General features: G+C 46.4%; 2 protein-coding genes across 2 annotated transcripts; both read left to right on the top strand.

Moving 5' to 3' along the window:
- Nucleotides 1–1,721: 1,721 nt before the first annotated feature.
- LOC144103580 (uncharacterized) lies at nucleotides 1,722–21,790 on the top strand. The gene is made up of 9 exons (XM_077636258.1): nucleotides 1,722–1,821; nucleotides 6,864–7,082; nucleotides 9,328–9,677; nucleotides 10,529–10,657; nucleotides 12,207–12,447; nucleotides 14,485–14,664; nucleotides 16,825–16,989; nucleotides 19,467–19,762; nucleotides 21,562–21,790. The coding sequence occupies exons 1-9, from the start codon at nucleotides 1,795–1,797 to the stop codon at nucleotides 21,788–21,790; spliced, it is 1,836 nt and encodes a 611-aa protein (XP_077492384.1). The 5' UTR covers nucleotides 1,722–1,794.
- A 9,455-nt stretch (nucleotides 21,791–31,245) lies between these two features.
- Nucleotides 31,246–115,092, top strand: LOC144103581 (phospholipid-transporting ATPase ABCA3-like). Its single transcript, XM_077636259.1, has 24 exons — nucleotides 31,246–31,304; nucleotides 34,134–34,519; nucleotides 36,458–36,931; nucleotides 40,247–40,359; nucleotides 43,643–43,792; nucleotides 47,797–48,034; nucleotides 50,019–50,210; nucleotides 53,290–53,468; nucleotides 58,631–58,756; nucleotides 61,058–61,175; nucleotides 62,297–62,451; nucleotides 64,895–65,050; nucleotides 66,067–66,277; nucleotides 69,601–69,853; nucleotides 75,338–75,390; nucleotides 79,606–80,047; nucleotides 87,848–88,269; nucleotides 90,971–91,096; nucleotides 95,356–95,598; nucleotides 98,279–98,748; nucleotides 103,369–103,556; nucleotides 104,173–104,346; nucleotides 108,042–108,255; nucleotides 114,817–115,092. Exons 2-24 carry the CDS (start codon nucleotides 34,228–34,230, stop codon nucleotides 115,090–115,092), a joined length of 5,265 nt encoding a protein of 1,754 aa, XP_077492385.1. The 5' UTR covers nucleotides 31,246–31,304; nucleotides 34,134–34,227.
- The last annotated feature ends 29,087 nt before the right edge of the window (nucleotides 115,093–144,179 follow it).

Raw genomic sequence — 144,179 nt, forward strand, 5'->3', positions numbered from 1 at the left:
AAAAGATGCCAACTGCAGCTTTTTGGCAGTTGACGGAGGCATCGGTAGCAAGCACCGTATGATGGGGGTATTCCTCTATGTGATCCGAGAGAATACCGTTTAAAATGTTTGCGGGCATGTGTTTCGCATGAGATGGGAAGATGTGGTCGAAATGGAATTCCACTGCTGCCGGCGTGTCATCAACCCACTGCAAAGAACTGAGATCAAAACCAATCGGTGTTAAAAGGTTCTGCGTTAACATAATTTGCGGCATTTGATACCGTGGCCAATGATGAGAAAAGAATAAGGCCGGCTGAGACACAAAAATAGGAGTACTGACATCAGTCACTGGGTACATCGACCTGTGGAAAGTTCGCACCGTGAGTATTTGAAAACGGGAAGTTAGATCAAGGATACGGGCTTCCAGATAAAGCAGGGCGTTTGAAACTGATTTTGGGAGACCAAGGCAGAGGCGGAGAGCGCGCCTTTCTAGTAAGATTAAGGGTTGAATCTTGTAGCTTGCGCTACCAGAGAACAGAATGCAACCAAATTCAAGTATAGGTCTTACGTAGGCTTTCTATAGTAACAATAACGTGTCGCGGCGCATCCCAAACTTTATTTTACTACGGCCTTTTTTGCCTACTTCTTCTGTCACTCCATGCCTCATACTTTCACTCAGGATGTGGTTAAGGTGTCAACAAAGAGCGAAATACTTTGCGACGAATTACCCTAACCTACAACGCCTTTTCATTCGGTGATTCCTAAGATGGCTATGCGGAAGCAAATGGTGGTGATGCAAAGCCCCGACAGTTCTTTGTACAAATATGAGTGTAAATGAGCTCCTGTATTTTAAGCGTCTCTTAAGCGTCAGTTTAAGTCACTGAAAATATTTTTCTTGGCTGTAGCCCTACGTTGCTTGTCCTTCTTCTGATCGCCTTCCACTAACGAGAACATATGCTCCAGACAGTGGAATCTTTGCTTCAAGAAAGAGGACGACAAGAACAACGCAGAAAATTCTCCAAATACTCATTTTTGGCTCTATTGTCGCCGTTTCACCTTTTTAACAAGAAAGTTGCTGAAGGAGCCCTTGCAGCATATTGGCCCCAGTTTGGGCAGCCCGCTCTTGCTATCGTTTGGCGTCACAACACTTCGGTTCAGCCACAGATCTGTTTGTACCGCTGTTCAAAATTTCCTGCTAGAATCTCATAGACTGCCTTGCTAAGTGTTACATTATTTTCTTTTGTATCCATTATTACATGTTGGCTTATGTATTCTTTTTTAATCCCTTACTTTTTATTACTATTAGTTCAGTTTTTTTTAAATGTTAACGCTCATCACTTTTCTGTTCATGGCCTTCTTGAGATAGAGTCCACCGGTGTTGCTTTCCTGCATGTTTTTATTTTGCCTTTACTGAGTACAGGTGAATAGCAATATCTGCCTCGCGATTCTTGGCCGATCCCCCAGTGTGGGTATTTGCCATCTTTGGAAAGGCTAACAACAACAACAACCACTCCACTCCTTGTTCATGAGTGCGTTTGTTACCGCAATGCACCCAGGCCAATCCCCCGCCGTGGTTATGTGCCATTAGGCCTGAGGACGACATCATCATCATCATCATCCCCACCACCACCATCATCATCATCATCCTGATTTGAGGTTCGTGGACGCACGATCCCGCTACCACGGGGGTGCAAAACGAAGTAGAAGAATACCGGCATTGAGCAACTGTGTGTAGCCTCCCAACCGCGCTGGAAATTTGTCGCCTTCTGAAACGACTGCGAATTTATCCGTGCTGTCCAACACATCTCCGCAGTCATGATCGAGGCCTACGCTGCTGCAACGGTGAGCCTTTTCCGTGAATGAAGGGTGACAGTCATTTTAAGGCAGCACTCGGGAATGCCGAGAAGCTGAGGCTGCACGCTACCGGATTGTGACGGCATTTGTTGTTGTTGTTACCCTCACACAAAGACACATGCCCACACAGGGGGATTGGCCAAGAACTGTGGAGCACACTACATTGAAAGTACAGTTGTTTGTTTACATTTCCTCCGTCGATGCGAAATTGGCGGGTAGTTTACGCTCTCATTTTTTCGGGGTAGTGTTCTGGCAAGGGAATACGACAAGCATCGAACTAAGCGGAACTTTGGTGCTCCGGGAGAAACTATTAAACCTTACGAAGTGTGTGCGGTTTTGACAAACATCTGAATATCTTCAAGCAATACCTTAAGCGCTTTCTATCACTCACAACCAATCTCTTTCATACCGATGACAGGTTCGAGAAAATGAAATATATTAGGATGCCTGAAGTCATTCGGGAAGTCACTTGACGAGAGGCAGGTGATTTCAACCTCAGGCATTTCCTAAAGCTGCGTACTTTCCTTAATACCTAAATAGTTTCGTGTAGATTTATGCAAAAGTGTAATCTCGTCCGACCACGGCTATTGCAAAATTCTGAAAATAACCCCACCCCTCTCCTATTTCGCGATGATGCAGATGCAGTAAAAGACACACCGAGAGTGCTTTTGTGGGTCCAGTTATTTTGTAACTGGGAGGGCTTCCTTTACGCTGCTCAGGTTGACCTCATATAATGCACCAATTAGGTAACCGACAGGAATGAAAGCTAGTCTATTCCAGCAAACTTCAAATTGATAACAATCCTTAAATTTTAAATCACAAACCTCTTTTTTTCTTGCGCTTAACGAACTCTGTAAGCATAGGAGCTAATGTATTCTGCTGGCAAAACAATATTCAGAAGGTGGTATTTGAAATTCTGACAGCAATAATCAACTTTAGGGCTGCAGGTGACCTGCAGTGAGCACTGGAAGCGTCCCACGGACGTTATTCATTGTTTTCGACAGTTGGACAGGTCATGTTTCTTCCTGCAACTGGTTTGAAGTCCCGTATATCCGTGCTGAATCCAAATGCACTTACAGCTAATAACTAATTTCCATAGGTTGTTAGCGCTGGCAGTTAATGTTAGCTTAAAAAATCATTAGTTAACTCGTGCTGCTTGCATGTTCCTAACTTTACCCGACCATCTCGTACAGTTTATAATTTGGTGGCTAACTGTATTAATCAGCGGAGATGATGGCCTAAGTGAATGATCGAAGTCTGCCGATCCACAACACAGGAACCATAAACTGAAGGCGCCAATTTTTCTACAAGGTATTGTGCAGAATTTAGAGCGTGTGTGTTCTGAATTCTAAACGGTAGTTTTATTTCAGCTGAAATGAACAAAGTCAGTTTGAGCTGCGGGGCATACTGCAGTTAGAATGCTTAAGTGGTGGTCCTTTATGTGAGTCAGTAAGTGAGATTGAATGATGACTGTAACAGAGCGAGTGAGTGAGAGAGTGATTATTGAGAGTCTGAACAGAGAAGAGGGAAGCACATGCTACAGCAACGAAGGCTGCGTTGAAGTACTGAGGCTAGGAAGTAGCTTTGGAGGCGGTGAATGCGGCTGGCTTTCCAGGCGGTAAGCCCTTCTTTAACAGGCGGATCTAAATGGTTTTTGTTCACGATATTAGGTAATAGTAGGTTCTCTTTTGTTGCGTGCCCCTTATACACGGCGTAAGAAATAGCTGCTTCTTACACCGTGGCCTTATACCACGTCTCAAAGGAGTCCATTGATCAGGATACCATCAAAACGTATTTTATTAGCTCAACTCGGTGCCGCCCATCTAGCTTGTCAAAACTTCTATTTGGTACTAGCTTTCTGCTGCAATATGGTATGCTGTGTGCTGACGCTGTGTGCACTAGCGCTCCTGATCCCCTCTGGTGTTTTAATTTCCTGTTTACTAGTGCCGCACTTTCCGCACGATGGCGTTGCATACTAGACAGACTGAATTACATCACTATACAGATGGCGCAATGTGGAGATAACCCACTCTTTGCCAAAACAAGTCAGTTTTTGCCTTCACGCATAGCTGAGAGCTTAAAGGGACACTGAGGAGAAACTGAAGTTGGCTTGTATCGGTAGAATACCAGCTCCTGATCACAAAAACGCCGCTCTTACTGAAAACAAAGCTCTTGTAAGGTAGAAAATAGCAAGAACCGAAATACAGGTATCGCCACCACAGGCCATTCTCGCAAGTAGAAGCGTGGTGACGCCATAGGACAAGAGACGCCATCTTGGAGTAATTTTCCATCCTACATGGGATCGCGAATCTCTGAGGCTGACAAAGATAGGTTGCGCAGGTCAATATTGAAGTAAGTTTTGTTTTAAAACCAATAGTGCACTTTTATCACACGAGGAAGGCAGACAAAGGACAACCTGAATGTTGGAAGCAAAGGAAACCGATGCTTGGCGGCGCCACAGGCGGCCAGGATAGTTTCGATTTTTTATGGCGCTCCGCGTCTACGAGCTTTGCGTGCCCCGTGGTTTTGTTTTTGACGCGCCTCGATTTACAAGCGCCGAACAGCAGAGGAACTCCAAGTGCCGCTTCAAGTGCTAGTTAACCTTTGAAGGAGCCTGTTAAGGCTTGTCAGATGATCGCTACGGTGGATGAAAAGCTATGATGGCACGATGGTCGGTGATCGTACAAGGCAGCACTTGTGTATTCGCACGCTCGCCCGGCGAAACATTCCCAGCTGTGCCAGTCAACTTCAAACTACTTAACGGAAATCGTTTATTAGGGACGGGAGACAAGGTACAAGGCAGTTCAGAAAAATTACTGATGGCCTAGCTCTGTTAGGCCAGGATATACCTAGCGAAAGCACGGAGATTTCTGCATCAGAAGAGTGCATTCACTAGATGCGCCTTTATTGACGGCTGTACTGCCTTGAGCTGCAGTGGCGGAGTGGTAGCGTCTCCGTCTCAATCGCCAAAGGCCCTGGTTCGATTCCGAACCTCGGCACAGGACCTCTTTTCTTTTTTTCAGTGAGTGGGCGGGCGGTTTCAGTGGCTCCCATGGATGCCGCCGCCGAATACGTTGGTTAGCGGTTAAGCGCAAGCTCTTTAAAGGCGCGTTTATGCTGCGGCGAGACGCGCTCGCGCGCTGCACGGCGGAGTCACGTCGGTTAAAGCGAGACCCCCTATGCTCCAACTGCGCTAGACCGCCGACGCGTTCGGCGGCTTCGGCGCACCCTGACCGCACCGGCGGGGAGACTTGGAGCATGTCTCTATTTCGCGCCGAGTGCGCCAGCCGCCGCCAGCCCGGCCAGACATTTGGCTCCTCAGCGACGTGCGCGTTGTATTCAATAGCTGCGGCAGTTGGGCGGAGCTGTTCTTTTCGTGCTCGGCTAATTTAATCCATTCACAGTACATATCTGAAGGTACATGCAATTGGGCGAGAGAGCCCGATCCAGTGGACACGTTGGATCTAGCGGAAGCCGTTGAAGCGTCGTGCGCCGGCTTTAGTTTCAAGCCGCCGACTTTAATCGCGACCGCCCTTGAGCACCCATTTGTTTTTTGTGGCAAAAAATAAATAACTTGGCCCATGCAACCGTGGGAGACCTCGACGCTGCCTGCTGCGCCGTGCAACCGCTCCGTTCAAGGAATCACAATCCGTTGGCCCCAAAGCCCCGGCCAGCCTCCGATGGGCGCAACGCACCCCTCGCGACACCCCTCACTGGGGTTATGATATTTAGTTTGCAACGGCTGCTCTCTGAGGAAGGGGGAAACCACCCGCCGGCGCCTAACCTAACCGTGCTCCCTCGAAAGCATCGCACGCTATGTGGGGCTGAGGTCGCTGAAATGCAGGCCAGAGTTTTTGCGAGAACTACGTCGTCGGGTTCGGGAACGGGATCCATCGTAACACTGGCAAGACGCCGGTGAAAACGTAAACGAAGCGAAGGTGGCGACCCCCGATAGATGCCTTCAACGTGCGGCGGCGGTAGCTTTCATTTCGGCAGCTGCTAGACCGCACCGCTAGCAGCCAGAAATCACGGAGTCTCCGTTTACGTCATGTTTCACGTCACTCCGTTCTGTGTCGTCATAAGAGTTCTCGAGTTTGAATCGGAGCGGCGGGAAAAAATTTTTCAACTTCGAATCCTAATTTATTTGAAATAAATGCATCTTTCGCTCCCGGACAAGCGGCAACAAAGCCATGAAATGGCGACCTATCAAATATTGATAACAAAAAAAATTGAGAGGGTTCTCCTCAGTGTCTCTTTAATTTGTTTTTATGGCATGTGGGACTCTGAGGAGGGTATTCACTGGTTTATACCAAGTGTTTCAGGGAACATTAAAAAATTTTCAAAAATAGGCTTCTTTGGGTAAAAATGTGGCTCTTGCGGCATAGTATTGCAAGTGTTGGTGGACACCGGAAAACTGGTGAATCGTCTTAAATAGTAAGCTGGTTAACTAATTTTTAATAATTTACTTTTTAACTAGTAGAGATAGGCGCCTAGTTGCCGTTAGAGATTTGTAGCCGCGGTCATTGGAATGGCCATATCAGTTTTTAGAATTTAGAAACCGCGTTTACCCTTGACGCTGCGGCTCAACAGAATTCTGGTTTATGACTAGTTACGTGCCCTAGAAAGGTTGCTTTTGCCTGCATGCTTTCGAAAGCGCATATACTTTGACACGGTGTAGCCAAATTTTGTTGAGCCACAACGCCGAAGGTAACTGCGTTTACTAAATTCTAAAAACTGATATGGCTATTACTAACGGCCGGCTATCAATCTCTAATTGCCATTAGGCGCCTAACTCTAACAGTTAAAAGTTAATTATTAGAATTACTTAACCAGCTTACTCCTTAAAACGATTCGCCGGTTTTCGGGTGTCCGCTAAGAGTGGTAATACAATCCTGCAAAAGCCATATACTTATGAAAATTTTAGAAGTGTTCCCTGAAACACTTGGTATAATCTGCATTTTCCGTGCAAGACACAGCGCTTCGAAAAAGTAACAGCAGAGTTAAGTAAAAAATTGCTCTCCCCTGCTTAGGCTGCTGACAGCGTGGCGTCCGCGAGTGTGAGCAAGGAAGGCAAGCAACATCTCGTGCACATAGGATGCGCTGTCATCGTGATCTTGGCGATCGTCGACTGTGTGCTGTTCTACCTCTACATCTCGGCACCTCCGCTGCCAACTAATGTACGCAAGGCCGAGAAGCTTCGAAAAAATGCAGGCCGAGACTACGACTACAGTGAAAAGGACCCGCCTCTGGTGAGAGAGAGAGATAAAACTTAATAGGCTTCTTTTGAAGCGACAGCTTAACAACTAGAAGTGTTGGGCTGAGATCGCCGTGCGTTGCTGATGACCTTAAGGCTCGGCCAAGGTCAAACCTTCAGTTTATAACTTTTAATAACCGGTGGACGGTTGGTGGTCAGACCAGTGGTCAAGCATTCGGACAGATCAAGGGTGAAGGTCATTTCAAATCAGGTCAAGGTCAAGTCGGGGGTGCCAAGGTCGCGTGATCGACTTTGGGCTCACCGAGGAGCCTAAACGCGGCGTTTTAGGGCGTTACGTCACGCCATCTTTAACCTACTGCATGACGGATGGAGCGCCGGCGCCTAGGAATAAGTCGACATGTGGTGTTCACGTGCTAGGCCGTGACGTCACGGCCTCCTTAGCTGGGTACATAAAGGAAGTAGCACCGGCGCGCCTGGCACGAAGTGTACCCGTGGTGTTCACCTGCTAGGCCGTGATGTCAGGGTCTGCAGCAGCGGCGCGCCCACGCACGAATTCCACATGTGCTGTTCACGTGCTACTTCACAATGGTTTAGCCTGGAAAATACGAAAAAAAACGCTCAACGAACAACACAACAAGACTTTGCCAGGCGAAACCGTCGTGAAGCTACCGCTTCTCACTCGGTTTAACTAATGCTAAAGCCCGTTTTTTTTTTATTGTAGTACGAGCCAGGAGGATGGACGTGTCATTTACGTCCCCGCTGAAAATACAGCGTTTTGCGCGCCGCACACGGCCGCAGCCGAGACCATGCGACTAGAAGAAACTCTAGACATGCCTACGAGGGCGTGTCACACATCGACGCGTCTGTCACGTGTTCTCTGCCTGCTCACCACTTTTACACGTGGGCAGCGAAAGCAGTACGTGACACCATGCTCGCTGGTAGGCGTGACTACAGCTCTCTCTGGCCGACGATTTGGCTTCCGAAAGTGTGCGGCCACAAAATTACTTCCACTTTGGCGGCGACAAGAATGGCATCTTAGAAATTCTAAAACCATATATGGATATTACTTAAGGTGGATATTGCTACAAGCCTTAAATTAAATAAAGCCATAAAGCCTAACAGTAATAGCTAAATAACGATCTAATGAATATTATTAGTCAACCAGCGTCGACATCGCTGACAATGTTATGCCAAAAATCGTTCTTTTAAATTCAGAAAAAATATTAAAATATTGCTGGCAGCCTTAGGTGAAACATCCCGCATGTGGAAGTTAAAAGATGAATGGAATGGGTGGCTTGTGTGCACAATTTTGTGCGTACTGAGTTTCAAAGCATTCTAGTGAATTTTTGCAGTTGCGTGCCTTGTTTGCCAAGACGATTGGCCATTTTTAGTCATTTTATCGGTTATAACGAACTACTTTCCTTTAGTTATCACAATTCACTGAAGGCTGTCACTTCACGGCTTCCAATCAACAAGTTCTTAACGCCGGTCACATTGTGCGGCTCTCATGAACCGATTAGTTTATCACCCATGTTTAGATGAAATCGCTTTCAAGGACGGGGAAATGCCAAATAGACTTTTCTGGGGCCAGGTGAGCGGTCCACAATATTAGATAAATTATGGGAAATGATTGCGTCCCGAGTAAATCTTCTTTTTATGTCGTCATTCCGACCGCTCGAAAAGCACGCCTAGAACACCTTGGAAAGCCTTGTGAGAAAAATATTTCTCTTAGTGATGAATACTATACGGCGGAACGATATTCTATTATGAATATTAAAATGAACGCTCTTACAGAGTAGACAGCTACTCTTACAGTGTCTTTTCTGCAGGCTGTTCGGTTACGAGGAGTGGATATTGATGACGCGTAGTACGCCGGATGGAGTGCAACATGTGAACTTCTAATTTCTCTTTGATAATATCTACCTTTCACTTAAGGTTTAAACGCATGTGTATAGCTAGCATCATTGCCGTGATGCACGCCAGATGAAAGCTATGTTATGTGAACACATCTTCATAGGGCGCACACATGAAGGCTAGTGGCGCAATGCATTGTGGGTGAGTGTGCAATTCGCAATGCTGGGAAGCAGACAACATCTGACAGTGACCATGGCGTATGGAGTGGTTATGTGGTGCAAGATCCCGGGGAGCTCGTCTTGTACGGGCTCCTGATCACAATATTTGTTGAAGTGGAAGTGTACAGCACATGTAGAGATGAAGATTGCTTGGTTCGACAATAGGGAAGTTTAAGCATTGTGACGGGCCTGGCCCCTGCACCCCAGGAGGACTTCCCAGACCCCACTGGATCCAACAAGGGCCGCCAGAATAGCGCCGGCCGGTTCTGTTCCACCTCAGCTTGCGCTTGGCTGAACTCGTACCTGGGAGAGGATGTCCCCGACGCCGAGGAGCCCTGCGACGACTTTTACGCGCATGTGTGCACCCAGCGCCCTCACTCGGTCTACGCGGACGGCCTCGCCAGGCTCATGGTGGCCGTGAAAGACGTGCTCCTGGACGCGGAGGATGCCGTCGCTGGGGGACACCACAGTCGACCGTTCTGGCGAGAGCACGCTGCCGTGCTTCAGCGCTGCCTTGACGGCGGACAGTCCATGCTCAGCGCCGTCGACGTTGCCAGGCAAGCCGCGTCGTTTTTATAGAAGCGCCTGTGTTGCGTCAAGACGAGAATGCATTTCAAATGCTGGAGCTACGTACTTAGCTACCACGAGCGCTATATGTATGGGAGGTGCAAAAAGCAACTTCCCCGTGAAGTTTGCTTTCCTGCATGCCAAGCCATATTCTAGACTTTTCTCCATCGCAATGTGCCCGCTGTTCTCGAGAATGGAACACGAAAGTTACCGAAAGCGGGAAGACGCAATAGTCACCGGTGGGCTGTGACCGCCTCTCTTGAGTCCCATTCCAGATGTAGCCGCCGCGGTGGCTCAGAGGTCATGGCGCTCGCTGCTGACCGGAAAGGCGTGGGTTCAATCCTAGCCGCGGCGGTTGAATTTCGATGGACTCGAAATTCTAGAAGCCCTTGTACTGTGTGATGTCATTGCACGTTAAAGAACCCCACGTGGTCGAAATTTCCGGAGCCCTCCACTACGGCGTCCCTCATAGCCGGAGTCGCTTTGGGACGTTAAATTTCCACAAACCAAACTAAACCAAATTATTCCAGGTGCGTGAAATGTTCTGCAAATACAGGTTAGATGAACTGAGTGGAACTGCGGTGCTGCTTTTTCAGGATATTTTTTTTTAAATTAAGTGAGCGCGAAACGGCGCAAAAGGCGAATGAGATTAGGGGCAGCTAGCGCAAATAAAATGCAATAATCAAGCAAATTACTGTCAGCATAAACAGCAAGCAAGCACAAACACAGCGTTAATGATACAGCTTCCTGCACGCAAGTGACACAGGGTTTCACAAACTGAATTTAGTACACGAAGCGCAAAGAACTGGTTTGAGAGCGGGACGAATTTCCTTACTTCCAGCCGCTGCGAGGATCCCTTGCCGCAGGACTGCCCACCCAAGATGCCTGAAGCACCAACGATTGCATCAAACGAATTCTTCCGAGCGAATCCCAATGCTACCGTAGACGACTTCGCTGAGTTTATAAAAAGGTGAGAGCTCCCATTCTCACGTCGTAAACAAGGACGCACGTGCAAGTCAACCATCCAGATTTTTTTTGGTCGAGTCTAGTCACGTAAATATAGGCAAGAGTGTATTTTGAAACAGTTTGTTTCCTTTAGTTTGACTTGCTTCTTGTCTATTTGCGCTTGGTCCCATTTGATCTATGCTGCGTGCGACGACGCTCAACTGCCACGTTCCTTATTAAATCTTTTAATACTTGATTCAGGAAGAAAATGGTTTCATACTCACCAATAAGCAAGTTAGCACACTAGGGGACATTCTGTGCTCTAAGTTCCTTCAACGACGACCAATCAAAAATGCACAACACGTTTCGCAGTCTATAGACCTAAATACATAGCGATTCGCGGACTTACTGTGAGTGATTTCTCCCCCAAAACACCCACCAGATCACATGAAAAGATCAAAGGCACATTTATTCGTGTATGACTGCAACCGCAATGTCCGCGGACAGCGCTTGACGCTCGAAGAAGGAGATCTTGTAAAGGCCTTCAAAGGCAGTCAGGAAGACAGCGAAATGAATTTCCAAAATGAACTCTGTATTGGCGTGAATGTCCACGGGACACACCGCCGATGGACCTGCAGCTCTCGAACCGCGAAGAGTGGGAGGTTGCGCAGCCCGAAGACCCAATTTCGTGCCGTGAGCCGGTCTTTGGAAGCCGCCGAGGGCCAAGGGCTCCTGGACACATTATGCGACCAGCAGTGAAGCAGGGAAAGAAGAAAAGAGCAATGGAGACCCCACTCGATCGATGAAAGAGCGCCTTGGAATGAATTTTGACGAAAATAAAGTTTTTACCACCACCGCCGGGGTGACCGGCGCCCACAAAAAACTGAATGATTGGGCGGCGGCGTAGAAACAAGCGTGCTTGGCTGTCGTCGAACAGAATGCCTGCCACACTCTGCCGCTTTTAATATAAATCTCGCAAGGAACCATCGATATAAAGCGCCAAAGCAACTACAACGATCTGGAAGAAAATGTAATCAGCCGCTCGGGGTGCTGCGATCGTTCGAGACAAGTCTCGTAGCATCTCGTGTCACAAACAAAATGATAAAGCTGAGTGCCAGCGGCTTTGAGCGTAAATAAACAAACAGTACAAATATTACTGGCAATCTGGCAATATGTATAGCAAACAGCCCCCCCCCCCCCCCATAAGTCCTGTTCTGGCAAACTATCTCTTCTGCACAACCGAACGTTTGGTACAGCCTGCCTACGTTTACCGTCCACTGGAATCAGTTCGTTTACCTAAACGGAGCATCATTCATCGGTGCTCTGAAATAAATTCCCCGCCCATGACCTTTTGCATTTCTCGGTTTTCGATTTTAGAGGAAACAGCGCAAGATGTGCAGTTCCCTAACCTGCGCTCGTCTTTCATGTTTCTGTAACGCTTTCCTGACAATTTCGCTTATACGAGATCTTTGCGTTATAACTTGCCCGGAGGTAATCCAGCTTATCAGTGCGCTTTTTTTTTTGTTCATTTGTGACATTCTAACACCAGACTTCTTGGTCCTGCTTTATTGCAGAGTGGTCACCCAGGCGGTTCCCAGAGACGGCAAAGACAGCGTGAGAGACGACGTCGCAGATCGAGATGCCGGATCGAGTCCCTCCCCACTTCCTAAGAAATGGGTGCAGTGGACCTGCGGATGGGTGTCGCTAGCAGCACGCTGCCACCTGTCGGTTTCTACGAAACGCAGCATGGAAAAGCTTCTTGCGTACCAGCGTGTCTGGAAGGCCATCTACTTTGCACCCTTTTTGGGCCGACAGGTAATGTTGCTCACATCTGGCTAAGTCAGTTGGAACGTGGGGTAAAAATGTTTAAAGAGAAAGCTTTGTCTTCCCGCCAAGTAGTTGACAAGAATAGTATGCAGAGGTGTATTCAACAACTTCTCTTCTTTTGTGGTTTTTCTTTTTTAGGGAGCTCCAAAAATAGTGAAGTCAGAGTGAGTTTTGTGAAAGGACGCCACCTAGGCCTTGCTGTTTAGCTTTCGTCGACATCGTGTTGTAAACCGCATGATATACACCTTTTAAACAATCTCCAAGTGCCACTGTCTTGGGCTAGCGGCGCGCCGTCCTATAGAACCACATTTCAGGCTTTCATGTAAGATTATAGAACTGTCACTTGAGCAAAATGTCGACGGCGACCGTACGGCTTTGTTCCGCTCTGATGACGTTGTCAATCACCTCTCCCAGCGGAGAAATCCCATTTACTGAAAGGATGTGACGCCAACAGCCCGGCAGTGACGTTCCCAGAGCCAAAGCCGCCTTCTGCCAGGAACTACCGTTGACAGGTGGGGGATGGCAGGTGAAATATGCGCAGGTTGAGCAACCTGTGTTTCACAGGCCCCACTAGTCGCTCCCGGGAGATGCATCAACTGCATCGAGTGCTATTCCCTTGCCGGCACATAATGGAATGAAGTATTCCTGAGTACCTGATTAGTTGGCAGGCAGTGACGTCACGAGAGTTGATAAATCTAATTGAATGGAGGGACCCGATGTCACCAGACAGGCAATGACATCACCAGGTTGTAAAATTCTTATTGGCTGGAGAGTAGTGACGTCGCCAGAGCCCCCATTTGCCAACCATGGCAGATGGCAGGTTGTGTAGTGTAAGATGGTGTACGGGAGGAGCTCGCAAAGCGCAACCTGAGTTCAATGAACCTCGTCAGTCAAGTCCAACAAATGCATCAACAGCTTTGAATGTTATCGTATTGGCAATTCTTAATGAAAATGAGTGTAAAAAGCTCGAGTATACCAGGATTTTCTCTCTTCACACTAACCTGCAGTCAACTAAATTTGTCTTAAGATGATATCTGCTGCATCAATCTGTTTCACACATTCTAACAATTTGCGTATTGTCTTCCGATTTCAATGAAGCGTTCATTTGTTTGTCCACACTCATCCCCTCTATTCATTACATTTCAGTCGTTTCATTCTGATTATCAGCAGAAGCGCTTATCTACCTGATTTACCAGTCCTTGAAATACAGATGCCTGAATACGTGGAATAGATATGGGAATACAACTGTACGTCTGCTTTTGTGCTGCTTGTTGTGCCCGTGGAAAATATGTATGTGGGCAGCAGTTGTGCAATGGCATTGCCGTAAATAACGACGCAACGCATAGATTAATGCAAAAGCTTCCAATTTTACCGATATATACAAACGGCGGCCCCCTCTGCTAGTACAAGTCCCTCGCTAAAAATTTGCGGTGTCCCAGGTCTTTTACCGTGACATTTCACTTTTAGCAGTGGCTTTAAATAGCAATACGCGGAGCATTATGTCATGATGAATTAGACGCCGTGTCGCTTAGACCATATGTAGCTTCTAACATGAGACCACACATGCCATAAGATACCAATCTTCACTACTTATCATCTCAGTCTCGACTTTAGGTCATGCAGGTTGTTGAAGTTTTCTTTTTGAAGTTGATTTGATTAATTTGGAATAGTTCATCGTAATTAAATACAAAGCGAACAAGGGAGGGCGAAGCCTCAGGGTGCTTTTGAGCGGTTCGTTTGGGCGGATAGAGTGGTTTATTGTATTTGTTTGCCTTTCATGGCTGCCTTCGACTTTCAACAGATCGCTTCATCCACATCATATGAACAAGCACATCAGATGCTTTGTTAAGTCAATACGTCAATATGGCTGTTTTGTTTTTGATTACGTGCTTTTTCTCTAAAATTTGTCTTTCAGATTTCTAGCAGGTGAGTTACTGAGTTCTTCAGGACTGCTGATGTGCAGAAGAATCTGCTTAGTATGTACAGAACGAGTGAAGAAGCCAGTTGCCCTTTGCGTACTCGCAGGCCGAGCCCCTGCTTGGGCTCGTGTACCGAGGTCCTCCTGCTGCTCGTCTGCAGGCGTGCCTGAGCATCATGCTGGATGCGTTCGAAGACGAGACGCTCGCCGCAGCCGTAGAGGTGCTGGCTGGTGCCGTCGACGACCTTGACAGCTTGCTCTTGAAGCTCGGACGCGACACACGCCTGGTGCTTGATAGTTTTTCTCTTCCAAGCCATGCATTCTGAACAGCCAGAAGAGCTGGGGACCACTGACTTTAAAGAAAACCTGGGCGACCATGAGTCGGTAGTTTATTTTAGAAATACTCATCGCCAAGAAGAAAAGAGGACTCCAGTCGACCTGAATATATTAAGACCGTTCAATTGTTAAAGTTAGCAGCGTGAACAGTGACTGGACTCTACCAGTAACTATTTGTTTTGGTAAGGAAAAGATTCGACCTGAAGAACTGCCCTCATTGAATCAGTATAGACACCTAACTTTTCGTTGCGTGTTTTCTTGTTTGTAATGATGCATAAGGCATTATTATACATTGACTACCATCTGGTATTCTCCTAGGGCCGCTAAATAATTTGTAATCTAAGTTTTTTCCCGTCCTGGTTCTATTTAAAAAGCCGAATGAGGACTGTGACTGAAAGTATTGTTATAGGTCACGCGACACATGAAAAAAACTGCATTGTAATCGCTGCTTCCGCATTCCTTGTCATTCCGGCTCTTGAGGGAAGCTGGCTTCAGCACTGCAGTGAATTAAACCGATGAAACAGAGGTTATATCGACGTTTTGCCATGCCTCACGTGACATAAAACCACTTTTTGACGTCATAGCCATCGTTCGGCTGACTATTATAAACTATTCAGCGGTGATAGGTTAATACCACATGGAAATTCATGTGTAGGAGTACCTTCCACATCATCATTGTAGAGTAGAAAACATGCCACCAAAATTAGATATCTATACTCATTTAACACAGTGAGAGAAAGATGTTGTACAATGTTCGGTTAGAAGCCCTCCCCAACCTTGATTGTCTACCGGTTTCAGAAGCAGCAGATACAGAGGATAATTAAAGGAGAGCAAATATATACGTAAATTAGTGAAAATATTCGCTGTTGCAACGGGTCTTCAATACGTTCTGACAAGGTGGCTGCGCCGCAGCCACTTTGACTGTGTCCATTTAAACAACGTGCGCGAAACATTTTGTGGAAATGAATTTGTGGGCCATGTCAGATGACTGTACATATGTGTAGTGAATTTTTCCTCATTTGAGCATTCTTAGAATTTCAGTTTATATTACCCTTTCATGGTAGATTTCCCCAGATGGCATTGCCTGTCAAATGCTTTGCTTCGCTCGCCTAGACGAAAATTCTCCGCGCAGCCGACTGCAGTTTTTCGCCGATTCCGGAAAATTCAAGCAATTTTCGATGTTTAAATGATTGAAAAATGCAGACTATTATAAGCTACCCTACGGTCTGTCCTTGAGTCCAAACAGGCAAGTAGTTTTCGCGGGAGATTATTTTACAAACCTGAGAGATAAATACAAAACACCCTGTGTACGTCTGCTCTCTGTCTGCGGTCTCGGTAATGCGCTGGAACACTGCCCCACCTTCCGAGTTACGCTTCTATCCACTTTTGCGAAATAGTTTATGTCCTAACAACGCAGTCTAGAATATGCGGTAGTAGAATTACACCAGCTTTCAGGCTGCGCTAGTCCCTTCGGTTGCTCCTACGGTTAGATTGTAACTGTCGATCGAGGCGAGAGAATTAACCGGAAGCACGTGCATGAAATTACTGCGAAAGCGCTTCCGTCGAAAAAACCATTCGTGCATGCCACACCTCCGGACAAAAAAATGCTTTGCACCGTTATTTGCATGAAACCAATGGAAAACCATGAAGAACTGAAGCTTGAGGCACCATTCTATAACGCGGGCTAGGAGCGGTAAGAATGAAAAGTATCCTTCTCTAGTATAACCTAATCAAATATTGGAGTAACATTTGTCACATATGAGGTCCAGAGCCGGAGCCCTTCACTACGGCGTCCTTCACAGCCTGAGTCACTTTGGGGTGTTAAACCTCCAAAACACAAAAACCCAGTTACAGAAGTAGATAAGATTTTAAGACTAGAAGAGATATTTACCGGCCAAAATAAATGCAATGGTACTTGAAAATCTTTTACTCCATTTATTTATAATTCTAAACGAAGCGTATGGTTATGCTTGAAACCCTTTTTCCAAAAAAAATCTGAGCTTAAGTTTACAGTATGAATTGGTTAACGTGTTTCTGATTTAATTATCTACGGCCGAGGGTTTTCTCTTTAACTTTTTGCTATTGTCATTGCCTTGTTCAATACCGTGCAGGTAATGCGGAAATTCTTTCGCTTCACGACTGCCCAAGCTGACACGGACGCCGAGTACCTGGCCTTTCCCCGCGACGTCTTGTCAGGGGTGAAAGACGACACGGTCACGGCTCTGCTAAGCCCCAGCGACAGCGCAGCAGTCAACACCACGATATTCTCCTCACAGGTGGGCACACTGTCTAGGCTTATACTAAGTCTTTAGGCAATGAGATGGAGGGTAGGGGGGGGGGGGGGCTGTCGCTTTCTAACGGTAGATATTTTCTTAGTGCGACCTCATGGTTACTAAAGTTCTTGTTTTGAAACGTTTACCGCACGTTGCCCGCTTTACTTTAGGGCTGTATCTGGAAACATTGTCACTATGCAGCAGTTTCGTGGTGCATAGGTATGATAAAACAAACTGAGGTTTCTTGTATCACAGACGTGTGTGATAGTGTACCTAGCGAGAGATGCACCTTCTGCATAACAATTAAAAGCTCTTACGCGCGATAAAGTGCCTTCAGTTTTGTCAGATATTATCGCTGAGAAGACACGAAGCGTGCAACACTGACGGTTAAGCTCGAAATGTTTCGATGAACTGCTGGTTTTACAAGTCATGGTTGTGATATCCAGGCGGTGCTCTGACAAATGTCCATGGCCTTTCGGGCCTAGATTTACATTTAGTTGCTAAAAACTGTTAATAGATACAATGACGATCGATGTGTATCGACTTCTATTCGTCGGTGTATTCCCCGAGATAAGCAGTGGCGATCTCTCTGCACTGTTCCTACTGCCTCGTGGCATGGGCAACAGCAGAAGGTTAGAGGTGATACCCTCACCTCTGCTTAATGAAGTATGGCTAACACTTTTTAGTGTAACAGGTATCTCAGCAGGTGGCGCGAATGGGCTTGCCACATGCGAAGATGGAGGTGCCATGGGAATACTCTTCGTGCATTTTGCACTGTGACGAACCCATGGTGTAAGATATATTTAGCCGTTGAACGTCATTGCTTGCCAAAGTGGAGAGCACGCAGAGGTATTGCTTATAGCACGTGCGCCGACCGTAGCTACGCGGGGGGCGCTGCGGCGTTCGATGCACTTACGATGCAGCAGTTGCGGGTCGATGGTTTCAGCCAAGAGGCAAGCCCAGCTTTAGGTGGCATTGGAAGCTTTGTTTATCTCTGTCTTCTGCTGCCAGAATGGAGCACAACATAAGAACGTTAGGTTCTTTGCTTCTACAGTGCGGTTGGCACTGTGCACGAAAAACGTCTAACTAGGCTTTCGTGCCGCGGTTTGGTACCACCTATGGTCATCATTGCGCAAACTCCCGTAATGGTGCATGGTCGACGCGACCTATCCGCCTGGCGGCTGCAATGTGTTGGTGGTAGTTGCGGCACACCTGCGAAGTCCAGCCTGGTCCAGAGCCCGAATCGACGTGGTTATTTGTAATACATACTTTGTACCCAACTGCAGCTTGGGGTAGGAGACTTCCGCGGATTGAGTTCGGTTTTTAATGCACCTGTATCTTTCTGTGTCAGTACTAGACAGCATTATCTGTCTAGTACTCACCCTTGGGGCGGAAAGGTTAAGGAAAAGGTAAAAGGTATGAACTTCAGCTGCTAACAGCGTAGCGGGATATGGAAAAGAAAACGATAAGCGTGACGTTGAGAAAGGCAGCGGCACGAGTTTCTCTAGAAACAAATACGAGATAATAGTGTTCTTGTTATAAATAAAGAAGAAATTAGCATGAGGCGGACACGTAATGCCAAGCAAAGATAATAGATGGTCCTTAAGGGTAACGGAGTGGATTTCAAGAAATGGCGCGTAGCGAGGGGCAGCAGAATGTCAGGTGGGCAGATGAGATTAGGAGTTATTAAACTTGGCACCAGCGTAAGTGGAAGTCAAGACACCGAAGAGGCACACGGGACCAGCGATTGTCCCGTGTGCCTCTTTTGTGTCTTGTCTTCTACTTACGCTGGTGTAAAGTTTAATAATGAGTCACCAACCGGCTACTGATCCGGAGTACCCGGGTTCGAACCTGACCGCGGCGGCCGCGTTTCAGTGGAGGCGAAACGCAAAGGCGGCCGTGAGCTGTGCGATGTCGGTGCACGTTAAAGATCCCCACGTGGTCGCAATTATTCCGGAGCCCTCCACTACGGCACCTCATTCTTCCTTTCTTTTTTCAGTTTCTCCTTTATCGCTCTCCTTTATCGCTTCCCTTACGGCGCTGTTCAGGTGTCCGCCGCGATGTGAGACAGATACAGCGCCATTTCGTTTCCCCAAAAATCAATTTTTTTCAGTATTTAACTCACCCAGCTTTATGCATTACTTGAGATTTGGAAGTCTGCGAGGTTAAGGCGGCCGCAGCTGGCACAGGACAGGATCAACCAGATGCATATGGGAAGCGTTTGTCTCGAGGTAGCTGTAGTAGTTTGTTGTTGATGATGTTTATATAGTGAGACGCCAATAATGCTTTATTGAAATGTTGTTATAAATTATTACTTTGGCCATTAATTGTTGTTTTCCAACTGCAATGTATTTGTGCAGCCACAGCGCAAATAAAGCAAGACCCAATTGATCCTTAGACAGCAGGAGTTGTCCACATAGCAGAACTTTGACCACGCCCAGGAGTAGTGGGTTTTAACTGTACTACAAAATGCCATGCAGGCCCGCGTCGTATACAAGGGCCGGCAGCGTCGACTGCTGGTCGCACCTGGCCTCCTCGGCCTGCTGGTGAACGTCTCGTCTAGTATGGGAGCCGTGCTGGTCCCCGCTATAGCGGCGCCTATTCTGCGAGCCATGCTCACGGATAAATGGCTCGAGGAGGCGCAGACAATGTCGCCCGATGGACTCGTGAGCGGCGTGGCACAATGTCTGGCCACTCGGCTGAACATGAGCGAGGCCATGAGCACGGCGACTGCTGCCGAGTCCGTTGTCCTGGAGCCGTTGATGCAGCTGTACAGGTAACACTCTGCTTCATGTGTGGAGTAAGACAACGAGTGCGCGATCCACAGAAAAGTGAAGATGAATGAAATCATTTTTTAAGGTGTGTGCCTAACTTGAACATAAGGTAGCTCAATAAATCTAATAAAAGGTATTGAAGAAGGTAAATGTGGCTGAAAGGCAGCAGGTGTCTGTTTTTGAACAAAAAGTGCGGCAGTGACTCGTTGAAATGTTCAATTTCGTCTGCGAGAAAAACTGCCCATAAAGCGAGTCTTAATTAAGAATCACAAAAAAATGAGGAAAAAATTTGTTATATAGGCCTGCTTCCGTACTCCATGGTCGGCAGTGAAAACAAAATTGACGAAATCTGGGTGGCCGCAATATTTTAAATATTGCGTGGCAGTATCGATTTTCCTGCATTCAACAGGTGCGGTAAAGTAGCTGAAATCGAAACTAACCGGAATTTCCTAGCCCTGGTTGAACTATGCAAGTTGAACAAATTTCTGCTTTCTCTCGAATCTTGTTTCACAATTTAGGCGCAGAATTTAAAAACAATGCTCGTTTTACTATCTGTAACTTTAAACTTTTGCTAGAGTACTGTTTTTTGTATTAATCCCTGATTGAGATTAACCAGCGCCAAAATGCAGTTTTCTATTGCCACGCAGTGCGCGTGATCAGATATTGCATGGCGGCACTTGGGGCCATGAAATCTTCAAGAAATACTTGTCTTACAAAACAAAAAGGCCATTCGCTACATTGCCAATGTTCCATTCCTGTATACACTCGACGCAAATGCTACTTCCGTCATTGAAAATCATCAGAGCAAATATCATATACGATTTTCGTATTTTGCGTTCTTTCTTCTTTCCTAGACTACAGAGCAGAAGATTTTTTTGTACAAACCACAAGTCTTACATTCCAAAAAAATTAAAAAATCCTTACACCTACTTGTAGTACTGACGTATGGCAACTTCAAATTTCCGCACAAACTACAAATTTCAGTCATTAAAGCACAACCCCACATAAATATAATTCAGCATCAATACGTCGAGCTAATTTCATTTACACAGCTTCAATAATCTTTCTGATAATACTGAAAACTAAGCTTGTTATGTGTTTCGCAAAACTACGCAAACTTATCATTGTACAGTGTCTGCTATTATCCATCCTTCCATTTTTCCTGTTAACTATTGTTGTAATTATGTCGTACTGCCTTGTAGAGATTTTCTGGGCCATGTCAAGCTGTGATTTACAACTTTTAGCCCGGATATCCTTCCAAACATCTGATAAAATAAATTCAATGAACCCTCGTTTTTTTTTTCATTTCATTTCATGTTCTATTGGCTGCTGCAGGCGCTTAAGTAGTCCGTTGAGGGCAACGTCCCGACACGCCCATGGTGCTATTTACATGCTTAAAGACATCCCACGCCTCTGATGGACTGGTCGACCGGCATCGACGTCAACGAATGAGTCAATACGACGACACGTGTCACAGGTCCGGAATATATCAGTGCTGGCTTTATCTCGGGAAAGAAACTGTGTGGAGGCAGGACGATAAATTCGCGGAGGATGGTGCCTGCGCTTCAGGCTGACTGCATGCGGCGGCAGTGAGGTTTGTAGTGTAGATGTCTCGACTACAGCCAGCCGTGAATTTTATGTGGTACTTTCTTCCTCCTACTTAGTTGCTTTAATCATGATTCATGACTCGGGAAGTGATTTAAATACAAAGTAAAGCATTACAAAAATGCATACATGATGTCCGTTCAACTAGCTCAACATATACGGAGAAAGCAGAAAATTGTTCTTTTCCCACTCGCAGAAAAAGACTGGCCGACTCGGAGGGAACCGGCACCCTGCTGCATTCCAGCTACACCAACGGTCAACTCTTCTTCGTCATCTGGGCGCTCGGACACTGCGGCGAAGAGGGTGGCTCGGCCCTGGTCAATTCCGTGGCTAGGAATTCCGATCGTTTTTCCAGGGCATTCCAGTGCACGCCGGACGCTGCCATGTTCGCCCTGGAAAGGTGTCCGCTGAACGCTGCAGTGTGACTATACGTTGGAGTACTACAAACGTCGATCTTGCGTTCGGTCTCTTCCGTTGTTTTCGCAGAGTACAAAACGAAATGCTTACAGCTGTTGTCACGGCTCTGTTTGTTTGAATCGCAAGTCAATCCTTACGTCAAAAATGAATGCAGCGTGGGGCGTAAACATATGCTCACCTTTCAAACTAGCATTCCCAAATTTTCTTGGGCCCTGTGTTGCACTACCTTGCGGTTTTGTTTAAAACTTTTAAAAGAGGTAGCACATGGCCATCATCTGCTGCGTATTAATGGCGCCACTACACTGGATTCGGTATTGTTTTCTCAATGCTACCCTCTAATCACCTAATGCAGGAGAAGCGGTGTTGAATTCATCTGTTTTCAACATTTTGTAGATTTTATTCTCGCACAATTTTAGCTGGCAATTAAGTGCTCGAACTCCAAACCTCTCTGAGAGTGGCGTCGATGATACGAGCATTCAGACAATGGTCAGGCTTGATGACGTACCCTATTGACCTTACTATTTGTTAGATCTTCTTCGCTAACGCACGCTGAAGCTCCTCGCAAATATTGCATTTTTTCTAGACTGTTGGGCACGTCAGTAAGCGGCAAATAAAATTAAAGGCAGGCCTCATGATTGGTGCTAATTCACGGTGGTGCTGCTGTCGGAATTGGCTGAGCTCTACGCTGTTACCAGAACCACAGAGAATGTCGACATTGGTAGAAGTCATCTTGATTTCTTTTTTTGCCTGTGCTAGTCACTTAATTTGTCGCACTGCTCCTAGGAATCATGTGCGCGAAGCCAAGCATGGCGAAGCAGTCAACGTACAAACTGTTCCGAGAGTCAAGTGACTCATCTATGTGGATTCGTCAAAGAGGTGGAGCTGCCCACCAAAGCAAAACTTTTTTGTTTGAAAACCGCAGCTAATAATACGATTAGAACGCACTCTAGTCCATCGAACAGAGTTAGCATCGTTGAGCAGCGTATTGGTGTTGTGGATGTATTTTGTGCATGTCGGAACGTTTTAGAGCCAGAAACTATTCACGTAGTGCCACTTGTGGCGTCATGAGCGGCACCACTGTTCTGTAGGTTCTGCTACTTCTCTTAGCAGACAAGCGTGGTGAAAAAAAGCGCAGGAAACGCATCTCAGACCGCTTCTCTGTAGGTCCAGCAGAGTTCGTTTTCAGGCAGAGGCTTTCTTTTCTTCAATTCAACTTTTGGTGCTGTGCAGATATTTATAGACAAGTCAGGGCTTTAGGACCTCTAAGATATTTTGATTCATGACATATGTTATATTTGCATTTCTCTGGATACAATTATACTCGCAAAATAGCAGCGGCTTGGTGTGAAGATATCTTCCACTTGAGGCCACCTGGTTTAACTTCGATACTTTGAAGGTTCAAGCACTTTTCGTAATATATATGCACGTTTATATTTGTGCGATGTCATAATCATTGTAGCTAAAGATAATTTGTACAACATTTTGACCCGATAATTCTATTCAACTATTCTATTTATTCTACAAAAGCCGGGCTTTGAGGGGCTGTGGTATGGTAGTGAGTGAATATAGAGATCAGAGTCGTCGGCAAGGAAAAATAAAGGAAGCTCAGTGCAGCAAGCAGAAATTAACTTCGCAAAGTTGCAAAGTGCGCCTTCATCCTGTCTGAAAATTCGTCGACGGACGTGGAAACAGCTAAATCACTGCTACATGCAAGCGCTTCTGACGTGATGTACGGTATCCTTTACTGAGGTGTGGTATGGTACCGGGGGTATAACGTGCCAGAGCTGCACATGGTTTATGAGAGAGGGCGTAGGGCAGCTTTTCATGTCCAAGATTATAGGGGAATGAAACTTGTTGCTACCTCCACGTCTCCCTTCTTCCAGTCCGCTGAGAAATTATAAGCTGAAAACACCCGTCTAATAACCTGTGCAAAACTTCCTTAGATGTAAACGCTAAACATACTGCCGCTGAGATCCAGCATATGAAGGCATCTTCGCTCTCATAAACGCAAGGGGTCCCCATCTATCGAATGAATTTTTTTTTTCATGGCTGTGACCTGCCCACATATGAGCAGTGCGAGGATGCTGTCGCAATTTCGAAGTTTTGTTTCAGGTCAATCAAGAAGCCAAACTGCAGCATTGATTTCGCAAGGTTTTGTAGAAATGCATTCTTCATTCTTTGCGTCATTACGAGTGTGGGTTCACTCACGCCATGCAATGAACACTTCACTTTGAGAGATATTTTTGTATAATTTACTTCAGCCACTTGTTGACACCTACTGATGGTAGTCAACTTATATCGTTGAATGTATATTCACCGCCCACTTTAACCTTTTAATACCAGAAGTCGCAAATTCACGACGAACTTTTTGGAGCTATGCACCGATTACTGCATAGTGCTCGCATACCTACTTTGATTAAACGTTTTCTCTGTAGCCAGCCCTTTCCGGTCTAAGTGTTTGGCGCCACTTGAAGGAAGATGTGCGAATAAAAATGGGGCGCGAATGTGCGATTTCCGGCCAGCGTCCTCCACTTCCTCCTCTCAGATTTTCTGACAACGGCTGCGCATAATATGCGAATAGGCTTGTAGGACACATAAATATTTACTTTTTTTAGGGCTTCGAGGTCGCTCGAGGTCTTAGATTTGGCTTTCACAAAAGTGTGACTAAGCGCACAGAATCGACCCGATTCGTACTGTTGATAATTTGTGATGCAGCGATTTCTTTTACTTTCATCCTGTAGCGCTAACAAAGTTTTGATGCTGCATCTGGTTTGGTTTGGTTTGGTTTGTAGGGTTTAACGTCCCAAAGCGACTCAGGCTATGAGGGATGCCGTAGTGAAGGGCTCCGGAAATTTCAACCACCTAAGGTTCTTTAACGTGCACTGCATCGCACAGTACACGGGCCTTCAGAATTTCGCCTCCATCGAAATTCGACCGCCGCGGCCGGGATCGAACCCGCGCCTTTCGGGTCAGCAGCCGAGCGCCATAACCACTGAGCCACCGCGGCGGCTATGTTGTATCGGGAATGTAGATAGACGAGCTAACATAATGTCGAGGTACGCAAGTTTTCTTGATTTTTTTAGGAACTGGGCAGCAAAAGGCAAGGGTATATTCAAAGACCCGTTTTAGCATGCCGCGCCACTCCTGACTCTGCCACATTTTTGTGCTGTATTCGTTCGTCTCACTACTGCTTTAACTGCAGCTTCGCCATTAAAACCAAGAAAAATAACACTGCCCCGTATTTCCTGCAAATAAAACATTTCACAGCTGGGTGCAGCATTTCTTGACGTATGCCGCTGCGATGCAGACGTTTGGAAGAGCTAGGCTCCAAGCCCGCTTTGGTCTTGGCTTGTGGGTCGCAGCTACGCAGAGTTCTCAGCTCCCACAATTGGTAAGGTAAAACAGAGGCACTAAGAGGAGAGTGCTGATTCTTTTCCAGAGGTTACCCGTGTACCAGGCTCAGACGTGTTTGTATCGTGTTGGGAGCGTTCTGCTCAAGCTATTGAGGTTGGGGTATGAGTATCTTCGCAGTTGCTGCCATATGGCAGACTCCAGTTTGTTCAGCGTTTCATGTGGATCAACATATCTTTCCCTGGTACCTCTGCAATAATCTAATATATTTGTGTACGTCGCTGGGACAGGATTTGGGTTTCCTTCGAAGCCACGATTCGAGATCCCGCGGCTTACTATGTGTCCTCGTGCGATCTCATCGGCTCTTCGATTTAATAATAATAATAATAATAATAATAATAATAATAATAATAATAATAATAATAATAATAATAATAATAATAATAATTGGTTTTGGGGGTAAGGAAATGGCGCAGTATCTGTCTCATATATCGTTGGACACCTGAACCGCGCCGTAAGGGAAGGGATATAGGAGGGAGTGAAAGAATAAAGGAAAAGAGAGGTGCCGTAGTGGAGGGCTCCGGAATAATTTCGACCACCTGGGAATCTTTAACGTGCTCTGACATCGCACAGCACACGGGCGCCTTAGCGTTTTTCCTCCACAAAAACGCAGCCGCCGCGGTCGGGTTCGAACCCGGGAACTCCGGATCAGTAGTCGAGCACCCTAACCCCTGAGCCACCGCGGCGGGTTTCTCTTCGATTTCCCATTTATTTATTCAAGGTACCTACAGCGCCTTGAGAGGCATTATTGTAGGGGGGGGGGGGGGGGGTAAGTACATTAACAGTAAAATTCAATACAGCACAAGAGAACAAAACAGAAATAAAAGTTACAGAAAAATGATAAGAACTTCCAAAAAGATAAAAGCATTCTGATTGCACCCGAGACACAGAACCAACACTGACAGCAGCATAATCAGAATATTGCAAGGTCAATTGCTGCCTGGAAATTCTCGCTCTCAAACACTTCATTAGGCAGCAGATTCCAGTCACTTATTGTGTTGGGAAAAAATGAATATTTAAATGTATTGATCCGGCAGTTATACCCTCTAATTTTCATGGTATTGTCCCTTCTACTCGAAACGTAGTGAGGTTGCCTTAAATAGAGGCTTTTATTAATTCCTGTTTTATTATTGTAAATGTCGTACAAAAACTTTATTCTAAAAACTTTCCTTCGGTGGGATAATAACTTCCAACCAAGAGCTTCCCGAAGTTCAGAACCTCTAACCTTAAAGTTGTAATTCCCAGTTACGAACCTTGCTGCCCGCTTCTGAACTCGTTCTAGCTTGTCCTTTAAAATATTTGTGAACGGGTCCCAACATACGCATCCATATTCGAGAATTGGCCTGACATTCGTAAAGTACAATGTTTCTTTTAGGCGTGGAGTCGTATGTTTAAAGTTTCTTTTAAAAAGGTTGAGAACGCAGGAAGCCCTGGCAGTTATCGCGTCGACGTGTGCGGTCCAATCTAACTTCGCTGTAAATGTGATACCGAGATACTTTACTCTGTCCTTTGTCTGTAGAACAGATTGATTTAGATTATAGTTGCCCCATATCCTCTTTTTTTTGTTTGTGAACTGCATGAGGTAACATTTACTGGTGTTGAGAGTCATCTTCCATTTGTCACACCACGCACATACCTTGTCAAGGTCAGACTGCAACAGAATGGTATCATTTGCGCACGTGACAGAACGGTAAAGAACACAGTCATCAGCGTACAGCCTAACACGGGAGCACAGTTCACTCGGCAAATCATTTACAAAAACAAGAAACAACAAAGGCCCAAGTACTGAGCCTTGCGGCACACCCGATAAAACCTTAACAGACTGCGAAGTGACACCGTTAATAAGTACCCGTTGTCGCCGTGCATACAAATAATCTTGAATCCATCCAAGAAGTCTAGAAGGTATACCTAAATACGATAACTTTGTTAAGAGTAGAGAATGCGAAACCACGTCAAAAGCCTTGCGGAAATCAAGAAAAACTGCGTCTATTTGAACACCCCTATCTATACCTTCCGCAACATCATGGATGAACTCGGTGAGCTGAGTTCTACACGATAGGCCCGAACGGAAACCATGTTGAGCGGTAGTGAAGAAATCATGACCATTAAGGTGCTTCATAAGACCAGAATATATTATATGCTCCAGTGTTTTACCAGAAACAGAGGTGAGGGACACCGGTCTGTAATTGCATATATTTGCGCGATCACCATCTTTATGTATTGGCGTTACATTTGCAAGCTTCCAGTCGTTTGGGAGTTTTTTATAATCCAGGGATTTATTGAATATTGCGACCAAAAATGGAGCTATTTCTATTGCACATAGCTTCAAAATATGATTAGATATACCGTCTGGGCCGTGGGCAGAATGGGAATTTAGATTAGACAGCAGCGTCATCACACCCGTCTCAGTTATCATTACATCTTCCATTTCCGGCAAGTGTGTGAAATTTTGCGTGACTAAATTGAGATCTGCTTGATCACTGACAAATACTGAGTGAAAATACGCATTAAAAATTTCAGCTTTACTCAAGTCGTCTGCCACAACGCTGTTATTGTGCACCAAAGACGGAATTCCAATGTTATCTTTTTTAGTATTTTTAATATGCTTCCACACTTGTTTTGGATTAACCCTTATCTTTTCCGATAAAGACGAGAGGTAAAGACGCTTAGCACTTTTCAGTTTTGTCTTAAGCGAACACGTCAATAACTTCAGTTTTGTGAATAAGGAGGGGCTCTTAGTTTTACGATATTTCTTATACAGTGTGGCCTTTCTTCTAATGGATCTACGTAATTCCCTTGAAATCCAAGGTTTGTCAGCGCGTAGTTTCCCTGATACAGTCTTAGAAGGAACGTACGATGTAATCAAGTAGAGAAGCTTGTCCTTAAATGCGATCCACAAGCCATCCACGTCACACGTTACGCTATAACTGAGAAACAAAGGAAAGTAATTTACTAAAGCATTCTTTACAGCATCGTAGTTCCCTCTCTCGTACAGAAATATTTTTCTTGAACGCCCTTTTTGAAATTCGGGTTTCTTGCAAAAAACAGTGGCGGCAACAGCTTCATGGTCACTTATTCCCGGTGCCACTGTAACAGATTCAACTATACCATTTTGATTGCTAAAAAGCAAATCTAAGACATTTGCATCAGTTGTGCATAAGCGAGTCGGAAAATCCACAAATTGAAAGAGCCCATCGTTGCGGATCATTTCATAAAAGGCTGAGTGTAGCGCTGATCTACTTTGTTCGACAGGAAGCCGGTTGTTCCATACGACATCAGGCATGTTAAAATCGCCTCCCAGAATAATCATATCTGATGATAAGCTTGACAGCGATCTCGATACCCTGTGAAATATTTCCGGGTTGTTTGAACTAGGTGGCCTGTAGAATGATCCCACGGCAAGGCTCTCCCCATTTGACAAAATTATTTTGCACCATACAGATTCTGCACCATCATGAACATCGCTGATTGGTACACTTTGGATGTCGTCGCGTACAAGAATAAACACTCCACCGCCATGCGCGTCTCGATCCTTTCGATATGCTACATAACACGAGGGAAAAACTTCAGAGCTTGTTATATTGTGGTCAAGCCAAGACTCAGTTCCAATAACAACATGAGCCTGTGTTATCCCTACTAAACTGGCAAAATCAGCAGTCTTGTTCCTAACACTCCGACAATTCACGATAAGAAAAGATAGCTGGCTCATAGAGTGCCTATTATGACGGGGAGGGGTACATGACTGCTATTGCACGAATTCACGAACAGAATCAGTAGCGCTGTCAAAAATGTATGCTTTCCCATTGATTATTAGTTTATCGTACTTTAACGCATACTTAGCGTTTAGACCTCAGGCATACGCACTTAACCTGCTCCTTAACTGACGCACACTGGGCGAGTAGTCTTCACTCACTGAGTAACCGGTATCCTTAAACTTAGATGCAACAGAAAGAACCCGCTGTTTGTCCTTAAATAAGTTAAATTTAACAATGATTGGTCTCTTTTTGTTTTCAACATACCTGCCTATTCTATGCGCCCTCTCAATTGCAGCGGGATCAATTTTAACACCCAGTTTTTCGTCGCAGATTGATATGACCTTAGCCTCCGAATCATTCCATGATTCTTTGTCCGTATCTGAAGCACCAAAAAAGAGCAAGTTATTTCTACGGGACCGGTTTTCCATGTCATCTTGTTTAGCTAGCACCGCATTTACAGCACTTGTCAGCTGGCTATGTTGGGATTTCAACTCATCCTTTTCAGCGTTGGCTGGCTGTTCAAGCAGACCTTCAATTTTTGAAGATAACGTTCCGATTTTGTTTTCAATTATTTCTTGGTGTTCTCGCAGAGCTCCCAATTCTTTAAGAATATCTTCTTGAACTTCCAGAATTCGTGGTAGGCACTTCACGGCAGCAACAAGTTCACTACTCGTGCCTTGGGGGGTCGGGCCTGGATTTAGCTCCACGTCACCACAGAGCAGCAGTAACAAGAAGAAAAATGCAGCGTTTCTCAACAGTACGAACCGGCGTCTAACATGATGTCTAACTACGTGAGAACCATGCATGCAACGAAACAACATGTGGGGCGTTACCGGCAAAAAATAAAAACTAAATTTTGCAGAACGTAGACCAACCTGCGTCAGCAGAAGTAAACGTGTGAATCGCAGCACCGACATTTCGCCGGTTCCACGCCCCGATGTCGCTGTGACGCCAGCCGGTATTTGTAGCCACCAGTCTACCACACCCACCGACAAGGCAGCACAATGTTCGTGGCAAGCAGCGTCAAATCCGTCAGAATCGTCCGTGGGGCAAACTTCGCAGCCGTAGTGATGGAATCCACTTTTCTTCGGGAATGAAGCGTGTGCCCTGGTGTTCATACTAGTGTATTCTGTATGTTCCGGTTCCGGATTATAATGACACACCCTATGCTGGTGAATGTGGGGAGGATGCGGTCACGCCCGATGTTTTCAAACGCCTTGTGGACACTCAGTGACCGTATGGACTGCATGTTGGCCGCGCGATTGCTCGTATGGAGGACTATTTCTCTTAGCTGTAGCAGGAATTCATGTGCCGAGAGGTTTCGTGGGAAGCTTGATTGGATTGGGGCGAAGAACTCGGCAGATTCAAGGTGAAGCGTATCTGCTTTCCTGTGCTCGTTGAACAAACAAAGTCATCCCCTCGAGAGAGATGCAAGTCATGTCCTGAAGCCGCAAGTGTCTTAAAGACCATTATTATGAATATAATTATTATTATTATTATTATTATTATTACCTCACGCTACGTCTTCTTTTGGATATTTCGAAGCGCCCCACGTAACGTTGTGATAGAAGTGTCGTCTACACGTGCCGTTAAGCATTTAAACTCAGATGGAAAATGTTCGCGAAATAATTTTTAACTGCAAACCTCGTCTCTGTCGCGGATGTTTTTATTGCGTTTAGATGTCATGGCATATTGCGACGACAGGGGGCAGGACCGGTTTCATTTATTGGCAGAAATAAATTCCTATTTACAAACAAGTTATATTGCCGCTGTCACTGACGCCTATCAGGAAAGAAATGACGGCTTATTGAGGCGACCTTGTGCCCTCTAATCCTAGAAAACCTTGCTAACAGTGATAACAGGAATTTCATGTGACGGGTGTCGAGAACAGAATGTCCATCTCTCTCGGCCACTCTCAGTTCTCAGTATAAAGGCTGCAGCTGAAATTCAAGATAACCAGCTTAAAATCCCAGCAATGATCTCGACCTTCGTCGAAATTCGGCCGCCGGTGATTAGTTCTTTTTTTTCAGAAAGCACTGGCCATGTACCGTGGCGCACACAGAAAACTGATACACAAAAAGCACTGCCAAAGAATGAAATGAAAGAACGCTTCGTCGAATTAATTGCCGTCTTCGGTGAAATGACAAAGTTAATTCATTAAAGGAAGCTTACGTAACCTTCGAACAGTTTCGTCTCAGTCTGGAGAGATGGCAGCGCACTTTCGCACTATCCGTTGACGAAGGTAACGAAGTAACCCGTTCCTGCACGCGCAGTACGCGGAGGTAGCGCGTGAAAAGGGCGACAAGGTCCAGGCGACAACGGAGGCTGTGTGTCCTGACGTCGCTGGCGAAGGAAGGTAAGTAGCCTGGAGACCGTCTTATTTATTCTGTCTTTTTCTTACTGCCGCCTCTAGAGCACCCGAAAGGCGCTGGAATCGGTGTAAGATCGAGCGCTCGCGCCTGACTTTTGCTTGGACCCGTCGCTAACGTATTCGTTGTTCCGTAGCTCGGACGATTCCAAGAATTGAGAACAGGCGTTCCACATTACGGACGATGCTATGCGCTACGAAAAGCAGCTGTGCAGTTTCCGCTTGGTCATGCGTCGCAAAAAGGCGTTCTATAGCTGGCGCGTACTGAGATGCCGCACACGCAGCGTTCTACGCCTTGCACTGAGCCAGGCGTCATGAAAGCACGTTGCACAGATTGGGCCATGTGTTATGAAGGCGGCGTTCCACTGATCGTGCCTGAACAGGCGTCTAAAATAAACGCACAGCAGAGCGTTCGAGCGGCCTTTTCGAGTTTCGGCTACATCCTCCCAAAACGTCATCGATGCGTCGCATTGCCTTTAGTTCACGAGCTCACCGATATGCTCGGAACTTAAGGCAAAGGGTGTCTTTTGCCGAGTAGCAGTTCTCGGTAGCGTGGGGAGTTCGTAACTGTCTGGCATAATTCCTTAGCTTGTATAGCGCGGTTAGAAGCAAGGCCGCCCGGTTTGGATTCGTGAAATATGTCTCCGCACGGGTGGCCGGTTCTAAAACTATGCTGGTACAGCCAGTCATGGCAACGCCACCTTTGCACGCGAAGCCACCGCTTCGAGCCTGTGACTGTTCACGCTGTCGGACAAAAATCAATTATCTGCGCTCTCCAGTAATGGATTAGTGTTTGATTTTGGGCGTTGCTGTAGCGTACACTGTTCGACTCTGTTCCAACTCCGATCAACCCGTACCCAATCGACCGTTAGAGAATTTACCGCGCTCTGAGTGCTGCCATTTGTCAGAAAAAGTTTTCAGTGCACAGATGCACAGACAGCCACGTTCTTAGTCTGAGCATCCTGTTGGCTCGGATTGTGCAAGCTCCTACAGTGATAAGTGGTCTTGAAGTTTACGCTCTAAACATTATCTCTTTTAATAATTCGTTTTCTGTTACAATAGCACCTTTCTTTTCTACTCGCCTCATGGAGAAGTGTAAATGCAAAAGTAATGATACGATCGTCAGAGCACACCAAAAATCTTGGTTTTGCATCTTGCGTCTTAATTGTGCATCGCTCTTTGCTATAGCAACTGTGACGCCAAGCAGCAAGAATTTGTCCCCGACCACCCTGGAAATTTGCCCATGGCCGATTTGAACCCAAATCTATGTTAAATCATAACTGGCCATGCCGTAACCGATGTCGACCTCGAAATTTGGCTTGGGTCATTTCCAAAACGTCTGTCCGGGCCACCCCCCCCCCCCCCCCCCAAAAAAAAAAGTAGTTTATAGCTTTGAGATTTGAGCCATATCGTTGCTATGGTGTTGCTTGTGGCGTCCCAATTTATGTCATCGTGCGTTCGCACGTCACACATCGGCTTATGCGAAATAAAAAGCCATTGTTTTGACCCGCCGCGGTGGCTCAGTGGTTAGGGCGCTCGACTACTGATCCGGAGTTCCCGGGTTCGAACCCGACCGCGGCGGCTGCGTTTTTATGGAGGAAAACCGCTAAGGCGCCCGTGTGCTGTGCGATGTCAGTGCACGTTAAAGATCCCCAGGTGGTCGAAATTATTCCGGAGCCCTCCCCTACGGTACCTAATTCTTCCTTTCTTCTTTCACTCCCTCTCTTATCCCTTCCCTTACGGCGCGGTTCAGGTGTCCAACGATATATGAGACAGATACTGCGCCATTTCCTTTCCCCAAAAAACCAATTATTATTTGTTGTGGTTTGAACAAAAGTGCTAGATTATGAAAAACATCTTACCTTTCGGTTGCGGTAGTGATGGTAAAAGCTTTTTTTCATAATCAGAGCGTGAAGTCCGGGTCGGCTTTAATCTGGGACGTCATTGGTCGAAACCGCCGCTCGCGCCCGTTGGACCAGAGCTCGTTGCTCCTCTGGTCCGGAGCTGCTGAGCAGGGTCCCCTCCCAATACCCTCGAGTGGGGTGGGGAATAGGGTATAGTTTGGGATTAAGTTGGCAGGCCCGGACTGACATATATCTCCCAAACCACCACAGTGCTGGCACTGCCCATTTACATTTGCATCGAAATGTTGAAGAAAAGAGTTGGAGATCTAAATTCAAGAACCTCTCCTACTGCCTTTCGTGTGGAGCTTTGAGGCACCTAATCCCATATACCTGATAATGAAGCATTTCTTGTCTCACGAGTGGCGTGTGTCTGTCAGCAGAGCGTGTCATCAGAGCGCATCTGCACCAGAATGACCATTCAAAAAGAGAAATTCGCCGGCGTTGCTGTTCGAACCCAGGACCTCTGTGTGCCAGGAGGACGCGTTGCGCATACGCCACGAAGGTTTTTTTGTCTATTGAATACGCCACGAAGGGCCGGTGGTTAAGGCGTGTTAGAGGGGCACGAAGTGACCGCGTTGTGGGGTGTACAACGGTAAGGTTGTTACGGATGTGTACTGGGGTTTGCATTGCAAAAAAACTTGCTGACGTCATCCAGCCCAAGCAGCGCAGGTAATGGGCCCAATATAGCAAATGTATTGGCAAAGCCGGGTCCTATAAAGGACCACAGTGAAACCATTCCCAGTATTAGGCCGATCACGAGTGCTGCTAGGGAAGTGTCACGAGCTAAGTGTCACTTGACAAAGATGACTTGGCAAAAAAAATTTGGTGACGTTCAAATGAAACTGCTTTCGCATTTCTTTAATGCAGCAGACTGCAGGGCTCTACAATTTTTCTCATCTATTCCTCCCACTAGGACAAGGCTGCCAACGTGAAACCTTCCACCCGAGCGTCGCCAGTAACAGCTTTGGAAGTGTGCTTGTGATCCACACATCGGAAAACGGTGATTGATGGCGCGCAACGTGGCCACCTTTCTCTGGAGGACGCTTTTCGTGCAGGCCATTTGCCGGCACTACGTCTACACGGCCTTGGAGCTGGCGTCCGTGCCGATGCTCACATACCTATTCCTTGGAAATGCTGAGGAGTCAGGGCCACTGAGCAAGGAGATGGAACCTGTTGAACTACCGAAACCCGAAGTACCCACGCATGTGGTGTATGGACCAGACTCTGAATACAACAAGATGCTGCTGACCGCTGTTTACAACGTCGTCCTTGCGTCGGCGGAAGTAAAAAAAGGGCCAGGTCAGTCGCACATGCCTCCTCATCCACTGACTTCGCGTATTGCAAGTATCCGTTTCCGATGCATGCAATGAGTAGTCCTGTTAAAGAAAAAAATTGTTTTTTTGTGGAAAGGAAATGGCACAGTATCTGTCTCACATATCCGTGGACACCTGGACCGCGCCGTGAGGGAAGGGATAAAGGAGGGAGTGAAAGAAGAAAGGAAGAAAGAGGTGCCGTAGTGGAGGGCTCGGGAGTAATTTCGACCACCTGGGGATCTTTAACGTGCACTGACATCGCACAGCACACGGGCACCTTAGCGTTTTTCCTCCATAAAAACGCAGCCGCCGCGGTCGGGTTCAAACCCGGGAACTCCGGATCAGTAGCCGAGCGCCCTAACCACTGAGCCACCACGGCGGGTCCTGTTAAAGAGACCCTGAAATGATTTCGGTAGGCATATTCTAGTGCAACAGATCTGCAGAGGTGGCCTTTGTGGGTATTCGGGTCAAATTTGAAAGCTCTGAGTGCACTCTATAATTTAGAAGTAAATTTTAAAGATCGTTGCTCGCAGCAGTTCTTAACCGACTAGAGTGATGCACTTCCCCGTGCGTTCCCTAGCCCGCTGACGTCATTGGGCAGAAGCGCAAGGCTTTAAGCTCGCCCCATCTGCCCACTGACGTCATCGGGGCACATTTTTTTTAAGGCGTGCGAAACATCTGCCATAATCTCGCACATTATGGTATTGACACGTTGCATTCCTCGTATTCGCTCCGCGGTATTCGCGAGCGCGCCTCTCCTCGAGGTGAAAAAGCTGAAGTGAAACCCGTGCAGCCTAAGTTCAGCCGTTCATGGTTTGTCTTCTTGGTCAGCTCGGTTGGTGGTGCGACTGCTGCGGTTAGGCGGAGGTTCCAGGTTCAATACCAAGAGAATGTCGAATATTTTTTTCACGAAGTTTCTCAAAACCTTCACAGGTTCCCTTTGTAGCCGTCAGGCTACGTTTGGGTAAATGCTAACAATTGCTTCTTTATTACAAACCTTCTCCACCTTGGTGAATTCCCCTGAAACACTGAACCGACAAACATACCATAAACCACATGCCGGCGGCTGTGACGAAATAACACGAAAATGCAAAGTTTACAAAGATTATCGGTAATGTAGTTGTAACGCAAATTTACACCATCCCTATGTGAACGACCGTTCGTCCATGCTTACAACAGTATTTTAATTCAGAATCATTTCCGTGTAGGAACTGGCAGCGTTCGAAACTCACCTGCACTTGGATTCTCGTTTAAAAGACACGCAAGCTTTGAAGACTCCTTGAAGAACGGCAACGAAAACGCTTGTTGTAGTCGCAAGCGCGTGCACGGCGCTTGGCACTGTTCGTCAGCGTAAGCTGTTAAATACAACTTTTTCGGTTTCGCGCTATCTGCACCTCAGTTGGTAACGGTGTCACACCACGGGAGACTGATTGGTAAGCTTATCATGAATAATATATACAGCATCGCCCACAGCCCACTCTGACGGCAGTGTTGCATACTGCGATCAGATTGTAAGTGTGATAGTAACACAGTTGTAAATAATTATAAAGAAGCTGCAATCAGAAAACCTGGCTATAAGTAATAAGGACATTGTGAAGAAAGGGACGATCAATTATTTCATATGGAATACCAATCGATGAGTAATAAGTCTCAAATGCCCCACTAATGAAGCCGAAACGTCCGTTGCCCTAATGTTACATTACTGATCAAGAAGCGTAAATTTAGTGCGCCCTTCGGAACGTGTAGGGCGGTGTGTTAATTTCCACTGTGATGTGTTACGGCGTGCACTCACTGGAGTGTCTGGATCTGAGAAACGCATGTCCCCGCCCCTTTTCAAGTCCTCCTTCGACAGGAGCCTTAAGTTCACAGCGCTCAGCACAAATCAGCCCGATTTCCTCATATCAATGTTTTTTTTTTTCTTCAGAGCACCCTCAACTGCCACGAGATGCTCGGAGCGGCCCTCGAAGCGCCAGCTTCGCGAAGTGGAATGCTGAGGACGACAGCAGCGGTCCTGAGCAGCCCGCAGAACCTCCGCCCGAGCCCGCTGGCGAGCCTCCAGGCGAGTCCCCAGGTGGACCTCCAGGTGGGCCTCCAGGTGGTCCCCCAGGTGGGCTCCCCGGCGGTCCCTCAGGCGGGCCTCCATCCATGCCCCCTGTGCAGTACATCATCGAGAAAAGTGCCGACACCGTAGCCGAAGCCTGCAAGAAACTTTTCACAGAGATCCCAAAAGGGGGTAAACGCGACAAGACAGTGGCGCTCTGCGTATCGCTACCGCCTCCGCCCAAGACCGCCGGGGCTGCCAGCCTGACGTACACGTTGTTCATGCCCGTGGACGAAGTGGGGGAGATTAAGACTACATTTCCTTTGGGCCAATATTTCGAGAGGGACAGACATATTGGTGAGTAAGCGGTGCGGATGGTAGTGCCTCAAAGGAAAGATACTGAGAACGACGCCATAGGTTGTTTCCATTTGGTAAATGTCGATTCTATGGCTTCATCTGAGTGGCTACAGATGACGCATTTTCGGATGTGAAAGGTTAGTTCGGAAACGGCAGGTTTTATTTAGCGCGATAGCGTCGAAGGTCCTGTTACGCAGAAGATCCGGCGTCGGCGTTGTGAGCAGAAAATCACGAACATGGCTCTGGCTGGTGGTCTCCAGCAAGCAAGCTAGGTGGCAGGTGGGCCACCTAAGTGACGTGACCTTGCGACATCATCACAATTGCCCACCGGAAGCGAGCAAACTGCCCAGCGTGGCAGGTGGCACTAAAAATGATTGGTTGACGCCCACAACGGGGAGCACCTGCCATCGCACGGCAGTGGCGCATCACTTAACCACTGCGCCAGGAGCAATATGAGGACCCCCAGGAATCTGTAACTAAAGTAGAGAATGTCCTTCTGCATATACGAATTGCCCCAATAACGCTATCGCGTTATACCTTTTTTTTGGTGCTCTAGTACTTATAGTGGCCATTCTCGGCAGGTGAGCATTTTGTACATGAACTGGTGGGCGAGTTGGTCAGAAATGGTGCTTGTAATCCAGCGCTTTGTTTTGTCCCTTCGTTGTTTGGCTTCGCGCCATTTGCGCTGATTTACAAGAGGGCGTTTTGTGTTTGTATATTTCTTTCAAACCGGTTTTGTGGAAGGCTGCTTACACGTCCATCGGGTGGTGGGCAAACTGCCTACCGTGTCAGGTGGCGGCCCGTTTAATCGATCGTGAAAGGCTGGTCGGGAAGGGCAACCTGGGTGCTCAGCCCAGCCGAAGCAACCTGTTTCATCAATGTCAACACCTGCCATTGCACCTGCCTTATGCCCCTGCGCCACTACTCACCTGCCCGCAGGGTGGCTTACTTGCCAAAGTGTAGACAGTGGTAACCAAGTTAGAACTTGGGCACCTAATTAGGTGGCACTACCCCTAAGCGCACCGAACTAAGCTGGATGAGCTTCAACGGTTAGGAGGAGAACGTGATTCGAATGATGCTTGCACAGTAGTTAAACGGAAGAAATTGGGTGGTAAGTAGGTGGTAGCCTGGCACCACCTAGCAGGTCAGAGCTCCAACCGGGAAGTGACGTCAAGCTAGCGGACATATCCGCATTAGGCCTAATTAGCCAAATCGACTAACATTTTTTTTTTCACGCTAACCAATATAAACTATTCACGTTTTGAGAAAAAGGATTCCAGGATCAGCGACTAGAAGGACCGGCGGCTAGCCTCAGGGATGCTCGTTTAAAAAAGCCTTGGCATTACTGCGACTTCCTAGAGAAAACGCACTGGTTTTGATGATAACAGTATTGTCTACCCAATCAAAGCTCTCATTTAAGTAAGAAAATTCAAGCTACTTTCTCTCGATTTCTTTTCCGGAACAGTGCGTGCTAACACTGAACAAAAATTTTCTGTTTTCTTACTAATATCGAATGCCAAAACCTTCTTGAAGAATATTTACTGACTCGGGTGCTTTTCCATCCTTTAGTGGAGCCATTACAGGCTTGTTTTGCAAAGAGAGCGGCGAACGGGCAGCCTGATTTTATCACTGGCTACACCTGTTCACATATATGCCATAAATGAAAGGTCGGAAGTGGCCGCTGCAGTGGCTCAGTGGTTATGGCGCTCGGCTGCTGACACGAAAAACGCGGGTTCGATCCCGGCCGCGGCGGTCGAATTTCGATGGAGGCGGAATTCTTGAGGCCCGTGTACTGTACGATGTCAGTGCACGTTAAAGAACCCCAGGTGGTCGAAATTTCCGGATCCCTTCACTACGGCTTCCCTCATAGCCTGAGTCGCTTAGGGACGTTAAACCCCTATAAATCGAAATGAGAATGTCGGAAGGTTAAACTTCAATTATACAAGGCACAGATAAGCTATTGCAGTTTAGTGTAGACAAGCACTATATATCGAATGCCAAAACCTTCTTGAAGAATATTTACTGACTCGGGTGCTTTTCCATCCTTTAGTGGAGCCATTACAGGCCTGTTTTGCAAAGAGAGCGGCGAACGGGCAGCCTGATTTTATCACTGGCTACACCTGTTCACATATATGCCATAAATGAAAGGTCGGAAGTGGCCGCTGCAGTGGCTCAGTAGTTATGGCGCTCGGCTGCTGACACGAAAAACGCGGGTTCGATCCCGGCCGCGGCGGTCGAATTTCGATGGAGGCGGAATTCTTGATGCCCGTGTACTGCACGATGTCAGTGCACGTTAAAGAACCCCAGGTGGTCGAAATTCCGGATCCCTTCACTACGGCTTCCCTCATAGCCTGAGTCGCTTAGGGACGTTAAACCCCTATAAATCGAAATCGGAATGTCGGAAGGTTAAACTTCAATTATACAAGGCACAGATAAGCTATTGCAGTTTAGTGTAGACAAGCACTATAAGAACAAATATTGAGGAAATAACAGTTCCTAAAAAAAAAAGGTACATTCGCTGTATAGCGAATACTGATCGTCAGGGGGAGGGGGAAAGGAATGGGAGGGCACAACCAATCTCAATGACCGCCATATTGAATTACAGGGACCGGAACAATGCCGCCATTTTGTCCCCTGACGTCACTGTCACATAGTTCCACCCATATCCATCATATTGCACCGAGACTTCATCATTGGCACGCGGCAGGTGTTTGTTTCTACAGTGCTATTGTAGATGGCGCTACAAGTCTTAATGCGAGATGTTCTGTTTTCGAGTTTCTGTCCTGCAGATCCAGCTGTGATCTCAGTGTTGTAGCAGACCTCACGAAAGCTCGAAACATAATAAGGTCTAACGCTCTTAAAAATAACAGCCACGACGAGCCTTTATTCCGTATAAATATGGGAGACCTTGTTTTCATCAATAGCCAGCACCACAGGTGAGGAGGCTGAAAAAATTCGTGCACCAATCGCCAGAAAACGCACATTAGACCATCATACACCTCCAAAAAAAGAAAAGCGTTCACGCTGTAGCGCCATTACATATTCCCACGGTGTAAGTTCGGCCCCTGCAGACTATGTTCCGGAAGGGTACGGGCCATCAGACAAAAGACTGTTTTTGAACTAAGAAATTACGCCTTGCGGGCTTTAGCGCGCACTTCTCATACAGCCCGCAAGGCGTAACGGGCTGTAGCGCGTCGAGCTACAACCAATACGGCAAGGTGATCCTACTGTGTAAATCAACCATACTGAATTAGAGCTAACTTGAACTTAGCTACTTTCAAGAGAGGTCTTACAGTCATATAACCGTTTTTCCAGAGAAAGCCATGTTCTACCAGACGGCCATCGAGTTCAGCCACCTTGCACTTCAAACGTCGGCTTTAGAAAAGCAGCAAGCCGCAGATTCTTCAGGGGCAGCTTGGGGACCGAACGTGAGTTCATAGTTCTAAATTTTTAGGCTACTTTTTACCAGAGGCAGTAAATGCAGTATTATTCCTGTCACATGGGCAGTTTCTAAAATCCTGGAGTCAATGAACATGAGACTCAATGCGGATCGGCCAGCACCACAAGGCGGTTTGGAATGGCCATTGAACTCGACGGACATCGACTCAATTGTGGCTCGCGAATAGGCCTTGGAATCTCAAGGGTCATTGAGAACAGCATCGCACTCACCATACGTTGAAAGCAAGACGCAGGCGTGAGCCGTGATACTATCACAGATGCTGGCGGCGATGTGTACATTTAGGAATACTGCTACATAATGCCCACGCCGCCGCGGTTGCTCAACGGTTATGGTGCTCGGCTTCTGACCCGAATGATGCGGGTTCGATCCCGCCCGCGGCGGCCGCATTTTGATGGAGGGGGCTACAGTCAGTATGGGGATGCCAGTGCACGGTGAAGAACCTTAGGTGGTCGGAATTTGCGGAGCCCTTCACTACGGCGCCCCTCATAGCCTGAGTCACTTTGAGGCGTTAAGCCTTCAAAAAACAAACCAAGCATTTGTAATTTGCCCCTTTGAGCTTAAGGTCAGTCATTAGTCAGAGGTCTCACATCTATTCATAAGGTTGTAATCCTTGCTTGATAGGCGGTGTTTAACTAACCCTTTCGCCGGTGTCTATCAGAAAAAAATATATATAAACTTTCGGGGCATGTATCCAAATACCACGGGCCCCTCCCGATGAAACTACGGCATACTATCTTTCCATGTATCCTGTCATGTTTCATGTTAAGCAATCACTAGAGAACGGATGGTGAATGAGCGAAGTTTTCGTTAAAAGCGTATTGGGTGGTTAAAAGATCAAGGGAGGCGCGCAAGCCATTCTGAATCACGAGGAATAGTTTCTCTGGAGCTCGGTTAGCATAAACTCATATCTAATCCCAGATGGAAACTCCGCGTCTACGGGTACAGACATTTTCAAGAACTTGCCGAATTTAAGATCACTGCTTAATACACTTCTTGGCCTTTTGGTTGCTGAATGAAAAAAAAAACCCTTAAAACGGGCAAGGCTCAGGTGACTAGAAAGGACACACTGTTTCTGGGCCTTCTTAAAGAGACCACGAAATGGCATAGACTTAGGTGAGAAAAAGCGCTCGAGTGACCACGTATCCGCAGTCGCCAGATCACCGCCTAACTTTTTAAGCTAGCTTAACACCGAAGATATCGGCGATTAAAGATGATGCTCATCCACTTTCCCCTGAGCACCTACACGCCTAAGGCCCAGAAAAACATAAACTGCACCACTCCGTGCCCGCCTAGTAACGTCCCGTCCACGCCACCTGGGCACGCCCAATGTGAAGGCTCGCCCAGACTGCTTACTGACGTCATAGGGGTAGGGATGCTCAGGGAGATGTCATCGTAATTGGTGGCGACCTGCTTCGATCAGCGATATTTAAAAATTATTTGTACATGTAGGCTCCACGCAGAGCTTTCAGATTTCACAGGGATAATAAAAAGGCCACCTCTGCAGATCCTTGGACTAAAATATAAAACTCAAAACCAACTCGTGCTTCCTTTCAATGTTACGCTACTCTTACTGACCTCGTCTCCTTCCTAAATTCATCGGTGCATATTTTTCCGTAAATACGTACCATTATTCTTGCTAGTTAACACATGCAAGACGCTCTTCTTGCACTTAATATACCGTTCTAAAGTAACCTTTCTGGGCATTTTGTGAAATGCTATGAAGTAAGACGTTGGTCGGATTCAGCATTCCACATAGTCATCGTAGAACGGAGTTGGCATTTTGAACAATACGCGGACTCTGTGTACGGGGACAACATTGTTCTGTGCTCACACCAGGAAAAGTTATTTGTGTTGGAGGTTAAGGGAGCGCCAGGTCAGAAAAACAAAGGAAGGCCTTCAGTGCTCAGTCTTCACTATGCACCTTCGAATAAACACGAAGGTTCATAATATGTGTTACTATATACGTTGTGTTCGAAGTTATTAGGCCTTTCTTGCATCCAATCAATTCTTTAGGTAACTATCTGCGCGGCGCTCACCGTCTTGTAGTCTTTTGTACTATGTTTGTCTGCTTTTCGTTTAGCACTATTCTACCGGGGTGATTTAGACATTGTTTTCTAACGTATATTATATTGAATTTTCACGCGGAAATTTAGTTAACATATCGGTTTACAGGACTGGTGACGCATTTCTGTACTTGGGAGCTAAGAACAAAAAATTGATTACAACCTGAACAACTTTGTGCCTGCTAAACAGCGATTGTGTCTGGATGACAAAGTAGGTAATGAATGGGCAGTCAACTAAACTTTGGGTGGTGCATGGAAAAACAGAAAAGGAGCATAAATAAAATGCGTTTCGTGTTTAATGATTAGCTTAAAACCCCTGCCCCATCCCCACCCCTGATTCCTTCCCACGTTTCTTTACTGCTTCCAGCTTCTAGTAGTTGAAAATTCATCTGCACATTACGCACTGGAAGCGCCTGAAGTGCACAACTTGCAAACAAACAACCCTTCTTCAGGCTTTAAACTTTACTTATCCAGAAAATTGTTAGTGCTCCAATTGAGACAACGTAAAGATATTTTTTAGATGGTCACAGAACTGCTGAAACATTTCAGGCCTTTTTCAGTGTATTATTGTTTATGGTGGTATTAAGGTCCCAAAGCGACTCAGGCCATAAGGGACGCCGTAGTGAAGGGCACTGGAAATTTTGACTACCTGGGCTTTTTTAACGTGCACTTACATCGCACAGTACACGGGCCTCTAGAATTTCGCCTCCGTCGAAATTTTTTATGTATTCAAGAAAAATTGTACAGTTTTCGAGAGAGGTAGGGCACCGGTTGAAAGATAAATTGTTAGAGCTAAGCCTACCGCCGAATATTCAAGAAAAATTGTACAGTTTCAAGAGAGGTAGGGCACCGGTTGAAAGATAAATTGTTAGAGCTAAGCCTACCGCCGAAGGTGCGTAACATTTTTGTGGACGTAGTATATTCGCCGGCCTGAAACATTTTTGAGTTTTTCTCAAGTAGTGCATTAAACCTGTCTAATAGGCCCCGTTTTGTTAATTGAAATCATTGTTAAATCAAACGGCAAAATTATTAACGTTTTTATTGAAGTCTGCTGTCATATATCTCTTATTTTTTAAATTCCTCTAACGATGAGATGATTACCGATAAAATCCTGTTAATTCGTAACTTTTCAATTACTTTTTCAGTGCTCGTGGTCGTCAGGTTTAACGATTATTTTTATCGGTGTAGCTGGAGTTCACGAATCTACCAGGCTGGACGTTCGGGTTAGAAGGGGGTGACTACAAGAACGAAATCATCAAAATCGCTAGCGTACCCTTTCTGCTTCCCTTGGTTCGGAGGATCAACGCCATCGAACACGAGTTTTCGTCGGGCCTCGCGGTAAGTGGCCAGCGGTGGAAAAATCACATAACGTCCCTTCAGGGCTCCAAGCGTCAAGCAGATTATTGTTTTTTTGACCGCACATAAAATATTCCACAAGTGTTGCAGTCCCCTTTCCGGGGAGCACATGCAGACGCTGTGCCTTACTCCGTTCTCATAGCACCAGCCGTTAAAACAGTTCCAGGTAGCACAGGCAATTAGCCCAATACTGGAAATCGATGTTTTACTCTGGCTCTTTGTATATAGGATCGCACTTTACCGATACATTCCTTATATTGGGCTGATTAGCAGTGCTGCTTGGGATGTTGACCTCTTATAGGGCGCCATTATTGTTCCCGTTCATACAATGGCGTGATGACAGCGCGCCGAGCTGTTTGATAAGAATAAAAGGAAACCTGCCACGCTAGTTGGTCATAAGGAAAATTAGAATGGTTGGTGCCAAAGCAGTCCCAATTCCTGGGATGTCAACAGTTCCTCCCCCCTCCTGTCTTTTTTTCAACATCCCCCCTCTCTCTCGGTGTCTCTCTCACGCCGGACGTCTGGTAATACGGATGAATATGGACGGATCTTTAAGCGACCATTCGCGACGATGCGTGGCGCAGGGTCTCGTCTATGGAGCTCTCGCCCAATGGCTGGTACTTCTAACCGATCATCCCAGCGTCCTTGGAAAAGCGTGCCCTCTACCTACAGTTATTGAACACTCAGAATATCATAGTTGTTTCTGACCAGTTTAGTTGGCGTTAAAAGAGTAACCAAAAAGACGTTTTCTTTGTTTTTTTATCGCATTAGAGGGCAGATGGGAGTGTTACCCTGTGTATTGCCAATAAGTAAACTACCCTAATTCTCACCGCATTTTAGTCCATCTATGTACTGCGCAGCTTTTGCATGCCACCCATGTAACACTTTTCTCACAAAAATTTCTTTAGACAGTCTGTAGACTGTGCATCGAACTCTGTCTATGAAGTCTATCGACTCTCAGTAGACGAACCATAGATAACAGTTTATAGGCAATGCAAATCCTGTAGACAGTCTATAGACAACCTATAGATTCATGGGCATACAATTTTAGTAGCCTTTTGTCTATAGACAGTCCATAGACTATAAGTAGACAAAAATAAATATCTATAGGTAGACAATAGAGTCTATAAGAAGTCTATAGACTGTCTATAGACCATTTTTAAGAGTTGTGCAAGACTGCGCAACATTTATATGCCACCCATTGGAGGAAGTAATTGGGTACAGTTAAATAACAAGAACTTCGGAAGAATAATGGGCGCGCTGTGATGAACACAGTGATCTCGTTGAGAAGTAGCTTTTAAAGTCGATGTTTAATCGAAGATGCTGGTCAACAGCGAGAAAGCTGGTGAGCGTGTTTTAGTGGTTCTAATGACCGATTTTATTCGAGGAATACGAGCAAGGAAAGACATCAAAAAGATTCTCCGGCAAGGAAATTCTGATTTTACCAAAGATGGTTTGCCTAGCTTTTGTCAGAGGGTGACATAACTACTGCATTTTTCAGCGGAGAGCAAAAGACGCAACGTTTAATGAGTTAGCTTCGGCGGGGGCGAATATTTGTACCATTGCTGCGTTCCAGGTGCAGAAAAAAATACATAATCTAACCCGATGGGATATTTTATATCATAACACAGGTGATAGCTTTTAAAAATGAAAATATAATTAGCTTACCAAATTAATGAAATCAGTACCGCTTTTTCTAATACAGTGCATTAAAAAGAATGAATATAGTAAAGAAAAGATATTAATTTATTTATTTAAGTGGTATCTAATCAAAACAAGTCAATGTTGGGCGGGAACAATAAGCAAGAAGAGGGATAAATTTCTTTATTTTGTCTGCGTTAGGTGCGGCGTATGTTAGGGGTTTAGAAAAAATATTAATTTCGTACTCTTATCTTCACTGCGCACAATGGCCACAGGTGCAGTGGCACTGGCTTCGAACCCACGTCACGGTATTGCACCTCGTCACTGTTTTGATCCGTTGATTTTACAGTAGTTATGGCTCGAGAGCATTTCATGTTGTAATGGCATCGATCTTCAGTCGTGCTGACGATAGATGCATTCACAGGGAAAGTTCAAAAAAGAGAACAATGCTAAAAGGAGACGATATTCCTGAAGAGATGTAGTAGTTGCATGTAATGCGTACTGTCATTACTTCACAGAGTTACGCTCTTCTTCAGCTGAAAACCCGGCTGAGCCGGTATAGCGCTTCCGAAGAATCCTGATTGGTCGAGAGGGTCTTGACGTCCCGCGCTAGGCTATGGAATAAAATGAAAAAAAAAGGTGTTCAGTTTGCGCAGTTAGGCTAGATACGAATTAGGTGCGCTAGTAGCTCGGCTTTCACTTCGGTCACGGTGTTCAGATCCCGTGTTGACGGATGCAAGTTGTTCACATAGCGATAATGGCTTAATGTCCATATATGCGGAATTGGTTATTCTCTACATTCATAGGTCCCTGGGGGTCTTCCTACCACTCCTGGCGCAGTGGTGCAGTAGTGAAGCGATGAGCCACTGCCCTTCTTTGGCAGGTGCTGCCGTCGGTGGGAATCGGTTGCCTGGGTTGGGTTGTGGTCCAGGTGGTTCTTCCCGAGCAGCCCATTGCGATTAAATGAGCTGCCGCCTGACACGGTGGCCAGGTGGGCAGCCTGCCTCAAAACTGGCTTGAGCCAGATAGACACACAAAGCCACAACGGCTAAATGCGGGGAATGGCCACTGAGTGATGGCGCACGGAAAAACATGAGGTAAATTGTAATTACGAGGTCGTAGCATTGCCTCTAATGCCGCTATGTCATGTAAGGATGTGAAGTAAATTATTTACGCCGAAAACAAAACTGGGGTGATCAGTTTGGAATCGAATCCATGTTCCTTGAGCTCCGAGACTGGCACGCTGCCCTGAGGCGATTCAGGCTTGTTCGTTCGATTTGGCTTCAGGGTGGCCTTGTGCGTTTTGTTCTGCATCAGCATCCTAGTATTCCTGGCGATATATGCTTATCAGTGTATTTAATTAGAAAGAGGTACTAAGACAGAAAGTAGCACGTAACCATTAACGATGCCGTGTCATACCCTTAAGGCGAAGCTCAGGTGTCCCTCTAGTTATAACCTTCAAATTTACAAAGTGTTCGACCTAAGACTTTGTACAATTTTTAAATATAAGCTTTTACAGTTAGAAGAGTGCTTTTTCGGCATAGCATATTCAGCGGTATGTGTAGTACATAAAATAGAGATAAGACGTGCTAAAAGGCCCGTTAATTAATATTGAATAGTTACTACTACTACTGTTAGGCTCCTTAATTATTGAGAGGTGTGTGGCCCACTACAGTTAATATCCATATCAGTTATTAGGATTTATAAATCGCTGTTACCTATGGCGCGGTGGTACAACAAATTTAGACTATTTCGTCCAGTTACGTGCACTGCAGCGGTTGCTTTGCCTGAAAGCTTCTCGATAGCACATGTATTTTGGCACCATGTAGCCTAAATTTGTTGGCACACAAAGCCGAGGGTAAATATGTTTTCGAAATTCTGAAATCTGATACGGATAATACTTACGGTGGGCTACACACCTTCCAATAGTTAAGGGGCCTAAGACAAATAGTTACAAAGTTAACTCTTCAAGATTAGTTAACCAGCCTGCTAGTTAGCACTTCTTAGCTTTATTCTGATGTACTACACCATTGACAATGCAAATTCGAAAAAAAGCACGCTTCCAACTGAAAAAGACTATTTTTGAAAATGGTGTAAAATATTAGGTGAAACGCCTTTAAGCCCGGTGCGGTTTGCTGCAGTAAATTTACTAAACAGGATGCACTTGTCTTAATTTCACTAGGCGCAAATTGATTCATAGTTGAGTTTCCAACCTCAAGACTATCGCCTAAAGTTTCATGAAATGAAGAATCTCAAAAAAAAAACATTCAAGAGATTTATAGCAGCGTTTCACTCATGGCAAAGGGCAGGTTCTATAATGCTGTACGGTGATTTCTTTCCCACAGGAACACCAGGGTGTTATGGGACTTACGGACGCAGAGTTCTTCGCTGGACACTTCCTGACGATCATGATCATCTGCTGTCTAGAGAGCACCAGCGTGATGGGTCTCTTGTACTACAGCAAGGAGAATGCGTTAGCCTGGGCACACGACATGGATCCTAGCTTGGTAGCGTTCTCCTTCTTCATGTTTGCAGCCGGCTTCTCTTTTGAAATCATCATGCTAACTTGGATATTCCCAAAAGGTAAGCAACGAGTGAAACGACGCGGAGCTTTGAGAACGCACTGACTCTCATCCATAAGCCACCCAGCCGGAGCGTGATGCCTTTGTTAGTTCTTGAGTTCCTTTGGTTCTTTTTGTTTGCGTGCGTCGCTGTTAATAGCATATTGATCGGACTGTTCACAATGTTCCTTATACAGTACTGCACACAAGCAATAGTTAGTTCTCACATGTTGCAAATCATACTGAACGCGATAGTACATCTAGCGAAAGAATAGTTCCATGCTTTCACTCTGCCCGTGGGCGGTGAAAAGGATGGTGGTAGTTGTAGCGATGTGAACAATTACATCACACAAGCACGCTCATTTACGACGTCCATTTGAAACGTGCGCAAGCACACATGCCCCATTTGGTGATAACCACCGTTTCCCGAGTGGGTCCACTCCGCAGTAGATATGTGCCCTAATTTTTTTTGTCGACTAATAAATAAACAAGCAGGACACTTCTCTCTGCTTATGTCCTTTGGGATCGTACGGCAGAATACCAAGCATGAAAGCATGAGAAAAATGTCCTTAATTCAGAGAATGAACCCAGATATACGTACAATGTGGGCTGGGTTTTTAGTAGTGAAACTGCCACCTTAGAAGGGATGAAATACACAATATGAAACCAAGACATTGGCATCGAAAATTATAGCATAGTGTGTCTTATTGCTCCGTCTGAAGTTGAGGTTGCACTTATCGCAGCCTGCACAGGTATTGAAGGACAAATTCCAAACGTCCTTTCGAATAGCACGACGAGATGTTCCTTTTCAGATGTTTTTCTCAATTAGGAAAGCAGGATTAGGGTAGGGCAGACCAATAAGCACCCTTCCTAGGAATGTGGTCGCCCTATCCTGTAGATCCACCTGAAGGGGCAAGGTTATGTCCTGGCCTTATTTCGATGGGGCACGGCCTTTGAAAACAGATTAGAGAAAGGCGTTTATTGGTGAACGCTTTGAGAGTTTTCGGTTTTTATTGCTACATTGTGATTTCTGTATGTCGCCCTCTAAACCGGGTAGTGCTGGGGCAGCAAAGCATCCCTTTAGAGTTAACTTCCCAAAGTAAAATTTTCATACAGTGGGCATGTAACGCAAGGAATGTGCGTAGAATTCCTGTACACAAGCTATGAACCGTACTCTGAACGCCAAAGAGAGCTGGATATCTAAAGACTCCTGATTTTCTATTGACGCATAGGTACAGTTTGTTCTCGGAGTTATGCCCGAATTTGAGTCCTCGTTTTGTGGATTGCTAGCTGAAAAAAATTTCCAGTTGAATTCTTACATTAGCTCTCTGTGTGTCTCCTTAAATATACTAAAATTAATAGCTCCCAACCACAAACTTTTCTCTAAGGATTCCACTACCCAGTTCAGGAGGATAAGGAGCTGCGTTAACGGGGAAACCGCTGGTCGGTGCACTGAAGTATAGATCTTATTCTTGTGGCAGCAATCTATGCTGTGTTCTCGGAAATAACAAAAACAATATATATTTCCTACTTATTAGTTGTCTTTTTCTGGAAAATAATGGCAGAAGAAAATTCAATTTAGTGTCGTAATCTATTTCAAGGGGACCACTTTTAGGCAAAGCTACTCGGTTAAAGTACCTCTCGCAGTTTACATTGGTAAAAGAAAAAATTACATTATTGCGTTTTGTCCTCAAATCAGTACCACATTTTTTGGAGCATGATATATGTCCTCACCTTAAGGAATATTTGGATTTCTTCGGCTGAGAAGAACGTGGTCACCTTCCGGTTTACGCTTACTATGCGAAGAATGCAAACATTTAAAGAACTGCTAGTTCCCGGCGTTTTGTGACTGGCTTCAGTATATGCGCAGTGATTCATTGTGTGGTACCCTTTGTTGTTAGCTTGGTGCTCCTACTGTTAGTTCATGTCCGTGTATTTGCACTTTGTAACTACTAGAGCCAATGAAACAACCTTCTGCTGCGCACTGCATTTTCCTCTCTTTCAAGGATGGATAGCTGTCATAGGGGCCTTTCTACTGTGGACCGTAGTGCCAAGCGATGTGACAGAAGCCGCAGATCCACAAAGCTTGGCTGGATACATCCTGTTGCCCAAATTCGCCAAACTTGCCGCTGGTTTCTTCCCGTCAAGCGGTCTGTCTTCTGTGCTGAGGATACTCTCCATCACCAGAGACTACGAAAGTACGCATCACTACCTGTAGACACTATGTATACGCTAGACTCCTTAAGAAGGAACGCACAAGAATGAATTTCCCAGTCTGCAGGGACGGACAGACAAGAGCGATAGCATAACTTGATTTGCCTGTCAAATGCAATATCAAATCAAATTATATCAGTATGCACAAATATGACTCGCTGTTGATATTACGTTGCTTCTTTTGTTTCATGATAACTTATTTTATTACGTCTTATTTTTATTTCTCATGCTCGTTGTGACTGTGCTTAATTTTAAAATGTGTTCTGTCGTCCGCTCTTCTTTGCCTTTAAGGAAGCAATTATGTATTTTATATAAAGGGGGGGGGGGGGGTTGGAACCAGTCATGCTGTCCAGCTTTTCTTTTCCCAACCTCCCTCATCACGTTGACGGAAATAAAGGCTATTATTATTATTAAATCCACGAAGGCCCAGAAAAGATTCCTAATTCACACAACAACGGATGATGCCGCATGGCTGCCTGGCGCCACCTGCTGATGTTTGGCGACATTTAACATCAGAGAACCGTATTGGTAAACATTGACTGTATAGACCAGCGTCATAGAGCCAGCATTTTTTTCGGTGGAAGTGAACTAGCGGACAAGGGCACTAAAGTACATGGCCACTTGCAGGTGGAAACGCTTGAGTGCATGCCAGAAGCACAAACGTTTCCTCACTCGAAGACTTGTAGCTCTAATGAAAACGCTTGCCCTTAGTTGCTTTACGTGATTGGATATCGTGTCGACCAACCTCAATATGACGACTTATTCCAACTGGCAACCAGGAATGATACAAATGAGTCTGTTTGCATTTTTTGTCATCGCTTCCTCAGTTATTTTGGCACGGCTACTCATAGCGCAAAACGAGTTTCAGGTTGCTGTTCTCTCATTGTTGCATTTAGACAGTTTAACTATGCACCTTGCTACTTAATATATTACACGGCCATGCCTAAGATGACAGTGCAGTTTGAAGTAGGAGACACCTGGAAGGGCCACAAGTGCCATCAGAGGTGTGGTAACAACGAGTATAGTTATTATGTGCCAGGTTAAAAACTAGTATAAAGGAGAAAAAGTTTAGAGGCCGAAAATAATGTGCACACAGATGCGGGCAACATAATTAAACGAAAGCGATCCCATGGTCAGTGTACTGGCAAGAAAAAGAAACTAATAAAAATGCCGTACATGTGTAGCCGACCACTTTTCTTGTCATTTTAATCTATTGGAATGAAATGTAGTCAGTGCTAAAGCCTTTTTGGTTACAGGCGCGAAAGCAGATACAACACAAGGTAGAAAGACGGGACGGAGCGCCTGTGTTGTGTCTGTTTTCGCGCCTGTAACGAAAAAGATGTACAGTTACCAAATTGCCCAGCAAGACGTTCTCTTATGCTAAAGCCTGTTTCTCATTAACTTTTTAACGCGGCATTCCGAAAGATCAGAGCACAGAAGGGAAAAAAATAAAAATGCGCTCCGGGGACCAAGTACGTGAATCCAGGTTCCGTATTTAGGATATGCAAATGTATTTGCAGTCGTTATGTGCATCAAGTTTTAAAAATTATTCTAGCTTTAGTATGGTGGAACTTTTGTGAATGATTTACATATATAGGCTTCTAGCCCCTACCACCTGAATATAGCGGGCTTCAGCTCTTGTTTCTTGGTAGTTGACTTCTAGAGCATTCTATTTAGTCCATTTCGATACCAGTGGAAGGACAACATTAAGGGGTGTTCAATTAGCTTCTCCAGGGTGGTCCAGATTAGTAGAAAAGTAATGTTTTTTACTGGGATCTGGTCATCTTTCACGTGGTATGTGGGTAGATTTGGCTTGAACGAATTCGCGGGGCGGATTTCTTCCGTCCCTTTCTGAGGTTTTTCAAGTTCAAGAAAAATTTCTTGAACTTGAAAAATTTCTTTAAAATTTCTTGAATTTTTTAGAGAGTCCACGAAGATACGGATGGACAGTCCGACGTTTTTCTCATGAAGCAGGGTTGTGGGAGGCACCGACATGCGAGATTTGTTTGTCCAAAACATGTTCCTAAGACACAAGTAGCGGTTGTAAGACAAAATTAGTCAAAAATCAAGTTTTCATATAAAAAAATGGGATTGCGTTTCGGTTGAATGCGTCCGTTGCTGCCCCGTGAAAGTACAAGGTAAGGAGCCCCATTTGGGCAAATCTATTCGGAGACGCCCCAGTTACATCTTCCGTAGGCCATCTGAAGATGTGTGACGCTGACCCCTGCGTGCCGATGTGTAAAATGTCTTGGCTAGTCCTTCATAGCGTGAAGTTGCGCCGCTTTGCCAGTTACCTTTACTGACTGACGACGGATTTTCCACAGGTTTTCCTTGCTGTCAAAATTCACCTGACGTTTTTATGAAACGTAAAGAAAGCTACAACATAAAATCATTTAAGAGTGGTCGTATAGTTTGACTTGCTTTCAAATATGCTGTTTTTTTCTCGATTTTTTTTCCCGCAACACTAAATAGCATCCTTAAAAATGGCTGCGCAAAAAAGAAACGGGGCGGACATCAAAGAAACACAGACCAAAGCACAAACGTTCTCCTGCTGCGCGCGCGTCAGTTTCCGAGCTTTTTTGCTCGAGCAATCTAGTCAAGGCTTCGAAAACCGAAACGCTAGGTATCTACCTGGAAACTTTCTTTTCTTTTAACAACTACAGATCCCCACTGCGACGTGCAATTGCTCTCATCAACAGTTACTGCCAGTCTTAGACGGCATGTAAAAAGTGGTGTGTCAGCAGCCGAAGTGAATCATGAAAGGTGATGTTCAAGTGGGAAGGAGAAAATACCAAACTTCAGTATTTAATGTAGGATTAGTTAGCTTATCTCTAGATGAAAAACATATCACCGGAGGCTTAACGTAATGAAGCGTCGTCCCGTAAAGAAAGAACGTTATATTCTGAAAGAAATAGTTTTGCTCTTTCTCTCCAAACAGTTACACTTTGCAGAGGGCGTCAGAGGCTTAGCGCTATGAACGCAAGTCCAATAAAGAAAGCACATCTTTTGTATTCAAGAAAAGCCTTGTCGCCCATCCGCACAACAAACTGCTAAATTTTTCAGAGGGTGGAGGATGGTCCGTAGTCACCAAGAAGGCGCTGGAGAAAGATAACATCACTATTGTGGAGATCTGGGCTATAATGCTGCTCAGCGACCTTGTCATGGCGTTCTTGGCCTGGTACTTTTCTAAAGTTCTACCCTGGAGCACGGACAACCCCCAATCTCCTTTCTTTTTCCTCATGGTAAGTATGTTCATAACATGACACACTGACTCTGGCAAAGTGGACCACGGAACTGGAGATTTTTAATAAGCGGGCCAAACGTTTGTTTCCCTCCTCAACCACTGAGGCCTTCATTGCTTCCATTACTAACAGCACACTTCCAAAAGGCGTCATTGTATTGGACACGCAAGGTTTAGACTTTCCTCTTGGTATAAAAAGGTGAAGGGAGACTAAACGCTGCAATACATGCGCCCACTCAAATGCCTGCCTGAAAATGTATCGCCAAATATTTCATTGTCGGTAACATCACAGAACTAAATACTTGAAGTTCTACAGGGTGATGTGGCCAGTGCGAAAATTTTCCGTTACAATATACCCTATATGGATGACTACTGGGCCGCCATTTCTCCCAGCGAAAGTCATTTATTCATGTATGATGATGATATGTTGGGGTGCTATTGTATAATCAGAGGCAAACTTAAATAAACCTACCATTTGAAACAATAAGAAGAGTTTCCCAAGCCTTAGATGCCTGCGCACTGCGGTTTTGTGAGTGGCTCGTGCCGTGGTATTCTTGTGGTGATCTAGTTGAGTCGTTCTGTGACAACCACACTCGTCTGCTAAACTCAAAGTTTGGTTTGATGACGGTTAACATAACGAAAAAGTCAGAGGCTCGCGTACTGTGCGATGTCGGTGGACGTGTAAGAACCCCAGGTGGTCGAAATTTCCGGAGCCCTTCCCTAGGGCGTCCCTCATAGCCTGAGTCCCTTTAGGACGTTCAACCCCCATAAACCAAACTAAACAAACCAACATAACAAAAAATTGTTCATGTGAGATTTCGGCACCTATCTTCTACGACACGCCTCATGGCACTCAGTCTTGCTTCCGTATGTAAATACCAGTTAATGAATCGCTGCGCACAACATAAGAACTTAAATGCAACAATGTGCAACCGTTGAGCTGAAATGGCGAACTTTTTTCGTTATCTTAATTGGCTGACATTTTAGCGACATTAAAAAATGTTTGTACTGTAGTTTGGTTCATGAATAACCGGATCTTGATATATTCATGACCAGTGATAGAAGGTATACTTAACATCATCATAAAGATCTTTCAAAGGCCAGCTACAGAAGCCGCAGGCTGCTGAGAACAGCCTGATATGAAATTCTATATCCAAGCTCCAAATATTGATGAGCACGGTATGTGCAAATCGCATGTCGGGAATTAGCGACACTGCACAGTAGACAGTGAGATTTCTTTTCTGGAAGCCACCCAAAATTCAACGCTGATTGCGTACTTGAAGTAGGCATGCGTGACACCAACGACGAGGTGTAGCTATGTCATTGTCTTATATCAAAGCAATATTCATTGAACTATGTTAATATCACGGTGAGAATTATTGAGAAGATACTTTCAAAGCGCTGGTTTCAGTCACCAAATGGGTCATTATTCAAAAGGAAACTTCCAACTTAGTTATAATTTGAGACAAATTTTGTAGACCTAGAGTCACAATGAAGAATGAAGAATGAAGAATACCTTGCTCTAAGCGACTACCACACATTGCTTGTTCCTTTCTACTTCCATACAGGAGTAGACAGTTGGGCTAGCTGGCACATAGTTACACAGAATAGAACCAGCGGGGGCAGACACAGTGAAGAAGACTGGGCGACGCTCGGTGCTTTTAATTCCTGCGTCGTCCTGTGTTTTTCACTGTGACCGCGTTCTTTACATTGGTGTTATTACACGCGGTTACTTCCGCAGCAGCTTCCTTTCATTTTTAATGACGTCTTCGAACATGTTGCAGCAACTTGTCATAAGGTTTTCATGGTCGCGCACGTGTTAAGGAGGTCTCCTTGTACGAGGCACTGTACCCGTGTACAGATTGATAAGGCTTACGGAATTACCTAGCACGCAGGTTTCAGAATTAGTGAAGATCGACATAAGATAAAACGCTACAGGATGTGCAGTAGCCTTGACTACTGAGCAGTTTTATACATGAGTTTATACATAGCATGAAGAGTGTTATATATGATGTCCCAATTTTTAACTGCAGTGCGTCTCGTGCAACGATGCGCTAACATCCCGCTGCGGCTTTGATAACTACCTTACATAACTACTATACTACTATAGGTAATGGTCCCCGCGATCTCAAATTGCATACGCTGATGTGCGCAATGAATGGGCATGCTCATAAGCTGCGGTGCTAAGTGGTAGCGTCTGCGGTTGTAAAGTGGCAAAGAACAACTGCATGCAGGAATGATACGAGTTCTGAAACAATTCTGACCTCACATCTTTTTGTAGGTTAGTCGCCGTGGTCGCCTTAGTGATCAGCAGATAATTGACAAGAACAGTAACATAATCAGGACTAGAGAAGCAGGTTTCAAATTGTACTCACTTCCCGCACCACTCATCGCGCTAGCCAAGCCCAAAAACCTAGTGACTCGTGTTTCTTGAAGTCACGGCGTCTTGAAGTCAGAATAATGCGCCTGAATGCATCACAGTCGATGGTGTTGGCAAAATAGTCACTGCACAAGACACGTGCGTTTAACTGGTGCCGAAGGACCAACGTGTGAAAAAATTGTCCGGTTGGAGGTTTCAGATAAAAAAGGCCGCCACCGTCTGGAATACGTTGAAGTAACGAGCGTTAGCGGAGCGATCGACGCTAATAGCGCCATCTGTCAGAGAAATTACGATGCGCGTCTACCCTTTGTCGAATTACACCCCCTCAAGATATGTCCCAAATGAAATTTGCTTCGTTTGGGGGGTCAAGGTGGGCCTAGAATTCGGCTTGCGGTGTAATATGGTAACGCTTCAATTAGTACATTTATGTGTACAATGTTTACCTACTATTTGATTACTGTTTTATTTGTATACGACCACCAATAGGGTTTTATCTGATTGCCAAATTCGGTACACAACTGTCCCCGGATGGGTGCCCCTTGTTGTCGGAGTATATAAGCGGAACGAATGCGCAGGTGCACAGCGGTCTCGTAAGGCGACAGTTTTGGTACCCGTTATAGGATATTTGTTGGGGCAAGGAGGTGAAGGGGGAAAAGAGATGAGAGGAAACAACAGTTTTAATGGCTGCCATCTTGGATTCGAGAAACCGAAACTCTGCCGCAATTTTGTCCCCTGGCGTCATACTCTTATAGTTCCACCTTTATCCACCACATTGGACTATGACGTCATCTTTGACACGTGGCAGGTGGTTGTTTCTATAATGCTATTGTAGATGGCACTGCAAGTCTCAATGCGAGATGTGCGGTTTTATAGTTGCTGCCACAGATGGCTCTGCGATATCAAGGCAGCAACCCCATGAAATCTCGAAACTTTGAGTAGTTGCTGCCGTAGCTGGCGCTTTGATCTCGGGGTGGTAGCAGACCCCACGAAATCTCTAAACGTGATGAGTAAGAGCTAACGCTCTTAAAATAACCATGGTGCATGATTTTTGTCCCTTTTACAGCGAAGCACTTATGCCAACCTTGAAACTGTAAATCTCTTAGGCAGTGAGAACGTTCGTACTTGCCTTTAAAGACTTTCTGATCATTAGGAAAGGCCTAAAGCATTCGCTGTACGAATGATACGAGAAACGTGCAGAGTGGTTACAACTGCCAAAGACGATACCTCTATAACGTTTGTTTCTTCTCAATGAGTTTGCATGATGAACTGTGAAAGCAAAGTCTCAGTTAATGGTAAATAACCGTATATCTCCTCCCCCTGAATTTCTGCTTCGTTTTTGGAGGAAACATTTCTAAAATAGAAATATCCGAGGAAAAAAAACACTGGGAAGTATGAGGAAAATATTTCAAATGAAATTACTTTCTTAGTTCAGGAAGTGCCCTCAACCCGCCGCGGTGGCTCAGTGGTTAGGGCGCTCGACTACTGATCCGGAGTTCCCGGGTTCGAACCCGACCGCGGCGGCTGCGTTTTTATGGAGGAAAAACGCTAAGGCGCCCGTGTGCTGTGCGATGTCAGTGCACGTTAAAGATCCCCAGGTGGTCGAAATTATTTCGGAGCCCTCCACTACGGCACCTCTTCCTTTCTTTCAGTTCCTTCTTTATCCCTTCCTTGACGGCGTGGTTCAGGTGTCCAACGATATATGAGACAAATACTGCGCCATTTCCTTTCCCCCAAAAACCAATTATTATTATTAAGTGCCCTCAAAAAGTTTTTTCTTCTGCATTGAAGAAATAACTGGCGTATTACACTTTACACTACAACTGAGAAAACTGAGAAAAAGTTGCCGGAGGCTGTTTCATTTTTAGAGCTCAACATTTGAAAAGCGCTTGAAATTTTGCTGTATAATCCGTTGGCCATTCAAGCCTTGAATTAAGGCCCTCGATATCTCACATGGTAAACATTTGACTTAAGCGCGCTTAATTTTTAAACGTTTTTGATTTTATTTTCCTGGCAATTTTTAAACGAAAACTACAAAAATATAAAGACAAGGCATTGAATTCGGTTTATATTTCAATGCGGATCATTTGTGGAAACATGTTTCAGGATAATCATTAACTACTTAGCTTGTACGCAATAACCTTATCTTTACGTTGTTCTGATCAATGTGCACTGGATGAAATGAAATATACGCTTTATTATGATATAAATCAGCCATAGTCCCGCATCCAGACAGTGTCAGAAAGAGTGCTTTCTAAATCAGTAGTCTGCATTTTCAGCACCTGCTTTGAGGCTTGAGCACGCATCAAATGTTGCTTCGAGAAACTGCAGTTTATATCGTTGTTGAAATACTTTGTTGACTCATTAGGCCGCAGTATAGAATTTTTTTGCGTATAGAGTCAAAGGCTACGTTTTTTTTTACGAGATTAGTGCGGGTGAGGGGGAGGAAGGGGGCGACATTACATTCTAAACATTCTGTGTACACATTGACACGTAGTTCAGAGAACACGAAACGATTAGTAGTCCACTCCAAGTGGCAGGTTAAGAAATGCCGAAAAATTAATCTGTATTTTTTGCGGATTTTAGTACGAGCTAGTAAAAAATGCACTACTCGTCTCTCGCGTTCGAGCTATTGATCTTTACGCAAATAATACCCTCTATCAAAGCGCAAAAATTACTTTTTAACTTATCTCTTAGGAATGCCTCGACTGAGTCCACCCTGCACATTTGTCGCCGCTGCTTCATTTCACATAGATGTGTATATTAACGTTGTCGATACATTTCAGCCGACCTACTGGAAGCCCAGCGAAGGTAAAAAGAAGGAGGACATTCCGGAAAAGGGAGATCCTGCCAGATTCGAGGAGCTTCCTGCCGACACACCCACCATTATCGTTGCTAAAAATCTCACCAAGGTGAGCACAGAGTTAAGGCTGCTCGATATACTATTTTGTCCTTATAAGGAAATCATACTAAGTACCCTAGCAGAAATAGCGTCACTAGAATTCTGGTAATTCACGCTCATGATGAGCTGCGGAGTGAGAGGTTTAGGACATGGCGAGGGCTCACAGAACAAGAGCTCGAGTGAAGACTAGGAGGCGGACCAGGCAAATTGGAAGCTTGTCATGTGCCACTAGCGTAGTCCGACCGCTGGTAGGGCCTGTGAAGTGGCTTCCAATGCGGCAGTATTGCGGCTCTTTAATCGTACAAGTTTGAAAACTACCCTCCAAAGCAGGGCTGTATTCTCTGGGGTATTTCACTAAGGTTAGCAGATTGTAGCGCCACCAATGAGCTGCGCTATGAGCTGTCGGTGGTTCCCTGCAACTTCTATCTACTGTGCCCGAGTTATCAGCAGCGCTATGAGGACCTCATTGGATTACAGCCAGTCTGCTAAGGTGCGATTTTTGGCCCACTCAGAGAGCGTGATTTCCACACACTGATCATACCTAGAAGATGGCAACCGGTGTCACTAAAGAGCTCTCTGTTCTACTACGGCTCAGGGACTATAGCTTCCGTCTTCGGTGCCCTTGTTCGTAAAATCGGTGTCTGACCGCGGCTGCCGTAACTCTTATGGAAGCCAAGTGTAAAAGGGACCGTGTTCCTATCGAGGCCAGCGCCTACACAAAAACTCATAAGCAGCTGCTATTACAAAATTCGTTCCAGCAGGAAGGAAACTATTCTGAGCCGTCAAGAGCGCGGTGAAAATATGGTGTCGTGCCCAGTGTGGACCGAGTAGCTCCGTTTATTAAACAATGCTGCGTCGCCTCATTGCTGCGGGTGTTATTATGCGCTAGAATAAAAGCCCCCATGTTCCCGCACCCCCGCCATCTCGTACTTTGCCACTTACAACGCTGGTGCATGGGTGTACCACCTGCCACGCGTGGTGCACGGAACAGCCAGCTGCGACCTTCCACCTACCATAGTTGGCAGGTTCCGAAGGAGATCTAGGGCAATCCCTGTATCTTCTATGGGAGATGAGGAAAACACCAGAAGGTGGCTGTCAGAAGAAAACCCTGCCACGTACCAAAGTTGGCACAAGAAAGAGCCAGCAACCTGCCACCTCCTAACCGTGGCAGATGGCAGGTGGTTGGCAGGAAAAGAATCTAGACGGTGCCAACAGTGGAAGGAGGAGGTTCTTACGCGGGCGGAGGAATGCTCTGCCCGGGGGTGGTAGGAACGCTCATGTTCGAGGCTGCTATGCTTTTGAGTTGTCCCGGGTAATAGTAATCAGGTGTCCTCCAAGTTATTGATAGTTGTTGCTGAGAGGTGGAGACGATTCTCGTTGAGAGTGGCGTCTCGAGCATGGAATCGGTAGCATCTTCGACCCAAAGTTTCAGGTGGGCACAGTGAGATATTCTGAGGGTGGCGCAGATCCATAAAAACTACGTACAAGCGGCTGGGAAGCGTGACAGTATCTACAACGTCACGAGCTCAGTGGACATACTGCAGTGACCGGTGGAGTGCTCATTGCCTTGTACCCAGTGTAGTATTTTTGCATAGTGCAACCTTCCGAATGGAGTTCTGATTCCGGTGCCACCTCTGCTCTCCACTGTCAATGTGCTTTAAATAATAATCAGCTTACATTTCAATTAGACAATTAACCCAGGAAAAAGAGAGGCCGCAAGCGCTGCTGTGCTTCTCTAGCAAGCAGTAATAATAATAATAATAATTGGTTTTTGGGGAAAGGAAATGACGCAGTATCTGTCTCATATATCGTTGGACACCTGAACCGCGCTGTAAGAAAAGCGATAAAGGAGGGAGTGAAAGAAGACAGGAAGAAAGAGGTCCCGTAGTGAAGGGTTCCGGAATAATTTCGACCGCCTGGGGATCTTTAACGTGCAGTGACATCGCACAGCACACGGACGTCCTAGTGTTTTTCCTTCAAGTAGTAAACTGTTGATTCGAGATGTTCGTATGCCCGAAAACCTTGGTGGTCATAGCGGTCACAATGAGCACCCGAGGCTTTTACAAATATCGAAACTGCTCGAGAAACGCCACTGCATATGCAGTCATGTACGCAATAACCTGGATTGTTTCCCCGTGCATTGCACGCTGAGAAACTTCATCGTCTCGCTAGTGATCTGAAGAATAGTGACTAGACATTGAAGAAATAATATCGGTTCAATATCTAACTGTGTGAAAGTCAAATTTTGCCCCTTGGTGTTAGCACTACTTTGGACCTGGACGGTTGAAGCATCATTTTCGTCCCATCGCAGGTGTTTGGACAAAAGCCGGCCTTGAATGGCCTCGACATGAAAGTTTACGAGTCCAGGATCACTGTACTCCTCGGACACAACGGCGCGGGGAAGTCTACATTCATGAGCATTCTTACAGGTGAACACCATAAACTAGCTCCTCTGAGTTAACCTTATAATGCCTGGCGTAACACCCATAATCCTGATCATTAAAATGTAGACAGGTTTCATTTCTGATGAGAGAACCGCATAAATTTCTAGCATGGTTGAAGAAAGTGCGCTTCCGAACAGCGACGCAGATTCTGTCTCATCTTTCTTGAGCAGGCCTCTTACACATCAAGACCTAAGTCGCCGCCGTACCCGACGACCCAGAAATGGCGCCATATGCTTCTTCGACTGTCCCCACCACGTACGCGTCTTACACCTACTCCCATAGGCGTAGTTATGCGATAACGAAGAAAAATCGGCAGGCGATAAAGGAGGCAGTGCGTTTCAGGACAGGACTATTCTTGGAAGACTGATGGTCCTTATTGTAGCCATGGTTTCAAATTTTGGCAGTAATGTATGCATAGAGGCACAGCTGTTAAACGGCACATCGGAAAGGACTACATCAAAACACTTCCTTACAGAGAAGCTTAGCAGAATTCTTGAACGCAGGTAAATAAATATGAAATATGCTCACCAGTGTTTAGTTCACAAATTCATGTCGTATTCTGGGGAGTGCGAGATAAGAGGAGTATGCGTAGTTGATTTGTCATCAATACCAAGAACATTTCCGTCATTAGAAACGGAATCGCTGGCGAATGCGAGATCCAGCTTTAAGGCGGTTAAGAAAATCATTCTATAGAGACCTTTACATATCGTCTACCGTGTTACCGGTACCGAAGAACCGGGAGTCCGTGGGAAGCCAATGCGCATGCGCAAGTCGCCTTGACTGCGCCAGATGGCGCCAGGTACCCAGCAACTAACTGCGCGTGCGCTTGCAGCAACGGGACCAATCGGCGCGTGCTCAGCGGCGGCGGGCGGGATTCCGGTACTCCGGTAACGGTAAGGGTAACGTGTTACACGGTGTGCTAAAGGTGTCATATTTTGGCTTCAAGTCGCGTCCTCTGGACCGCAGTGCTAGCAACTCTGAAACTTCGTGCTTTTGCGCGAAGTGATCGTAAGGGTTTTGGTGCGTTACACTAAAGTGCACCAACTTTTCACGATATTTTGTTGCGATTGCAGCTTTAAATGCTCACCCATTTTCTTTACGCGCAGGAATGCAGGCGCCTACGAGTGGAATGGCCCGAGTCTGCGGCTACAACGTGACCACGCACCGCAGCCGCGTACGCCAGCTGGTCAGTTTCTGCCAACAGACCGACATCTTCTTCGAGAACATGACCTGCGTAGAGAACCTCCTCTACTTTGGATCGGTACGCCCACCATCCTTCTCTACGGAACGGGGACTATTCCTTCAATTCAATTCAATTTCAATTGAACTGAATTGTTTTTAAGGCGAAATCCTTATGAGGCTGATCAACAACGAAACCCTGCGTTGTCGGCGTTGAGTTCAAAAGTTGTAACGAAAATTCTGTGCGACGCCCCCAGATTCCTGGCGACCTGAAGGGAGTCCACTGGACAGGTAGTGACGTCAGCCAAACTGACAGTGACGTCCTAGCTTTCAACAAAGCTTAATTACTCGGCAGCCTAGGCACGCAACCATGAACTGAAGGGTGTGCTTTGTAGTTCGCAGCGTGCCCTGCTCAGTACAACCCGGAGAGCCTGTCTTTCTAGTCTGCGTGGAAATAGACGTTTTTCGTGATTTCAGCGTTCCGAAAACTTTTGTGGCCACCTGTACGCTTATGTCGTATGGTATCTCCTGGTGTTCACCCTGCGGCATTTGACCTAAGGGCCTCTACCGGATAGGCCTTTGAGACATTAGTGCTAGTTACTAACAAACAAATATAGGTGGCTAGTAGCCCTCGATGGCGCAAATGCTTTTCTTCGAAGCGCAATCCAACTTACTTGGTGGCCAGCCTAGCTGTGCGAGCGTTAGTTATGTAGCGTCTACTAGAAAAAAAACGCAGGAGAGACACTATGAGTTTGAACTTTCATTGTTGTGAAGTAAACAGGCTGACTGCATAGTAACTTTAACGAATTATATTGACTTCTGAGTGTTCCAGAATAAGAATTCAAGAAAATACCGTGGCATTTAAAATAAATGTAAGAACTGTTGCATCACCTCCCATTGCTGCCGGGCAACCACAGAACATTTAGGCTCTATTGTAGACAGGATTACCTTTTACAATGAGCTGTTGTCTAGTAATGTTCCTTAACTTTGCGCGGCTAGGCATGAATATTAGGACAAGCTTTTCTCCGTGCCAGTTTCAAGGAAATAAGCCTGTTGTTAATAATGTACGCTTGATAAAATGGGCGAATATCCATGGTATGCATTTGTTAGTGAATTGTTATTAATACCAAATTTGAGATGACCGATGTATCTTTAAGAACTAAATTAACCGCTTCCATTAATGACGATGCGGTCAGTGATGTTGGCCTTATACAAGCCCGCAGTAGTCACGTGTTGGCTGCCCTAATCTATGTTTCTTAGAACTGCTTCTTCCATTCCCGCAAGAACAATTTTTTTTTCTTTTTGAAAGCTTCGGCTTTTTATATTTCGTGTTGTTCTTGCTTCTTGCTATGTTCGTTCCTTAACTTTCGACACATGCGGAATACACCACTCTGTGTTGTGCCTATTCTTCTTCAGCCGCCTGTCTACACATGGTTTCGCTCTTACATTTGAGAGTAGGCACCAAGCAGCCTAAGCACATACTGTAGTCACGCATTCCGCTCTTGTCTTCCCCGTGTTTGCGATCAAGGATCCATTACGCCGTTCAGCTGCTCGTTGTTAGTGGATGGGCATCGCGTCCGTGTGGCACGGCGGCTAGATATGTCTTGCACCATCAGAGGTGGTACTCCTGATGTTTTTTTTAATTTAGCGGCATTGCATAATCCTTTAGTTTTTGTCATGATGCTCAAGCACCATGCGATCTATATGCTCTCGCTCTGGTCTGAGGAAGAGGGCAGAGGTGTGCGATCGAGAAATATAATTTATATCAATGAATGTGCGTTCAGTTTTGCGACGATTTTTGCTTGAAATTTCAGAAGTCACTACGACTAATGTTCTAGGACCTTCAGTAATTTAGTTTGGCCACGTCATTGTAACGCACTTGTATTAAGCTTTCCGTTGGTACTTATTTGTCAGGCATATTGGGTGTCTCGCCATGAAGCAACACTTCAACACTATTGCCCCGTTGGTGGAACGTTCTTTAGAGCAATGATCGCATCAGGCTGCTGTCTCGGCCGTAACGATGACGCCATTTGACGCAAAGAAACTGGCTACAGAACGTTCACTATAGTGTCAACAAAGCCAGCAGTTGTACTAAACTACCTGACTTGCTTCGCTTAGGGTGACATCCAGTAGGTTGGTTACCTCCAGGTGGGCGACCATTTGGTTCGCAACTCACGCTGTTGATGTGTATTTAGCGTGCCCATGTTGGCGCCGCCACCATAGAGATAACCATTGAGAAGGGGTACGGCTGTGTATAGTCAGAAGGAACTCGTACGTTAGCGGAATGCGGCAATCACAGATTAAATACTGTGGAATCGTCTAATCGTAGAACTAATGTGCTTGTTCTGGTTACCACGCCATGCGTGTCAAATATGACGCTAGCTGTGCAACTCGCACGGTATCGTAAAAGGGGCGCCTTTTTTTTTATAACACCTGGTGTGTAACGCCTAATGCGGTAAAAAAATGCTGCAATGAATTCCCATGTGTGGATAGTTCCTTACACTATTGAGTTCCTTTGGACGCAGTTAAAAGGAGTCCCGATGGACAAGCTGCGCCGGTCCATCGCGTCTACGCTAGAGGTGGTGGACCTGCAGGACAAGGCGTACTCTTTTCCAGGCGAACTTTCCGGTGGAATGAGGCGCAGACTGAGCATTGCATTCACCATCGTTTCGGAGCCTAAGGTGCGCTCGCTTGTTGTCATCTTGTGGAACTTCTAGCCTGGGACCCTTTTCTATAAGCTCTCTATTTTCCGTCCATTCGGGCCTCTGTCAGTGGTCACTCAGTTATACCCGCGGCTTTCAAGCGTCTGGGGCAAGTGACCGGGCCAATGAGTGGTTTGGCACTGGACCTTACCATCGGCTTAAATTGGGCGGCCAATGACAAGGTGCATCGCAGCGCTCTGACAACAGGTGACCGGGCCTGCCCACTGGCTGCCATTGGCTGCGATATGCAGCCAATAGTGAGGTTCGGTAGCCAACCACCCAGTGGCCGGGTCGCTTGCCACATACGCTTGAATCCTGCGGGCATATCTGACTGACCACTGACAGGGGACTGAATGGACGCGATGTGGAGAACGGAAAGTAGACAGCTTATAGAATACGGCGCCTCGAGCGAGTTATTGATGCTGCTTTTGTAAAGTTTGCTGAGACTGACCAATGTGCGCCCGTCAGTACACCTGCGCCTGGTAGACCGTTGACCTTACCATCAGCGTTTGAAACATGTAATAAGCGTCAAAGTATGAATCTCCATGTCAGCCTTCTTTCTTGTAGTCTTAGCGAAATAAAGCACTCTAGAAATGCTGTCAATAATAGTACGTCACTGGGTGCAGCAATTACTATCTCATAGCACTTAGTATTTAACGCAGAGAAGAGGGAACGATATCGTGCATAGGAGAAACAATGAACCACTTTTTCCAACGGCGCAGTTAACTGACGTAACATAGAAACTCTATTACCAATTAGTGCTGCTGTGCTACAGGCGTACTTTTACTTCAATCAAAAGTTAAATATCGCTCCCAAAGAGCGTCAGTTTCTAACCTAGCTAATTCAGAAACGAACTAGAATGAGCGTGCAAGCCAGCGGTAAATAATTGATCCTGCCTTCATGTTCAACACTCTGGATAGATTTCGTTGATCATAAAAGCGCTTTTTTGTAAAGTGAGGTAAGCATTGCGCGGCCAACCGGGATCTTGTCGGCAGCTCCTCATCCTCGACGAGCCCACGGCCGGCATGGATCCCGAGACGCGGCGCAACGTGTGGGACACCCTGCAGAACGTGGCCAAAGAAAGGACGCTGGTCCTTTCGTCGCACGACATGGACGAGGCTGATGCCATCGGGGACCAGGTGGTGATCATGGCCAGCGGCAAGGTCATCTGTAGTGGCTCCACGGCTTTCCTCAAGAAGGCCTGCGGTGAGCGCCTGCTGTAGCCACACGGACGCGTACAGTGTTCTCATGTACTCGGACGAGGCTAGCCGTGGGCACCATTGGCATGCCCATGCAGGAAGTGCTTATTTGCTCAATCTCCTCCGCATCTCTCATCTTGTTGCCATGTTGGGTGCATGCATAGTTTGGCAGTCATGGTCCTAGACAATGCGGGTGCTACTAAAATTTAATTACAAGCAGTATGAAGTAACATAGCTCAAAAGAAAGGGTCTTAAGACACGGACACAAACAATTGCTCGTGTGTGTTGTTTTCTGTTCCGTTGTTTTGCGCTGTGTCCGTTCATAATGTTCAGCCACCAGCTCCGCCAACTACGTGTATCATATCAGGTCTAGTACTTGCCTGTTATAAACAGCCGGTCGAGTGCAACGTGCTCCATTCCCCTCTCCCTTGTCAACTCCTACCTTCTATATATATATATATATATATATATATATATATATATATATATATATATATATATATATATATATATATATATATATATATATATATATATATATATATATATATATATATATATATATATATATATATATATATATATATATATATATATAATATGCTTGCTCCAACTACTGCGTAAAAGAAAAACAGTGTGTGCACCGAGTTTATGTTTAACCTTGCCACACTGAAAGGAGCTGAGAGGCGCGTTGACCACATATAGAAACAACAGCGATGTTCGACGTAGAAAAAATGCAGTGGAGCTGGTGTCGCTGTTGCTGGTACTGGCTGGGATTTCGGTCCTTAGAATTGCATGTAAAGAAAAAAGTGTACAAGTGTTTTTGTATTTGCGGCAACTATGAAGTTAACCTTCATTAATAGATGGCGAGCAGACCTTAGAAGAAAATGTGTATGTAATAAAAGTCATATCGCAGCCGACACGTGTTTAAAGCCTGATTGTATATGTTTTATTAACTGCGGGAGCATACGGTATTCACCTCCTTAAACAGGCCGGTCCGCTGCCCGTAGAAACGGGCCTAAGCAATAAATTTCGAAGTAATTTTATAATTTCTCGCTGCCCCTATGAAGTTAATCTTCCATTAAAAGCTAGAGAATGCATCCTAGAACGTAATGTGAAAGCATGAAACGTAATTTAAAAACGTAAGCATGACATTGCACGAGTGGTTGAAAAAGGCAGCACTTATACAGTTGAGCGGCCACGATAAAACTCGGCGAATACATGCTGCGGCACTGCTCCGTGGTCCATTGAGGAGGTATAAATATTTGAACAAGCACCAAAGAAATGCAATTTCCGAGCACACATGCTTTGTGGAGTAGGAATGCGATGCTTAGATAAATAACAGTCGACGTAAAAAACGAATACAGGTAGAAAAACATACTGGTGCCGCAGAGAATCATAACATCAAAAGGTCTGAAAATATGACTATTTTAGAAAGCGATTAGCAGTGGACAAGATAGCCAGGTGACCTCGACGGTAAGTCAAAAAATTGCCATTGAACTCTGGAATTTTTAGCTGCAGCAATTAATCTGTGCTGCGCTTTGCTTACGTCAAGCAAGTTTCAGGAATAGCAAACACTCCATAGGTACACTAGGCCGAGTGTGAAGGTGCTATCACGGATGTATTCTACGTAACAACTGAGTATTTTAAGTTAGTAGAAGCCGATTCGGTGATCTTAAGTTGTTACGATTCAGCGTTGGGTGCTTCATTCATTCAAACATCAAATCTTCATAATTCACATCTACCTGTATTACGTGAAATTTTCGCCTCGTTTTCTTATTGTAACCTCGCGCCAGCTTTGCAAATTCCTGGGAATCGACATGCATTGAAAGACCGCTAAGACTTCAAAGTTCACTTCGACAAGTACTCCAAATGCAAATGTGGCATAAACCGATATGAGTACCAACGTCAGGTAAGAGCACTGTATCTAGAAACTCGTTGTAAATATGCTTATGAGCGGGCAAGGATAGGGAAATGAGCGGATTGCTATGACGAAGAACGAGTGAAGTGAACAGTCACTTAAGCCATGCAAAACATAAGGGAAGGCGTCTATTTAATAATTTCTGATTTAAGTCAATGGGAAATTGATTACATAATTATTTAATGCTGAAAGGTGATCGCTTAAAAATTAAAAAAAAACACATGTCGACGCCGGTCTAGCTATTCAGATCTCGTAACAAGCCGCGGTAGGCCACTCTCGAGGGATAAGAGTCTAACAAAAATAAGCTAGTAAATGAAGGTACACACCTTTTCTAGTGCGTTTTCGCAACGCCGCTTGTAAGTGTAATTGCCAGAATGTAGGTTGGATGCTTCAAGCGTAGAAAGGCAGGTAATAGGCATCGGCGAATTAATCTGAGCAACAAGAAATATCCGCTACGTGCTGTAGCACTAATCAGGGCAGTGACAAGAAGGGTCAAAACATGCCTTACATGCAAACAGAGGAGCCGAAGATGTTTGCGTATTGTGCCACGCATGTGTGCAATATTCTGCTTTCCTGGTAGCTGAGGAATGGCAGATGCTGTTCATAATAGTTTAAGCGAACATTTCGCAGATGTGACAAGTCTTTGTCTGGTGGTAAAAGGCCTGACGTCCACACTCGTGCTTACAGCAGTAAAAACCAAGGAGGCAGTATTTCGGGGCCATTTTTCGCTTAAATTGTGTAACTACGGCAGTACCATATGTTTGCCGCCTTTCCGGCAAGGAAAAGGAGGCACCATTTGGAACGAGCAATGCAGGCTGCACAAGCATCAGTAAAAGTGACGACTATCCGCGTTTATCTTCAGACATTGAGTTCCTTTTCACGAAGCTGGAGCTTAGAATTCTTTGCCCGGCGCTGGGTTTTTTCTGTCGCTGTATGCTTTCAATAGCCGTACGCACGTTCTCGGGCCAATCAGAAAAGCACACCACACAAAGGGACGGGGAAAAAATCTAGCCATGCGCTTTGAAAAGCCGTGCACGCAACCACCCTGCTACACAAAATGGATCGCACAGAATTGTGTAACGACTTTGTACCCTTGTGAGATACGTTTTCTCAAAACCATTCTCTTATTGTGTTCGTGCCGTGGTCGCCAATATAATACACCAACCAGTTGTCCCGACAGTTTATTCAGTCACGCGACGGTCGACAATTACCACCCTTAAAGTTGACGTATGCTATTTATGACCGACAGCGGGATAGGCTGATGCCGCGTAACTTGGGTATGAACACTGGTTTTCCTAACGTCATTAATTTAGAACAAACGCGTTATTATCCAAGAAAGTACCAAGAAGACGTAAATAGACGCAGTGTACATGTGATGATGGCAATGCCCGCAACGACTGTCTGCGCAGGTGTCGGTTACAAGATTACCTTGGTGAAGGATCCGAAGGTGTTCAAGCTCAAGGAGGTGCTTGCGGTCGTTGAGAAGGCTGTGCCTATGGCCACCGTGGAAGACGAGAAGAAAGGCGAAGTGACCATCGCCTTGAAGACGCTGGACTACAAAAGCTTCCCGGGCATGTTCGGAACGCTGGAGAGGACCTCAAAGAAGCTGGGAATTGAAAAAATTGGAGTTTCGGTGGCTTCCATGAAAGACGTCTACTTGAAGTGAGTCGCATAAACGAAGGACTGAATGAATGAATGAATGAATGAATGAATGAATGAATGAATGAATGAATGAATGAATGAATGAATGAATGAATGAATGAATGAATGAATGAATGAATGAATGAAAAGACTTCCGCACATCTGGCTGGTCAGGTCGGCCCAGTCCACGCGATCTCTTAAATGTGCCTATAGCATCAAAGCAGCAGATAGCTCGAACTGGCCGCAAACCGATATCTATCGACGCTGCTGATCACCCTACTACGAAGAGAGATGAAAAACCCGAATGTTACTGCGAATAATGAATCACTTGGCTATGGTATTAAACTTTTGATATTACATTCTGTACCGCTTTTTTATTAATTTTATTCGAGCCTGCAATCGCTAGTTCAGACATACCCCCTCTAAGAAGATAGGAGCTGGTGCTGTGCCCAGCAGGGGGCGGCGCTAGGACCACCGCTGTCACCCACCTCGTGCGACGTCATTAGCAGCTTTCGCACAGAGTGCGAAGCGCTGCTCTCCTGCGTGTGGAGTGGTGGATCATCCGCCTTGCATGCGGGAGGTGCGGGGTTCTATCCCCAGTGACCGGGTACCCACCGGTGATACAATGGGTACACGCTTTCCCCAGCTGGTCTCGTGCTCGGCTTATTAAGGGTGAAATGCTTGGGAAATTGGTCTCTGAACCCACCTTGAGAAATCGAAAGCACGTTGTGCCATGGCGCGCGTTCTTTGGCCATAGATGCCCTTGCGCCATAAAAATCTATAATCATCATCATCTCCTGCGTGTGTAAAGATGACCAGTGTACCATATTTTCTAAGCGTTTCCAAATAAAGTATTGAAAAATGTTGCCGTGGTAGTTGGCTGCCTACTTTACGGGGCTGCTGGCATATGGCCACAATCACAGGCTCTAGTTATCACACCGTTTCTTAGTCCTTGCTGTAGTCATTAACGCAAATGCCTTCATACCGAAGTCATCTCTTGAAGAAGTCATGGTCACAGTGCGCATGCCTTTAACGTGGCACACTTTTGAGTTCATCTGTGAAGAATAATCGCGATGTTTGTAGAGAGATACTAGTACGACGGAAAATTCGCGTGGCCGTCAGGGCAATAAATCGGCCGTCGCGATTCAACTCTGAATTTTGTTCAGTGCGAAGCAAGGACAGCATACATAGGTCTGCTCCCTTTTCTGCTGGCGCCTAATTACCTAACCTTGGAAAGGAGGTCTAAAAGAGTACTGAGCTCTGTTACAGACGCCACAAGTCATGATATTTTCCTAGGCAGGAAGTATGTGTGCCATTAAGCGAACGTGCCGGCGTTTGTCTCTGCGTGGCTGCGAGTGTGATTCTAGCCGAATGAAGCCGCTAGCATCTGAGGCGAGCCAAGCGATCGAATCGTCTTTTTATGAGACGCAAGAGGGATAGTCTGCGTCTTGTGGTGGCGCAAAGGCTAGTGCTGTGACGCCCCCAGGCGAGTGACGAGTGCGGAGAGAGAGAGCAAGCAGTGCCGAAAGCGAGCGCGCGTCATCGGCTGATGCAACCAGTCGCGGCAAGTGAGGAGAAAGGACCATGGAAACAAACATACAGGCATAAAATTCACGGGTAGCCGATAAAGCCGTAAAGCGAAATTAATTGGCGCAACTTTCATGCAATGAGGTGGGGCAAAAGGGCGGCATGGCGGGATGGGTAGGTGCATGAATTTAAAATAGCGGCTGTTTTAGTCGAAAATTTTTGCAGCCACAAATTAGTTTTCAAAAAACCTGCTTTAAGAAAGTTTTTTTTTTCTGCAGGGCATAGAGGGGGTATGTCGATGGCAGCTGAAATGACACGGAGTTCCATTCACCGCAAAGTGCATGCAGTGCAGTGAAAGTATGCCTGTGCTGTCATGTCGCCTCTGTTCAAAAATGTTTCGTACGTATAGACGCTTTACATTGAGAGGCTATTGGCGCAGCTGTCTGGTCACATGATCACGCCCACATGCCCTTACAATTTTTTTTTTAATTAGTCGATACACTGTCCGTAAACTTTTCTCCAAGCTCAATAGACTTTCTATAGACAGATCTTATACACTACTACATAGACGATACAAATCTTATAGGCAGTATATAGAAAGCCTATAGATTGATAGCTATATCCTATTAGTAAAGTTTTGTCTATAGAAATTTTATCGGTTATGAATAGAGAAAAGGAAATGTCTATACAGGCATACTTTCACTGCACTTTCCAGCTGCCATCGACATACCCCCTCTATGCCCTGTAGAAAAAAAAACGTTGTCAAAGCAGGTTTTTTGAAAACTACTTGGTGGCTGGAAAAATTTCCGACTAAAACAGCCGGTATTTTACATTCGTGTACCTACCGATCTCGCCATGTCGCCCTTTTCACTTAACTCATACGTGGGCACAACGTGGCAATGCACGGCTTTCAGCCGTGTAACGAAACCGTGGTGCACGAACATGATGCTTGTTTGCAGTAAAACGCAATTAACGTTTCGGACTGGTACTCCCTCGTGCACTTGTTGCGTGCCCGTAACTGAAGTGAAATACGGCTGGCACATTTACCAATCCATAATGTGAAATTTTTGCGCTGAACGATGACAGATCGCAGTCAAAAAACAACTGAAAAATTTGAGCCGTCGCTACGGATTTTCTGTAATGTTTTGGCAAAAAACATTTAGTAATCGAATCGTGTGTTCTAATAAGGAAATTTCATGCAGTTACTAAAGATAAGTGGTACAGTCATAAACTACAGTACAACAGAAAAATCTATTGTCATGAAAAAAAAAACATTTTATTGTATTTCTGAGAAGTTTCCGGGATTTTTTTCGATCGGAATTTCGCTCGCAAGCATTGTCTTCACCTTGATGTTTCCCTATCTTACGCGTGCTACTCACAGCCGGTATTTATGTCCATGTTTACTGTACTCCGTAGTTTGACCGGGATTATTTGTTCGATCTGTTAGCAGTCAAACATGACACTAAGGGCACATAATGGTCCTAATGTCCTGAAACATTTACGACAATTATCGAAACCCGACACAAATGAGGCCAAGACGATTTCTTCGGCGCGTATGCAAGCCCACATACACACAGACATGCGTGTGCGTCTTTGCAGCAGTTAGCAGATGCCCGGAAGAATAGAGAGTGCCAGGGAACATATGCTCTGCTGAGTGACTTGCGCTGTGGGGCGGCGTTGTGCTCGCGTCACAGCCACGTGGGTTTCGAGTGACGTGCCTTGTGGCGTAATTTCTTTGTTCAGCAACGCCGACCTTATCCCGTTTTCGAAATTGTAAACACTGTATTGACTAGTACTAACGGTGAGCTGCAGATATGAACTGCAATTAGGCGTATAACTACAAGTGATGGAGATTTAAACTTCAGGAATTTAGCAAGTGACTCATTACTTACCATTAGCCTACCAACTATTCGAAACGTAGAAGCGGCGAAAGCACGTGTGAGATAGAGCACGCAAAAAGTTCGCTTCTTGTTCTCCATGGATGGCACTCAAAATAGCATTCTTCAATCTGGTCTGCTATACGTTGACCAGAGGCCGCCTCGTTGGCTTATGGTTGTCGTGCTCGGTTGCTGGCCCGAAAGACGTTTATTCGACCCCGCCGCGGCAGTCGAATTTCGATGGAGGCGAAATTCTAGGGGGCCGTGTATTCTGTGATGTCAGTCAACATTAAAGAACCCCAGGTGGTCGAAATTTCCGGATTCCTCCACTACGGCGTCCTTCATAGCCTGAGTCGCTTTGGGACGTTAAACCCCCATAAAATCAAACCATACATTGATCAGACGGTACGATGCCTGTATGCAAGACTCAGAGAACATCGCAGGTCACGCGGCTTGTTAACCACGTCACGATGAATTGACCTAGGAAAAAAAAATGAAAGTTCGTTTCTTTTAGAAAAGGAAATGACGCCGTAACTGGCTTACATATATCGGTGGACACCCGAACCGCACGGTAAGAGAAGGGATAAGGGAGGGGTTGAAAGAAGAAAGACAGAAAGAGGTGCCGTAGTGGAAGTCTCCGGATTAATTTCAACCACATGGGGATCTTTAACGTGAACTGACATCGCACAGCACGCGGGCGCCTTTTGCGTTTCGCCTCCATCGAAACGCCGCTGCCGCCGTCGGGTTCGAACCAGGGTACTCCGGCTCAGTAGACTAGCGCCTTAACCACTGAGCCACAGCTGCGGGCATATAGTTTCTTACTATTAATTAGACGGAAAGCTGGCGGCGCTGCACCTGAACATCCATGGGCGCGCAAAGCATCATGTGGCGATGAGCTACTTGGTGCGGGACAGTAGGTTTTTTTTTCAGGAACACAGAGTGGCGTTACTGAGATGTCCCATTCCGTATCCACGGCGCGCTCCACGCGCAGACGACTTCGGCGTAAAAGTAGTGTGCAAAAGCCATAGTAGCGAAAACGCAACAGCACACGACGACAATAATAGGTTCTTGTTTTCCGAAATTCTGTGGAAAAACCTTTTAAAATGTTGAAGCGACAAAATTTCTTTCACAAAACATATTTCTCTTTTAAAGTGCGCCTGTTTAACACGAAATATTGGCTTTTGTGGTCTGAAATGCTTGGCCAATAGGAGAGCAAGCCATCGCTTATTTTGGGCAAACTTTACATGCTTTTCTGCTCGTTTGTTGCAATTTATAAACAGGATATTGAATGTTAGGACATTCTTGATTATCGAAAAACGTTGTTTTTTCATTATTTTTTGGCCAAAAGTTGTAGTTCTGCAGTTGGTAGCTCTCCGCCCCATGATGCTTAGAGCTCCCATGGTGGTACAGGCGGTCTCGAGGGAGCTCCATGCAAGCTCCCATAGGCGGGGCGTCAGCTTTCCCTCTAGTTAATAGTAAGAAACTCTATGGCGGCGGGTGACCTTGGTACAAGAAGTGCGAAACGCACTTTGATAACACCGCATTCTTGCTTCTGTCGGAGGCGAAAATGTAAAGAGGTGTTCAAAGCATTTTACATGATATGCGGAAATGAAGGCTCTTCAGTAAGTGGCCCCACCAGTCACTTGACGGAGTAAGAGGCCGGTTTTCTGAAGGAAGTGAAAACACTTCGACCCTCCGCGCATGCCTAACAATCAAGGACGAACAGATGCAGATTGAAACACCCTGACGCCATCCATTTTTTATTTGTTGTGTCGTTTTCATGTTTTTTAACAGCTCTTGTAACACAAATTCATGCACAATAGAAATCAGGTGATCGCGCTCTGTTCATTGGTGTATATTTTTTCTTGCTGTTTCGGGTACATAATAGCTCAATAACGAAGCATAGCATGAGTGATAATACAAGCAGCAAAGGTTATCAGCCCAATATTCAAAAATGTGTTGGCAAAGGCTAGCCCTACAAACGATCAGTGTGAATACATATCCTTTCTAATATTGGGCCAATTACCTGTGCTGCTTGGGAAGCTTCGTCCTAATGTGTTTTCGTGGAGGTAACCGCGAAACCATATATTTACTCTTTCAGGATAAACATGGACTGGGCACCGGAAGGGAAGGCCCAGGAATCTCCTGTTGAAAGTAAGCCCTTTAGATTCACCCCTCTTTGTGTAAAACTACTTCTTGTTGTTATCAATGCACCGATTAAACAGAGCGACAACGGAGGCAGTCTTCGTGGTGTTATGTTGCAGCCTGTCTTTTTGTCACAGAGTGTAATGCGCAGTGAACTGCAGTATACCAGGTCTACTCATTACCTTTTGCATGTGGACATCATACTTTAAAGAGAGAGGGCTATGAAATTCACGCGGGCTATGACAAAGGACTGAATACTAAACCTCCATCACGTAGACCTTCACAAGGGAAATGTATGAAAACATATGGTTGCATGTTGCACCAAGCACGTTATGAGAAGAAATCTCTATGTCCGATGTGGGCAGCCCATGTGGGGTTGATGTGGCTTTTGCAGCTCAGGACCACGTAAGCTAAATGTGAACATCCCGCCAGACTCCCTCATGGGTTCTACATGGCAGCGACAGGGGCAAGCCCGTGAGGACGGACCAGGTTTTGCACCGTTCGCCCTTCTAGTACCGATATGGGGCAGATAGTGCTGCTACAGGGGCCAACTTAATTTCGGCTGACCCACACATTCATCACAAGCCGACGTAGGTGTTTCAGAGGCTGCTACAGCCCCGGTTTCCCACCTAAGGCCCACAGGGACGAAACATGATGTGCCTCCTGAGGTTGCACTTGTTGGCCGCAGGTGGGCTGCCACTTAAAGTTCCCGAATAGATCCGGCGGCTGGGAAATATGGGCCATGTGGGCTGTACGTATTAAGCCCGTGTTGAGCCTACCGCGGGCAGCCCTCTTTACCCCGACGATGATGTGAGTAGTGTAGGCAACCTGTATGTACCACTTAAGTTTCGAATTCTGGTGAATTTGGGAGAGTTACAGCTAGTCTGGTAAATTGTAAAGTGGGATTTTTATTATCGCACAAGCGTTGAGAGCCAAAAAATTCATTTAGTGTAACTGTGAAGGGCTTGGGACGTTTTAATAAATTGCGTAAAATAACTTATGTACTCGCGTAACACAAGTCAACCATTTAAAGGAATGCATGCCGAGTAGGATGCGGGTGAGCGGGCTTCATAAGCCTCGCTAGGGCCGATATAGAACCAGATATCACAATGTATCGGCAGCCCCTATAGTGCTTGGCAAGGTTTCTGTTTCTTAAATCCTACTTTAAAAATGCACTGAAGAGGATTTCGAACTCGCATTTTTACCTCAGGAACTCGGTCTGCACGCTCCAAGCATTCTTAGAAACCCATTATTGTACTCTGCGGCCGATTTTCCTAGTAAATCAGTTTAAACGCCCCGGTCCCTGCCTTTTTTTAACTGACCTCCGAGAGTATAGAGTCAACCAACGCGTGAAGTTCCTTTCAGCCAGACGCGTGGCCGCTTGTCGCTCTGCCATCGGCGAAGTCATACATAGTAATAGGCAGTAATACGCGGTGTGATCTTCGAAAGCAAAGTGTCCACACGTATCTTTATTTCCTTGGGCCTAATTTGCGGATACGTTGTCGGCGACTGAAACTATTTATTTACGTAAACCTAAAAACAAAATAAAAGTGAAAGCGAAGCCATGAGGCCACTGGCTGAAAGGCACTGCACGCGATGGTTGACTCGTCCTACTTTCGGTGGTGAGTTAAAAAAAAAAGGCGGGAGCTGGGACGTTTGATTGGATTTAACAGGAAAATCGCCCGCACAGGACCATAATTCAAAGTTTCTAAGAATGCTCGGAGTGTATAGATAGTGCTCCCGCGGTAAAAAGACGAGCTCAAAATTGTCCTCAGTGCACCTTTAACGTTGCATCGGCACTCAATATGCCGAGGCTTGAAGAGGCTGATGTGGGCAGTACGCAGTCTAGCCCTCTTTCCACTCCGACCCTGCAGATATAGGATTATCAGCAGTTTTGCGTGAGCAGACAGATTTGGTCTTGCTGGCTTATTTCCTCATTATTCTCCTGCCCTCAAGTACCCGAAATGGACCGATGTGGTGTTGATGTAAGAACATGGCTTCTGTTAGCACTTGCAATAGCGATATGATGCCTATACCGGATCAACAATGGCAAGCCCAACATAGTCTTTCCCGCATGTACCCCACAAGGAGGCAGACCCTATGGCCCGTGTGGGACCTACGGGGCCTCCGACATCTTGTGCTGCTTGAGGAGTATGACGAATATATCAGTTCGAGCTAGCGTCGTCTTTCGTAACCATCAGCCGAAACCCGTTGTGTTAACTTGCTTGCTTCGCCCATGTCGATTATTCTTAGGTACTTTGAATGGTTTGGTTTATGGGTTTAACACCCAAAAGCACCTGAGGCTATACACAACGCCGTAGTGGAGCTTGGCGATGATAAGTGTATTTGTATGAATATTTTGAATGGCTGAGCATGAGACGTGTCCTCAGTCCGAGACTGCATTGATGGGCTGCTATTCGTGCCCCTATGACCTGGTTCCTCTAGTAGTACAGTTCTGAACTGGGCAGTATCTTTTCCGACTGCTCATGTGTCGGGTTCGGTATTTTCTAGAAAGACTACCACAAACACACAGCAAGGAACACGCTCAAATTGACGGGCACACAACCAGAACTAGCTGCCAGACAAAACAAGGAAGACATACCACGAGGATTTCAGAAACGGATCACCTAGAAGTTTCCACCCGGAACACCGCGTAGAGAGAATGAAAGCCAGGGCCAAATCCCTACAAAATGCTGCAGCTTACCACACGTCTTATGTACGAACGCAGCCGTATCTGAGGGGATAAATGCGATGGAAATCGCAGTCATAGATAACGAGCTAAGCACCAGAGAAAGCGGCGCGATTCGAAAAACTGATGCGGAGGAAATCTCAATCGCTATAGAACCTAATAACCATAACCGAATAATAATTGTCAAGTAGAAATTACACCTAACGGTTAATATTACATAGAGGACTATATATACTGCGGAAAAGAACACACAAGGTGGCAGGAACAACCCTCCGAGGCGACATACTCCACTGCGCGGAGATTGGAAGGCCGGGCATGGCGGGAGCGGCACTCCAATGCAAGCCGGGGACTGATCACATGGCACTTTATATTGCAGTATAAAATTAGTGAGAATAAAATAGCCGTAGCTACATAAGTCCTTGACCAAAGATTAGGAAATCACCACCTGACGCTTGCAGACAAACACATACCCTACCTTAGTTTAATGCACAGGATACATCCAGCGATCTGTCAGAACGCATGCCGATTCTGCAGAGAACGCCCAAGCTTATACCGCACAGTTTGGGCATGTAAAAAAATATATGGTGGAGCGCTCCTGATAATTTCGACCACCTTTCGACCAGCCCTTCACCTCCGCAGTCTACATGGAGCTCAAAGCAGCGTCCAGCAACTGACAACGGTCGTCACCTCCCGAGGCGAGTGCGGTGCGCGGTTCCATTGAGGCTCCCTACTGCGCTTAGAAAACACTGGGAAGTTCTTGCAGTGATTCCACTGGACATCACTAACACCATCTGTTGGCAGCGAGTAGCGAAGGCCACGTACATCAAAGCGCATAGTTTGTTCTCTATTTGCGAGAAAAACATCAAAGTCTGCGTGGCGTGCACGAGTGTCAGATTGTAGCTTTTGATGGTCTACTCTTCCTGCTGGCTACAGAATTTCACTTACAAAAGGGTTCCTCAGCTCACCTCATCTTGTTCCACCTGCCATAGAGAAAGCGATGTACTGAAGATTCCATATTCTCGAAGTAATTTTGAGTCTTCAGTCTAATGTTACAGGTGCTGGCAGACGCGGAAATAAAAGCATTCCTCTGATTCCGTTTACTTGAGCTTTGTCTGTGTACACTGTCGTCCACTTCCTACTTGGACATGGCTGCATGCAGCCAGCGCTCCGTAGCGCGCCTCTCGCGGGCGAGCGGGGAACTATTGCTCCGGCGCAGTGATACGGGTTTGTCGTCTGCTACAGTGCTGCCGCAAAAGCTGCTACAGGCCGAGGGAAGCGCAGGGACGTTCTGTAGCAGGCGGCAGAACCGGAACACCAGCATATGATTCTCACTGCGCCTGCGCAGTAGTTGTCCAGGAAGCCGCGAGAGGCGCTCTTCGGAGCACTGGCCGCACGGAGCGCTGTTCACGTTGGAAGTGGACGACCATGTACTCCCTCTCGATCGCATGTCGTAATGCGCCGCACACTTTTTAGTTGCAGCCGACGTCACCGAGTGCGACGTAATGCGCTACATATGAAACCTGGTCCAATCGCAGAGAAAGACATCGATGCGGTGGTCGCGCCAATCACCAAGCAAAGAACAGTGGTTCGCGTGTTCAGCGCCCTGTTCATCAAGCGGTTCTTCAGCCTGATCCGCAGCTGGGGCATCTTGCTGGGCTTCGTGCTGCTCCCGCTGGGCCTGCTGGCCCTAATTGGCTGGCAACAGCCCCTGCCGTCTCTGGCGAGCCAGCAGGAGTCCGCAGGCATGACTAAGGCCATTCCTCTGAGCTTTGGTGCCCACTACTCTGGATCACCGGTCGTGGTGGGCGAGTCGCCAGCCACCAAGTTGAGCGAGACACTTCGAGTCCTGATGGAATCTGAGGGCGCCAGTGTGAGGAAGACGAGGGATGTTGGCAAGGAGCTTGGCCCCATTGCCAAAGAGGACTTCCACCGCTACATCTCCACTTACCCAATGGCAGTGGGGTTCAAAAACGACAAGTGAGTATTCGTGCTTCACTTCTGGGTGATAAGAGAGCGCAACTATTAGACAAGCACAAGAGAGGCGCTACCAGCCAATACTAACAATCAGTTTTTGGAAGCACCTTCTACCCTGTTTGTCCTGTGTCCACATCTCATGTTGCGGTTTTTACGCTCAAGCATGCACCAACATTCCCAATGTGACTGCAATGCTAGCCTTGAAGCAGCAACCACGGGATAAAGGGGGTTGTCCGTTTTATTCCCTAGTTCATCGGTTGCAAAGTAGAGAATAGTGGCGAGTCAGTCGCTCACATAGCAGTAAACGTTTATAGAAGCGAGAGACGATACAGAATCACTACTGAAACATATCAGAGCACGGGCAGGGTTAAATATGACAGAAATAACAACACAGGAAGAAAGATCTTAAATAAACTCACTAATATAAAAGAGAGCCAAAGACTACCGCAAATTTTACGACGGGAAGTGTTCGTTGACCAAGGGACGCCGAATTGGCCGTCCCGAAGACTAGCGCGCGTTCCCACGCTAGTCCGCTTCCTGGGCGATGGTAGTTTTGACCCTGCAGTCGTGCAGTAGCGCCTTCGAGGAAGGCCGAAAAATTGTGGCTTTATAGGCTGGGTTGACTGCCAGTACTAAGTACCCTTCTCTTATAGACCTGCCGCTTTTGTTTGTTTGTTTTTTCTTCGAAAAAACGCCGGGCGCTGACAAACATACCATCCATCGCGTAAACGCTCCCCCCCTCGCTCTCGCACCAGCGGGCTCCTCAGTATTGGTCAAGATGGGAGGAAGCTTCGAAAACCTGTGAGTCATTTCTAAAGCCAGCCGGGCGCAGCCGCTTCCGGGCGGTGTGGCCGGGCTTCGGTCAGTACGCGGAGGTTAAGGGGATCTGCACATGAATAAGTCGTCTAATTCTCGCGGAATCTCTGGAATTCGATGGCTCGCCTGGGCCTCATTCTCTCCCCGCCGCAGAGAGTTCTTGAATGTTTGGCTATTCGGATGCCACCCAGCAAGGAGCTCTGCGCTATTTAATTTTGTTTTGACAGCATCAGTGTACTACTTGCACGGCTTAAGGTTGTAGCGCGAAAAAGTTCGAATTTTTTTGAAAAGCAGTTTTTAGTACTCACACTGTCTCCGTAATGTACCGACGCTCAAAGCAGTCCCAAAGTGGAAAAAGAGGTTAATATTTCTAATGTCTTTTAGGTGAAAACTGAAACACGAGCTTCGAAATGACGTTCCAGTTCACGCGATCGCAATTCCGAAACCGCTGCCCAACTGCCACCGTTTTTCTAGAGTTTAAAAAACCATTTCGTGCGCTTTTGTTTCAAGCCGTTCAACGCGCCATCACCACTTACAAATTTCTTGAAGCAGTCTGTAGACTACTCATATATTTTTTCTATAATGTCTATAGATTTAAAGACAGTCTATAGGCTAGGACACGAAATAAAATATGTATAGGGAGGCAATAAAGAGTATAAGAAGTCTACAGAAAGTCTATACATCATTTTTTATAAAGGAGAGCAGCGCAGCCAACGGTATAGCCTCTTTTCCGTAACACAATTTTCCTCGACTCAGTAAGTTTACGAGAGATTCATGTCTCACCTCCCTTCGTTATTTTACAAATATAGTTTCTGCCTTAAGGACTTCTTTTCTGCTTCGCCTCTGGGCAATTGAATTCAACCTGGTATCACTGTATGTAGGAGGAGTAGGGCTGTGCGGTGATGCTACCTTGGTGGCTGTAACGCTATGCATTAAATTTCACTCCTTGCTTTCCTAAATTACCTGTACAACTGTTTTGTGCGTCCTTTTCATAGAATATATTACCGACGTATTTTCACAAAGGCAAGTGAAAAAAACAGCATCACCGCACAAAGTGTGTCTGGGGTACTCCGATTCTGTAAATATTTCTAATAATTTATAAGGCATGTAACGAGGAGCCGAAAAAAACATCAAGACTCCTTATACCTCATATCCGAGTGGAGCTATTCGGAATCTAATTACATTCTAATTACATATAAGCTCTACAAAAAAGCACACTTTCATAGTAATTACGACAATGTTCCGGCCAGAAATCAAAATGTATAATTTTAAAACTATCATCAGCCCTTAAATAGGACGCATTGCCGCATATAATTTTCTCACTGTGGTCTCAAATCTTATCTTAAAATAGATAACATTTGTGTGCCAGCAGCGTCAGTTATCTTTGTGAGAAGGGAAGACAAGCTGGGCACTACATTCGAGCGTCTGTAAAAGAACTGGACAACGATACTATCTGCAACGGTACTATACAGGCTGAATATAAAAACAAAAATGTTTTTTTTCCTTGTCTTTTACTAATATTGTTCCAGGCACTATGTTGTTTTTATGTCAAGTGTATTATACATTTGTGGCTTTTTAGTACCATTTTCTGATCGTTTGTGCAATGGTTGTTGGAAAAGTAGGTATTTTCTACCAAAAAGATATGCTATGTCTTCATATCTGTTATATTAAATGTTTCTGATGCTGAGGGGCTTTTTCATAAGTTGTCAGATATCCTATACAATGTTTCATGTTAGTTTTGTCGCCCTAGTCGCTAAAGCTGCAAGTGCAATACTGGTCAAGGATCGAACGGTAACCCTCTATTCACTCTGCCGATCTAATGAAAACATCTGTATTTATAGTGCAGAATAGATTATAACCACAACTACTTGATGCACCTGTAAAAACATTGCAAAAGGTTCTGTTTTGTGACTTAAGGTACAGTGGGGAGAGACGCAACACAAATTGGCAAATACGCGGCCTGAATTTTTTCGTTACAATTTAAAATAATTAACATGAAATTATTCGCTATTGGTCCAGCAACACAGTCACCAAATTGAAAGGACGAACCGATATAAACTCACAATTCTGGACAAAAGCATTTTTGAGCCGGAAAACCGTTTATGAAGGCAATTTTTTATTGTAATGTGAGATTTCACTATAAATATCAGTACATCCGGAGATCGTCCGGACATTAACATTTTTTGCTGTCGAGCGTTCCCCATTGGTTTTCTATGGCAGTCTTAACTGTTCGATGCGATCGATGGAAACACTTTAAAACAAAGATTTTGCCACATATAAGAAGAATGGACTATCACCTGCAAAATTTCCATATGAGTCTCTACAATTTTTCAATTTTCAAAATTTTTGTTCGATGATGCTTAAAACTTGAAAGGCCACATTTTGCCCCCCACGTGGACTACTACCACTACTACCACCGTAAGGACTACCACCACCGTATTTCTGACGCAGACTGTCTACGGAAGAGCGACAAAGTATGGAAGAAATTAAGCAAATTATTAAACCCAGTGAGCACCCCGTGCATTGAAAGCCTTATCATAAAGGACAAAGAGACACATGGAGCAGAACTTTCCGACTGTTTTAACAATTTTTTTTGTCGAAATAGGTGGAAACAGCGGGCGTAGCAGATCAACCACTCAAACACCAATAAATCCTAAAAGCATATTCCTTCAGCCAACCTGATCAAGCGAAGTCAGGACTGTATTCTAAAGCCTTAACAACAGTCGTCGCACGGACGCAGATGGTTTAGAGATAAAGCCTATTAAATATGTAATTGATCATATTGCCCCTTTCCTAGCACATATATTTAATTCAGCACTCTCAGCAGGTGTGTTCCCAAAGAACATGCAATTAGCGCGTGTTATCGTAATTCATAAGGGAGGTTACGGAAACAATATAAATAACTAGCGTCCTATTTCCATTTTACGAATATTTTCAAAAGGGCTAGAAAAACCTATAAATATTGGAATAAATATTTTTTCTCAAAAACAGCCTGTTAAATGAATGTCAGTTTGGATTCAGGAAAAGGCATTCCACAAAAAGTACTTCGCTGAACCAAAGACACTATCTTAGAAAGTATAGAAAAAAATCTAATGACTTTTGGAATCTATATAGATTTCAGCAAAGCCTTTGGTCGTGTTAATCACAATCTAATAATAGACAAGCTAGAAAAGTATGATTTCCGTTGTGTGTGCACTGACTAATCCGTTCATACTTATCCTCACTCTCACAATTCGTTGAAATTAATTACCATAAGTCACAAATCCGATCTACACAAAGTGATGTGACACAAGGAGGCATACTTGGCCCCTTCCTTTTTCTATTTTATATAAATGATCTAGTGATAATTGATAATTTGTCCAAATTTGAACTTTACGCTGATGATGCAACATATTTTTTAGTGTAAGAAATCTAACCGATATTCTACCACTCGCAAGTTCAGTTTTTGTTTTCGGTTGCAGGAGTGGTCTGAGAATAACAACCTCTTATTAAATGAATCAAAAACAATGTGTTTTGTTCCGTGCACCCGGTAAAGGTGTGGAAACGCCTGAAAGCGTTAATATTGGTCCATATAAAATTAATAGCGAGACATCTGTGAAAACACTTGGAGTTGTTTTCTCTGAACGCATGCTTTGGAACAACCATGCCGATCATCTTTGCTCAAAAGCGCGAAAGGTAGTTGGCATTCTCAGTAGAAATCACCATTTATTTCCTGCCAAAATTAGACAGCTTTTATATTATTCCTTGTTCCATTCCGTGCTCAGTTACTGCACACTGGTGTGGGAAACACCAGTGCACAAAATTTAAACAAGCTAATCTTACTACAACAAAAGCTGTTCGGGCAATAGAAAATGTTTCTTTCAACACGAATACTAAAACTCTGTTCTACAAATACAAAATAATGAAAGCCGATAACATATACAGGTACAAACTAATAAGAAGTTACACTAGAGCGATACAGGGCAAGTTAGATAACTCCTTCCACTCGCTAATCTCCACAAGCAAGAATGCGCATACCCTCATCGCCATAAACTGCTTTGGAAAGTTCCTGTCACGCGCACATGTTATGGCCGCCAACGAGTTGAATACACCCCCCACACACACTCAATGACTTTGCGAAGCAAGATATAGATATTACGGCACTTAACAAAGGTGACACAATGCAGTTGTTTGTTCATGACTATTACTGTAAGAAGAAACTACTCTTTTATGTTTTCGTTCTCACTGTGATATCTTTTTTTTTCTCTTTTTAAAATGAACAAAAATTGAACTGTTACAGAGCTGTCATTGTTGCCAAGGTGGTTGGAGCTTTGTCAAGCTGCTATTGTGCAGCTTTTTCTCCTACCCCTCTTTTTCACCATGTATATTTTATTTTGATGAAAATAAAATTAGATTAATTGATTGATTGATTGATTGATTAATTAATTGATTGATTGATTGATTGATTGAAAGGTTTTATACATGAGTATCAAGTTATTATGACTGCTCAATTAACCTTTAAAGGCCGCTAATTATTAAAGTGTCGCTTTTGCCACATGTATTTTTCTCCACTAGCTGTGCTAGCTGCATGTTCAGCTTGTATTTGAAGCATAATATAAGTCATGCATGCACCTTTAACTAGTCTCTGTACCAAGCCAACGGTCGTCCTCGAACGACTTACAGTGGTGAAAGTGTATCTCGAAGTCTTGAGTGTTCCTCCGAGTGCATTCAAAGCACCTTCAACATGCATTTGTCTAACCTTAATCCGTGTATTGTTGAATGGATCTCTATACCATGTCTTACCATGATCCATGCAACAACGTCTTACAATTACAAATGTCACATACAAGCGCGAACGACTCGGCAGTTATTTCTGCGCTAGGAGCTCTGGTACACCTGCAGTGCCTGATTGCATTTGCTTGCTTTGAAAGCCCTACCGATTCAAGACGCATAAAAGGTGCTGGTTTATCTATACAACTATTCCTATGGCAAGATTGGTTCAAAGAAACAACCAGTATTGGATGAGGACGGGAACTCGGTTCTCACAGAAATTGCTGCCTCAGTCATGGAAGCTTGAATTTTTTTTCCTCGGCCATCATGGAAATCTGGGAGAATGCTTGGGATGCACTCCGGGGATAATTGAGATCATAAAAACATAACATTTGTTTTTTCCATTTGGGAAAATAATCAGCAATTGAAAGGTTGAACGTGTGCGGGGTGTGACCAGTATATGATTCGCAGAATAAAAAAAACAAGCAGATTTATGAAACGTCATAAAACCTTTAATGTAACACGGATTAAAACTCTCTTTTTTTTCTTAGCCTGAGCATAAACTCTGGCTTTCTTGATATTTGTTCGGCAGCCAGACACGCAATTGTCGTTGAAAAAGATGATTTAAAATTGAACATATTTTCTTCTCCAATTTATGCAAACTTGTGGCGTCGAAACCGACAAAACGCCATGATAACGATCATGGCTTAAATCTGAATGGTGCACTTGGTTGACCTCAGCGACTGGCGCAAATAATTGCCATTCCTCTCCAGTCCTGGTGCACCGATTCTTGAAAACCGGTTCCGAAACAGCAACTAATAAATGTTGCTCTGAAGCACGGAGTATTTAATGATATTTTAATTTTTAATAGAAAGAAACAAGAAGTAAAAAGGGCACAATATTTCTATGATTTGTACTCACAACTCACCTTTGCATATTTCGCTTATGATATTCCACCTTCTCGAAAACTGAACACGTCATTGTCTTGGAGCTTTAGGGCCACTTCGAATATTTTTCTCCTTTAGAATGATATAAAGAGTCCCTGACTGGCACAACAGAGAAAACCAGTCGATGCGCCACAAAACCTCGCCAGTAGTGGCTTTTTAAAGAAATGTTGACGACCAACTGAAGTAGGCCGGTATCGACAGATTGCTGAGCTCTGTTGACAAAGTCGCTACTTGCACGGAAAGGAGAAATTGTATGGGTTAGAAAAGGTGGGAAAATTCAATACTAATCGCGCCAGCGCCGACTTTAGGAAAAAGCTATGATGGACACAACATTGTTACGTGCTGTGAATGCGGAACCACCATTTGACCTAAAGGCCTTTACACTAAAGGTCTTATCCATAAAGACCTTTGACCTAAAGGCATCTGACCAAAAGGCTTTTACCGGAAAAGATTTTACCGTAAAGGCCTTTACCATAAGGTATTTACTCTGATGGCCTTCGACCTAAAGGCATTGGATCCAAGGACTTTAACCACAAAGGCCATAGATCTAAACGCCTTTAGCGTAAAGGCTTTCAACCTAAAGGATTTTAATATTATTACTTTACTTCCTTCCTGTGGTTCTGTTTACCCTTCACATTTTTTTTTGTTTTTCGTTTGTAATGCTTACCGAATAATGTATCCTTTTCAGCCGTTCTAATTTGCCTGGTAGCGCCCTACTGCAACAATCTCAGATGAGATTAGCATAATGTACAAATAAATAAATTACCTAACTAATGACCCTAATTATCTAGTATCGTCGTTTGCGATTCTATCAGTACTTTTCGCTTTCACTAACTGCTACTGCCTCATGTAATGTCTGCTCATTGCCTATGATTACCCATTAATATCTTAAGGTCTACTGCTGGCGGAATGCGAGACCATGATGGCGTCATGAGGTTTAGAACCCCCTTTCTTGGTCAACGCCGCTGTTTTTTGTTGCCCATGTGCCATATAATAGTTTTGCATTAAAGACTGCGGTACGTCCAAACGGATTTCGGGCGCGGGTACGCCGCTGTTTACTTGCAAATGGCAATCACCACTGGTGATGATGTCACGCGCTTGAATAGAGTTACGGGAACTCTTTGGCTTCGTATGCATGCAACGAATGCGTCTCTTAGTGCCCGGCAAAGCATAAACATCACCAGAATGAGTGCCATTTTCGAGAGCACCATTCTTGTATGCGACGTTACTCGCAACATGGCGTCCACCCAAACGTGGGGAAGATAACTGATGGCTCTTCCGCACGTTCCAGCATTACGCTCATGCAGAACCCGACAAGTTCCATCAGCCTTCCGATTCTGCTGAACCTTGTGACAACCGCCAAGTTGCGTGAAGTGCTGGCGCAGCCGCTCGCGCACATTTCGGCCAGCATCGCCTTCATCACGGGAAAGTACAAGTCAGCCGGCGTGGCCATCATCCAGTACCGCGTGCAAGTCTGGTTCTACTGGGCCGTTCTACCAGCACTGAGCTACTCGCTGGCCTTCGCCATTTACGCCGTCTTCCCAGTGCCCGAGCGCTTGGGCGGTGGCCGCGACGTCCAGATCATGACTGGCATGTCGGGTGTGGAGTTCGTGTTCGCACACTTGGTCTTCGACATGATCTACCACGCGCTCTTGTCAGGCTGCTGGGTCCTGGTGCACTTCGCCTTTTCTGAGTACTCGGCAAATACGGCCGGTGAGTTTGCTCTCACTATGCTACAACCAAACCTTTCAATCTCAGCAGTCGTGAATCTTCATATCGAGGCCACGCGTGAAAATTGCTTGGGTTCAAAGTGTCTTGAACGTAGTTATACGAGCGAAAGGTCCGTTAAGCATAGTCCCCACTGTCTCAAATCAAATGCCAAGGTCAAGGTCAACGTCGAGGGTCAAGGTCAACGATCAAGGTCAGGTATCCACTTGTCATAGTCATATGAACACGTGATCACTAGCATAGATGGGGCCATACCATAATGCAGTCAAGTTCGGTTTGGCCTTGTGGGGCATCTAAGGTCATTGTAGATGTGGGGCCCACTGCCTCAAAGCAGATGTCAAGGTCAAGAGTCAAACTCAGGCATCTAATGGTCGTAGTGATAAGATCACGTGGTCATGCTACTATAGCTGGGACCATAGCACCAAGTTAAGTTCGGTTTGACCTTGTGAGACATTGAAGGTCATTGTCTCATCCACATCGAAATCGGAAGTTGTACCCCGAGGAGGGCCGCTCTAAGAATTGGTGGCCTGAGTAGGCCACAAATGCGGCTCTTTACAAACTGCCGCGGCGCCCATAGATAATAATGAAATCCGTGTCAAAGTTGAAAACTTTAATCTTGTTGATAAACGCCCAACCGCCGGACGACAGGACTAGTGAAACTGATGCATTAATAAAAATCTATATATATAGCAGTCCGAGAGATAAATGAAGGAGTAAAATAGGCATAAAACGAAAGCTTTTCAGAACAAAATGGAGACATGCGGCGCAAGCCCTTAATTGCTGCTTCCAGATGGCGCCGCTATCCTCAAGTCCACGGTAAGCGCCCCCTGGAAATAGTCAATTTTTGAAGCGTAGTTTCCCAACTGGTGCGAACTACGAGCTTTCCACTATATTATCATACAAATCCAGGTCGGTCGGCGGTGCACTGTGTCAAAGCAGCACACAAGATAGGAAACACAGAGGAAGACAGAGAACGCGCGCTAAACTCACTATAATTTTATTCGGAAATGAACTTAATTCATCCTTGATGTCGCTGTGTGAGGGCACTTCAAGCACCCTGTCAGTCGGCTAGTATGATAAGGATATTGGCTTCGTGGATGCGTTTTCATATAGCTTTATGCATGAAATGCTTGTAGCTCCCGTTGTGGGCGCCGCGGATGACTTTGGCACCCGGACGGAGGTAAAACAAACAGGCGAGAGTAAACAAACATTGGCGAAACTTTCCAGTTCCCCTGATCCCCTGGTGATAGGTGCTGTGCACCCGCCTGAAGAGCGCATGCATCAACCACAGCGTCTTCTTGGTCGTGTGATGGGCAGAATGAACGCGCGGCGTGAATGAGCCTAAGTTCTGCCCTGCAGCACGGGTGGCACACATCACACCTGGTGCGCTTGAGAAGCGAGGTTAGAGTTGCGCGTTTGTTGTCCCTGCGCCTGTCACGCCTCTACTGGCTAAACGCGATCCCGTGGTTAAAAAGCCTCCACGCGTTGCGGAGAAGCCAACTCATTTGCGTCGTTCTGCGCTAGACCGTTGCTGACAGTTCATTCGTACACCTACTGTTCTCGTGCTCTGTGGCATTTCTTTTGTCCGAGTGCACATGTTCTCTGAAAACGATGTTTTCTTATCGACAATAAGCAATATTATCACAAGTGTTCGCCAATTGATAACAAGAACACGTCTGTGATTTGTGGCGTTTACAAACGATGGCGCCACCAATCCACAACATGGCGAGTATTTTCGTGACTCACTGAGATAGGCCTTGGGGCTGCCGACGCGTTACTAGCAAGCTGTGTCATTCAGTGCAACCTAAATATGCCTAGAATAAAGCAAATTCGGCAGCCAGAATCAAGCGCACTGAGCCTGCACTTGCTCTAACCACTCCACCAAGTCCGCCTCCTGCAAGCAAGAGTTGCGGCATTCCCTCATAATAAGGATGCTTAGGGAAGCAATATGGCGTACAAACGCCCAACTCTGCTACTATGCAGTAGTTCTATCCTGCCCCTGGCTTGGCCTAGCTATTAAGTGAGTAACAGGAGGAGAGTAGCACCACAGCTACTCAACCGGAGCCAAGTACTTAGGAGCCAAGCTTAAATTTAAGTTAACTTCAAATTGCGTGCATCATAACGAGTCATCGATAGCGAAGTATTAGGCGTACGTTATGAAATGAAACCGTGGTCATAGTTTGCTCTCTTACTGCCTCAAATCAAACAGATAATATAAACATGGACAGGGCATGTAATTCCGATAACAAAATTTCTTTGGTCACTCAGGCTAATGAAATTAATTAAAAAAACAACACTGCATTGAGGTTGCGGAAGCTTTCGGGGATGCGGTGACCTCAGTGGGTACAGTACAAGATTAAATGCAGGCAGCACGCTTAATGCGATATATCATTGTCCAAGGGTCGATGCGGCTTGGCTGATTAGGATGTTAATGATTTATAATCACTCAGCATTGAATAACATGCAAATAAAATAAGTCTTTTCGTTGCCGAAGCTCAAGAGCGCTTCTGCATGCGCTTCTAATTCACTGCAATGGGCGCTACCATATTACACGTCGATATCTAACAGAGTTATTTTCCCTGCCGTGCATTTTCTTATTTCGTTAACATCTTCTTTTGCAATAAACGTAAGCCAACTATTTTCGTACTACAACTTGTTTCTCGGTGAACACTTCCTATGTTTGCAGGAAACTACTACTTGGCTTTCCTGTTGTCCGGACCGGCCTTCATCGGCATGGCTTACCTGATAGCGGAGAGGGCAGTTTCAGTGGGCGGTGCGATCTCCAGTTTGCTGTTGTGGGTGTACCTAGGAGGTAAGAAAACAGCGTCCCTGAAAAGAACTCTTGTAACAGAACAGACACTGAAGCCTTCCGAGCTCTAATTGTGCTCGCGGAAGACTATCACAGGTTGCCTGACTATAGTGCGGCCTCTACTCTGCTTGGCGCCGAGTATAAGCTGCACGCTTATTATCCGGAACTTTGTGGCATTTGGCAATTGAACAAATTTCAAATATATACTGCGAAATTTTGAAAAAAAGCTGCCTCAATGTGTTTAGTTTGCAGGGCCAAAATTTCGCGTTATTTCTGTGATCCTTCTGACTTTGCACCTTTTAAGCAAGCCAGGAATTCATAGAGGCAGTGGCCCGTTCTCCGATTAGGATGACGAGGTTTCGTTATTGAGAACAAAATCTGCGGTTGGGACCTGGCCGCTGGCATGGATTTAGGCACAGTGAGTATTAAAGTACCCCAGGTGGAATTACGCAGGAGCCTTCTATTCTTGAGTCCATTAAATCCGGAACTGCAGATTTAGGAGGCCAAATTTCAGTAAATATTTCCGGCATAATTGCTCCTTTTGTTTCCGTTGTTGAGTGTTTGCCCTGTAGGCACCTGTCCTGCACGCGACGCATTGCCATTTAATGAAACCTGAAATGGGGGAGTTTAACTCTGTAAATCATAAATAAGAGTAGTCTGGCTATTTCGACCAGTTAGGTGCACTGGAGAGGCTGCTTTGACTGCAAACTAATCGAAAGCGCATGTATTTTGGCGTGATGCAGCCAAAATTTGTTGGGCCACAGCGCCGAAGGTAACAGCGTTTTCGAAATCCTAAAAACGGATATGGATATTACTTACAGTGTACTACAGGCGTCTTAATAATTAAGGAACCTAACAGTAAGTCTTTAAAAAATTAACTATTTAGTATTAGTTAACAAAACTGCTAGTTAGTGCGTCGTAGCTGTATTCTGACGTATTACATCATTAGCAATGCTATGCCGAAAAAAGCAGTCTTCTAACTCAGCATATTTTTTTTTAAATTGTGTAAAGTCTTAGGTGAAGCACCCTGGATATGGGAATCAAGAGTGTGATCGCACGGGGGTGTTTGATTTACTAGCGCGAGGCTTGTAGTTGTGACGTCATAAACCGGTCGGTTAGTCGCAAGTTTTCGACCCCGCCGCTGGTCAACGGCGGCACTAGTTTTTTCTGTGACACGGGGCATTTAACGCTATCGCGTTTAAATCCAACCTCGCCTTTCAATAAACAAAACAGCTCGCGTAAATATTCTCCTCTTTTTCTACAAAGAAGTGAAGGGTGAAGGATCAGCGAAACTGCCGCACCCGCATAAGGATTCGGTGATGATGACAGATGGCGCAGCAAAGTATCTGAGTGGGGTGGCTTCTGGTTCACTGCTGTGCAGCCCTCGCTTAGAGTACACTCTCCACTATAAACGAAGAGCATATACAGGGTGTTTCACCTAAGACTTTCCACAATTTTTTTTAAAATAGCCTTTTTGAAAAGAACGCTTTTTCGGTATAGCATTAGCAGCGGAATAATACACCAGAACGCAGCTGTGTACCTGCTAACTAGCAAGCTGTTAAATATTATTGAATAGTTAACATTGAACAATCACTGTTTTCTACCTTAATTACTGAAAGCTAGGCGTGTAGTGCGCAGTGAGTAACATCCAAATCAGTTTTTAGAATTTCAAAAACGTGGTTACCCTCGGCGCTGTGGCCCTGAAAATTTAGGCTACTCGATGGGTTCCGTGCACTGGAGAAATTGCTTTGCCAGCAAGCTTCTTTAAAGCGCATGTGTTTTCGCGCTATGTAGCCATAATTTGGTGAGCCACAGCGTTGAGGGTAACCGGATTTTCGAACTTCAAAAAACTGATATGGATATTACGGAGCCTAAGAGTAAAAGTTAAAAATTAAATATTCAATATTAGTTAACCAGCCTGCTAGTTAGCATGTCTTAGCTTTATTCTGACTACACTGCTGCCAATGCTATTCCGAAAACTGCTCTTTTAACTCAAAAAGCCTATTTTTATGAAATGTGTCGTCTTAGATGCAACACCCTGTATAAGGGCGCAGGGTTAAGAGAAGGCATTAATGGCATCATCTGTTACTTTCTCACAGTACATTGCTTCCGGGCTGCTATTTCACGCAGTGGAATGTGAGTTGCCCATGATAGCCGTGGGCACCTTGCTTGAACAGCGAAGAGACGCGACTAGCGTCGTGGTTAGGCCGGTGGGACGTCAAAATGTGGTCACGCAGATGCCGCAGTATAGAAAAGACAAGCAGTATGGCTGGTACGTGTGCAGTTCAATCTGATCGGTATTGTGAAGCATTGTCCATTCTCCAAAAAGCAAGCTAGGGGAATCTGTTCTTCGAAGTGCAGGTCCCTCTTCCTACTAGACTCAGTGCCGTCTGCCAGTTTTACAGAAAAACACCTTGGAAAGCATCGTTTCGCATCGTTTTCAAGACATGGCTGCTCTTGACATCCTCAACCGTGTACCTTTTTCAAGAGAAAAAAGGCGACATATTTAGAACACGCTGTCTTGTGCGATCAGCTGGACGTATTTCGCTATAGGTCTGAAAATTTACCCTTTTGCCATTTTGCCGCTCCATCAAAGCGCTGATCAGGGCATGACAATGACCTGTGGCTTCCCGGTCAGCAGACCAAAGCCATAATGATCTTTGAGCCACTACATACAGTACAAATGCGTGTTCTTCAAACGAAGACCCGGCAAACCCGAAAAGGGAATTGAAGTCTGCTAACCATCCGGGAAGGCCGCATTCCCATCGAGTCAAAAGGAACTCTGCAAAATGAAGGTGACCGGTGGAACGTTAACAGAGGAAAAGAGCACATTGGTTGAGATAACAAACGCGAGTTATTTCATATCCTATTTCAAATGAAGGAGAAATGGCCACCGCCAAGGCATTTCTTCCGAATAACTGTCGGTTCCTTTGGGCAGACAGGATGTAGCAGCGCTTAAGATAGTACAAAGGGACTGAGACAAACACTTGCGCTGACACATGGCGCAAGTATGCGTCTCGTGCACTTTGTCCCGACTTAAGCGCGGTTACATACCCTCTGTCAACATGTGCTAAGCAGCCCCCATCAGCCCTCTTCGTTATGCCAAACTAGTAAAAACCAATAAAAGTTAAGCCTATCAGGGCCCTGCCGACTGTCAGGTGGGTGGATGAGTGCGTCCGCATCTGGCACAAAACATATTTCGTTGGAGGCCAATGGATGAAGCCTTCGTCCCTCAGTGGAGATATACTGCATGATGGTGAAGAAAAGGACGGATTGTTACCGATCAGCGTTCCGGTGTTGCGACGAAATGGTTTGGTTTGGTTTGGTTTATGGGGGTTTAACGTCCCAAAGCGACTTAGGCTATGAGGGACGCCGCAGTGAAGGGCTCCGGAAATTTCGACCACCTGGGGTTCTTTTACGTGCACTGTCATCGCACAGCACACGGGCCTCTAGAATTGCGCCTCCATCGAAATTCGAAATTGCGCCTCCATCGAAACCCGCGTCTTTTGGGCCGGCAGCCGAGCGCCATAACCACTCAGCCACCGCGGCGGTTGCGTCGAAATGGAAGGAGATGTTAACGCAGAGGCACTTGCATGCATATTGATCCTTGAACGGGGACAACGGAAAATACTGTGCATGATTTTCTTCTTTTATGAAGCTCTGAACGCAAGAGCGTTAAAGGCGTCGTTACGCAGAGAATCCGGTGTCGGCGTTGTGAGCGATAAATAGGGTGCCCCAGGAAGCCACCCCCGGGGAAGATAACTGCGTGGGCTACCTTGGTTACGTGACCTTGTGGCGACATCACAATATACCCACTGGATTGTGAGCGAACTAATCACTCTGGCAGGAGGCAGTTAAATCAATGGTTTATCGCAAGAGTTTGCTCGGAAGGAACAACTCGAGTTGCACAAGACCCACCGGTAGCAGCATCAGCCATCACAGGGCAGCGGCGCATTCCTTAACCATGCACTGCACCACTACGCAAGGAGCTGTGTGAGGACTCCCGGTGACATATGAATGTAAAGTTGGTAATGAGCAATTCTGCCTATGCGGGGATTAACTCATTCACGCTACCGCGTCATATCCTTAAGGCGGAGCTTAAGTGTTACCTCCAACTCTTTTAATAGTGGTTGTTCCTTCATGCTTAGGCTCACTAAGCTACTGTGAATGCTTTTTTTTCTCTGCAGGTAAAATCGGCCGCTAGGTCTGCATGCGCTCCCAATGAGCGAAACGCCTGATTGATACCCTTGATGTCTGCGCAGGACAGGTCTCGATACTCTGCTACGGGCTTGCATTTTTTCTTCTCGGGGAGAGGCAGGCTCACTACCTCCTCTTGCCGTTCCCGCCGTACGCGATCCTCTGCTGCTTCACCAAGATCTGGACCAAGGACGCTCAAGACATCGAGTGCAAGCTTGCACAAACCGCTAAGCGCGAATCCCAAAGATTAGCCGATCCATCGGGCATCTTCTTGACAGCTGGAGGATCCCTGGTCAAGGCAGCATCGGGTGAGGAGCCCTTCCAAAACTGTTCAATACTTACTTGTAAAGAATTTTATTGCTGTTGAGCTCCCAAGGTATATAGCAAAGCACAAATCCTCCTGATACCCAGAGTGCAAATTGTCACAGATTTTACTGCTCTCGCAGTACGAACATCATTCCCCCCAAGCAGCGGCGTTTGAAGCCTCTGCGAGTGAACCGTCGTCTGTCCAGAAGTGCCACGCACCACACATCTAGCTATTGTCGGATAAAACTCAAGAATCAAGCGACTTTTTTTGTCAAATGACCCACTTCCAGCCAATGGCATCGGCCGATTGTCATGACCCTGCTATCGTGTCGATGCAGGGAGGTGTCTATTCCCGACCATGGAGGGAGCGGACTATTCCCTTTCATCTGCCAGTTCCTGCAATCTCACACTACCAGGGTCACGAGAATCTGCCGACGCAATTGGCTGGAAGGGGGTCCTTTCACGGGGAAGAGCACTGCGCGAAAGCGCATGTGTTTTGGCACGATGTAGCCAAATTTTGTCAAGCCGGACCGCCGACGATAATCGCGTTTTCGTAATTATAAAAACTGGTATGGCTATTACTAACGACCGGGTACAATCCTCTAATTGTAACCCAGTTGCCTAGACGCGATACTTAAACCGTTAATTATCACAAATTAGTTAACCAGCTTCCTGCTTAAGACAATTCACCTACTCTGCTGTGTCCTCCAACACTGGTAATACTGTGCCACAAAAGCCATACTTTTACCCCAAAATCCTATTTTTGAATATTTTTGAATCGCTCTACTGAGTGAAAGCTCGAGCACAACGCCCTCTGGTGTCTGCTACGTGCTTGTTGTGACGTTAGAGCTCCGTCGTTTGCACATAGCTTGGTTCACGAAGCGTACAGTCACGGAATTTATTAGCGTGAACACGGCAGCGCATGCACGATAGCCTCGAACCCTACTCGTGGCGACACGCGGCGGCCGCATTCATAAACAGAATGGATAGGGACGTGTGTCTTTGGGCTTGCCGGAAGCCGGCAAGGCGGCATAACCGTTTTTACCATGTTGCGGAAAGAAGCCATCGTGTATCTCCACGAGTAGGGTTCGAGGCTATCGGGCACGCGCTTCCGTGTTCACGCTAATAAATTCCGACACTGTACATCAGTGGCTGCACGCGTGCCTGAGGAAACTCGTTCGAGCCTTCAAATCAAAGGTACAACGCCTCTGTGGCGCACCGACTGGTAGAGGCTCACCTCTAAAGAAAGTGCTAACGCATACTCCGTTCGCACCGCCTATTATCTTCTGCAAAAGACCGGAATTCAAGCTCTGCTCAAAGCGATTGCATTACCTTCTCGCCTGTGCATACCTTGTCTTGCTCAACCTCTGGCTCATCTCATAGGCGCCTTATGTTCACGCTATCATTGCAACCGATGTGCTCCTCTTTACTGCCGTATTCGCTCAAGTCGCGCTTCACAGACTTCGTTGCGATAACGTTGCGAGTGCCTACAGCGCTCTGTCGTGGTGGCGCTGCTTAACTATGACGACGGTCCGGCGGTACTCCTTCACAGGTAGCCTGCGATAAAGTGCAAGAACGAAAGAATTACCGTGAATAATGAACCTAACAGGCGTATAAAACAGGCATAAAAACTACCTCTTCCTCTCCTCCTGACTACCTTGTATACCTTCGTCTACCTGTGATAATATTATGCGCAGCAGCTTGTGGCATAATATGAACATATTTGATTATCTAAGTTATAAGTGCTATGAGGAAATCATATCCGATAAGCATGCCTTGGTTACACTGACAGTCCCTACCTGTTCCTATGTTAAAGGAACAAAACTAGGGCCGCTCTTTTTTTTTTTAAGTGCGATGATACATTTCAGGACAGACATTTTGACACTGACAAGTTGTTCACAGAAACAGCCGCTGCCGCAGTTCTCCTCCCACGTTCACCTCTTCAAAACTTTTATATGAGAAGTAAATAATAATAATAATGCATCGAAAAGAACTATCGGAGAAAAATGTGGTATCAGAAACGACGTCGCTGTCTTCTCTAAACTGGCAGGCTATGCGTGAAAACTTAACCAAACTGCCACCATTACGGGAACAGCAGGGGTCTGATGCTGAGGCCTTCGAAGCACATATGGCGTGTAAAGTAAAAAATAAATAAAATGCGAAAAAATAAATCAATGCATCAATAAAGTGACAGCGATTTTCGGAAGCACGTCACGGAATTCTTGAGCGTCATGAAAACACAAACGTGCTATTTGAAAAGAAACACTTGTGTGAAGAAAGCCGCAGCGGCGGCTCACTGCGTACGGTGCTCAGCTGGTGAACCGAATAACACGGGTTTGGTCCCGGCTTCAGCGGTCGCATTTCTCTGGAGGTGAAATTCTATGGTCTCGCGTACTGTGTCATGTCAGTGCCCGTTAATCACCAGATGGTCGGATGTTATCTTGAGCTCTCGCCTACGGCGTCCCTTATAGCCAGAGTCAATTTGGGACGTTAAAAATATAAAACCGAATCGAACTTGTGTGAAAACTTGCGCGGTATACCCTCCAGATGGCAATCATGAGCAGAGCACCAGAGACATTAAGCAATTCAACAATTATAGCATTTCTAATGTGGCATTCATAGCAAACGTAGTTTTCGGGTGCGACAAAACATTCATACGTTACATCTTTGCTTCCACGGAAGATGACGGGCCTTCCCTCTTTCAAGACCTCTGCAAGCCCATCCCGCTCTTCGCCTTCAAGTACGAAGCCATAGGCTTCGAGGTGTTAGCCCTGGTTGCCGCTGGCTTCGTATGCCTGGGCATCCTGGCGTTCCTCACCTCGGGCTACTTGCCGCCAGCAGATGCGTTCGCGGGCAAGGAGGTGCTAGCCGACGAAGATGTCGAAGAAGAGAAGAAACGCATCGCCTCCCTGCGAGACAAGAAGAACTTCAGTGAGCACTCTATGCTGGCCTGGAGCCTGCACAAGCGCTACGGGGACTTCCGCGCCGTGCGAGGTCTGTACGTGGCGCTGAAGCCCTCCGAGTGCTTCGGCCTGCTGGGGGTGAACGGAGCCGGAAAGACTACCACGTTCCAGTTGCTGGCCGGTCTCGAAAACGTGTCCTACGGCGACGCCATGACGAAAACCGCGACTCTCAGCGAGGGCGTCCGCAAGGTGAGAACTGTTGCCTCAGCCTCCATTACGGCACCGAGATATATGTGCACACAGTGTTCTGTAACCTTCTCAGCTACTGCTGCGATATAATGGGCCGCGAATGGCTGATGCTGGTGCTTCGAACCTTTTGTCCTTTTCTGACTGGGCCCTTAGAAGCATCGCAACCTAACAAAGGTGAACGAACAGAAAAATATGCGTTCAGGATGACCGCGTTCTCGTTGGACGTAAGCGCTATGGTGACTCTTGACTGTTACAAGCTCTAATCGCATGCTTTTCATGCATCGGAGATTTAAAAAATAACAGTTGGTGAATTTTTTAATAAAATAATTTCTCGATAAACAATTCCAGAGGGCTATTAAGCCTACTAAGCCAGCAGCGTACGAAGATGTAACAAACACTTCACAGAAATTATTCACAGGAATCTAGGTGCGTTTAAAATACATATTAGGTTATGTTCTCTCCCCGTGGAAATACATTTGAACCTCGCTATAACCAAGTTGAAGGGGCCTAGCGAATAATTCGTTATAGTCCGTGTTGACCGATGTTCCAAAAGGAAATGTCGTTTCTTCGTTATATTGATTATTTCGTTGTAGCTAGGTTGGACTATAGTGCATGGCTACGAGGGGCAAAGAGCAAATATCTCTGTGCACACTCCGTTCTCTGTAAAGGGGGTTTTGGTAAAGCGAGGAATGGAAGCCGTGTGAAGAAAAGTTTTTTCGCGGATCATCAGGATAAAAGTAGCAAGTAAATTCCGTGTAGCCAACCGACAGCAAGATGATCACTCTAGATTCTCAAGTTCTGACATCCCTTTGGAGTTGTGAGTCGCAAGCGCGGCTAGTTGGTGCATCTGCAGCATATAAAGTTGCGGTAGTGCGCTACGAGACACGGACAACAGAGGAGGGTAGTAGGCGGGACGTACGCAGACCCATCTACTGCATGCTTCTCGTCTACTGCCTTCTTTTGTCTGTGGGCGCAAGAGCCACCGTTCCTAGAATGCTTTCGTATAGATTAAGCCAAGGCTCTGGTACGCTTGAGGTCAAAGGACTCCGTATTCAAGGGTAGCAAACCTCTCTAGCATTATTGACCCGAAGTTCAACAAATCAGCAAGCACCTGATCCTCAGCAATCAATTTTCCCCTTTCAATTGCTTGTAAGGTTTCCTTCTTCCTATTTCGTTGCTGGCGGGACATCCCATCTTCCACACCCCGTATCTTTGAGATCTCCAGATGTCTTTGATACCTTACTTATCATATCCATTTTAAAAATGTCATCTTGACTCTTGGCGTGCGCGTCTGATTTTTGTCTGTGCCTAGTTTCTGTTGAGCCTTTTATGCTACCCCGTTGTCTAGAGGATGACCGATCATCTCCGTATTATTATACTTACTGACGTCGTTTTGTCTTGAGCATATAGAGTAGCCTTGTCAGTTCTTCAATTTGCATTCTATTTGTAGGTTTAGACGTTTTCGTGTTTAGCGTTCTGAATCATGTCGTTTGTCTCCTGAGGAAGCTTGCCAGTATCCTACTTCTATTGCTCACTTAGTAATAACACTTTAATGTTATACATCTTTTGAACAGTGCATGGTCATTTTCTTCGTTCGGTGCCAATATCTATCCCGCAGAGAGATCCTCAATTCCCCGATGGTTCCCTCTTACCGCTAACTCGTTCCTGTGCTTATTCTTTACAAGTTCCCTCTCTTTCATCTACAAACGTAATTAAGTTCCAGTCCCGACAATACTAATGACAATAGATCTCTCCTTCGGAATTTTGAAAGCGCAGGTAAATACAAGAGACTAGATGAAACTGGACATTGCAATCCACTGTACCTTGCCTCCATCTGTGCTTTCGAAATTGGATGCTATTTCACCGTGCCCAACAGAGACCCGCCGCGGTGGCTCAGTGGTTAGGGCGCTCGACTACTGATCCGGAGTTCCCGGGTTCGAACCCGACCGCGGCGGCTGCGTTTTTATGGAGGAAAAACTCTAAGGCGCCCGTGTGCTGTGCGATGTCAGCGCACGTTAAAGATCCCCAGGTGGTCGAAATTATTCCGGAGCCCTCCACTACGGCACCTATTTCTTCCTTTCTTCTTTCACTCCTTCCTTTATCCCTTCCCCTACGGCGCGGATCAGGTGCCCAACGATATATGAGACAGATACTGCGTCATTTCCTTTCCCCTAAAACCAATTATTATTATTATTATGCCCAACAGAGAGCTTTGCTAAGCCACATCTGTCTTTGGCGAGCGCCGGCACGCCCAACACGGGTTCATTTTTATTCTCATCATTCATGCTCTGCGAAGACCACTTCTGGTCCTCCAATTTCTGGAAGGAGGGACACATAATCCGTTAACCATATTCGGTTCCGCAAACTTTGCTACTAACCAGTCTCTGCTCTTCGTAGACGTGATGCCATTAGCAATATTAGTTAACTATCTGCAGGCTTCAACGTATATTTTGGCACTTAAGTAACCCTATACCCCAGTATACTGCTTTTGAACTTTACCCATTACCAAGTCCACGTTTTCTAAAAACATTTCGTCTACTTCATTATGTATGAATGAAGGTGCGTCTGCCGGTTCTACCTTCAACTTGTGCCTCTTATCAAGATTATTCGGATAACTCCCAAGTCCTCGATAATGCCACAGCGATGGCGTTGAGCTAGAGCAATCGCAACGGAATCGCATGGTCGAATTGGGGTGCCACTTTTGTAATTCACCTAGAATTTTTAAAAATCCGATTGCTCATAGAAATAATTAGATTAGGCCTGGGATGCGGCCTGATCCCGGCGACCAGAACCGACAAAATACCCTCTCACCAGAACAGTGTTTGGTTAGTTTGGTGCAGTATGCCGCCACCACCTCCAATACGAATGCGCCGATTAACACTCGACACCAGTACTCGGCGGCTGCGGAGCAACTGCACAAGTCGAAGATGCTAAGAGACTCTGGTGAATGACAGACCGTCATTGTAAAGAGATCGTGGCAGCATTTCGCGCCGTAACCTTAAAAAATTAGGATAGCCTAGCGGCGCTGTTCTGTGGCCCAGATTTTAATAAAGGGAACATCATAGGACATTTCCAGATAAGCAGGACAGACGTAGGACGTGAATCATTATAAGGTGGGCACGTGCTATGCTACCGTGGTTTAGTGAAGAGCTGAGAGCTAAGTGTGAGACTAAAAAAGAGGGAACGTATTAGAATTAACACAACATTAACGAAAGGGTGACAATATCGACCACAGCTGTTTTCACAGGCATCATCCGTAATGTACCACCAGGGATGCCGGGGTAGAGGGCATGGAGGTACTCTGAAAAATAACGCCGATCGAAGGCGCAAATCTTCAAGAAGCACGCCCCACAAGCAAGCCGTGATTAAACAACTATGTCCGTTGTGCAGTGGTTTGTGTGTGGGAATTTTTCAATGCCTGCTAATCTGCGATGTAAAAATCTTCAGTCCTTGCATAACAGAAAACAAGTTTTCAAAGCTGGGGAGAGAGCGGTTCATGAGGACTGCAGGAAGCCGGAAGCGTGTAAAAATAAATGAAGGAGACTGCATGTGGATATCCTTCGAAGGAAAAGAGAAAACTGCAGGAGCGTTGACAGAAGTAGGAAAACAAGCAACAGATTGGGGGGGGGGGGGGGAGAGTATCATATAACCTGAAATTTTGTTACTTAGTGTCACCTAATATTGTGCTCTCCAACAAAATTTTCTAGATATTGGTGTGTCATAACTTGCCACATGCCCACTGCGACTGCGATATTACAGCATTGAAGTGAAAAAGGGCGAATGTATGCACGCTACCTTATCCGGCCCTAAACAGCACAACCGACCAGGCGTCTTAGAGTGCCATAAGTAAATATCTGTTAAAAAATGGTCATTGGAATAAGTCAACATTTAAAAATGCCTGCGCCAAGCGTACTCTTGAACATTAGCAGAAGGTTGCACGTGGTGCACAACGCGACATTGTGGCCTCCCGCAGGGACTCAAGTAATGATTACTGCTTTGTTCGTGGGTCCAAATACCTGCCCTTATTTGACCTCTTCTTAGGGTTGTCGAAACGCAAAAAAAAACAACGGAAGTCACGGATTTCAAATTTACGCGAAGGAGGCGAAAAAACTGTCGCGTGCCTGAAGTAACACCTGTGCGTCCAAGCAGTTAAAAAAAAAGAGGACTTGTAGCGCTTGCACTGCACAAAGCCTAAGCGCGTACTTTCTTTTCCTGCGAAAAAAAGGCTACTTGTCAAACATATTCTCAAAAAGGTTGATGCTGCGTTCCATGTGGTCTATAATAATGTTCAATAGCTCACGTTCACGTGCAGAAATCTGGTCTCATTCGCCCGTGCATTCGACAGCAACCTATCCAAAAAGCCTCGACTGAAATTCGAAAAACGAGAGAGTTTGGGAAGAACGCAGGGTTTCGAAAAGGATCTCATAATCAAACGACATGAATTAAGTGCCTTGTGAGAAACAAACAGCAATCATTTCATCAGCGCGGATAATTGACTAATGCATCTCTAAACCGATTTTGGGGTGGAATATTTAAGAGAATCACTTCAATGTACGTTTTCCCGTAAGTGGTAAAGTTTGGACTAAAGACTTCTGTGTTTTCTTCTTATTTTCTGTGCAGTGGCAGTCGCAGATAAGCTACTGCTTCCAGATAGGAGGGCTATTAGACAGGCTCAACGCGTACGAGTACCTCTACCTTATCGGCCGACTACGAGGAATCAGCAATGCGGACCTCAAGCCCATGGTGGACAGCATTGTGAACGTCGTTGACCTGCACGAGCACGCTTGGAAGGAATGCGGGGTGTACAGGTTAGAGCGGTCTTCACCTTCTTGGCTGACACATTGGGACTGCCCTTAAATAAGTCCTCACGAAATGGACGCTAACCAACCAAGGCGCCTTCCAGACTTGTGCTAACCCTAGGTCACGGAGGAAGACTACAAGGAGTGGAAACTCCGCCGTCTGCGGCGACCAGAAAAGGTCACAAGCCCGCGGCGCCACTATCCTGCTGGCGGCGCCTGGCGGCCTGGAAAGAAACTACTGAAATACAACGTCACGGCGTGCGCGCTGAGGCAAACACCCGTGTCGTCTGCTTGTCGTCTGCTTTGAGCGCGCGCCGCCGGAGAACGCGCCGGAGCCGCCTGCCCGGGCGCTGCATTTCTTTTTTTTTCCCCTGCTGCTTCTACGAGGCGCCGCAAGCCGCCGCCTGCGCTCGCTCGCGCAGACGGGAGTTTCACCTCCTATATTGTCTTGCTCCGTGCCCTAGGTTAAAGTTTCGTTATCGACAAACGCTTTGAAGTGTCCCTGAGGAGGGTGCATAACAATGCAGCATACTAGGCATGATTTGGAAGTTTGTGCCCAATCGCCAAAGATGCCGCTGTTCGCGCGCCCAAACACGCGTGATCGGGTGCCGCGTCTTCTGTGCAGCGGAGGCAACCGGCGCAAGCTGTCCATCGGCGCTGCTCTGCTGGGCCTGCAGCCGTTCGTGTTCCTCGACGAGCCTTACGCCGGCGTGGACGTGGTTTCGCGCAACAAGATCTTCCGAGCCATCGCCGAGATCAAGAAACGCTCGAAGACCTCATTCATGCTGACATCGCACAAGTGAGCGGCGGCGCCACATGCGTTTGGTCAAGCTGTAGGCCGCAAGTTCGGGTATACCAGACGGACAGTTCTTCAGTGACCTGTGTACCCACTGGCGTCGATTGCGAAGCAATGCTAGCACTGCAGGAAACGCTAAGTATTGACCTCTCAAACAGGAGGTTCGAAGTCAAGTGGGAACGTTGAGTTGTGAACAATGTCGTACCGGATATTTTTTTCATCGGGCACGAAAAGGGATGTCAACTTAAGACAACTAGCAGAAGATATACTTCAGCTACTGTGCGCGACGGCCGCTTTTCTGCGCTCCTGCACTTTACGACGAAGAAAACTTGCGGAAAGCTCAATGTTAAGCGCGTGTACTTAGTGAGCCTGCGCTTAGTTTTGATATCTTCTTAAGTTTGTTCGGTCATAAGCTGCAGGTCACAGAAAACGCGGCCAGGTAAAGTTTTGGCCGTCTGTATAGCGCATCTCTTCTATATAGTTTTCCAAGGGTGTCCATCAAGGGAACTCTTATGCTTGTGCATGAGCATGCATAACGGGGAAGCAGCAGTGTTCACGCATTCGAACTAGCTTGTATTTCGGCGTCGTTGAGAAAACGATGAGTTGCAGAAGATAAACAGTACTATATTCCTAGCAATAGAAATTTGTAGAAGTAGAAATACGATAAAGCCCCTCAGTCAATGAGGATATGGAGAAGCCAGCGTTTGTAGATTATACGTCATGCTTAACAATGTTGGGCTGTCACGAATGCCTGGACGAAAAAGCGCGGACTTATTGCGAGCAATGACATTAAACGTAACAGTTCCCTTTAGTATGCTAATGTCGGGATGAGTAGGAGACTGGATAAGGCAAAGGCTTTGTTACTCGCGTTAGTCCATACGTGGTAGGCACAAATGTAACTCCTGTATAGTGAGCTAGGGTAGCTAGGGTAGCCTTCCTGCGTACCGTCTCAGTCCTGCAGGTAGCAGGCGGCATGTGTTCCGTAGTCATATGAGCAACACATGCTAGGATTGCATAAAATAGGCTTTTATTTACATTTATATTTACAATTAGAAACCTTTGTAGCAACGATGCGTTGTAAGCCTTGAGCCCTTTGTCACGTTTTGCTGGTGTAAAGCGACTTTGTAAAAATGTTGGCGGAAAGCGACAGCAAAGCAATTCTGCAACGGCTCGGCTGTGCAGTTTTAGTTTTCAATACGAAATTGCAAGCATTAAGCAGTGCTGCTGAGAATTTGGGTTTTGTATCCCTGTCATTATCATTTTTTTCTTGCTATTTTCATTTATTTGCTTTTATTTCGTTGCTTAATTTAGATTCTTCTGTTTTTACGATTTTCATGATCTCTTAAAATTCTTTATTTAATCGTTATTTATATTAACTGGGTGTTACCACCTGCGACTGCTTGTATCTGATTTAGCCATGCTTGAATATTACGTCAAGCCAAGGGTAGGGAAACGTTACTGAAGGCTATGGCGGTTGAGCTTCTAAGCGAGTGCATGCGAAGCCTTTATTAACGCTGTACTCAAAACATTCCATAAATATGCTGCAGTAATCTCATACAGGCTTTTTCATACAAATGCCATAAAATCTGTAAAATATTGTAGACAATTTATATTGCAAATGTATAATTTTTTACCACGTTATGACATTGGTATGCATTTCTCTAATAATTGAGTGACGTTAGTATGAATAACTTGCACGAGGTTATTGCGTCTTACCGCAGTCATCGCTTTTAAGTGCTTCACGCCTTAATCAACTGTAAGCCAAGGTCTCCTTCAATCTTGCCTCTATGCAGTGTTTTCCTTAACTAAGTTCTCAAGTGATTACAGACACTGAATTTTGGGTAAACTTTCTTTTTTCTCTGCAATCATTATGACAGACTACATGAGTAACCACGTGGGGTTAGCGTATACGAGCGCTAAAGAATCTGCTACCCTATTTTTTCCCTTATACTCTTCCCGTTTTAGTTTCGTCCACCTAACGACGCCTGTGGCGTATCAGGTGTATTTAGAATACGTCAGGAGCGGAAACGTCGGCAATATAATCGCTGAAACGTAGTGTAATGGCGTTACTGCTGATGAGCTAGCCTGGTATGTTTTCTGGAATGGTTAAACGTGTCATTGTTTATATTGCCGTTTTTTCATGTTTCATGCAATCAAAACTCACTGCCCGTTATAGCCATCGTTTTGCTTTTAAAAAACTGAAACAGTGACACGAGTAAATACGCTTTAAAATTATTTGGCCGCCTTAAATGATTAAAACGTGCCGATCTATGTATTCTAATTTCGAGCCTAAAGAAAACTTCGAGTGCCGAATGCACCTGTAAGGATTCTTGAACTTTTATTGAAAACAAAATAAAAAGAAAGGACAGGCGAATTCTTCGGAGCATTTTCGATCTGCATGTCTTCCTGCTTTGACATCTCCTCCTCATCCTCTAAAATGTACCGACCGACGGCACCATTGCAAAGCCCAGGGAACAGTCGCTTATAAGCTTTGCAGAAAAAAAAAGAAAAGAAAAATTCAGACCACTGGTGCTTTGTTCTTTTTCGCACCATACGCGAGCGGCCACTGTCATCTACTAGACAATAGTGAACTGCATAGCGGGGATCTCGTGTCGCCGCTTTATAGTTTAATAAACAAGTGCTCCGCGCGTTTCAGGCGGAGTAATCGCTCGGAATGGGTGACTGCGCAAAGCCTATAATAATGCTGGCCTTAACACGCAACCTAACGCAGGGGTGGCGGCACTGCGTTGGGGTGGGCCCACATGCTCCAGCGAATCAAGCCACCTTAAAACGAATGAACGCTCCTTCCTTCCCGCTAGAAGCGGACAGCAAGCTTTAGATTGAAAGTAGAATTATCTCCGACATAAACCGTTTCAAACTTGTCCAGCAGTATGTCCATTCGGCTCAAAGGACTACCGACACCTAACATTATTCCCAGTTTTCGTCGTTAAAATGGTGCCTCAGACATTGGAATACATGGAGCGCCGCGTGGTTTGCGCCTATAACTGCTAATTTGAATAAATATTTGAATTTCTTCCCTCATGGTGTTTCGGTTTCATCAACCGAACGATGTATGTGACGTGTAGTTGATTAGGTCATGTGACCCGCAAGAACGCCAATATAAATGCTGATACGTGGTCTCAACTAACTACAGCGTTTAAACCAGCCTGCTTCAGTATCTAGAACTACAACAAACGACGTATTAGCAGTTATATCGCCGTCTATTGTGCCAAACGTGACCTAAACATAATCTACACGTCGCAGCCATCGTTCGGTGGATGAAACCGAAACTGCGTCAAGAAGCAATTCAGTCACAGATTATTTAGCCGTCGTAGGCGAATACCATGCGGTTATTTCTGTATACCAATGTCTACAGACGGTGGAACCAGCGAAACTGACGCAGGACAAGACAAAGAGGCACATACACAACACCGCTAGACTTTTTCGCTGGTTGCACCGTCTGTGCATTATGAAACAACAGCCCAGCAGTTTGCTCTATCGAACCAGTGTCTAGCGCGTTGTTTGAAAGAAGTAAACATGCAAGCAAAAATTTGGTGTCTGTAAAGTCTCTGAAGGTCACTGAGGAACTTCAACTCACTTCGACGGCGTCCTCAATTTTCCATGTCCATTATAACCGCTGCTCATGTGTACCGATAACGAGGCCTGTGCCGTGTTGGGCACTTTCCGGCTCCGTGCAGCATGGACGAGTGCGAGTATTCGTGCGACCGGCTCACCATCATGGTGAACGGGCAAATGATGTGTCTCGGCACCCTACAACACCTCCGAGAGAAGTTCGGCCGCGGGTACAGGATGGAGTTCATGCTGAAGCACACAGCAGCTGCCGACGCCGGCAGGCTGGCACAGGCAGTAGGGCTACAGTTCCCCGGCATCAAGCTCACAGAGGCACACGAGGTAACGTTGTGGCCAGGTGCTTCTTGCATCATCATCATCATCATCATAGTCAACGTCAGCATGACTGCACGCACTGCAGGGCAAAGACCTCTCCCATGTCTTTCCAATTAACCCTGTCCTTTGCCAGCTGCAGCCACCTTATCCTCGCAAACTTCTTTATCTCATCCGCCCACCTCACCTTCTGCCGCGCCCTGCTACGCTTGCCTTCAGTTGAAATCCCCTCCGTTACCCTTCAGGACCAGCGGTACTCTTGCCTTCGCAGTACATGCCCTTCCCAACTCGCATTTGTTCCCTCACCCACATTGCCCGCTTGAGGTCTTTTACATAGCTGGCTGCGTTGTGCTGAACTTGAGCTGAACCACTTTCGTTAACCTGCACGTTTCTTCCCCATATGTGAGTACCGGTAAAATACAGCTGTTGTTCACTTTTCTCTCGAGGGATATTGGCAAACTGCCGTCCATGATCTGTGAGCCTGCCATATGTGCTCCACGTTAATCTTATTGTAGTTATTTCCCTCTCATTGTTTTTTTTTTCTTTGAACGACCCTTAAACTTTCCACTCCTAGCGTTCGTCTGCTTGCGTACAAGTCCATCGTATATTTGCAATACTACATTATGCGGCCATCATTTGGGACCCGTACACGCAAACCAATATGAATAAAATTGAAAGTGAATGAAAAACAGCTGTTCGCTTTGTATACATCACCTTCCGGAAAGCATCTGCGAACGCATTACTAACAAGAGCAGGTTTAGTTTCGTTAGTAAACAGAAATCGTGTGCCGTGTCGTAAATTTTTCTATCCAGCAGTTTAACGGACATTACAAAGTGGCTTTCGCAAATATTATTAATGTTCATCTGGGTATGCTACAAGGCAGCGTCATAATCTGACAATGATCCCTCTTCGCACAAATAATATCTTTACATACTCATTTTTTCCAAGAACTGTCACTGACTGGAATTTACTTGATGTTATTCAGCCATCCTTGAAATTGTTTGAATGTTATCTGAATGTTTTAAATAAGTTTTTGCCGTGAAATGTTTTGCTGTGCTTTTTTAATTAAGGCGAAATCCTTTAATGGCTCATACTCGCGGTGACCCGTCCGGTCACGTGACCTCGCGGTATCCGTCTGTTACGTCGCCACCTACATGACCTTGTCACGTGATCACAGCTTTCCAACTGTACTGTGAGCAAACTGCCCACTGTGGCGGGTGGTGTAATGAAACGTGGATGATGGAAACGGCTTTCGCCTTCCCGCAGTTAAGAGATATCGAAGTGCCTCCAACGAATTTTGATTTCACTGCTGAAATATGTCGTTGCTTTAATTTTTACCCCCTCCCTTGAAATATATCCATCCTTTTCCTTATGTATTCCCACCCTGCTAAAATCCCTCCACGGGATTGCAGTATGAATAAATAAATAATTAAATAAATAAAGCAGTGGGCGTGTTCTAAAAGCTGAATAATGAATGTGAGTTTGCGACTAGTGTCCAGGATGCTAAACTTCAAGCAGCGAAGAACAAAGAAGCGATTTAAAATTTCCTGACATTACGCCACATTCATCGGGCGAGAATGTGGCAGCAGGCGCTGCGTCTCCCCCCTCCCACTCCCTTTCTTCCGTGCCGGCATTCACTGCCATGTCACGGGGCAGTGACCAGCAGGCTGAAGGGCCCTCATGCAGCCCATATCTACGTCGCCAGGTGTGTTCAAACGGTCAAAGGCAGAGTGCCTAAAATTGCTTCTAGATGGATGGATGTTGGCAGCGTCCCCTTTGAAAAGGGCAGTGAACAGCGCCATCACGTTTGGCACTTTTAGCGCGAAAGCACGCTTTCACTAGCAAAGCTGAAAAACCCGGGGTATGCGAGAAGCCTCAAACCTTGACCTTGATCGTGCATACGGTTACCTTTGAGGCGGTGTTGCCATACGTGCTTTCGCACGTCCTACCTAGTTTGCCATGTTAAAGGCCTGCCTTTTTTTTTGCTTTATATTTCTTGAACAAATCTGTCAGTTTTAGTGGTACTACCAGGAATTTGTCTTTTTGAAAATAAAAATTCTATTCGATTCTAAGCTATACCTGATTTGAATCCTTAAAGGGTCTCGATAGGGTTTTCAGGATTACTTTACAATGCGTGCACTAGGAGGAGTAGAGGTTATTAAGCCTTCTTCCCGCGTTAAAGTCCACCAATCCCACCCGATATTTTACAAATGTAAGTAGTTCTCATTTCCGAGCCATTGTGGTGATCTTCGCTGATGATCTCTGGCGCGAATTCTCTTGTTACGGCTTGAATCCCACGCGAAGTGACGGGTGAGGAGCCGTGGTTGGCTCGCCAAAAACATCGACGATGTTCGTAAACGAAAGAGGCGAAGAAAGCAGTCTGCTCGACCTGCTGGAGACAACTACAATGAATACGTAACAACTCACCCAAATTTTCGTTTTAGTCATAGAAAAGCACGCTGTGTTAATCGTGCGTGGTAGAACAGCATCTCTGCTCTCGACGCGTCGTGTTGCCGCTCAGTGAAGGGCGACGGAAACAAAAGCGAATGCCGAAATAGTTTTGCAGTGTCCCATTCCGTGTGTATTTCCGCAGAATATCTGCACAGTGCAATTTTATCGTCTCCCCAACATCTGACAGCGCTCCCTGGAAAGCGTTATCGATTAAAAGCCTGGGGATCGCAAAACGTTACCCCGACCGATGCTCATTTGTTCGGAGCATACCATTAGGAAAGCCTTATTCTTTCCTGGTAAGCTTAAAGTTGTCCAGTAATCACCGAGTTACTGTCGCGTGATCGTCCTGTAATCCGGGTTTCGTTTCATGATAAACCTTCGCTCCAACTTCTGGTACCATCGCCAACTCTGCTTACGTTTCTATAATTGCTGTTTGGGCTTCGCGAGTAAGCCATGAAGCTAACCTTTCAGTGCCCTTGAGCAGCTGACAGTGCCTCGATCTGAATGGCCGTGCACGCCAAGGGACGGTGGATGGAGTGTAGGCTCGACGTAATTGTAAATATAAGTCCATTTTACCGGTTCCTAAGGTAACCAGACTTTTTCTTTGTCTTGCTTTCTACATCTACTCGCCCCATATTCCCCTCTTACTTCTCTTTAAATTTTCTCTCGATTAACGCCATCGAATTTAAGGATCAAACTATCGAAACTATCAAACTATCCGGGAACTCAATCGCAGTTCCCGGGTTTGAACCCGACCGCGGCGGCCGCGTTCCGATGGAGGCGAAACTCAAAAGGCGCCCATGTGCTTTGCGATGTTGATTGGATGGATGGAAAAACTTTAGTTTCGTCAGAATGCATGTCCGGGCGATTCCGTGCTAGATGACCATCAACCCATGGCTGGCGGCGACCTGGGTAGGCCAACTCTACGGCCCTGGTGTGGACGACCGGGTCTGAGCTGGCCAATACGGCCTTGCACAGCTCGAGAGAAGGATCACGCATAATCTCCGCCAGTGGCGGCGCTATGCTACAGTTACATTATAAGTGGTCGTAGGCTGCCAGTTCCTGAAACCATTCGCATTCCGGCTGAACGTCCGGGTAGATTTGGTTAAACACGTATGGGTTATGGAAAGATCTCGTCTGCAATCTTCGCCAGACGCTTTCCTGTGCATTCACCAATTGCTTTTCCGGGGGCGGGTAAATTCTCCGCTCAAATTTGTAATGGTTAGTAATGTCGTGAAAGGATACCAGCCCATCTCTCGCGGACCTCCTCGAAACGTCCGGCTCACTTGCTCGGCTGACGAAACCTCGAGCCAGTCATGTGAGCCGCCTGGTTCCCAGGGTTCCCAGAGTGCGCCGGTACCCAGACAATTTCCACCTTCGTAGTCTCTCGGCCCGTGCCCCGATTTAGCAATCGTGCGGCTGTGACAGATATTCTGCCCCTAGCCAAATTTCGGATGGTGGTTTTAGAGTCGCTCAAAATCAGGTCAGCTTTAGTATTAGATATAGCTATCGCTATCGCCGCCTCCTCTGCAGTTTCTGAGGAAGGGGTGTTGACTGATCCAGAGGTGACCAAGCGTCCCCGTCCGTCCACCACCGCAACTGCAAATGCCTCTTTGTCCGTATACTCGGCAACATCTACGTAGACTGCCCCGTTGTACTTCCCGTACTTAGCATGTAAAGCTCTGGCTCGTGCCTTCCTGCGGTTCTCGTGATATATCGGATGCATATTTTGTGGGCAAATGTGTTATGTACAAGCCCTTGTGCATTTCTCGGTTCACCTGAATTTTCATGTCCCCGGCTGGAGCATCAACTCCAATGCCGATCCTCTCCAATATGTCGCTTCGTACTCTCGTTTTTGAAAGTCTACTGAGTTGCATCACCAAGTGCGCCTCCCGCAGTTTTTCCAGGGTGTTGTGCAGCCCTTATCCCAGCAGCCTTTCGGTGGACGCATTGTTAGGCAACCCAAGGGCCGCCTTATACACCTGCCTAATCACAGCCTACACCTCGCCTTTCTCCATCGCGTCAGTGCATATTAAAGTTCCCCAGGTGGTCGAAATTATTCCGGAGCCCTCCACTACGGCACCTCTTTCTCTTTTCTTCTTCTTTCACTTCCAGCTCCCTCCCTTCTCTTACGGTGCGGTTCGGGTGTCCACCCAGATGCGAGATCATTACTGCGCCATTTATTTTCCCCAGAAACCATTTTCAATTTTAGAGCAAAAAATCGCTGGTCTTACTATATTCAGCCGGTGTGAACCACGGCTATTTAAACTTTTTATCGAGGGGGTCGTAGGCAGAAGCCTTTTAGAACTGGTCCTAATTTGCATGAACCAATCTGCCTTTGCCAACGTTTCGCCGTCTTAGCGCGATGACCGACGCTTCTTGTATGATTCCGAACTGATCTCAAGAAGGGCAGGCAGCATCGCAGCTTCACGCCTGTATAGTTTGATAATTCCATCGACGGCGTTAAGCAAGAGAAAGCTTAAATTGAAGAGAGGAAATCTTTTTGCTCTATAGTGCGCAGCTTCAAAGCGTGGCTTTGGGCTTATTGGTTTACGGAACTGCAGCTTTACTGCAAGTGCAGAAATTTCAGCGTTCCTCATGCCAGCATTAAATGTTGCTCTAATGAGGTACCCATAGCATAATGAGGTACCCGTCGGCAGCAACCTAGGTGGGTTGACCTAGTTACGCTTTGTTTTTCGGAGCAAGTTGAGTTCTCGGCCTGTAATCTTTATCACTTTTTATACCTCGTTCCGGCGTATCAATTACGAAGGTAATTGCGGACGGCCATCTTTAATTCCCGTATCTAAGGATATACATCCAGTGATGACCTACTGAATGCGTGGGGAGACAATTCGACTGCGTGCACCCCTTAAGCGCTGCGCGCATTTTCGCAGGCCTTGTGGTTGTCAAAAGTGGTGGTGTAAAGAAGACGACGACCATATGTGCAAGCCGCATGGTCATCGCCTGGTTCATGCTCCTGGCTCCATTGTAAAGAAGACGATGAGCATATGCTCGTCGTCTTACCTTAAAGTGGGGACGTTGCAGATGCAGATAAAATGCATACCCAGACGCAATAACTTGGTTAGTTCGAAATGGGTGTTGCTCGAATAACAACACGTCAGCAGCAGACAGTTGCGTTTCCTGTGAACTTTTTGCGGGCCACAAGCGATGAAAATGAAAACTGGTTTTTGAGGAAAGGAAATGGTGCAATAATTGTCTCACATATCTCGGTGGACACCTCAACCGCGCCGCAAGGGAAGGGATAAAGGAGGGAGTGAAAGAAAAAAGGAAAAGGTGCCGTAGTGGAGGTCTCCGGAAATAATTTCGATCACTTGGGGGTCTTTAACGTGCACTGACATCGCACAGCACACGGGCCTCTAGAATTTCGCCTCCATCGAAATTCGACCGCCGCGGCCGGGATCGAAGCCGCGTTTTTCGGCTCAGCAGCCGAGTGCCATATCCACTACCTGTTTTGGTTTTGTGGGGGGGGGGGGGGGGGGGGACACAACACGTATTGTGCTGCGTTGCTCTTGAAAATGACCTTCGCTTTGTTTCAACGGCTGCTACGCCATTCTTGCGTCCATCGCCATGAACTCGTCATTTGCAGTAACTTCGACGTTCTGTTACTTCAAATTTAATCAAATTTAATTTAAAACTATCTGATTAGCATGATTTCTTAACTAAGAGACTGAGGTTGCGATCGAGAATTTGTGTCTGAAGAGAGATTCTATTTCAAATATGACCGCCGCGGCGGCTCAGTGGTTATGGCGCTCGGCTGCAGACAGGAAAACGTGGGTTCGATCCCGGACGCGGCTGTCGAATTTCGATGGAGGCGGAATTCCAGGCCCGTGTACTGTGCGATATCAGTGCACGTTAAAGAACCACAGGGAGTAGAAATTTCCGGAGCCCTTCACAACGGCGTCCATCATAGCCTGAGCCGCTTTGAGACGTTAAACCCCTATAAACCAAACCAAACCTATTTCAAATATGATGATGTTGGAAAATTTTAAAAGCGATTGTTGACACGCCCTGTATATTCCGCACAGCGCAGTCAAGTTCGAATAGTACTTGCTCGCATATTAACCGACCTTGGTTTTCCAATGTCTTTGGGCATTGCAGAACGTCCTCTGCTACCACCTAGAGCAGCGCATTCCTTGGAGCGCACTGTTCTCCAAGCTGGTCAAGCTGCAGAAGGACTTTGAACTCGAGCACGCCTTAGTGGGCGAGAATACGCTCGAGCAAATCTTCCTGTCCTTCGCCAAGGGGCAGGGAACGGCCGCCCAGGCGGACACGCTTGCGCCACCACCCGCCGTCATTGGGACGTCGCCCTCAGCGGTCTCCGCAGCTGCAGCCTCCACAGCTGCATCGACGGCTAAATTGGCCAAAGACGCTTAGAGCGCAGGCCGAGTAAAGCGTCCTGCGAGGGTTGCCATTTTTATGTTGTATAGATGGAGTTCAAAATACCATGGATGTTAGGAATTTTCAAAAGTGATTGCGGACACAGCTTGTATGTATTCGTATACTTCGCACAATGCAGTCATGCTCGAATAGTACTTGCTCACATAGTAACCGACCTCGGTTTTGCAATGTCTGGGGCGTTGCAAAACGTCCTCTGTTATCACCTGGAGGAGGAGTTGTTGGATGCAATCCAATAGAGGTAGACACAGAAAAAAACAGAAAAAAGAAACGTGAAACGGAAGAAATAAAGAAAGTTGAGCCTTTAAAAGAAGCCACGCGAGGAGACAAAGCATGTTGAGCATCAAGCAGAATTAGGGCGCAAAGGGAAAGGGGCGGGGGACGGGGAGTCAACGTAACGGAACTTCAAAATTTTAAAATGCCTGAATTCAACCTTAGCCATGTGAGTGTCCAATAGAGTCGCCAATTAGTGAAATGTTCTCCGGGCGGGCGCATGATTATCATCTCGAACGCAGCCAACTACTACTTCGCCAGCAGCACATGCTACCATGCATGCCCAAAACTGATGTAGTACTGTGTGAAGCTGGTAAAGAGCTCCTCCGGTGTATAACAGTGGGCAATTTCAGTGCGTGCTCTAAATATTTTGTACGTTGTAATGCTGAAGACAGTAATAAATTCTAAGCTCGCGTTTGCACTTGCAGTTCTTAGCTTGGTTTGCAGCCTCCTGTAGGCTTTATTTCTGTTGGATTTAATGTATGGTAGTTATATCGTTGTTTACATTCCTGTGAAAATCTCGGTATACGCTTTAAAATCGGAGCATATTTGGTGACGTGTTGATTGATTGAAAGTCATTTATTTTGAAGAGGAAGGCACAAGGGCGTTGTGGGTGGAAATGGGGATCGAACCCTAGTCACATATCGAGGTCCAAGTAAGTGTACTGCCCAGAGCTTGCTGCAGATGCAAACAGGAGAAAAATTCACCCGGATTTATCTCAAACGGTTAATACTGAGCAATCTGGGAAAGTGAATAACGAATTTTGAGAGATTGGAATGTAAATAGAAGAAACGAACAGGTGAATGTTAAAATAGTTGAGAGAAAAGTGAAGGAAAAGAAGTGTTAACGCAATAATCTCGGTCTCCATAATCTACCCGTGAAAAAGCTCATACATCAACTTAAGGGCATCCCGTTTGACGGTTGCACCGAAGGAGAGGAGGACGGGAATAGTAAGTGGCAGCCCTAATTGAGCGACAGTATTTTGCAAATACCCGATTCTCTGCCGTGTAAGGGCCGTTGTACGATCGTTTCGGGGCGCCATCCGCCACGCCCGCTTCGCGAGCGGTCCGCCAGTTTTCGGCCGCTAGGCGGACGTGAAGCGGAAAGGTGTTGTACGATCACTTTGGCGCTTGCGAGCGAGGCGGATGGTCCCAGCATGCCGATTGGCGCGCCCGGCATATCCGTCTGTCCAATAGCCTTCTCCGGCTGATGGCAACCTAGCCGGCGCGAGCGCACCGCCAGCATCGCTCCGCGCGCCGAAACGGGCTCCCGCATCTTAAGGGACAGATCGGTATGCGCCCGACTACCTTCTCCCTTGCCTCCTTTCCTGCCCCCCTCTCCAAACCCCGATATCCCTGCACACTGCGCTCCCCCCCCCCCCCCTTCCCTACCTACTTCCCGTAGAAGCGCCCCTCCCCCCAAATAATAACCTCTTTTCGTGGTCACGTGGTACTTTTTTCCGTTCCTCGGCGACCTGCACCTAGGCCTAGTAGGCTGCGCTTCGGCATCGCCATGGTGTGCGTGTTGAAGCTTGAAATAAACACTTCGTGACACCGCCATTCATTGCACTGCACAGGTCTTGCGTCGGTTTGCAGGGCCGCAGCAGGAATTACAAACGCATGCAAAAACCACAAGCAGCTCGAAATAAACACTTCGTGACACCGCCACTGCACAGGTCTTGCATCGGTTTGAAGAGGCGCTCTGTCAACTCCGTCAACGTAGATGATTACAGAATTCAACTAGTGGAACTATCGCTCGCCACTGCTGAACGCGGCGAAGTTTGCAGTCGCTCTGAACACTGGTAATATCAAAATGTGTACATCGCTGCCACTGCCCAGGCCGCGCTCCCCAGTTCAGTCGACGGATGGCCATCTTGCCCCGGCAGGGCAGAACCGAGGCGGAGGGCGGAGGGGCTCGAGACGTCACGGGAAAAGCAGCCAATAGCTGCAATCCGGTCCCCGGCCGGATGCGCTCGTCCGCCAGAAAGTTGAAGTTGACCAACTTTCCATCCGTTCGCCGAACGAGGCGGATCCGCCAGGCCCGCTCGCGAAGCGGACGAGGCGGAAGGCGCTCCGAAACGATCGTACAACGGCCCTAAACCGCCAGAAAGGGAGGATGTAATGATTTAAGGATTCAACGTCCGCACACAGTCAGCAGGGTTAGGTTTGGAACGAAGTGGGTAACAAGCCTGTTGACTGATTACGCTATGAAATCTGCTATCGGATCTAAATTAATGCCACAGTGTTCTGGAATTCACCGAAAACTCACTTTTTGTACATGAAGGGGCGAAAAAGAACATTAGGGACCGGTGCAAGAGACTAGTCCTCGATCTCTCAAGCGCTCTTTCAAGAGGCAATCCGAGAAAGAGATTACATGAGATATATAGTGGTGAACTTTTTGAAGGGCCAAACCAATAGCGAGAAATTCAGCAGCAAAATTTGGCGTATAATCTGGGACCAGGACAGAATAACTCCGATCTAGCATGGGAGTAGACACCTACCGAAGCTTTTTCGCCATGTTGAGAGGCGTCTATGAAAATAACCACGTGGCTCGGGCACTGGAACAGACATTCTTCCCGGAGACCATTTAGCACATTACCAGTCAAGTTTTTTCATATTGCGGCCACGTACGGTGAAAGCAAAGAGCAGCAGCAGCCTGCACATTGTTAATGCTTTGCACGTACCTAAGCAAGACTGCAATTTTACATAACAGGTGCTCTGTAGACACAAATTGAGGCAGTGTGTAGAGCGGCCAATGTTTAGAAACAAAGCTGGGTTAGTCAAAAAAATTGGCAGATCCAGTCCAGACATAGGCTCAAGGTACGATTTTCTACTTATTTTGGCGAATCCAGGCAAAGTCGTAGATCGCGCCTCTCCAAAAGCACCAGAGGTTGAATTTTGTATCTAGGACAACCGGAGAACACAACACAACCGAACTCCACAATTGGTCTTTCGTAAGTCTTATAGATAAATGAGAGTGTCTGTGCACATGCCAGATTTCTTATTGCAGATCCACGTCAGGCGACCGAGAGCACACTCACTTTTCAGGACGATACTTTTGATATGAGGTCGCCAGTCTGAATGAGGGTCGTATGTTGCACCAAGTTATTTTAAGAACACAACACAACAATGTGGGATTTGGGCTCCACGATACAGTAGACAGATATAAAGAGGGTACGCTGGTGGGAAAACGAGAATGGAATATTTATTCACGTTCAGATTTAAATTTAACTTACACAGCCAAATTTTCAGGGCATTGAGGTAGGCGTGCAATAGCTGGTAAAGTGAATGAATGTCTCTAGCAGATTAAAAAAAGGCTATATCCTCCGCATACACATACCCTTTGATATCACTCTGAATAGGTATGTCCGGTATGAGTATGTTAAAAGGTAATTAAGGCACACCTCGTGTCTGGGAACAAGTTTCAGAAGCAAACGTGCCGTCGAAACAGAATAAGGGTCTATCTTTCATAAAAAATGATTCTGCTACTTGATGCAAAATGACATGTTTAATCCTTAAAATTTCGCGCTCTGACGTTCTGACACAATCTTAGCATACCTAGCAAATACAGGTCCTTTTTAGTGTCTTATCAATATTGCTACCATTTAACAGTCTTGTATATTTCACCTATTTATTTTCTGCGCGCAAGCGAAGTCTGGTTTTAAGGCATATTTTGTTGCTCTTTTGTGGTCACGTTTCATGTAATGTGCGAGCCCCTTTTCTTTGTTTTGTTCTTTAATATGTTGAATTTTTGTTGGCATTGTAATATGTTCCATTAATTGCCCGCTGCACTGTATCGCAAACTGTACAAAAAAGCTGAAGCCTCATCAGGCGCTGGCCATTTGCCACGGCTTCCTCTTTCTTGGTAAGACAGAAATAGTCTTTGATTTGATTTGATCATTTAGAAATTCCTGTACACATGCAAGAATGTCAAAAGGCGGCCGAATTTCGTGAAACTAGTTCTAATATTCAATGCTCTACACTATCATGTGCTTTAGCGATGTCCAAAGTGACCAAGTAAAATACCTAGAAACATGGTTCCCGAGATCTGTGACCAGTGTTCAGAATTCGCAGCGCTCCGAGGCTGTGCCGTTTCTAGCACATTTTGGCCGCCTGCTAACAGGTGGCGCAACTTGCCTTCATAGCACTCAGGTTAGAAAGAAAGGAGCGCGTTTTTCATCGTCAAGTATGGCGCACTTCCAGCAAAGTGAATGTTTTGCTGCTAGTAGGGTCTTGTATTCACAAAAAAGGGGCTCGAGATCTTACAGACACAAACATCTCAAGTGTAAGAAACAAACGTTAACTCATGCGTCACTTCCGGGACCACTTCCTTATTTGTCACACTAGCAGGGTCATGAGAATCAGCCGACGCTAGTGGCTAAAAGGGCGTGCTTTGGCGGGGAAAAGCCGCTGCTTTCTCTAGTTGTATGCGGCTATAGAAAGGCATAGTTGTAGCGAGAGCGTACAGAAGCGTCTGCGCGAAGCATCCTCTCTCGGCTGCCACCGTTGCCTAGTCAGGCATTTTTTTTTCACCCTTCGTTGTTTTATCACCTAACGAAGCTGTGTTTACACCGAAATTGACGACGTTTTCATTAAAACCTGGCAATTCTTTGATCTAGGCCAACATCCACTTTTCTTCGTTATAACTTTAGAGCGTGCCCTCATGTCAGAAATTAACAGAGTAGCGTAGATATGGAAACAGTTATCGTAATAATGCAGTAATGAACTTCTGATATAACCGTCTGCTTCCTTCGATCTGGAATAGCATGGACACCGGCACACTTTATCGGACGTGATAAATTTCGCGCGATTTTTTGTTACGCCGGGAAGTACTTCAGGCGAACGCAGAGAGCATCGCTAGATTAGCTTTCTCAATTGCTGCACTATTCAAAAGAAATAAAAACTTGTTTGTTATAGTGCGTTAGTCGGCCGCAGTCTAGCGACCACCTTACATGCTGCATAATCTTCAAGTTGCGCCAGTAATCACGGTCAACTATGTGCTTACCTCGAGAGATGGTACCCGGATATATGTGAGCCTACAGGGAGAACTATTTTCTCTCGCAAAAACCCAACGCGTTGGCTCAGTAGTTTTGGCGCTCGGGTTATCGTTCCAAGGTTGCGGGTTCGATCCCGGGGGCGGCATAGATAGAGGTAAGCGCAGGTTGCTAGTAACGGAGAATCCCTTGGGTTGTCCAAGCTCGTTCAGTCCCACATGTCCCGGCTCCGAAGGACGGTGTCGTACTCAGTCATGAAGGAAACTACACAGTAAGGTTATTTTTACATATTTACAGTAAGGATAGGAGTGTGTCGGTAACAGACCAATTCAGCCCGTTAAATACGCTTAGTGTTCCCCACATCTCCTTGTGGGGAAAGAATTTCGGGGAATGATGTCCTATCAGGTGGGTATTTGTGGACACTGGTGGTACCATCCACGGCAGGGAACGATGCTGATGCTCTCTCGCAGCTATGTCGATGGCAAGGTATAATGATAATGATGAAGGTATAATGATAAAAAAGGGCTCCTGGACCAGAAGCCCCGCGGTGGAAGACAAACGAGCTGCAGACGCAAGATAGTAGTAGTAGTGGTAGTAGTAGTAGTAGTAGTAGTAGTGGTAGTAGTAGCAGTTGTTGTAGTAATAATGGTGCCATATTAGTAGTAGTAGTAGTAATAGTAGTAGTAGCAGCAGCAGTAGTAGTAGTAGTAGTAGTAGAAGTATTAGTAGTAGTAGTAGTAGTATACTAGTAGGACCAGTAGTAGTAGGTGCTGCTCTTCAGCTTCTGCTCAAGCCAGTCCAGCCAGGTCCCGACAGTACGGGAGAGGGCGGGAAAGAAACGCTTCGCACTTTACGCCAACTTTTATTGACTGTATACTTTACTTCGTTAATAAAAAGCTATTGCCAAAGTAATATGACATCTTGCGTGTATTTGCGCCCCCAAACCAAATTCCGCCGTCAATACTCCAACGTTCATCTTCAACGGCGTCGGAAGTGTTGTGCGCATTTACAATAGTTGCATAGAAGTCTGGTAGCGCCTCGTGTAAGAAACAATGTGATGACTGCGCGTGCCGGTAGCGGCGAACAAAGAACCTGACAAAGCAAACATTACAAGCTTCGCGACAATGTTTGAGAGCCGAAGTTGTCGTCAGTCTTGATTATGCAACGATTCGCAAAAAAGCTTGACGCATAACAAGAAACCGTTGTGGGTGCAATCTGTCACCCAATTCGACCCAATCAACTCGACCCGCTAAAGAAAGCAGTAAACGACAAATTTCGCCGGTGGTGCACTGTTCAGTATGTATACATTCTTTTCCAGACGAAGCACCCCGGCGAATTGTACAGTCCCCACCACACGACCCAAATCGTCGTCGTCCTCGTCCCTGCTCTAAATCGATGCAAACGAGCAGGCACGAATGGTCGCGGAATTGGCCGCCTGACATATGATTCGATTTCGCCAGACGGCCGACCACGCCAGCCTGCACCGCCAACGTGAACGAGGCTGCGGGCGGAGATGATCGCTCAGTGTCACGTGACTCATTCACGGGTCATTTACCATCGTCGAGCCTGTCTCCTCCAGGCTACGTCTATAGTTTTTCATATGCGCTTTTTTTTTTCCTTTCCGACGCCGAGCAGACGGTGTGTATGCAGAAATCCTCGCTCGGCGCTCCGCGAAACAGTGTGGTGCGTTTGAGGCTACAGGTTTGGCACACCTGCTGAATAATTTTCGTTTCATTTGCTTCTTGGTAGTTCGGTCCTCGCATAAACCGGAAGTGCAGACGTCTTGTGCCCGTATGTGCATATAAATATCGATAAACGTCGTAGGCACGGGAGTTTTGCATGAGTCTGTTTGTGCTGGAAGTAACTCTCGCGCAGCAAGACATATCCAGCGAGCCGAGAGCAGACGATACGCGTAGACTGGCGCCGGCGTCCGACGTATGCAGCGAGCAGAAGGACGACGAATCAGACGAAAAGAGTTCGCGTGTCATCTTGTCGTCTGCGAATCGCGGACGTATTATACTTCCGGTACGCCATTTCCGCAGTGCGGCCTACGCAGTGATAGCCTGCACGACTGGAAGATGTGAGTTATGAGGAATGCGGCAAAAATGTGCCGCAGTCACCGTCGACTAAGAGTGGGAATTGATTCGCGGAGGACGACCGGTAAGATAGATATTGACGGCCCCAGTTCTTCAGAACGCCAGTCATGTCTTCGGAAACGCCGTTTCTGTCGGTGCAGTGCGACATGGCTGAGTCCGAATCAATACTAACGTAATAAAATCTGCGTGAGCTGCCCAAGCCTAATCAGCATTTCCTGGTTTGATGGTCACTTCCTGTTTCGTAGATGTGACGGTGAATGACTGCGGAACGATGGGGTCAGCTATAACCATTTATAGTTCGGCCCTGTGGTGTAATAAGCTTCGACAGTACCCTGCTTCTGGTGTGGTTGAGCCGAATGTAATACCGCTTATTAATGCGCAAGCATTATGTAGCTCATCAGTTCAGAAGTCCGGTCATCATTGACCGAAAAAGTGGTCACGAGAAATCTCAGACGACGTCACCGCGGTATCCAGAAAAAATGATATTTCTTCCGTAGGTGAGGGGAATCGAACGCAGGACCTCCAGACTGCGAGGTGAGCACGAAACCATAGGCCACAAAAGTTTTTTTTTTTGCGAACAAATGTTTTTTGCGAACCTATAGTGTATGCGTTGCCTTACGACTGCATGCTCATCAAGCCCGTTGTGTCGAAAGACGTTGCGAGCAGGGCAATTGTTTTTCTTTATTCCCAATCTAACCTCTTTATGCTTATCAGTGGTTGTGTCAGAATGGAATAGAAAAGATTTAAAATAAATTAATACGAAAGGAAATAAAAAAAACTGTTTTCGCATTCAAATTACGTAAGTAGCCGTAAGTGCCGTCCGTAATTTTTTTATTCTGACCGTACACTGACGACGGATTACTGCTTCGACAGCTTTGTTCCCCCCCCCCAAACCCCCCCCCCCCCCCCCCCCCGGCTAAACTCACAGGTTGCATCAATAGCAGGGCTGAAAAATATTTTACTGCTTGAATGCGCATAGGGTGACAGAACGGTTTTGAGCGGAAACAGAAAACAAGGTGACGTAGCGCAACTATCAACTGAATCTTGATCAGAAAAAAAAGACCAAACATTTTAAACGCAATTGAAAAGCAGGCGTCACAATGAAAAAACCGCGTTCGTGCCAAAATTTTGCTTCTTTTTCCATGTTTTCCCCTCAATTTTGATTTTCCCGCCCCTATATATTCACCTGTTGTCAGCTATATGCCCACGACTTCAAGCTCATCAGGGGCCAGCACTATCTACGGTGTGGTAATACAAATTACTCGTGTGCAGAGGTAGGCAATCTCATGAGGTTTACCTCAACCTCAAAATGACCTCAACCTCACGTCATGAGGTGAGGTTGAGGGGAGGTCGGCGACGGCTCAAAATTTTTTGATTGAGGTCAGCAAATCAGACCTCAACCTCACGCGTGAGTTTTAGGTTGAGTGGGGTCGTCATTCAGTGAGGTCTAAATTTTGAGGTTGAGACTTTTTGCAGTTCCGACGAGCGCCGCTTCCGAAGCGGAGTTGCAGCGCACCACTGCAGTGTTCATGAAATGACGCTTGGTGTTCAGTTTCTCCTGTCTGCACAATCGGATGTCACAGTTCCCTTTTAGCTTCCGGTGCTGCGCCGTAATGTACGTGCAGTTCGAGCCTACAGGAAGACGCACCCCTCTGGTCTTCCCGGAAGGAGTGTTACTGTCACAGCACGCCACTCTGCCTCCTCCTTTGCCCCCTGGCGCAGCAGCCGTAGTTGCCTGCCGTCCGGCTCAAACTCCCGGGAGCGTGCAAAGCGCATAACTCACTCTGACACACGGTAGCTTTGTTTGATGCCGCAAACGAATAAGTTCAGTCCAACAAGCACGCAATAAATTCGTCGCAGCGCGGGTGGGCCCAAGCAAGACTACTTCGTGCTCATGACTCTTGCCTTGAGGTCGAATAAAAGGGATCCTGCTGTGCATTACAAGCTGACTTGAGAGAATCGAAGCAGTCGGCACAGGCGGGAGAATGCGATTCAGGCAGTTGCTAACAAGGACACTTGCTGATTTTATTAAAGAAGCACAAAGCCAGAAAAACCTGCATAAGACCGTCGAAGCCTTTGATAGGTGCACGTCTTCCCCTTTCGAATCTCGCACTACTTGTGTATATCCCCGTTCCGTAAAGCAAACAGATGCAGATATAATTTCACTTTTATATTGTTACGTGGTCCAGGCGGGAACGACGCGAGAACTCCCGGGCACAGCACACAGGTCCAGAGCACAGGGCGGCCCACACAGAGCACCAGGCACAGAGCACAGAATCCCAGAGCACGCGCGCCTCCGAGAGTCTTCATTCATCTCTTCTTCTATCCGTTGCATGGCCCCCGCTCGCAAAAAACACCGTCTCGGTGGAAATTAGGGCGGGGCAAGGGATTGCGACACGTAGGGCTTGAGGCGAGAGACGTGGGCAACGTCGCTCTGAGATGCACCGGAGTTGGTCTCCGGAAAGGCCGGGGCAATCTCGTAGGTGACGGCGGTGACCTGGCGGAGCACACGGTATGGGCCAACATAGCGGGGCATTAGTTTTTCGCAAAGCCCGACACGGCGTGTGGGCGACCAAAGCAAGACGAGGGCTCCAGGGGAAAAAGTTACCATGCGGTGGCGGCGGTCGTAGTAGTCCTGCTGTGAGGCCTGCGAGGCTTGTAGGCGGGAGCGAGCCAGCTGGCGGGCGTGGTTGGCGCGGGCAATAGTGTCGTGGGCATATTCAGAAGGCGGGGAAGGAGATGTCGGAAGCAGCGTGTCCAAAGGTAATTGGGGTTCACGACCGTACTACAGATAGAACGGGGAGTAACCGGCAGTGTCATGACGAGGAGAATTGTAGGCGAAGGTCACGTATGGAAGGGCAATGCCCCAGTCCCGATGGTCCGGGGAAACGTACATTGCGAGCATATCCGTGAGAGTGCGGTTGAGGCGCTCTGTAAGACCGTTGGTTTGGGGATGATAGGCGGTGGTCAGCTTATGTTTTGTTGAGCAGGAACGGAGAATGTCGTCGACAACTTTAGAGAGAAAGCAACGGCCGCGGTCGGTGAGAAGTTGGCGGGGTGCACCATGACGGAGGATGAGGTCGTAGAGGAGAAAATCGGCCACGTCGGTGGCAGTACTGGTGGGGAGGGCCCGCGTGATGGCATAGCGAGTAGCATAATCTGTCGCAACGGCAATCCATTTGTTTCCAGAGGTGGACTCCGGAAACGGGCCCAAAAGATCCAAGCCAACACGATATAATGGTTCAGGGGGCACATCAACAGGCTGGAGCAAACCCGTGGAGAGCGTGGCGGGACGTTTCCGGCGCTGGCACTGGTCGCAGGCACGAACATAGCGGCGGACGGACTGGTAGAGACGGGGCCAAAAGAAGCGACGACGCACGCGGGCGTAAGTACGCGAGACACCCAGATGTCCAGCAGTGGGGAGGTCATGGAGCTCGTGGAGGACGTCGTTGCGCAGATGCTTCGGGACAACGAGCAGTAGGTCTGAGTCGGCGGGGTTCAGGCTTCTGCGGTAGAGTGTGTCATGATGAAGTACAAACCGGCGCAGGGCAGGGTCAGATGGAGAGGATCTTAGGTGGGAAATAATAGAGCGGAGCTCGATATCTCGTCGCTGCTCATCGCCAAGGTGAGTAAGAGCAGAGAGCGAGAAGAGGTCAGCGGCGGAGTCACTGCCAGAATGATCAGAAGAGTCAACGGGATATCGGGAGAGGCAATCAGCAGCAGTGTGTAGCCTACCGGACTTATATACTACGGTATAGTCGTAGTCTTGGAGGTGTAAAGCCCAGCGACCTAGGCGGCCAGTAGGATCTTTCAGTGATGAGAGCCAGCAGAGCGCATGGTGGTCGGTGACAACCGTAAAAGGGCGGCCGTACAAATATGGGCGGAATTTCCCAACCGCCCAGACAAGGGCTAAGCACTCACGTTCGGTAATTGAGTAATTGCGCTCCGGGGCGGAGAGGAGGCGGCTGGCGTAGGCGATGACACGGTTCTGTTCGGATTGCCTCTGAGAGAGAATAGCACCGATGCCATAGCCACTGGCGTCTGTGCGGACTTCAGTGGGAGCTGTCACATCGAAGTGGGCCAGAACTGGCGTGGTAGTAAGCTTCAATATCAAGGTGGAAAACGCGTGTGCTTGGTCGGGTCCCCAGATGAAGGTGGCGTCCTTTTTCAGGAGGTCGGTGAGGGGGCGGGCGATGTCGGCGAAGCCTTCAATAAATCAACGAAAGTAGGAGCACAGCCCTAAGAAGCTGCGGACGTCGTTACAGGAACGTGGCTGAGGAAAGTCTTTAACGGCTCGGATCTTATCAGGGTCAGGGTGCACCCCCGTGTCGTCGACGACATGACCGAAGATGGCGAGTTGACGGCGCGCGAAACGGCACTTAGGAGAGTTGAGCTGCAGGCCAGCATGACGAAAGAGGGAAAGGATCTGAGAAAGGTCAGTGAGGTGAGAAAAAACGAGGGCGAAAAGACAATGACGTCATCGAGATAGCACAGGCAGGTGGACCACTTAAAGCCTTGCAAAAGAGCATCCATCATGCATTCAAATGTGGCTGGTGCGCTGCATAATCCGAAAGGCATAACTTTAAATTGATAAAGGCCATCAGTAGTCACAAAAGCGGTTTTCTCACGGTCCTGTTCATCTACAGCATTTTGCCAGTAGCCGGAGCGAAGATCTATGGACGAGAAGAATTTGGCACCATGGAGGCAATCAAGCGCGTCATCGATACGCGGCAGGGGGTACACGTCCTTTTTAGTGATCTTATTCAGGTGGCGATAATCAATGCAAAAACGCCATGAGTCATCCTTTTTCCTGACAAGGACGACGGGTGAGGCCCAGGGACTGTGTGAGGGTTCGATAATGTTTTTTCTAGCATTTTAGTAACTTCCGCATTGATTACTTGACGCTCGGCGTGAGAGACCCGGTAAGGGCGGCGGCGGATGGAAGGGGCATCGCCTGTTTCAATGCGGTGCCTGACGGCGAGAGTTTGACCCAGCGCGGTGTTGTTCACGTCAAAAATATCCGAAAAAGATTCGAGAAGGGCACGAAGCTTGGCAGTTTGATCCGGATGGAGGTCGGTAGCCATCATGGTTGTGAAGGTGTCGGTCGACAGAAGAGACTGCCGGCGCGGTGCGGCGGTTTCTGGAACTGGGGTAGCGGGCAACGTAGCCACGTGGCAACGAGCGAGAGGGGATAGCGTAGCGACGCAGATGCCAGACGGTAGCACTTGAGAAGTGAGGCCGAAGTTGAGGAAAGGCAGAGAGAGGGCGTTCGCTTGGATGGTGGCAATGGTATGAGGTAGGGCAACGTTACGGGTCAGGAGGAGGTCAAGATTGGGAGTAACGAGATAGTCGCCATCGGGAACTGGGCGAGATGGGGTCAATGGAACAAAAGAGGCGGTTCGGGATGACAAGCGAGCATATGCGGTACTGAACAGTCGCAGTGATACATCAAGTTGGTCTGAATCCAGCATTGGAAGGGCGAGGTATAGAACACCCTCCGAGCAGTCAATGAGGGCGGAATGGGCAGTCAAAAAATCTAAGCCGAGGATAAGGTCATGGGCACAGGTGGTCAGCACGGTGAACTGAACTGGTATACTCTGGCCGGCAATAGTAACGTGCGCGCGGTACACATACCGTCCACAGCAGGCGTGCCACCATCCGCGACACACACACGGGACGTTGCAGGCGTGAGGACTTTGCGGAGGCGACGGCGGAGGGCAGCATTCATCACTAATACATGAGCACCGGTGTCAATCAGGGCGCTGTTACGTTTCGCCTACGACGCGCGGTATAGCCGGCGCGGATGCAACGGACGCCGGGGCTTCGTTCAAAGTGGCGGTCATTTTGGTCCGTTCAGCGCTGCCGCAACGCCTCCCGCCAAGCGCGTCCAGGCAGGTTTCAATGCCACGTGTCTTCGTGTGTGCGTGTGTGCATGTTGGTGCCCACGCTTGTCAAAGCGCGGCAGCCGGGGAGAGGAGCTCCCCAACTGGGAGGCGAGGAGGTCTGACCGGCGCCGGCCCGGCGGACGCGTCACGTCACGTCTCAACGTGTGCGTCGCCGTTTCGTGCGCCTCATCCCGAGCCGTTCCTTCTTGCCCTCGACTCCGAGGATATAAAGGCAGCTGCCCCGGACGCCAAAGAGAGGCTTCGATTTCTTCCGTCGAGTAACGTGGTCGCCCTGACCGGCTGCTCTTTTGCGATGCTAGAATAAACAAGTTGTTCTGTTGGCAGTCGACTCATCCTTTGTCAGGACCTTCGGATGTTTCCAGCTGTACCCCAGGCCGCCAGGCCAACGCTACCCTTGGGGCTTGCGACCCATTTGCAACAGCGCGCACAGGAACACGGTCGATAGTGACGTTCAGAAGATTAGGTCGAGTGGTCGAGAGAGGATTTGTAGTCCGGGTCGTTGATGCAGCGTCACCTCCGGGAGCTGCATCACTTAGTTTTCCAATTGGGAACGGCTGCGAGAAGGCGACTGGGAGGGGGGGGGGGGCGGAGGAGAGCGGCGGCCCTGCGGGGACAGAGAGCGGGAGAATCGGCGTGGACGGGGTACGGCTGGTGCAGACGGTTCGGACGGGGCGCGGGTCGAGAAGTTGTGGGATGAGGCGGGACTGTAGAAGGAGGGGAAGACGTTGCGGGGCGTTGAAGACCATGGACTGCGGCAATGACGGGCGATGTGGCCAATGCAAGAGCACCGGAAGCAAATGGGACGGTCGTCCGCCGTGCGCCAGTCATTGGGATTGCAGGAACGGGGCAGAGAATAATAGGTGCGACGAAAAGCACAGGGAAGGGGCTGGGGGGTGTCCGGGCTTCTGATGGCTCACACTGCTGGAGCGAGGTTCAGATGAGCGAGTTCCTGCCGCACGACGGCCTGAATCAGCGACACAGCGGGCAGGGTTGTATCAGGGACGGAGGGCTGGGATATCACAGGTGCGAGGGCCTCCAGTTCACGTCGGACGATCCGGGTGACTGAATCGGTGACGGCAGGGGCGTCCGAGGGCGTGCGGGATGGTGATCGGTGGTCCTCACAGGAAGATGTCACGGCCGTGTTGGGAAGGCGAGAAAATGACGGCGAAATGCGGCGGCCTTTGACTTGCTCAAATCGACGGCACTCGTTTATGATGGAGTCAATTGAGGTACAGTCTTTGCAAACAAGCAAAAAGGAACGCATCGTCGGCAATGACTTTGAGCACGTGGCCCACTTTATCGGTCTCACTCATTGCGGCGTCGACCTTGTGACAAAGCGCAAAGATGTCCTGAATGTAGGCCACGTAGCTCTCGGTAGAAGATTGTGCTCGAGTAGCCAGCTGTTTCTTGGCGGCGAGCTGGCGGTCATCAGGTCTACCGAATAGCGTCTTCAACTTTTCCTTAAAGGTGTCCCAACTTGTTAGCTCTTCCTCGTGGGTCTCGTACCATACGCGCGCCGTGCCATTGAGGTAAATGATGACGTTCGCGAGCATTAGCGTAGGGTCCCACCTGTTGTAGTTGCTGATACGCTCGTAGATGTTAATCCAGTCTTCGACGTCCGAGCCATCTGTGCCGGAAAACGTGCCGGGGTCGCGAGGAGGAGCCATGATGACGAAAGGAGTGGTAGTGGGGGTAGTGGGGCTCCTTGACCGGCCGGGTGGAGCCATGGTGGTAGTCCCGGCCTGACGAGTACTAAGAAGCTGCGTGGTGTGCGCAGCGTAAAATCCGCACCTCCACCAAAAATGTTACGTGGTCCAGGCGGGAACGACGCGAGAACGCCCGGGCACAGCACACAGGTCAAGAGCACAGGGCGGCCCGCACAGAGCACCAGGCACAGAGCACAGAATCCCAGAGCACGCGCGCCTCCGAGAGTCTTCATTCATCTCTTCTTCTATCCGTTGCAATATCCTTCCGAATAACCATTCTTTAGTCTCCGGTTCTTTGTTCCTTCTCGAAAATTCACTTGTTATGCCGAAACAACGCAGCACGCGGCGAACGCACCAGCATATAGCAGTGTTATGGCGGTAAAAAATGCTAAAGTACAATGAATGTATGATTATGTGGTAGCTAATTCCTTTTCCTTTTTTTAATGAAGATGTGTGAATAGAACTCATTGCTTGCTGGTGCTGTGCTGCTGAGTCTCTCTTTAAAACCTTCTAATATCACGTTTAATGGGGCACACTGTTGTTCGTCTCTGTTTTGAGGGTGAAAATTTAGTTTGAAAGGTTGTATACATTCTCTGCTTTTTTTCTTTTCTCATACGATATCCGTTAGATTAGTGGCCTGCCTTGCAGGCGACCGTACACTGCCCACACCGTTATCTTTCCTTTAACTATTTTGCATAAACGCATCGTTCATCTTAAACGGCTTCGAGGAATGCTCGCACGGTGCTCTCGGGTAAAAAACGTCGAGGATGGCAGCGTGCCATTGATTAGTTCAGATGGAAGGAAAACAAGTGATTGACTCAAAGCAGGTTGTCTCTGGTTGACGGAATGGAACCCAGAATTCTGTTCAGGCATATGGGAATTTAGGCGGTGTTTCCTTTTTTCTTCGACCCCGTTGGAGAAGGGGGGGGGGGGGGGGGTGCGTGGCTTGTAAAAGATTTCGCTGCGGCGAAATCTGAGCGGAGAGCCGTGGTGCTCTTGACAGAGAGAATGGTTCACGCTGCCCACTGTAGACCAGTTGTTTGGACCCGTGTGATTCCAATAGTCGGCGCAGTGTTCGAAGACGTAATCTAGCCCGTTCTTGCCGAGTAATCAGAGAACTCCCAGGATTTCGAAACCATTACCATTGGCACCTGGAGGGAAGTGGCAGAAACGAGGAATGGTCTTGACCTCCCAAGAACATCAACATCATCATTCTTAATTATTAGCTGCGCGTATTGCTGTTTTCCAGCAGAATTATTGCCTGCTTTTGCTGGGCAATGTACAATATTTACAAGATTCTGGCAACTTATAATTTGGTAGTGGTATATCAGACTTCCCCGGGCTCGTAAAGAAATACTATGAACATCACCAATATCATCATTGTCATCGGCAACATCTCGAGGGTCAAAGGCATGTGTCGTTGCATGGTCGTTGCAGTATGTCATACATGCGAACTGGCGCGTTTACTTCCTGGGCAATCCGAATGTCACTAATGTGGACCGGGTTGTGGGCATTTTTTGTAATGCGTCATGTGCGCATGTGTGTAGTAATTTGGGATACATATGGACCTTGAAATGGGGAGAGGGGGCGTGTGGGGGCCTAGTATGACGTGACGTTACCTCATTGTCACGTGGTCTGGTATGACGTCACACTCATATGATGTCATAATTAATACTATTTAGTCTTAGTGTTATCTAATTACATTAATGTGCATTAATTAGGTATGTAATTTGCGTTAATTGACATTGATTAATGATGAGACGTCGTCACCTTCGTCGCGTGACTCGTCGGTTGTGACTTTACATGGTGCTGTTTCTTGCGGGCACTTTTTTGCGGATTAAAGAAGCCGCTCGCCTCTACATAGAGCAGGAAAATCGAAACATACTGATATGCGTCTGCGTGGCCGTCACATTGGAAAGTACATCGGCGACCAGTTTCTTTACATTCGCTAAATATTCTGAAGTCTAAGATGAGTATCGTGAATGCCCCTCCCCCCTCCCATTTTATGGTAGATGTAGAAGGTCTGTGTTTTTCAATTGCCGGTTCGTGCGTGAATGAGCGAGAGGCTTCCAATGCGAAGTATACGCGAAGCAGGTTGCCGAATATTGACACTGATAAGCTTACAAATAGTTAGCGAAGCAAACTTATGAAAACGTAACCTCCGACATACTGGTGGTAGCCACGTAAGGGGCACCCTTGTCCGCAGGCCATAATCTCTCCAAGGGTTTATCCCAGATTACAAGCTTTTCCCATTGCGTGCACACCAGTAATGTCTGTACACACTTTATTAAATAATTACAGACCACTTAGTGCTGCTATTGCTATAAGTAGTCATCACAATGGTACCGTCATCATTTTGGCTTCACTGTCTCACAAGATTCTCAGAACTGTTTTTAAATTAATAACTTCTTAATAACTTTTTATTTTTTGTTTGTTTTCTGAGGTCGAGAAGCCGACCTCAAACTCAAAATATGAGGTTGAGTTTGAGTGAGGGCGCCAGTAGCTTCAGGAAAAGTGAAGTGAGGGCGTCTCAGGAGACTTCAACCTTAACTGATGTTGAGTGAGGTTGATTGAGGTCGGCAAATTTTATTTGAGGTTGAGGTGAGGTCGAGATTTTTGAAGTCAAATGCCCACCTCTGCTCGTGTGTTGGTAAGAAAATATGTATTCATGATTTTTCTCACGGTCCTATCTTGCAACGAGCCTGCACAAGTGTTTTTGTAACCACTGCTCGGAGAACATGCTATTATTGGAGTGTCCACAAAGCGTAGGTGGCACGCTGATCTGTTGCAAGGCCCTTAAGTGTTCATGCAACCTTATATTGATGCAGCGGCCAGTTTCCCCACTTAAATCAAACCGCGAACAATGAAATGCAGTAAGCAATCTCTTTCTGGCAACTCACAAATGGTTTCCGCTACCTTCCGAACAGCCTGATAAAAAGAGGAAAAAAAACAAACAAAATATAAAAAGGGGAAAGAGGTAAATTGCGACATGCACGCGATTTTTTCGGAGGTGGTCCGCGCTTCGGAATTTCACACAAAATGGCTGTTTTCTGTCGAATAAACATTCAATTCAGATTTGCGCTGTGTCCAGTTTATTTCCTTAATCATTCGTCAACATTCCGTCTACACTCAGAGCATTCAAGTAACGAAATGAAATACCAAGCAGCCCCTTTTCTCCAACTGCAGGCAAGATATCAACCCATTATTCGCAGTGGAAATCATGTTTAAAATAGTCGATGACTGTAGCCTTCAGCACAGAGATTTTCGACTCCGCTGAGCTACGTGGATAGGATGGCCGCAACTGACAGACAGGGTTAATTGTAGAGATATGGGAGAGGCCTCAGCGCTGCAGTGGGCGTAGTCAGGCTGATGATGATGATGGCTGGTGAAAAAGCAAGAGAATCAAAGGTCGGAGTACACCACTATGCAACCTTGTGCATAAAGAAAATCGTACAATCAAACGCAAAGCGAGGAATTCAACTCCTAATTTGTAACTTGCATAGTTCATGCCGTCCCTCAAGGTTTGTTCTATCCAAATGATGGCATTAGACCATATATGAAGTGTATTTTACCTATTTAGTAGTAAGCGTAAGTCGCCTATTTGATTACATTACGAAACATTACGAAAAATTTGCGGACGACTATTAATATGCTTACTTGCAGCAATTTTCTTAATATGCGTTAATTTGCGAAGCAAATCTTTACTTGGGGACTTCCATGGCCTTCTTGGACTTTTATTGTCGTTGTTATGTATATATAGGGGCATGCGCCGGGCATTATGAATATACTTACTACTGTTATTGTTGTTGCGACATTTGGCTGCATACCCTGCTCAAAAGTAACACGCCGCAATATGAGACCCGAACACTCCTTTTGAATATTCTGCATGGCTGTGCGCATGCGTTCGTGAGTGTGTATGTGTATCTGTATGTGTGCGCGTGTACGTGCCCGTCTGTGTGTTTTTACGTCTGTACAGTGCAGTGATAAGCGATGTGTAGGTAACTTATACTCAACCGCCATAAATGAATGACAGGACACGATTATTCTCCTAACCTATACCCTTCCCTTACCACATGCTTCAGTCCTTCACTCCTCCGTAAATAAATATCTTGGTTTTGTTTGATGGTTTCATGGGGTTTAACGTCCTAAAACGACTCAGGCTATGAACGACGCTCTAGTGGAGGGTTCCGGATAATTCCGGCCACTTGGTGTTCTTTAACGTGCACCGATATCTCACGGTACACGGGCCTCTAGCATTTCGCCTCCATCGAAATGCGACTGCCACAGCCGGAATCGAACCCGTGTCTTTTGGCTCGACAGCCGAGCACCATAACCACTGAGCGACCGCGGCGGTATATAAAGACCTTCCTTCATTAATATTCATTGATTATATCTAAGCATTCATGGACGCTACGAGTAGGTTCCAGATCAAAGGAAGATATTTGTTCGACAGCAAATTCTTATTTCTGTCATTTTATTGGGATTGTTAACGCGCTAATTCACATTTTTTTTGTGTTCTAGCCCAAAGCCAGAAGTCGCGGTTTTCACCCTCAGCGTCTTTAGCCGCATGTAAGCGTTGATCTTTCCCTTCCTAGTTAGGAGCAACCGACCGCCGGAGTGCGTTTCGGCGGTAGCGCATTCTGTACAGACAAGAAAGGAACGTACCGCCAGACACGCATGTAACACGGCCCAGGGTGACCCAAGAAATATGAGGAGCACCTTCTACGACGTCTCCTATGCCTTCCATGCTGTCGCCTACTTTATTCCGGCCATTTAGGCTACACTTATTGTGCTGGTATTAATCGCAAAAACTTCCATTTTCCTCTTCCTTCTTTCAAAACCGCCTAGCTCAAACTGTATCTCTTCTGAAATTTAGTGGCATGAGCAGGGGCACTTTCTTTTTCCTTCTTTTTACCGTCCTACAATAACTTTTGTAACTCTTCTGACTAAATGGGCTTTATTTTGTTTCTTATTTCCTTTCCACCCGGTGCAAGTTCACAGTGCTGACAAGGCTTTTGTTTACCTGCAACTTTATTTACTTTATTCACCTGGCACTGCTCACTGTTTTCTTTGTACATCTGGTTGGAGCTCAATCCCTGTTTTCCCCATTTAGCTCTCAGCGGCCGCCCAACCCGTTTGTTTACACGCGGGCAGGTTTGCGCGTCTGACACCCCGGCAAGGCGACCGCAATTAGGCGACGAAGCGGCAGGAAGCGGCGTGGTTGCCTCGGCTGTTTACACAGGCCCCCCAATGCACAGCCAAGTGAACCCCGCGGAAACTCGCTCGTGCCAGGAGCAGCAGTAATGTCGCCCTGTGCGGATCCATTCCAACCCAACTCGCGCGCTTTGCTGCGCTGACGCTGTTTCCGTTCACCTGAGTTGTATACGCTGTTAGGGCGCATTCCATGCGTCAGCAGTTTCGGTACTACGCGCTTTTAAGCAGGAACGGCATCTTGCTGCTTAGCAAGGACGTTCACGACCAACATGAATATTCATGAAAAGAGTAGAAAATATTTACGTAATATATGGTAATCAGAAACAGCTACCAGAGTTGCGCAGACTGTTTTAGCTACAGCCGCTGGAGAAAAAAAAAAGCTTTAGTAAGTGTTTTTATACCAGGAATCAAAGAAGCCGCAGAATGCCATGGAGATCGACATAAAGGACAATATTGCCGCATGTACCGGCTAGCCTGCATCTTGTCGTTGCTTCATGTTACTGCAAAGTTGAGCTGAGAGGGAAAGGTTTATTTATGGCGCGTAAAAAACTAAGTGTATCATACGCAACACTTACAGTTAATGAAGAGCATTTTTAGCTCGGTAGCTGCTCGCAATGTTAATAGATGTTACATCATTTTGAAAGACTCCATTTGATATTCACCCAGACGGGATGACCGTAATAAATTTTGAGGCAACATGCAAGCAATACAGTGGGCAAGTTGGTGAATCTTGCGTGCAGAAAGCTACAGAGAGAGCACGAAAGAAAAAGGAGAGATGAACGCCAAAAAAAGAAGGACGTGCGCTGCACACAAACTGAATTTATAGGCGAAATCCCCGCACTTAAGCGGGCTACCACGTTCGGTTCTCCAATTAATTAGTAATATGAAGGGAGCGTCAACTGCAGACGGTCGTTTCGCATCCTATGCATGACAGCAGTGGCGAAACCGCGTATGCGCATACGCACGTCGGGAGCAGAAGAGCAACGGGGTTCGGATACGTCAGCAGAACAGCCGAGCAGACGACGGGGCAGGGACTTTGTGCGCATGCGCGTACATTGCCGTCCAGCGGTCCGCTGCGGTCCTGCTTGGGACGTTGTACGACGGCCTTGTTGATTTTCCCGTTATACTGATAAAAAAACAAACAAACTTGAGAGCTGTACGACAAATTCATCAACCAATCAAAACATCTCACTTTCTGACGGAGTCGCGCGCACGATAGTGAACAAAGTCAAAAAAGCTAACGCAGAAAGTCTTCACCGTGGAAGTTGTCTTAAACCGAGGGAGAAATATAAGAAAACAAAAATACAGCAAACGTAACCGGCTAAACGAAATTCAAGAACTTTGAGCACATTACGTGACCTGAAATGAAAGAAAGTATGCAACAATTCATTTCAGAAGATGTGTCAAAAGGTCGTAGCGAAAGCAGATCCGAAGGTAAAAGCCGCAGGTGAATGTGGTGTGGTGCACAGTCCTAAGCGGTCGAAAACCAAGGCGCAGAACAATTTCCTTTGACCACAGTCATCTTCGAAGCCTTTCGTCTGGAGTACGCATTCGTCACAACAAAATACTGTAATGCGGTGGGCTGTTCTGTACTGTATGCTTGTCAGCTGTGCGGCAAAGCCCGCCAAAGCCGTTACTTGTGACGAAGTTTCAGAGGGCCGTCTTTTACAGTGAACTATATCGGCTGAAAGCGTTCAGCACCTTTAAGGCGCAGCTAAATATTGTGAACAGGTCCCTCCCTGTCCAATACAACATTATTCCACCGAGACCCAATTCCTAGGCGCTGAAGTCTATGCTGGCCGAGGATGAAACAGGTGTGGGTAGGCAATGAGGATACATTAGGTTGATGTACATGTATTCTCCACGCGGTGGAGGCTTATGGCCCGTGTTGGCTTCGGAGGGAAAATCTGCAGCACACTAAAAGCCGGCTAAGCTGCCCTCGATATGCGGCGGTTGCAACCGAAGGCACGATGCGCTATAACGAAGCAACGGCTATAACAAAGGAATCGGGGGACCCCTTGGAGTTTGTTAGAATTAGGTTCAACTGCAGGTCTTCGTCAGTGAGAACAAAATGGTTCCTGTAAATATGTAGAAGCGTGAATGTAACGCATATCCGTCACAAAAACTTTCCCATTTCACCATGAAATCCAATTTCCTGTGGGGAAAGGTGAACTCACGGTCCGCTGGTCAGCTGCGCTAGCGATGAAATAGGCCTCAATCGTCTCCCTCTCAGTTTGTCCCTGTGCTTTTGATGGCGAATTTTAATGCCGAAAAGCCAGGTTTGGACAAAGAGCGCCACAAAGTAGGGATTGAGACTCATTTCCCAGGCATTTCCCGCCACAGAAACCGAGCACCAGGACAACGGAAAGCTTTCACTCATCGATATCTAGCAGGATCGAATCTCGCCACTCCCGCATCCAAGGATGATGTGAGAATGATGATGTCCGATGACGTCACAGCCTCCGCTGTAATTTCAGTGCGTCCTTGCCAAAAAAAAAAATTGCTTTATCAAGAGGCGGCTCATGCCTACGGTTCCTGCAACGCTTTGAGTGGTCAGCCGGACGTCCACCCGAGTTGTTCATAATCTTCTAGTTATTCCCATGCGGAAAGTGGTTGCAACGGCGCGTAGTTTGTTCTATGTCAGAAAACTCTCATCTTAACGCAGTCATGAAGATGATTTCGTTCGTGAAATCCATGCACTTTAGAAGCAGCGTCTTGGAATAGTATGTTTCTTGCCTCTCATATTCCAACAAATCCTGGAAAGCTTTGGAGGCTGACAGAATACAATGGTGTCTTCGCCCATACTACCATAAAATTCTTTTGTCCAATCACCTCTGCAGCGCCACTGGGCAGACAGCGGAAATCATCAGTAAAATAAGGCGTTCGACTACATCCCACTGTTATTCGGAAAAGTTATTTCATTGATTACTCCAAAACTATCAAGCAATGTTTGATGTATATATAGCTATTGCACTCAATTTGCACGTTGATTTCTTACCTTATGTAGTTGTTTTAACCGGATAGCGCTAAAGATACCATGCCGCAGATAAGCCGGCGTCGCTGTCAGCGTCGACGTCATTGGCCGTGAGCGAAATATGCGCGAAAGAATAGTCAGAGAAGCAACCTAGGTGGCAGGCGGGCCACCTAGGTCATGTGACCTTGTGGCGTCGTCACAGCCCTGCCATCCGATCGTGAGCAAGCTGACCGCAATGGAAGGTCAGAGTTAAATGTATCATAAATTAATCAGAGGTCGCTCGGGAAGAGCAACCTGCAGCCGCATAAGAACCATACCGCTGGGAGCACGTACCACCGAAGGGCAATGGCGCATCGCTTAACCGCTGCACCACTGCGCCAGGATGGCATGAGTAGTCTCGGGCATCTATGAATGTAAAGTACAGAATTACCACCACCGCATATATCGGCATTAGGCCATCAGCGCTAACGCTTCATTGCCTTCTAGCGCAGCTTAAGGGTCCCCTCCAATTTTTAAGGCTATTTCAATTCCAATTAATTGGTCACGGAACATGTTTTCGTGTTTGACAAATTTTTTTTATTTATTTTTATTTGTAACATTCTTTCAGACACAGACGATCTAGGATAACAGAGCAAAAGGCAAATGCTCTCTGCCTGACGAGGGTCCTGTCACCCGTACAGTGCACATAAATGTACAAAGTATTACAACATTATACAAGTGCTAATGCAATAACAAAAAATAACATCAAACATAAGGTTTAGTTGGTTTTCAATACATGTATGTTTAAAGCTTTGAGTTGGACAGTATGTACATTTTGAAGGCATTTTTGAACGTCTTGAGTGCTCTACATTGCTGTGATATGTCAAGAAGAGGTGGGTGTGTATTTATAAAGTTGGGGATTAAATACGACAGTGTTTTTGTACCATAGCTCGTTCTTATGGCGGGTAGTCTAAAGAAGTTCTTTCGAAAGTTATACCGTGCAGTACTGGGCTTGATCCTTGAGAGGGATTACTCTGTAGTATTTGTGTACTTCATTGTTGATTGGAGTTGCAATGTTAACTTCTAGATTTTTTCTTCTACCCCGCTACTTTCCAATATTTTCCTTGCGTAGCCAACGTTTTTATTCTTAAAATTTCTGAGTGCTCCGCACAACCACCCGCATGATATTGTGAATTCAATTATAGGCCAGTTTCTGTCCTACAAACTATGCACAAAATCTGAGAGGTAGACGGGAATGTGCACACGTTTTCACTCTTCGGTTACCCGCAAACTGACAGCTTAGGAAAGTGTGTGCGGTGATATGTGCACTCCGCAGCGTTCTCAAAGAGGCGCGATACCCATCTGCTGAGCTACAACCCGCGCATTATTCGCCAGCGTCTCTTCAAAGTTGAATTCACCTTCAATGTAACTGGACAAAAAAGATATCTGCTGGTAAAATCCTCTGGATTCGTCGAACAACTTTTTTTTTCTATGCTCGGCTCGCTTATCTTGGGCACAAATACACGTTCCAAATGCACAATTCACGCCTATTCTTCAACCTCTATCACTGTGAGCACAATGGAGGCGACGCCCACCATGTCTCCGCAGTCCCCAAGCCAGATCCAAAGTCCGCGAGCCATTGTCGAAGCTGAAGCCCAAGAGGCGAGGTACTCGATCAGGAGGTATCAGCCCGGCTTTCTGTAGAAAGCGCCTATATGCCAAGGTACCATCCCTCACTGCTTGTATCTCTCAAAGCACGCTTTGTCCTCACACAGAAAGGGCGTGTAGACGTGTAGAAGTAGATGAATCTTTTTTTTTGCATTTTCACGTCGGTTGCATTTTCGGCACGAAAGACTACGCGGTGCTGCTACTAAAAAAAAAAGCGAAGCAAAACGTGCTTCTCGATTGCAGAATCGAAGTGGCAGGAATGATCAAGGTGCGGAATTCCTGGTCTCACGTTTCTTCCCTATCTCACCAACCACGCGGAGCAATCTTTTCCCCTAACCTGTGGGGAAAAAAAGACATAAAATGTAGTGAACACGAACACGAAAAATACCACCTACCGATCGCACGCAATAAACCGACGCGCCATACGAAACGTACCCTTCGGGCTAGCGCGTCGTCCTTTTATATATCGTATACAGCAAATGATTTATTACGGGACAGAGTATTTCTTCCCGCCTTTTTTTTAAAAAAAAAGCAAGAATAAATTCATATATCAAGGCCCGGAATCTACGGGTTCTCGTTTACAACACCGGCGAGCGATCTCACGTTCGGGCGAAAGAGGAAAGTAAACTTTTTTTGAGGGCAGAAAAAACAAAATGGGGAGAAGTGTCATAAAGTTAAAGGTACAAATGGCGGCGACCAACCTCCTCTCCCTCCTCCTATCTGCTCGGATATGGTAGATGAGTTCCGCCAGAGAGCAATTTCTCGCATCACCCGGCGGTATAACCCAATGGCGTTTGCCTGCCGTTTTGCCTGGAGCGGATATGCTCGACCATCTTTTCGGTTTTCCCTTTTTTCCCGATTTTGGGTGCGGGCTTGGGAGGCCAGCTTTTTCGCCGTATAACCCATCTTCCTCTTTTTTCCCCAAAAGTGCCGTAATACGTTAAAAAAAGATGAAACCGATACGTGTATGACTGGGTCGTTCGTGTAGCTTTTGTATACTTACTTTCCCCAACCGACCGGTCGGCCAGAGTTTGAGGGATAAAGTTTAAATCGCACCGGAGTTCCCGCGAAAGCTTGGGAAAAATATGGAACGTACGGGAAGCTGGGGCTACGAAGGGGGAGCAAGGAGGAAGATAGGAGCGATGAATGGTCGCTTTGAAACCCGAACGCTCCGTGGGGAAGAAAAAGGAGCAAAGACGCGAAATTGGGGATACGCTGTAATATCGGGAAGAACAGACGGCTGGGTTTACACCTTTTACCTTTGGCTGTACGTTTCGCGGAATTTTTAGTTGAGTTTTCTCAGCGCACATGACCCGACGTGTAAACTCACGCGTGCGTGTGTTTACGCGTGCGTATCTCCTCGTCGTCCAACCTTGCACAACCCGCACCGTCGTTATACCCAGCTTATGATAAAAGCACCTGGCGCAATTACCAGCAAAGCCGACGCATATGCCCTAATTAAGGCGTCAGGCGCGCTCTTTGGGGACAAAACTCTGAAGAGCTGCATCAAAGACAATGAAATTTAACAAGCTAAAACAAAAATATGTGCATTTACGCGTTAACCCGAGATCTCTTCTACGATGCAGCAGGTCCCTGAAAAATCCGTTTCCGCTTAAAAGATTCAAGCGAACCTCAATGCTAGCAAAAGCAAAAAAAAAATAAAAATTTATGGCTACGCCAGTGGTACGGCGACTGAACAGAGCAAGCTGGTTCGAGAAACGATCGGCGATACGATGACGCAGTTGATAACGGCGTAAGTAATGGTTTTTGCGATTATGATGGTTGATTCATGATTTAGAACAAACTGAGGAGAATGCGTATTGACGCGACTCATACCGCCGTGTATTGGATCTATACAGTTTCTGGTACTTCCATTCAAGCCTTATCTTCTTGGTGATAAGCGGGGTTACTTTTCCGCTGCTCTGCTTGCTGAAATCCCGGTCGACGCACCTGTTCCATGATGTTGTAAAGTGCGTTGTTTTGGTTTCAAGGTAAACGTTCATTGATGGTACGCCGACGAAAGATTGCCTCCGCTTCATTCTTCTACGTTGTATTCGCCAACAAAGACGAACTGTAAAGTGCGTTTAGGCAGGCGAATGAGGACGACACAGGTTAGTATATTTTAACGCGAGAGCGTTGTCTGCCCTTCAGTGGAAAACCCGGCATCCTACCGCCGCCCTTATAAAAAAAGGGTCTATAGACAGGATATAGATTATATTGCCTTCGTATAGATATTTCCTTTTGTCTATTCATAGCCTATAGACTGTCTATAGACAAAAGTGTACTAAAAGTGTATGACCATAAACCTATAGATTGTCTATTGACAGTCTGTAGACTTAATAGACAGGATAATATGGACAGTCTAAAAAATTTTTTACAAAGACGGCATTGTGTCGGGAAACCGACGTCACGTTTAAAATCTTGAAGAAAAAAATAATTGAAGGTCAGTGCAGGTCTCAAACTATTTTACTTTATAACGCAGTTAATTAAACGGAACACAAATTTTTATAAACGCTCAAGACCTCTGGGCCGGCAGTTAAACACGCTACCGACATTGGCACGTTGAACTCGCTGACGTACATACAAGAAGCGGGTAACGTTTGTGCGGTCGCCGGCTTAACCTGAAGCTAAGAAAGGTGCTAATTAATTGAGTGAACAACCGGCGTTATAATTAGCGAGGTACCAATGAGATTGGTACTATGTGTGTAAAGTGCGTCTGGAAGATGTTCAAAGACAAGAATCTGAAAACTGTGTTGTGATAACTGTGATAGAGGTGTGAATGTAAACAAAGAAGATTGACTGCGTGTTAACAAAAAAAAAAACGCTGAAGGGAGTCATTGACGCTCACGGGTTATACCCTTAAAGGCGGGGCTTAAGTGTCTCGTTAATTTTTTCTCCTAACATTCCGAGGCGTTTGACGGCGTCATGTGACTGCGAGCTCATCCGATGACGATGAAGGTTAACACACAAAATGAGATATGTGCTCCTTTGTGAATACTTCAAACTAATCCTAGTTTTCGCTTTAATAAGTACCTGGTGCCGCACGCTACAGAGGTGTGCTGTTTCGGCCGCATAAACCAGGTGTTTCAGGGAAGACTAAGTAATTTTTTAAAATAGGCTTTAAGCAGGGGACACATGTCCAGCAACACGCATGTCTGGCGCGCCGCTCTGGTCGCCGCTTGCGAACTGCCGCCCCCCTGCAAGCAGGGACCCACGAAACGGCGAGCGCCGGTGCGCCGCTTCTCTCAAACTCCGCCCACAGCCGGTATCAGCTTGCCATCGCGCAGCAGTGTCTCGGTGTACTTCACGCCCGCCCAGAAAAGACAAAACAGCCCTGCTATATTCGAGCAGCGACGAAGCACGCCTGCGCAGGTAGCGCGCTTTCAGCAAAGGCACCGCCCTCTGGGCCGTCGGGCTGCCCTGATCGTCGCTAGGCCTATAGCCTGTTTCGCATCGAAGCCGCACCGGACGGAGCTTCGGAAGTCGCCCGTGCTATAATGAAAGGCTTACTATTGACATCGCTCTAGCTGTTCACAATATTATCTCATAATAAAATTGCAATATGGTCGGTTTCAGCAGCGAAGCAAGCGAACGCTAGGCGAACCGCATCGCCACGGCGGGCAGCGGCCGCTGCAAACCTGTTGTGGCACAAAATTTGCTTGTATTGCTGTTGTGCCCTGGTCGTCGCTAAGCCTAGCCAGTTTCTCATCGATGCCGCAGCTGAGGGCGTTTCGCAAATGGCCAGCGCTGTATTATAAAGGTATTACTATCGTCACCGCTTTATTGTGGAGCCTGTCTCGTAATAAAATAAAGATATGCTCTGTTTCCGCGCCGCCTCCACAAGAGGACCCAGCAGACGCCAGGATAGCAGCAACAGCAAAGCGGCTATAGGAAGAGACCTGCTTGTATGGCCGTTATCATTTCCACGTGCCAGCCTCGGTATTAACTAACGATCGTCAGAAATGACATTCCTTTATCCCAGGGCGTGTTATGAACGTGAAAAAACAATACTAGCGCATTTTTCAGGCGCCGGCGGCCGGCATCCAGGCTGACAGGCAGGCCGGACCCGAGAAGAGGACCCCTACGTCATCATGACGTCGGCGCTCTCCGCGTTCGCATTGGCTGCCGCCCCCTGCCGGAGCGGCGAGCCGCACGCGGTGCGCCTAAAGCCCGTATTTATCATGGGACTTTAGGTGCGCCGGACATATCTATCCGGTTTGATGCATCCGGCGCTCGCCGGCTGGCCGGAACCATTGG

The sequence above is a fragment of the Amblyomma americanum genome, chromosome 9, assembly GCF_052857255.1.
Source record: "Amblyomma americanum isolate KBUSLIRL-KWMA chromosome 9, ASM5285725v1, whole genome shotgun sequence".
Taxonomy (NCBI): Eukaryota; Metazoa; Arthropoda; class Arachnida; order Ixodida; family Ixodidae; genus Amblyomma; species Amblyomma americanum.

Coding starts and splice junctions, on each gene's coding strand:
- LOC144103580 (XM_077636258.1), top strand. CDS start 1,795: ATGATCGAGGCCTACGCTGCTGCAACG. Junction 7,083..9,327: donor GTGAAAAGGACCCGCCTCTG/GTGAGAGAGAGA, acceptor CCTGCACCCCAG/GAGGACTTCCCAGACCCCAC. Junction 16,990..19,466: donor CCACGATATTCTCCTCACAG/GTGGGCACACTG, acceptor AATGCCATGCAG/GCCCGCGTCGTATACAAGGG.
- LOC144103581 (XM_077636259.1), top strand. CDS start 34,228: ATGGCGCGCAACGTGGCCACCTTTCTCTGGAGGACGCTTTTCGTGCAG. Junction 34,520..36,457: donor GGAAGTAAAAAAAGGGCCAG/GTCAGTCGCACA, acceptor TTTTTTCTTCAG/AGCACCCTCAACTGCCACGA. Junction 62,452..64,894: donor ACCTCCTCTACTTTGGATCG/GTACGCCCACCA, acceptor CTTTGGACGCAG/TTAAAAGGAGTCCCGATGGA.